Source organism: Populus nigra, chromosome 7 (assembly GCF_951802175.1).
Source record: "Populus nigra chromosome 7, ddPopNigr1.1, whole genome shotgun sequence".
In the NCBI taxonomy this organism is placed as follows: Eukaryota; Viridiplantae; Streptophyta; class Magnoliopsida; order Malpighiales; family Salicaceae; genus Populus; species Populus nigra.
Window position 1 is genome coordinate 16,123,359 of NC_084858.1, and position 121,896 is coordinate 16,245,254.

The window sequence follows — 121,896 nt, forward strand, 5'->3', positions numbered from 1 at the left end:
AAGATCGTTATGAGCTGAGTGCACTATCCTTTTCACCTATCTGCCTAAAATTGAAACCAAGCCAAACAAGTTCTTCTCTGTCCTCGTATACATAATTTCTGTGGATAAACTTTCATGAGGTTTCAGTCACATGCACTGAAAGACCTGAGATTAATAAGAGTTTTAAGGATTTTTTTCTAGTGACCTTCCTTTTCCTAGTCTCAATCCTAACATTTTAACTGCAATGAGCCCGCCCATCTCCAGCATTATAGGCTAACATTTCCAAGTTAAATCCTATGTATGTCACAGCACATCATATGCAGGATCCCAGGGCAACATTGGCCAACACTAGAGAATTATCGAAACAGGCAATCTCGGGATCCGACTTGTATATTCAGGCGAGGTGAGATTTCTCCTATAGCTACCAGGTTTCCAGTGCTCCGAACACATACCATCTCCCTGTATGAAGCAACATTACATGAGGTAGTAGGAGAGGCAGGAAAAAGAGTGATAAACGAGTAACGCAAGCTACAACCCATATAGCAAATAGTCAAGGTATACATAAGCTGATCGGGACACCCACTGTTAACAAAAAAAAAAAATTGCATACATCATGAACCATATGTGCTTTCAAACTACACTACAAAATCTTATCATATGCTTCCAGGCTATACACAAGCAACAATCGATGATCATAGACGCTTCAATCGCAGCAGTTCCTGGGAGATTATTGAAAGCAAAAACAAGTACTGATATCCAGGTCATAAGAGGATATGTTTACATGAGTGAACATCTGATCACCACGACACTTCAAGCTTCCAACTTGTTTAGTTCAATATTGCGGTCCTTAGCATGCCTGGAAGAAGAGTAAGCTGAAATTGTTGATCCAGTCACTGTTAATGAGTGCTTGGCAACTCCAATGCTTTTCTTTGTCACCAGCCAGACAGTCCAGAAGAATCCAATCCAACCTGATTCAAACAAATTTTAAGTTCCAATCAAGGAGTTGCAGATATTTATCACACATAACAGACTGGGTTTGCATCAACTATGAACTCTAAAAAAATTTTTACTTGAGATGCATTACATTTAACTCACTAACCAATTTAAGGAAGAAAAGCTGAACATTTTTCTAGGTATAAATTCAAAGAAAAGATAGAAAGCTGGATTCTGTGTACCTGTAACGATCAGAACAGCTACAGTTGCTGAAATCGTGGCAGTGGAAATGACAAATACAGCTATTGATAATGCCCCTATGTATATAGCTGTCAGAAAGGCAAAGAACAGAGCCAAGAAGCCTCCTGCAGCTGCCAAGGACATGAGAAGAGAGATGACAATAGCATTGAAAGTAGCTGCCACAAAGAAGAGCATAAATACAAGCACTCCTGTCAAGGAAAGAAGAGCAATAGTCCCAACCTGTAACAGTTTGAAAAATAGACAGAATCATGAGAAGTCCTGAAGACAAAATATGAAAGGCAGCAGTACAAAATTTAAGTACTCAAGAAAATAAGCTGCACTGCAACTTAATACAATGCAACTGCAATAATCTTGAAAAAAACAAACGAAAGACGCAAAGTGGGAAAAGGAATGAAAAATCACAGCCTTGTACTAAGAAATCATCACTCATAATGCCAGTGCCTCAATTAGCTTTTCTGCTAATAAAAAAGATCACTTTATTAATTTCCTCCAAATTCCAATCAACAGTGATAAGGCGAGCAGGCAGAGCTTGACTTGTACAGACAACATACTCCACTAAATCATATAACGCCATGTGGTTAGTCGAATCCCATCAACACTGAGAAACAATGTGGTGCACAATTCTAGTTACCAGATTGAAAAGTATTGAGATCAAATAGAATTCAGAACTGTGATAAGGCGAGCAGGCAGAGCTTGACTTGTTCAGACAACATACTCCACTAAATCATATAACACCATGTGGTTAGTCGAATCCCATCAACACTCAGAAACAATGTGGTGCACAATTCTAGTTACCAGATTGAAAAGTATCGAGATCAAATAGAATTCAGAACTGTGATAAGGCGAGCAGGCAGAGCTTGACTTGTTCAGACAACATACTCCACTAAATCATATAACGCCATGTGGTTAGTCGAATCCCATCAACACTCAGAAACAATGTGGTGCACAATTCTAGTTACCAGATTGAAAACTATCGAGATCAAATAGAATTCAGAACTGTGATAAGGCGAGCAGGCAGAGCTTGACTTGTTCAGACAACATACTCCACTAAATCATATAACGCCATGTGGTTAGTCGAATCCCATCAACACTCAGAAACAATGTGGTGCACAATTCTAGTTACCAGATTGAAAACTATCGAGATCAAATAGAATTCAGAACTGTGGTCCTTACTACTTATTCGACCAATCCAAGTAACTTAAAAATATTATTCTCATTACCGACACTTATTGCACTAAGCTGACTAGGTCTATGTCCAGTACAATCAATATCAGCTAAATTATTAAATAGGAAAAAAAATGTTGCAGGAATTTTTATTTTCTACAAATTAGTCATAAGATTTTAACTGATTTTGTAATATCCAATATCTTTAAAATTCCACAAAAACGAGAAAATGTAATATATCCAATATCTTTAAAATTCCACAAAAAAAATGTAATATAGAATCAATAAATCTTCAACAAGAGTGCTACCACATCAATTCCCCCGTGAAAAAAAAATCAAAATTATTTATTGTAAAAAATCAAAATCTACTCAGAAAATTAAAATATAATCTCTAAAATGGTTGAAATTTTTTAACTTTTTTCAACTTAAACGCTAAATGTTGGAATGGTGAGTCCCACATAACTACATAACTTAATATATAATATTATTATAAAAAAAAAACACTCAAAATAGTAAGTTCTACTAAAAAAAGTTTATTTCTCGCAATTCTCACTCAAAATTCAGTAACGAACAAGTCAAAGCACAGAGTACAACCAATCAATGCAAAGCAAAAAAAAAAAGAAGGTGAAACTACACACTTACAGAGATAACAAGGAGAGCTCTTAAAGGACTGCCTCGCTGAGTCCATTGAAGAAGCTTCTTTCCACTGTTTCTAGAACCTTCGCCAAGCAAGGGCAAGTTCTCCGATAACACCATCTTGATCCGCTGCAGCAGAGAAGTTGATGATGCACCGCTTCCTGGATCAGGGTACAAGATCATAACAATCACACGGTGGATAACAGTGTACAGATCAATTTCTTGATCGCATTTGTCCCCTCTCTTCTTGCTTGGTTCCACTCCGTTGATCACCTCCGGCTCTTGAGCCGCCATTTACGGTTTACGCAGTTCGAAAAACGTTCTAGAGAGAGAGAGAGAGGGTTACAGAGGGAGTTTTCTTTTGCTTGATGGAAAGGAAGCTGGTTGGTTAACTGGGGATTGGATTTGATGGAGATATTAAATATTTGCTGTTCCAAGCAAATTATCAAATAGGTCTCAGATCACAAGTTGTTTCTAGATTTAGTCCCTAAGGGATTTTTTTTATATAACTTGAATTGTTTGTTCTCGTTTTATATGGAAGATTGGATTTGATGGAATGAGATAGATTTATGACTGTAGATTTTTATCTTATAAACCAATCTCGTGATATCAATATAGTGCATGAAAAATGAAAATCCTTAATAAAATTTGCTTTTCTAGTTTTATATATATGATCTTTTCTAAGAATTTATAAATGGGAAAGGGATCGACTTGCATGAAATAATGGTTTTTTCATTGGTTGAAGATTATGTATGTTGAGACTTATAATAGGATACGAGGCTTGATGATTTTAATCACTGGACATATAATTTGATATTTCTTTTTAATTATACTAGTTTTTATACGTTTCATTTTAGCTGCTTTTTGCTGGTTCGAAACGCAAGACAAGCATAGACAAAAATGCTCCGAGTGTTCAACAGAGAATTGAGAGTTGCATGAAATAATGGTTTTTAGGTGATGAGCCATGCACGAGCTAATACGAAAGCTCAATGGGGAGTTGAGAAAGATGAAGCACGGAACAAGTGCCTGATTCGAATATGAATAATGTCTTTCAAGGGTTCAACAGAACAAGTTGAAAAACAAAGGCAAAAAACGCAATGTTTTCCTCTTTAACAACATTGTTTACAGCTTTCACTCAATCATCATCATCAATCATGGTGGTTTAATGTGCTTATGATGAAACATGCAGACCCCAAAAATGTAATGCCTATCAACCAAACAGATTACATAAAGTCGTAGTCATCAAGAGCATCGTAGGTATCACCCTCCAAATCATCGCCGGGCTTACCAACATGAAGCTGTTTTTTCTTGCCAGCTGCAAGGACAGAGCATGCAAACCATCAACTGGTTAGTTTCAAATTCATTGACAAAAAGTTGAATTAAAAAGCTATATGCTATATTCATCAACATCCTAAAAGGATAAATCCTTGGCACCATCAGTGAGATTTCAGTATCTGGGGATTGCATATGGGTCCTCGAGCCGCAAATACCAAAATCTTAGCAGAAGGTGCCTGTACAACAGAATACTCAAGATTTTCCCTGTTTTGAACCAACACCTTCATTTCATTTAACTAATGTTTCAAAATCCATGACTTGAAAACAAAAAAAAAAAATTAAAAAAAAACCAAGTTCACAATGTCTAGGCTTACTGTTGATAGTTTAAGAAAAAAATAGTGGAAACACATACCTGTTTTCTTCTTGCCAGTATTGGCTTCTTTCTCAGCTTTTATCTTTTCATTTGCAATTGCACTCACAGAAGTTGAAACTTCTTTTGCATCTGCAGCTTTCATGGAAGTCATGGACAGTCTCATCACTGCCTTGAGTAAATGGATATAATGGTAACTTTTCTGCATTAAAGAATGTATTCATTTTGCCAGGTCAGGTATTACACCCACATTTAATTAAAAAAAGGAAACAAAATGAAGCTAATTCAACACACCTCAAATGGACGAAGTTTATGAGAAATGAGTTCTGCGTATTCCAAGAAGTCACTTTCAGATTTTGGAATGAAACTATCAAGCGACTTTTCATCATCTTTCTTAGCAAACAATTCTGCAGTGGATCTGAAATCAGCTTCTTCCACCAGCCTACAATCGAGTAAACCTTTAAGAGAGCATTTCTTACAAGAACAGATAAAGAGAACATATAGAATAAAGTGAGTCAAAACAAAACATGCTTACTGCAAATTTTTCAAAGAACTCCTGACTAAATTGCATAGAAGTTTCAGCCTGTGGAACTACATATTAACATGCTTAAAATCATGCTGCCAGAAAAAAAAAATTAACTGAACTAAATATGACCTGAACAGCCTTCAGAACACCAATCATTGAGCTGGGTTTTGGTGAGAGGTCATAATATTTTAAAAAAAAATTCATTAATCTTAAATGTTCAAACTGTGTGTGTGCATGGAATATTTACCAACTAATCAAACCATCAACACTATGAAAACAGATCAACTTGTCAGTCACATTAATCAGATCTCCAGTATTGTCTGCTGAGGAACTTTTCTCTTTTCATATTTTTGTTTTTCAGCTCCAAAACAATGCAAGGAGAAAAAAAACCCAAAGCAGCCAAACCTTAAAACAGAACAATTACACAAGGCAACTCAAGGAAGGCGAAAATTCTACATGGGGAAAAATATGTTCAATATTAGCATCCTATTTTTGGAGTTGCATCAAAATGGTATGAGTGGGGAAAATCATCAAATTGCACTTGGATGTTTGTTCCTAAGTAATTCAAGGATAGCATGGGTTTGAGATGAAATGTATAAAGATTTCTTATGAACTGTTCAAACTTCTTGTTAACAGAGATGGAAGCTGCAACTTGAGTATACCTTTGCTGGCGAAGTTTCTCGGCTAATGGATCAAGTGGTTGATCCTTTACTACATCAGCAGTGTTTCCCTTCTTTTCAGTAGACTTCACAGCAGGTTTCTTAGGAGCCATTTCAGGAGGAGGTTTCACTACAGGTGCCTGATCCAATTACATAAAGAAACCACAAATAACAGATCAAGAACCAACATATATAAACAATAATACACTGCAACCCACTTTATTTCTGTTATTACATACAAACATAGAATAAAAGACATAAAACTTTTAAGAGCATAACATAAGCTAAGGTCTACTAGAGCACATGTATGCACTTCTCAATTAGCCCTGCCCGCAACTCTTCCCCCTACCCCTCCCCAAGTTCCCACTCCCCTTGAACCAAAAAGATAGCTCCAAGAGATATGCACACTTTTCACAGATTGCATAAGAGTTCCTTTCAAAACATCAATTAAAGGCATTACTAATCATATTGAAAAACTACCCGCAATGATCTAGCCTTCGCTTGAAAGGGGGAAAAAATGTATCATGGTGCTCTAACCCGTCATTAATTAGTTCCTATATCAATTTCTCCCCACTCGTAGAAAGAAAAAACAATATAAAAAAAAACATTTGAATGCAAATTAAACTTTTAATGGTGATGAGTGCCCCACATGCTAAATTGATGTTCCATTAGAAAAACCAAGAGTCCTACCCCCATCTACCATTTTCCATAATCAGTTGTGTATGATATTCACATAACCATCACACCTATTATAACATTCTACATTTTAGCATTCAGTATCTTGAAACTTGAAGTGACCAATAAATGTTAATGATGCAACATGATCGCATTATCAATCATACCGGATCAGGTTCATCTTCATCCTCCCATGATTCTTTCACATCATCTTCATCCACATCTTCATCATCCCATTTACTTTTAGGCTGGTCTTTTGCAACGAGAGGGGGAACTTGCTCATCCTCTGAAAAAATAACACATGTTAACTAAAATTAGATACCAGAATCAAAAGCATGAACATGGAGAAAACTTCATCTAACAATGTAAGAGGCAAAAGATTTACATTGAAAAAGAGAAAAATATTAGATTCTTTTTGTAAGCTTCAAGAATATAGAATTGACAACACTCTCAGTCATTTTCTTTTCAATATCTTAAATAAAATACCCTGGCAGTGCATCAAGTGAATTACTATTACAATTACCAACCTTGGTGAAATATTTGGATGTCACCTGATTCTTACAATTACATAGGTAGGGTGAGTTACAGCAAGCCTGGCACATCAGGTCAATTCTTACGTTTACACAAGCTCCTTTAATTAGTCTAAAAGCCTTATGTTTCTTACTTGTGTAAGATAAAGAAATGGTACACAAACATTAAGTCAGGGGCTATGGTTGATGAAGTTAATTAAAAGCCTCACAAAACCCATATTTCGCAGTGCCTTGTGCTTTCAAAATAAATAAACAACAGTCTGCCTTCAAGTTGGGGCAAATACAGCCACAACATGGAGCAGCAGTATAGTGATGACCCAAGTGGCAACATTGTACACAGTTGAATATTCTGTCAAGCACAACTAAACAAATTAATCCAAGCATACTATTTTTTATCAAGCAGCTATAAATCATCACGGTATTTAAGGAAAAAAAACACTTTGACCAATCAACTCAAATTGAAAGCAGATCACAACAAAAGTAGAAACCAAAAAACATCTCTTACCCCAATCTTCCATCTTTGACTCTTATTTACCAAATCAAAATCTGCTATTATCCTGCAAATCAAAAGCGCCACCCTGCACAACCAAAGCCATAAACACAATTAAGGGTTTCCCACCAACAGCAGAAAATTGCTCATTAGATTTTAATTTCAAACTAATAATATAAAAACTGGGACGCAAAGCAAATCAGTAATTGGGAAACAAACAACCAAACAATAAGAGAGAGAGAAAAATAACCCATCAACAAAAGAAGAACTAAAATTTAATAAAACAAGAAAATCAAGATCTTATGTTTTATTCATCTATACTAATTCCTAGTCCTGAACCCATAAGAAAAAAAAAATTACTTAAAAAAGCATAAATAGAGAGAAAGGCACCTTGTAGCGGTGGCTGATTACTCAACTTCAGCAGCCTTCTTGGAGCAAAATTCAAAACTTCAAGATCCCTAATAATAAAAAGAATCAAAATTGATTCAAAAAATTGAGTTTTTGATTAAAAGAAACATGGGTTCTGTTCAAAACAAAGAGAAAGATTGATTTACCAAATCAATTTGGGATCTTGACGAGAAAATCCAATTGAAAACCCAAAATCCCCTTTATATTGCTGGAGAGAGAAAGAGGAGATGAAAGAGAGAGAGTAGGGTTTTTAAGTAGGTAGAGGAGGAGGAGAGGATTTTTTTTTTTTTTCCTTTTATGGCTTTTTATATTGTACTGCCAATAAAGAAGCCATTTGTGCGTTTCAAATTAGAAATTGAAGAATTTTGTTGCCGTTTCGCTTACCCACTAAACTAGAATTCTCCAGCTGGGTTTGTGGATTTGGACTAAGCATGATTAAGGACTTGGACTGTTGACCTTTAAAGCATAGCCCATGAAGAAAATGCTTCGCTATTTCAAACAATTCTTTTAGGATTATACCTTGGCTAGTTTCGTTTCTAATCTTCCGTTTGATTATTGTTTTATGATTAAAAAAAAATGTTTAATTAAAAAAATATAAATATAAAATAAATTTATATACTCTTGAAATAAAAAGATATATAAAAATATATATCCACTATCTTTATCTTTTCAATAAAAAAAAACAGTTGGCTTAATTAATGTCTAAATATCTAAAAATGTTTTTATCTTAAAATAAAAAGTGTGTAGGATGAAGAATGTTTTCACTATATATTTAAAAAAAAAAAAACTTCAACCATTATGTTCAGTTGTCATTAGTTTCACTAACTTATCCAATTTCATTCTTTTTAGTTCTTATGGTTATAAAATCAAATCTAGTATTGCCTCGGTTAAAACCCCCAACTACAAATTAAAAAATTTAACTTAAATTGATTTAAATATTTTTTTAAAAAAAATAAAAATAATATTATTTTAACCAATTTTTTTTTCAAAAACAAAGTTAATGTGTTAAGGGTCAAGATTTGAAGAGATCATGTGTGGATCAACTGGTTAATAGGTTAATTTAATTTTTTAACCTGATCAGTTAGGTTTTTCTTTTTAACCTTTATCAGGCTAGATCCCAAGTCAGTTGAATTTCACACTGTTTTAAAATTTTTGTCGACTACTCACATATAAGAATATCATCATATTAAAATTATTTTAAATGAAAGAATCAATCATTGTCTTAAAATTATCATCACACACAAATCAGTACAAGATGATACTAATGTTCACCAATTTAACACCTCAAAGTAATTTCAATATTAATATTAATATCATTATAATTCAACTCAAGCCCATGACAAATAGTTTTTTTTCATTTCTACATATTACATGTCTAAATTACATAAATTGCTTTCGCTATTGTATATGATATTACTGTTCACATCAAGAATAATAGTGTCATTGTAATGACATAACATAAATATGTAATTCTAACTATAATGCATTAACTCAACCCTAATTGGTAAAATCCATAACAAATTTAATCAAACTTCAAAATTTAACACAAAAGCAAACTTGACCAAAATTAAACATATTTCATGATACAAAATCTATTTGATATTTTCATCCTCAATTGATTTAAATCAAACTCAAATTCATAATAAATTAAAATAATTCATAAAAAGTATCAAATTTATCAATTTATCAACAACTCAGCGCAACTTGTAATTCATTATAACTCTACCCCATTCATACTCTAATGCATGAAATCATCAAACATAAATAATTATATTATTAGATGATTTCAACAATTCACATAAAATTTCTAATTCGGTAATTTATTCAAAATTAAATGCAACATATGATTAATTGAAATAATTAATTTATCTTATTTTCATATTCAATTATATCAAATCAACCATAATTGTTGGTATTCATAACTAATTTATTATTAATTCAACAAATCTCAATTCAACATAATAAAATTATTTAATTTCAAATAAACCTAACACAAATTCATAACAATGAAATATATTTACTTTACTCGTAAGACTAAAAAAAAACATTATGGCAAGAATGGTGGTGGTGATGGATTTTGAACAAAAAAAAAAAAGTTTAATGATGTTTTAAGATTAGAATGAGTTTGATTTTCGTGTTTTAAAAAGAAAATACAAGGGTTTTATGGGTTTTTTTTTAAGATAAGAGCTGAGTGCATCAATTTGAAGAGAGAAAGTTATTATATTTGTGTGCTTTTTTACCTGAAAAGATATTTAAATTTCATGACATATTACAATTAAAAAATATAATATATTTAAATGTTATTATTTTAAAATATGATAATTATCTTATCATGTTTAAAAATAAAAATATTTAATAAATATTACGTTTTTAAAATACAATAAAATAAAAATATATTATTTCACCAAAATTTTTAATTTATTACGATAATTACAAATAATAATGATTAAAAAAAAAAGAGAAGCAATTCAAACATTCCAAATCTCTCTAGAGTTTCTAGATGCTACTAGACTCTTCTCCTCCCACAACTTCACCGTTTTTCAGACAAAAGACTCTCAACACTCAAATGTAGTAATACTATATAAAAAAAAAACATCATTACTTCAATCCTTAAACCCCCGTAGAAAAACACAAACACAGAGCTCAAACCTTAAACAATGTTCGGTGTTGTGTTCCCCGACCGCAGTTTCCCTATGGACATATCCGCTTTCTCACAAATCGACACTTTTCACTGGATCCTCGACATGAACACTTTTGTTGGTAATAAAAATTAAACCCCTTTTGTTCATTTGCTCCTTTTTTTTTTAACTCATTTTGTGGCAAAACCCCACTGATTATTTCAATTTTTTTATGTTAATTTTAGGTGAAGCATATGATCAAGTACGAGAAATTTGTATTTTTCTCTTAAACAGCTTTACTCTTCCGCCAGATAAAGCTCTGGCGGTGTATATTCAGTCTCCAGGGTCTGAATTTCAGTTTTGTGGGGCGGTGACAATAACGCGCCCTTCGGCGGTTTTGACGTTGAATTGGCCGGAGCCTGGTGGTCAGTTGCAGCTGACAGGGCCAGATACGGCACCCCTTTCGGCGAAAATCGGGGTTTCGGTGGAGGATTTGGCATCATTGCCTTCGCTGGATGTAGCGGCGGAGAAAGGGGTTGAGAGGGTTGCGATGAAAGTTGGGGAGAATTTGTTTAATTATATGCAGTCGTTTTGTGGGGTTGATGGGAGTAAGTTGATTGTTCCTATGGATATTTTGGATAGGTGGTTTAAGAAGTTTCGAGAACGGGCGAAAAGGGATCCTGATTTCTTGAAGAGTTTTCGGTTGTAGTTTTTTATTGAATGGAATTGAAGGTACCCTTTTGTTTATTTTATTGTTCTTGGAGTTTATAGATGTTTTGTTGCTGTTCTTTGTGATTAAAGTAATTAGAATCAGTAATGATTTTTGCTTTTCGTTGCTGTTGTTGTTTGTTTTTGTTTCTAGCTTCAAATTCAGAAACTTTCAAAGTTAGTTATAACTAGTTGGTTGCCTGGGTATCAACTACTCTAATATATGCAAATGTGGATATTTTGAGCTTATTAGGAGAAGAGGCTGCGCTTTGTATTCTTACCATGTAGAGTTATGATCATGTTGATCTTAGCTGTCGTAATTCGATAATGTTTAGAATTATTCTTGTTCTGGAGATAAGCATACCCTGCTTTATTGTATGTACACCAGATGGAGTATCTTTATTGGGATCCTTTTGGATGTCCTGAGACTGAATGAGAGTCGGTAAATGTAGTATTTTGGGTACCCTTATCTTTATTTTTAATGATTTTGAAGCTTAGATATGTTTCCCCCACTTTGCTATGTTGTTTTCTGCGAATAGGAAATCAGAGTTAATAATGATTTTTGCCTTTCTGCTGTCCTTTGTACTGGCTTTTGTTTGTAGCCCAAAAATTAAAAACAAGGATGGTTCGTTGCATTTTTTCAATTTACTCTTTTTCTATGCTATGACTGTTGTGCGCTTGCTAGGAGAAGGGGCTGCACTTTGTATTCTTACAAGGTAGAATTCAATGTCATAATTAACAAGTTAGAAGCAGTTTGTTTCATACTGTAATGGTCTTCTGGGTGCATATGCTGGTGCTGAAGTTTCTGATGTTTGTAGTTTGTACTATGTTGTGATTTTGTGCGAGAGAAAGCTTACACTGCTTCATCATTGACGCTCATGTTTGAGCTTGCTATGTTTCTTAGCATACACTGCACTCTTCTTTGATATCTATATTTTCTGTGATGATGGCTTGACAGTTTATTAAGTGAGATCGCGCTTTGAGCAATTGTTCTGATTTTTTCGTGAAGTTACTTCACTCAACAGGGTTTATGATTCTCTTGTCCTGATTTGGCACCCATCTGTGCTTCCAATTATCGGTGACCATTGAAAATCTACTGTGAACTGCATAGCTGATGAAGGCTTTATCCTTATACCACATTAAAGTTTGTTTTGAATAGTATCTCTAGAAAGAGGGTGCCTCGCCACACCCACATTTCTTTTTGTCGCGGAGAGGTCTCTAGTGTAGCCTTTCTTTCAGTATATGAAGGGAAGTATGAGATGGAAGGGGCTGCATTTTGTTTTCTTACACATGTACTTGGAGACAGCTAGGTCAATTCACTAATGTCCAGTATGTGCACACAGCCGTGCGGAAAGTTTCTTGTTCTACTGCATTGCAATCCCTGTCCAATAGAAAAGTATACCCTGCTTTAGCAGATATACATACCAGATTGATTGCATTGTATATTATCTGGACATCCTGGGAATGGAGGGATGGGCAATTGCAGTATTTTTTCTGCTGACAATTTAGATCTATTGAGTGGGATCACATTGTCAGTAATGGTTCTGACTATCTATGAATGTACCTCACTCAGTTGGGATTATAATATCCATCTTTGACACCCACCTGTGGTCCCGTATGAAAAGATAGCTTTACGAATAGCATGTCTTGTAAATATTATTACTGAGACTAGAAGTAATTTCCATCATAGCCTTGCCAAGTGGGTCTGATTGAATAGCTCTAGGTCTTGAGTGTGATCTTCTTTAATTGATAATAACCAGTGTTGTCTCCTTGTGGTATCATTTATCTAAAGGTCTATAGGAGTATTTCAGATTTTAAATGATTTTCCAACAAACAGTTGCTGAGAGAAAATGATTTAGTAGCTTCAGGTATCCAAATTTCAATGTAGCCTTTCTCTGGCAATATCTATTCATAATATGAGATGCGAGTGTCTCAATTTTGATATGATTTTCCGAAGTAGCTTTGCTGGAGCCTGGAGGACCTGATTGAATGGCTATAGGTCTCAACTTCCCAGCCTCCAGTATCCTTATGTTGTTTGCTTAGCAGGGGAAGGGGTTTCACTTGGTATTCTTACCCATGCAGAGTTCTATGTTGTAGGCTGCCTATAAAGTTGGTATCAGTTTGTTTAGTACAATAATCTCTTTTGGGTGCACATGGCAGTGCTGTTGTAACCTTCTTATTTCTTAGTACATTATGATTCTTGTACAAGCAAGAAGCACATCCTGCTTCATTGTATACGCACTGGATTGAGTATATTTCCTAAGATCTTCCATCCGGATGTCCCTTAATTCCCGTGACTGTGGGATAATTGCCTTAGTTACACCCAAGGCATTTTGGTTGAGTTACTAAATGAATCACACTCACAGCAATGGTTCCAAGTATTTGTGAGCTCTCTTGACTCAACATTGTTTTGGAGAGGTTTTCATTGTAGCTTTTCTTCTTAGCTATATTTGTGAGAGGTATGGAATAGCTGAATGGTTTTTAGTATAGCATTGCCAAGTGGGCATGTTTGGATGCCTCTAGTTCTCCTGCGTGGTTCCCATCTGGCAATATTTATGTTCTTCTGGTATGCCTGGTAAGAGAATAGAGGATTCGAAGCATTTCGTTTTGGTATGATTTTGCAAGTGCATTTTATGTGTTTTTTAAGTGAATTTCTGGATCTGACTGCTGCGAGCTTATGGGGGGAAGGGGTTGTGCATGTTTTCTGATCCTTGGTGAGTTCAAAACAACAGCAAAGCAGCATGCCCTGCCTCTGTGGATGTGCACCAGATTTAGCGCATTAGCTAGGGTTTTTAACTTGGACATCCAGGGACGTGAGTGGGGTTGTTGCAGTATTTTTTTTGTTTTGACACATGAAGATTCATGAATAAAATCACAGTTGAGCAATGGTTCTGAGCATCTATATGAAGACACATCACCGTGGTTTATGATTCTCTTTCCAGTTCTGGGATCCATCTGTGATGCTGGATATAAAATTCATTGCTTCCATCTGGCTTATTAAACATGGTCCGGCCCGGCTAGGCAAGTTGATTTAGTAACTTGTCGATTCAGTGTTTGGATGGGATTGAGTTTGATCTTGAATTATCTTTTAGATTGACCTGGTTAGATTAGATTTACTTTAAGGATATTTTAAAAAAACAATTTTTTTGTCTAAAATGATTTTGTTTCATAAAAAAACTAAAATAACATAGTTTTGAATTAACCTATCGATCAAAGAAACTAAAAAAGTTTGTTCCTTTATGATTTCCAAGAAAAAAATTTATGATTTGTTTACCAAAGAAACAGGGGATAAAGATTGTTACTTTATGATTTCCAACAGGGTCTTGCCAAGTGGTGCTGATGATATGTTCCCGTTTTGAATATTTATAGTTGACATTTTTGGATCAATTATGAATTTTCACGTGTTTTCTTAATTTACTAGATACCAGGCCCGTTTTATGTCGTGGACTTATAGCCTGTTTATGTATTATTGGGAATTTATAAAAAAAATAAAAAAAAATTATATAGAAAAAAACTATTACAATTCACAATGTTTTTTTTTAAAAAAAAAACTACAAAACTAAATTCTTAACCAGATTAATATTTAAAAACTAAAATGAACAAAGAAAATTTTGAAAAAAATCATAAAAAAAAAATAAAAGAAAAAAAAACCATGCAAGGAAACACTATAACAATCTATAATGTTTCATGAGAAAAAAAAAGGAAAAAAAACCATGCAGGGAAACCAGCTTCATATTAAAAAAATAAAATCAACAAAGACAATTCTAAAAAAACAAAAAATTGAAAAAAAAGAAGACAATTTTGGAAAAAAAAGCAAAGAAAATAGAAAAAAAAACACGTGGGGAAAATTAAAGTTGAATTCTCAATCAGTTCAATATTAAAAAAAAGAATTCAACAAAGATAATTTTGGAAAAAAAACATGTGGGGAAACGCTGTAGTAAAACAAAAACCATGTGGGAAACATTATAACAATCCAGAGTGTTTTAAAGAAAAAAACTACGAAGCAAAATCGACAAAAACCATTTAAAAAAAATTCATAAAAAAAGCGATGTAGGAAAAAATTATAGTAATCCGTAATGTTTTAAAGAAAAAAACTACATAATTAATTTTTCAACTAGTTCAATATTAAAAAAAATTGATAAAGATAATTTAAAAAAACAAAAAAAAAAAGACAATCTTGAGAGAAAAAAAACATGTAAAGCTCAAAAAAAAAAAACAAAACAAAATGTGGAAATAAAAAAAAAAACAGAAAATAAAAAAAAGCAAGTGGGGGGGGAAAGTAACAGTACTTTCCCCACACTATTAGTTAATTGTTGCTGTTTAGTTGGAGATGCTCCTTGTCTGTTTGAAAAAACAAGTGTATAATTAATGACATGTCCGTGTAAAGATTTATCAAAAACAACACCAGTCTTCAGTCTGCACATGCTCATCACATCTCGAGACCAATGCAAGAAGGTTCCCCCTTCCCCTTGGAGAACCAGTGTGAATCCGAAGGTTGAGGATCATGTTCATGGCTTGAACTGACATCTTCCAAATTATGCTAAACACACAAAAAACAAAATTCTTACGAACACTTTTTGGAGAAGGAGGGGTTCTTGGATCTTTGAATATATATAAAATTTTAAAATATATTAAGTTGATTTATTTTTAAATAAAAAATATTTTAAAAGGTAATTGCTACTACTATTTCAATCACGCGTTAATCTAAAACAACATTATTTTGTAATTTTTTTAAAATATAAAATTTTTGTTGAAAAAATCAAATTAGATTTTGATTAAATTAAACAAATTACAGATTGATTATTGCATTGATTGGATTTTAAGAGATGAATCCTCACCAGTCTTAATTTAAAATGGATTCCAGATTGATCATTGGATCAATTGGATTTTAATAGATCAATCCTCATCTATTTTAATTTAAAATTTAATTTGGGTTCAACGTGAAATTAGGTTTAATAACAATAATCCAAGTAAAAATTTAAAATTAAAGATGATAAAAGGAGTTTCTCATATATAAAAATAAAAAAGTTTCTACCAGAAACCTGTGTGGAATACGAGGATTCCTTCGACAGTGTAGAGTAAAAAAAATAAAAGAACCCTTGCCTAAATCTAACTGTCAGATTTTGTGTATTTTTTTTATAAATATTTCAAAGCCCATTCACACCACAAAGATATTTATTAATCTCCAAACAAACCACAAGATGGACAATAATCATCATTAAATTAATTAATGTTTTTATTTTTTTTATTAATATAAATATCCAGGCCAGTCTACGCATATCTCGATTAATTTTACGGGCTCTAAAGTTAATGATTATATAGCTTTTAATAATTTTAAAATTTATAAAATTAAAATTATTAATTTTAAAAAAATAAATCTGATTGGTCCTTATTTTTGGGCACCCAGAGCACATGCAGGGAGTCCTTTAGGGGATAAGAGAAATGGAAAAGAAAAAAAGATTATATTTTTCAGACAAGACACAGAAAAAGACAACTAAGTGGTAGCTTTCATATATCAGCCTTATCCCTTGAATTTTAAAAATAATTATAAATTAAGTATTTTATGAACCCTATTAAATATTAAAAAAAAACGACTTCATTTTATTCGAGAATTAACAGTTTTTATTTAAAAAAAAAATCTGGCTTCGAGATCCTGCAGGCTCGTAAATCAAAATTTGTCTGGAGGTAAAAAATTCAATAATTAAAATATATTTTTTGAGGTTTGCCGCCTTTTTTTTTTTTTTTTTTCCAGTGGGAATCATAATTTTATTTTCCTCGTTTATTAGCAACTTCCTTTTAACTTTTTTTCGTGGGCTGCTGCCACCTGGCAGCCCTTGGGTTCTCATGCAATAACGTAACAACCACAAAAATATGCTATAGTGGTGCGCTCGAGGTTTCTTCCGCCCTGTCGGTCACTCTCTCAACAACCATCTATCTTTTATTTTGTAAGTTTATTTTTGTATTTTAAAAATATTTTTATTTTAAATTATTTTGATGTTTTTATATCAAAAATTAATTTTAAAAAATAAAAAAATTATTTCAATATATTTTCAAGTAAAAATCATTTTAAAAAGCAACTATTACTATAATATCAATTTATTTTTACATTTCGAAAATACTTTTTAAAATAAGAGAATCCAGCAATTTTATTTTTCTTCCCTGTAATATTTATGTGGTCACCACAACGTGGAAAACACACGTCTCTCTCCTATATGTTTTTTCACATCAATTCTTAGGAGTTTGATGTCCACACAACTACGTTTTTTTTAATCCAATCTATAGTTTTAAAATTTGAGTCGGCAACTATAAAACCAATTTGGATTAATTATTTTTTTTTTAAAAAAAAATTAAAATAATATCATTTTAATAAAAAAATAAAATAACATCATAAACACCCTAAAATATCTATCTTTTTATTCATTAAAGTCTTCTTATAAAAAAGAAAAATCAATACAATTTACAACCCTTTAAATAGGAAAAATAAAAAGCCATAATCTCAATAGGAAAACATAATAGAATAAATTAAACAGAATCCTAATAATACTGAATATCATAATAAATCTATTTTCTACTTAAATAAAACTAAAAACTAAAAAAATCTTAATAATTATATAAATATTACAAATGAAAAACCCAACCTGAAATACTTGAACCACACCCAATTTTTTAAAAACCCGTATGTTTTTGCATTTCAAAAACTTTTTTGAAAAAAATTAAAAATTTCTTATTTTTTATTTATTTTAAATTAATTATTTTTGGTGTTTTCAGATCATTTTAATTTGTCAATATCAAAAAATAATTTTTTTAAAAAAATATTATTTCAATACATTTCTAAAAAAAGGAGTCATTATTACGGTACCAAATTAACACCTTTTTATTTATTTATTAACGTGGGTGTCCGGGTCATTTTACGTGCACTTCGACTAATTTCACGAGCTTTGAAATTAATGACCATATAAACTTTTAGTAGCCTTAAAATTTATAAAATTTATAAAATTTAAATTAATAATTTTTTAAAATATAAACATAAAACTTGACTAGTTATACTATATTTACTGGAGGTCTCCTTCCTTGTGTTTGCTGCCAAAGGTCCTGTACTGTGTACGTGTTTAGGGCCTCGAAATTATACCCTCACCAAACACGCACTGAGTCCAATTCCAATCAGGCAGAGTGGCACAAATATGGAGTTGCTCCTCACGAAATACGCTGGACCACAGCATGGATCGATCACAGTCACACACAACAACTAAAACAAAAGATGGCGAGTGGGCAAGTCAATCAGCAGCCTGAAATGTGAACACTGGTCCCTTTCTAGAGAGATAAAAACAATCATAAAGGTCAGTCAATATAGTCTATGTTCAAATTCAGGCGAGCAATATCTTAGCAATTTCCTCCTAGTTTCCACACTACTCAGACTCATTTCCTGGTAACCCACCTGGGAAAAATTAGGTAATCTGAGGCTATAAAATAATCACTTTGGTAGTTATCATATAAAATTAATATTACTATACATTATATATTATTACATGTTGCGAGGACGACAAGATTAGATTCAAGTCATTTGAACTCAACATTTGTCCTGTTTTCTTCCTTCACCACAGTAGGTTTTGATTTTAAATATGCATGATTATCATGCAATACAAGAGTTGGACTCGCCATTTGTCGCAGTTCTCTAGCACAGCAGATATTAACTAACGTTACCAACCAACTTCATCTGGAAAAAAAAGACTTCTTTGGATTTGAGAATTTACACAGTGATGCAACGGAAGCACAGACAATAGAGAAAAAACGTAGTAGCGACGACAAAAATAGAGGTTGTAGTCTTGTAGTTTTATCGTTGAAGAGAAAACTTTATCATGATTTTTTCTGTTTAAAAGATTTACAATTTTTTAAATAAATTTAAAAACTAATATAAACAAATTAGAAAAATAAAAATAATCAAATCTCTAAATAAATTAGGAAAAATAAAAATAAAAATATCAATCTCAATTTGATTTATTAAACTAAATAAAAATTGTTTTTGTTCATAAACTAAATAGTAAATAATAATAATTAAAAAATAATAATTTTTTCCTGAAAATCCTCTCGTGTCACATGCATAGTCAGGAATGAAGGGCAATGGTGTTTGTTGCAAGTAAAAATCCTAAAACACTAAAAATACTATAATTATAAAGAGACTCTTATCCAAGCCTCTCTTGTTAGAACGCATATATATATATATATATATATATATATATATATATATATATATATATATATATGCAAAACATCCAATATTCTTTACCTAATAATGTTATTATTAGACTATTTGATTATCAACTTTTTTACATATAAAAATAATAATAATTGTGGCTTGGTTCAAACATCAAATCCGTAACATAGTTTTTACTAAACCCACCCTCGCGTTCTAGCCTTCGCTTATTTAAACCCTTCACGTCCATCAAAGATGCCACAAGAACCTCTCCTCCTCTCCTCCCATATCTTCAAGCAAGACTATCCAAAGACTTCCAGCGCCAACAATGGATCAACTACAAAAATGTGATGCAAATTATGTTCCTCTCACCCCCGTAACTTTCTTGAAGAGAGCTAGTGCTGTTTATGCCAACCGCACCTCTGTTATCTATGAAGGCACCCGCTTCACATGGAGGCAAACTTATGAACGTTGCTGCCGCCTTGCTGATTCCCTCCGGTCCCTTAACGTCGGAAAGAACGATGTTGTAAGTTCATCAATCTTTGTTCTTGGATTTTCTTTTGACTTTTTGACGTATCGTATCATCATTTTTAATGTTTTTTTTTGTTCTTTGTTTTGCTTATGTACGTATATAGGTGTCCGTGTTGGCTCCAAATATTCCAGCAGTATACGAGATGCATTTCGCTGTGCCTATGGCTGGAGCAGTTCTCAATACTATCAACACAAGGCTAGATGCCAAGAACATAGCCACCATTCTTATCCATTCAGGAGCTAAGGTTTTCTTCGTGGATTGCCAATACAAGGAGTTAGCGGATAAGGCCCTTCGATTCCTGGAAGGCCCTGTGCCATCAATTATTGCTATTATCGATGACGTTGACACACCTACCGGTGTCCGATTCGGTCAGTTCGAGTATGAACAACTTGTCCAAAGGGGCAATCCAGGATACACAGGTGAACTAATTCAAGATGAATGGGATCCTATTGCCTTGAATTATACATCAGGAACAACATCTGCTCCGAAAGGAGTTGTTTATAGTCATAGAGGTGCTTATCTTAGCACTCTTAGCCTAATTCTTGGCTGGGAAATGGGAAGTGCGCCTGTTTACTTATGGTCTCTCCCCATGTTCCATTGCAATGGCTGGACATTCACTTGGGGTGTCGCTGCACGCGGCGGAACCAACGTTTGCATACGCAACACCAGTGCTAAAGACATGTACCAAAGCATTGCTGACCATAAGGTGACTCACATGTGTTGTGCACCAATTGTTTTCAACATTCTGCTTGAGGCCAAACCTCATGAGCGCCGCGAAATCACTTCACCGGTCGAAATACTCACAGGAGGTGCGCCCCCACCAGCCTCATTGCTTGAAAAGATTGAATCTCTCGGATTCCACGTGACGCACGCCTATGGCCTTACTGAGGCTACTGGGCCAGCACTTGTGTGTGAATGGCAGACTAAGTGGAACAAGCTTCCACAGCAGGATCAGGCAAAACTCAAGGCAAGGCAAGGAATTAGCATACTGACACTTGCCGATGCAGACATTAAGGATTTGGACACCATGGCTAGCATGCCGCGTGATGGCAAGACAATGGGAGAAATTGTCCTAAGAGGTAGCAGTATCATGAAAGGTTACTTCAAGGATCCTGAGGCAACTTCCAAGGCCTTCAGGAATGGATGGTTTGTTACTGGAGATGTTGGTGTCATTCATCCTGATGGATACCTGGAAATTAAGGACAGGTCAAAAGATGTGATTATTTCTGGTGGTGAAAATATCAGCAGCGTAGAATTGGAGTCTGTACTCTATAGACATCCAAGAGTCCTGGAAGCAGCTGTGGTGGCAATGCCACATCCCAAATGGGGAGAAAGTCCCTGTGCATTCATCTCAGTGAAAAAGAATTCCAACGGCGAAACGAATGATGTTAAAGAATCTGAAATTATTGCTTACTGCAGGAAAAATCTTCCCCGTTTTATGATTCCAAAGAGGGTGGAATTCATGGCTGAGTTACCAAAAACTTCAACAGGAAAAATTCAGAAATTCCAGTTAAGGGAAGTGGCCAAAAATTTTGCTGTCAATGAGAAGTTGCCCAGCAAGAAGCCTACTGGAAGCAGCACGCCTTCAGTTTCTGGTCAAGTCAATACAGAAGTTCCAGGATATGCTCATGAACAAGTTCTTGCTATGTCTCGTCTTTGAATTTTGAATTCAATACTTGATTAAACATTGAAATAAGATGTGTACAGGGTGGTTTACAACTTTTTAAGACTAATGAGCGTAATTTCTTCTTTTTATCTTTATCTTTTTTTTCCAATGAGAAATAGTTTTAAGAATTAAGAGGCTTCTCTTCTATCAATAAAATTTTATTTCTTCTATAAATATTAATGTTGCTCTTTTTTTCCAATTATGTTTTGACTGTGACAATCAATATATATATATATATATATATATATATATATATATATATATATGATCATTTGAATGCTAAATTGCTGTTTAAAATGATTGTGTCTCATTCTTTTTATCTTCAACCAATTGCCATGTGATAGTCCTCCACTAAAATTAGGTTTCCCAAATGTTAAAATTACAGGTAAATTATAGAGAACTTTGATTTGATGAGTACTGTAAATCAATAATATATAATAATCTTTAATAATTTGTATAATCAATCTCTAATAATATAAATAACATACAATGTTGTTTAAATATGAGATAAAATTGACTTACCTAGAAAACCATATCAAATAAAATTCTAAAAAAATAATCCAAAATTAACTATAAAAAAAATTATGAATACATCATCTAGGTCTATTTTAAGCATGTTCTCAAATATTTGAACCGACACTTGTGGGTCAATTCTAGTACGAAACAAAATTTGTAGAACACCTTGACAAAATTGTAATCGGATCCAACACTCGGATCGTTATGCATGTTTCATTTTAAAAACTCATTGATATATTTAGATTTATTTTTGAACTTGAATTTATTGATACACATAACACTTCAATATATTTAATTAAAAATAAATCATCCATGACAAGACTAGAAGATTCATAAAAGTATATTTTCTTGTCTTGATGATGTCTCAAAATCTGATAAGCTTGGGAAAAATATTATTTGGTATTTGAATAATAATTAATCAAATTTTCATATCAATATTTTTATTTTTATAGCACAAGAAGTAAATAACTAATGTAGAAGTCCCGGTACCTATAAAATAGTCTCTTTTAGTGGGATTTAGAGATTCTTCAATAATAAAACCAATAACTTTAAAGGAGGAGTGTGATAAATAAAAGAAAAAACTTTAAATTTCTAAAATAAGAATGTTTGTTCTTGCTTTTATACGATAAATGCTATAAAAACTAAAATATGAATGCTTGGATAGTAGAAAAAGATGATTCTTTTACTTAGGTGGTTTATGAGGTATTTATAATCTCCAAACATTGTTGTTTTGATGAAGTGGAGAGATCATAGAGTTATTTTCTTCTAATGGCATTGATAAAAAAATAAAAATATCTTACATATTATTAATAAAAAACAAATATCTCTTATAAATTATTAATGAGAAGAAAATATGATAGACCATCTGAGAGACATTTTACACATTTATGGATATAGAGAGATAATTAATTTAACATGAATAATTCATGTTAATAGTCTTAAGACAATAGTATTAGGAAAAAACCTTATGATCCTTATATGGATCTTTAACGACCTTTATACCTATTGGGTTTGGTGTGTAGCCAAACCTAGAGGAAACGAGTTTGGTGGTTTTCCAGACTCATGTTGCATTGAACTTAGCACATGCCTGAACCCATATAAGTTGGTTTTGATGATTCGTCAGATTCATGTTACCTTGGGTTCAGTATATGGTTGAATTCAAGTAAATTAGATTTGACGATTCCCTAAACTCACGTAGGACTCAACACATAGTTGACCCAAACAAGTTAGGTTTGGTGATTTGTCAAATCTACATTGACTTGGACTTAGTATATGATTGAACCCAAGTATATTGAATATAACAATATGCTATATTCATGTTGTATTAGACTCAGCGCGTGATTGAATTTAAACATATTAAATCTAGTAATTCATTTAATTTATACTAACTCGGACTCTGTACACAATCAAATCAAGTGTTTTAAGTTTAAAAACTTTTCAACTTGCATTCACCAATATCATACCTTTTTATGAGTTTAAAGCTTAAAAACTTTTCAACTTGCATTCATCAATATCATACCTTTTTATGAGTTTAAAGCTTCTTAACAAAGCATAAAAATACCAATTCAAACATCATTTGTTAATATCTATTCTTGAAACCATAGCATGGAAAATATGCTCCCTCACCTAGCTACTAAATAAATGGACAATGACGAGTGATTTCAAATATTGCTACGTACGCCATTAGACATTCAAAAAGTAGCGTCCATTGGAGACGAGAAGAGGCCCCCCACAAATTATTTAGCAACATACATTACAATTCTCATGAAAATAATTCAAAACAAGAAACACAAATAACGAAAAAAATGAATATATTCGTAGCCACTTCCACCGTGCTGTGTTCAGTGATGGAGCCATGATAATAGGTTTAAGTGGCTAACTTAGAAATACATATTTTTGAACCATGTACGTACATGGTTGAATTAAAATAAATTGAGTTTTATAATTTATCAAATTGATGTTGACTTGAACTCAACATATAACTGAATTCAAATATATTAAACATAATAATTTGTTGTATTCATATTATATTAAACTCAGCACATAATTAAACTCAAACATATTAAATTTAGCAATTTACTAAACCTATATTGTTAAATCCGACACATGACCGAGCCCAATATATTAAGTTTAGAAACTTTCTAGACCAATGTTTAACTTGTATCATATCTTTCTATGGGTTTAAGCTTCTTAACAAAGTATAAAAACACTTAATACCTCTATTCTTGAAACTATACCATGGAAAATATGCTCCCTCACCAGGCTACTAAATAAATGGACAATGACGAATGATTTCAAATGCTACAGTACCATCGATCTACACCTTCAAAAAGTAGCATAGCGTCCATTGGAGACTAGAAGAGGTCCCCCACAGATAATTATATAGCAACATACATTACATATTCTCATGAAATTAAATAATTCAAAACAAGAAACACAAATAACGAAAAAATGAATATATTCATAGCATATCCCACTCTGCTGTGTTCAGGGCGGAGCCACGACACTTTGATTTGTAGCCAAAAAGAAAGCAAAAGTTCAAATTTACTTTTAGACATAACTATTCAAGGCGAAGGACGGGAAAAAAAAAAAAATTTTGCAGGGGGCGGGGCCTGACAGCCACACCCCTGCCTCCGCCCCTGGCAGTGTTGTCTCGAGTAAAATACTACGTTGTGTTGCAATATGCATATATTTATTAGATCCAAACTAGAAAATCTAACCTCAACAGCTAGCGTAGCATTTCTGAGCTTAATATACTATATGTTAGAGAATAATATAAATTATATTATGGATGAGTTATTAGGTTAAGATGATTTCTTGACATGGTATTAGAGTCTTAATGATCAAGCGGTCATGAGTTCGAATCTCACCATCCCTATTTATTTGATAAAAAATTAAGCACATGGTAAAGTAGGTATGTGCAAGTTTCAAGCCCAAAAAGCTTTCACTTGAGGGGGTGTATTAGAGAATAATATAAATCATATCATGTGACCTCACCTAACAGCTTAAACTATTCGATTGAGATAGTTTCTTGACACTATATTGGTTGGTGTGTTTTAAAAATATTTTAAAACACATTTAATTGTTTTTATTTTTTTCCTTGTTCGAATTTTATTTTTTATTTTTAGATAATTTTAATGTGGAGATATTAAAAATAATTTTTTAAAAATAAAAAGATATTATTTTAATATATTTTTAAATAAAATATATTTTGAAAAATAATTGTTACTCACGATTTAAATCTTATAACTAACGGTTAAAAAAACTTGCTTTTTCTTGATTGTACCAAATCGATGGAAGATATATTTTTAAAATTATTTAAAAAATAATAATCTTGATCATTATTAATGAAAAAATTATTTTACAATCGAATGAAAACAATGGATATAGAGATGGATATAGAAGTAGAAAATGAATAACAAATTCTTTTTTTTTAATAAAAATAAATTGAAGCGGACACCGTACATCCATGGTTGTATATCGTATAGGAATATCAATTAATCTTCTCAACAACCCTTGTTTTGGCTTTTTCTTGATGCTGTCAATCGTTAGGGACATATCACATCGGTTTCTTCTTGTGCAAGATAACCTAATTAATAATTGAGATTTAAGCAAGTTCTTGGATCAAAAAGAGACTCCTAACTATATAATAGTTTTTATTTGGTTCCTCAAATATTATTTTTTTCTAATAAGACCCTTCAAAGCTCATTCACAATCTTCTTTCAAATTCATGTAATATTAATACAAATACTTCAGAGCAGGTGTAACTCAACTGATCAGATTCTGGATTTGTTTCTTAGGTGTCATCGATTCGAGTCCCATAAACTTCAGGGTCACTAGAAACTTCCATAGTCGTTAACTTCAAGAATCATGGATTAATCGAGGTGCGTGCAAATTGACACAGACACCCACAATAATAAAAAAAATAATATACAAGTCTCAAAAATCACTTTAATTAATATTTCTCTCCTTTTCACTCTTTCAATAACTTCTTAGAGAAATTCCCAGAACAAATTGAAATTGAGTCTATGCCTCCCTCCCTCCCTCTAGATCAACTGACATCTGTTCTCTTGCAATAATCTCTCTTTGGTAATAAAAAAAACAAAAAAAAAACTTGGAAGGGTCAAAACCTCGAAGGGACCAAGAAAATGGTTGTTATAACTATCCTTTATTTGGAGTGTAGTGTACAGGCATTTGCATTATATGGCTGCTACCATGCCTTCAGAAACACACAAATATTTGTGTTGGGCTCTATATTTTGTAGGTTTCCTGCAGGGTTTTTGGTTTGTTTTTAATATATAAATGGGAGAAACGAAGCCAATACTACAAGACGATGAGAATTATCAGCCTCATGGAGGACCATAGGCACTTTAACCTCTCAGCTGACATGTACTAGCTAGCTTGCAGCACATGAGCACAGGGATTGCACTTGTTCATACTTGTCCATTTCCTTTTGTTTTTTCTGAGACATATCATGTGGTGTTCTTGAGGTAATTTGGGTTTATTAATTAATGCTAAATTCAATTTTTTAACCACCGAGAATTCACTAATGTTTGATTACTTTCTCACGATATAAAAAGATAAATATAGATGAGACGTATGTTTTTTATATATTTTATATCATTTTTATGTCTATCTTTTTTTATTATGGAATATTTAACCAAAAGCAACCTTGAAGATTCAAGCATGAAACATCCATTTCCTAGTCAAGTATGAGGCCAATTCTTCCAAGGTTATACTTATATATTTAAACATTATGTTATGTTTAGCAACCAATCTAATTACTGATCAACAAAATTAAATAAAGGGATCAAACCCAAACCCATTAGTGTAAAACAAGGATCCAATTATCATTAAACCTGTTTTAACTTAATCTCAACAATCTTGACACTAGTTCTTAGTTATAACCCATATCCTGCAATAAAACAATAACAAAAAGTTACCATAGATAACCAAAGCACATGCTTCTCATATAATTTGATTGTTTGGAATATGTCTTGGAGGTGTAATGCCATGAAATAGACAAAGCAAATCTTTGATGATACAAAGGTAATCTTTAGCTAGGCATATGTGGGATCGATCAAGTTGTTCGAGGGCCCTTTTTCTTGGAACGAAACAATACTAAGGTTGGTGAGACTTGATAATTCACTTATAATTCTTTGAGTTTTGGACAAATTGAAGAAGACATCATATATATATATATATATATATATTTAATGAATTGTTTCAGTTCCAACCTCACGAGATGTGCATTACTTCTGGGTCGCCATATTTTCACTGTCAGATCTCATTGTCTTAGAAAAGCCAAACAAGAAAGAAGATGAATAACTTTTGAGGGGAGAAGATAAATTGATTAGATTCTTTTTTAAAAGTTAAACGGTTCGAGTCTCATAAATTTCAGTGTTATTAAAGATTTATATGGTCGTTAACTTCAAGATTCATGAGATTAGTCAAGATACGCGTAAACTGGCCTGAACATCCACGTTAATAATAAAAAAAATCCCTTTAAATCTAAAATATTTAAAAAAAATTTAAATTTTTTTATTTTTTTTATTTTAAAGTAAACTTTTTTAGTGTTCTAAGATATTTTAATATCGGATTACTATGAAAAAGTACCCACCCAGTACACTGACGTGCGACACGAGTCTAGAAATCTGGATGGTTGGCATCATGGTGGGCTCAATGTTTGAAAAAAGAAGGATTAGTCATGGAGCAATATGATTTCCCACTCTTTTACTAGTCTCTCTCGTTCTTTGGATTTGGCCACATCAGAATACATCAAGCTTTTTGTCAATTGTAGATGTTCTTCATAATAGATTTTTCTAGCGCAAATAAAACTAGGGATCTTGAAAACATTCTAGTGCCATTATATTCATTGTATGTTTTAAGCTTTCTGACAAGTCAACAGGAACTATTAAAATTGGATCAGAGAAATTAGCATTATTTATTTTGAAATGATTATCGTGCATGTTTGTCTACGCGGTAACTTCACATTTTAAATTTAAAAAACATTATTTTTCAAATGCAATTTCAAAAATAGCCTAAAAAACTAATACCAACAAGAAAGGAGAACAAATATTATTACCATCACTGCCAATTTTCCAATCTCTCTCTCTCTCTCTCTCTCTCTCTCTCTCTTATTTTCTCTTGCTAAGGAAGTAGTCAAGGAAGATTTTATAGATTAAACCTAAGCCTTTTCCTTTCACTTCTTTCAACAAAGACTGGACTAAGATCCTGAGAAAACATCCAATCAAAATGAGTATTTGAGGATTCAGATTCTGGAAAAATGCCTCCATATTCCTGTGGTAGCATTTTCCACAGAATTTCATTACCTGTGATGAAGACTTTCAGTAGACTTTTCATAATATCTTTTTCCTTGCGGAAACAGCCAGGTTGTTGTATTGTATAGGTTAACTTTGTACTTGTTTTTTTTTTTTTTGAGGTCAATGTGGAAAGCAAAGCAAGTGGTTGTGGAGGGTGTGATTCGGCGTGTGTCATTAGAGTTGTTTTTTAAATTATTTTTTATTTAAAAATATATTAAAAAAATATTTTTTTTATTTTTTAAAAATTATTTTTAATATCAGCATATCAAAATGATCTAAAAACACCAAAATAATATTAATTTAAAGTAAAAAAAATAAAAAAATTTCAATTTTTTTTTAAAATATTTCTAAAACGCTTTTAAAACAAAAAAAGCAACCTTCCTTGGGCAAGACTTTAGTCATAAAATAGAAGTAAACAAAACCCCATAGGAAGAGCTAAATATGGAGTTTAGTTATTTTCTTGGGATATAAAAAATTAAGATAATAAAAATAAAAATTTATCCTTTTATTTTAAAAATATAAAAATTCAATCCAAAGTTGTTTTTTTATGCCTTTACAATCTTTATATCTTTTTTATATATATAATGAAACACTAATTAAATATAATCCAAGAAAATGAAAAATAATTAGACATGTTTTGCCTGTTAAAAGTATTTAATTAATTAACATACATCATAACCATAATTTTACTCTAAAATCTTTCTTGAAATCTTAATTAAAAAAAAAACTATAATTTATAACTTTTTTAAAAATTTATATTTTCATACTACAACCATAAAATCTATCTATACACAAAACAGCAAAACATGGAAGGGAAGAAAGTCGGACCCAAAAATCCTGTGAAATGGTCAAATCTACAGTCCTCCGTCAAAGTTGATCACAACCAAACAGCCTCCTATGTATTTGATCAAACCATCAGTGATTATTCAGATTGAGTCGTTTTGCGGTGGGCTTGGTCAATATTGTCTGTAGCTGCCTGTTGTCGAATGCAAGCCCAGTTCAAGAAGAATAATACTTAGCGCGACCAAGTTCTTTAATAGAACATGGAATTTATTCATCCCTTTCTTAGGTTTTTACCTTGTACTATTAACCTATTCATCCCTTTCGATTTTCCCTTTTCTTTTGGTCATTACAATGGCATGTTGGTATTTGATATTGGTGCACCTTTGGTTGCAGGCAGGACTGCAACTCTTGTCACCGGGAAAGAAAAGGAATCGAAACAATTGAGACAAGATTCTGGAATTTCAATAAATTAATTTTCACAAGTCTACAGAAGGAATTTGAGCTACAGTAAATCACCTAAATGCATTTGCCCACAGAATACCACGATTTCCTCAGCTTCAGAGCTTAAGCCGCACATCTACAACCCCTGCTTCATAGCTTAAGCCTTCAATCTACGACATCTCCCTGAACCTGGCAAGGGCCTTCTTTTGAATCAGCGTTTTGTAACTATCCCCAGCCTGTACCTCAAGGCTAGGATCCAACTTCTTCTGCTGACTCCCAAGTCCTGCTCTCCTATCTATGGCTTGAGCTTGGACTGGTTCAATCATTCCACTTCCATCCTTCCCCAGTCCCTGCAAATCACATCGATCACCAAAAACCAGAGAAGACAATCCCCACAGTGAATAAAAATTAGAATCCAGTTACATGAATGCTGCAAAAGCATTGACCACCAGTATATTCGATTCAACTTTAGCAGTGTAGGGCAGCAAACAAGTAACAGAACATTGTCCATAAAAAGATGAGATGAACATCATATGATATAAGTAATTTTGAATATTTGCAAAACTGTAATGAAACTAGTGGCATGATTGATGCAAAAGCATTGACAACCAGTATATATGATTCAACTTTAACGGTGTAGGGCAGCAAACAAGTAACAGAACATGGTGGCCATTAAGAGATGAGAGGAACATCATATGATATAAGTCATTTCGAATATTGGCAAAACTGTACAGAAATGGAAGATTTTTTAAGAGCACTTATGGGAACTTGCTCTCAAAATACTTAGAATATGATTATAGAAAAGGAAGAAAAGGCTGCACTAACTAAAACCCATATTTCACAAGGATGACTGGCATCGTTATCAGCAGTAACCAATGATTTACAGCCTACAACCCATTTCAAAAGAATAACCAGCATAGTTGCAAACAGTTGTCAATAAATTAGCAGTTAAAATTGTCAGGAGCAAGAGAAAGGAATGATACCGAGCCTTCTTGCCAGCCCATATTGCGAAGCATTCGATTGCCTACATTGCTCTCGCCAAGTGCCTTGTCAGCTGTAATCACCTCATAGCTCTGAGCATCTCCAATCCCACGTCCTCCTCCAACACCAGGGGGAAATGGCATTGAATCCAAAGCACTCCTTTTGAATGCAGACTCTCGATCTTTAAGAGATTACAAATAGAAAACACAAAGGATTCCTCACAAGTTAATATTTCTATCAAGACATAAGTAAAGTGTTGGGACCCATTCACTCAGACCGAGAAGTTTGAGAAAACATGTCACTAAAGCTTACGTGAATCCATGTCAGGCAAATCATCTCCCACAGAAGATGAACCATACAAACTCCTCCTTTCAGCTGCTCGATCCCTGTAGGAAGTCTGTGGTTGCTCCTTGTGAGTAGAAGCAGAAGGCAGTGGCATTTCAGAAAATCTCCTCTTGCCACTCACAGCAGCAACAGGTGGTGTGTAAGAGCCCAACGCAGATGCATCTGTCCTAAAAGGAGTTGCAGCTGGAAATGTATCAGAATTTGTTGATGAACCTGCCATAGTTAGTGGTATGGCAGCATTGGATGTAGAAACACCAGCAGATGGTATAGAATATGAAGTATCAGACTTCACAACACCTCGTCCAGAGCCCCTTATAACTCCCATCAAAGTCCCTCCTGAACTGTTGCTCGCAGGTCTTGGCTTCACTGGAGACTCCAAACCAGTAGTTTGGGCAGATGGGGTTGCGGCAACTCCTGAACTGGACATAGTGTTCTCCTTCGTGGTTGTTGAATCAGATTTAAACTTGCTCTTTGTGGATTGCCCAGCTGAAAAGAGCCTATCATCAGCTGGAACAGATGGGTGACTATCATCAAGAGCCACACGGGTGGCTTGTCCTTCATGACTCCTTTGCTTCCACATTGATAATACGTTGTTCATTTTCTTCTTGTTAGCCAAAATACTGCTCTTTGAAGCAAGTTTTATCTCTTTTGCCTTCTCCTTCTCTTTCTTCTCAGCAGCTAATGCTGCTGTAGCAGCAGCCTGGACTGCATCATGTAACGAGGCAGCCTTCTCCACGGATGATGTAATAGTAGCAGCCGGTGCAGAAATTACAACTTTTCTGTTACTGGAACCGTCAGATGACTTGGAATTCTCGGACTGTTTACCAGAAGCTTTATTGTCATTGTTCTCCGTGTAAGGGATGTACTGCTGAGTTTGCTGGTCATATGTGTACCAAACCCCACTGTTACCATCATAATAAAGACCTGCATATTACAAGTGCATAATACTCAATCAAAGAGCTGATGACTTCCAAAGGAATTATGATTTCAGCTTAAACTCCGAAGATGACCCATGTAGAATGCTAGTAACAACTATTCAAACTGTGTTCAAAGTTCTTGTCCTAGAAAATAATTCTAAACAGAGCATAAAACATTCCCCATGCTAGCAGGACATACGATCACCTTAATGGCAAATGCACATTCTACTAGGGTTTAAACCTCACAAAGTTTCACTCCAAAACATACCATACACCGTATCAACCAGAAGGGGTATATGATTCCCCACCCAAATTCTTCTAATAGACATCCCCGTGGATACAAAAAAATTTATCTCATACAATGCAATTGCAATTCCACACCATGCCTGGGTCTCTGTGCACTTTCCGAGGAGCACGTTTTTAGTTCACAGCAACAAACATGAAAAAAATTCCTAGAAGACAACCACTTCACCACAGCAAAATAATCTCTTCCTGCCGAATCTTTGAAGATGTTCCCAACAGTGTTGTCAAAAGGTGCCCGGGTGCTCGCTTAAGCGCCGGAGGTGAGGCGAGGCAAAGCCGAGGCGCCTTTCTTAGCCTGAGGCGATGGGAGTTTGAAGTGGCGCCAACTAGGCAAGTGCCTGTGCATGGGAGGCAGGCGATGCCTGATGAAAATTATATGACACTGACACTGACACTGACACTCAGGATTAGTTTGAAGAGACATCTCTTTGATTTCTGCTTTTTAAAAAAAAAAATTGACTTATATTTTGTCTTGTCCGTCTCCTTTTCTGGTCTTACACAAGAATAAAACTTAAGGGTAGTTTTGTAAAAAATATAGATTAAGGTAAAAAAGAAAAAAAGAAACTGACGTGAAAGTTAAAGAAGAAAAGAAACAGAAGTGAAAATTGAAACAAAAACAGAAACAAACATGAAACACCACCAAAGACGAAGACAAAGAAGTCAAGAGTGAAGACAGAAAAAAAACAGAGGTATTCCTTATGATTTTTTTCTTCTGTCATCTCATCTTTTTCTTTCTTAATTTCTCATACAAAAATTCTACTAAGTTATATCATATAAAATTTCTGTGGAGCTGGAACTTTCTATGTGGCAAATTACAAAGATTATTTGACCAAGTCATGACACATGCAGTTTGCTTGTATATGATATATATATTATATTCTATCAATACAAAGATTACTTTTATATATTTTTGACCATGACTAGACTAGTACACACGCAGTTTGCTTGTGCATGTGTGAGTGTGTGTAGTCAATATGCGTACTGAAATTGGCCGCTTTTTCTCGATTAATTGTTACAAACTTACATCATGATGACTATGTGTGTACTTGGGGGCTTGCCATGTCACCTGTTTTCAACTTTTCATTATTCCAGCAGTAGTGGTACTGTGATTATTTATTTGTAATCCCTAGAACCAATACTAGACAACAAACAAAGTTGAGAGGTATATGAACATCAAGTGCTAGAACTACACATGAAGAGGGATCATGTTCTAGTTTTAAACAAGTGCAGTTTGGTTTAAGAGATGAAGATTTGGATTATAATCATGAAATGGACGATATGGAGAGCTCAAGTGAAGGAGAGGAAAGCATTGATGAAGATGTTTTTGAAGATTAATGAACAATGATGATGATATTTAACTTTGCGTTTTAATCTATTTGGCTACTTACTACTTTAAATTGTTTTGTTTTGTTTTAAAGGTGAAAAATGTAACTTTATATGACTATATAGTATTTTATATTTTCTTTTGATTTTCCAATGATCTAATCTTAATTGGTATATATTTTAGATTTATATATCATAATATAATATTATACATTTAATTTTTTATATCATACAGGTTGAGCGCCTTTGTTCATTCGGGTGAGCACCTAAGTGTGCGCCTAGCACCTCGGGCATTTTCCAGGCTTGGCACTTATTAGCACCTTTCGCCTTTGACAACACTGGTTCCCAGAGAACAGTAACCAAGTTTTAAATTTTCATCACAATTCTCCTCAACAAGGAACCAAATTGAAAACAACTTGTCTAAGGAAACTAGAAACAAAATTGCATCTTCAGAAAACTAGAAGTGAAGATCAAAATGTTCCTCAAAAGAAATTTATGAGATTAAGTTATGGATCGCAAGCCTCTAAAAGTAAAGCAGGCATACAGTTAAGTAGCTCCAGTCAATTCATGGATGACAATGAAGTAAATCACAAGCAAATGCACCATACATGTAAAGTTGTAAGCACCTCATTCCGTTTTATAAACTCATGTAGTTGTCCCACTACATTTTTCCTACTGCATACAAATCACCATTGTCCAGGCAGTTATTAGAAGCTGGGAATTTCAAGCTCCAAAGTTAAAATAGAAATAACAGTCAAAAAATCTCCACTGACTGTATATGCCCACACAAACTTACCCAAAAAAAATAGGTCATATGTTCCCAAAATATTCTGCCTAATCAGCACTTTTGCAAGATCTACAGGAAGTATCTTAGCATTTGCTCTCAAAATCTCAGTGACTAGCTTGAAACTTAATGATTTTGTACTAGCAAGAATGCTAGAGTTCCTAGAAAGACAGTTAAACATGAACATGATTTCCAAGTTCCACACAGGAATAGTATTCCCTCCTTTTTCTCTGCACAAGAGTATAATCAGATAGAACTTCTTGACAGGAATAAAAATGAAAATATATCTTTATACTACTTCAGGAAGGGAAAAATCTATTAGCTTGTACAGGGAGAAAACCCATGGATAAAGCATTTTCAAAGAGCCAAACACACCAGTTATCTATCCAATTATACCACAAAAATGAAAACAGCAATGCCCCTTCTGGATTTTTTTTTAACATGAAGACAACAATCAGAAACGTGCCATCTAGTAAAAGATGCCTAGATCAAGTTACGACATTCATTATAACAATTGCTCAAATCCACAATGCATGCAAAATGTTATCTTCCACTTCCACTTGGTGCAAATCAAACAAGAAACGTAGAAGGAACCTGTATTTCCATCAAAGTAGAAGCCAGAAGCAGCATCATAGTAATAACCAGATGCTTCATCCCACACAAAAGCAGATTGTGCAGCAGAACCATCCTTTTGGACTGTAATCTCCCCACCAGCTTGCTCCTGCCCACCGACAGATTGTTTTTCATCTGGGTTATATTCCTTAGGTGCCCAGCCAACAGCGTCATACTAAAAGATGAAAAAATAAAATTTTAAGAACTCAAATATCATATATAAAATCAGCATATTCAAAAACCAGAAAGCAAGCACAAAGAATTAAGATGAAGGGTACAGGTAGTAATATAACTAGAATATAACAATAATATTCACTAATATTCCAAGAGACAGAGAAGTGATAGGGACAAGAAGAGAATTCTTAGGAGTTATATCTCCATTCAATGAACCATAACAAAACCTGTGTCTAATGCATCAATGAAATCACAAAAAGATCAACATCAAAAAGTTTGAGCACAAATTCATTAACGTGGAAGTAGCACCTTGACAAACACCCAGACACATTCATCTAAAGTTTTCCTTGTCAACCTGACTGATTGCCATAAACAAATTACAAGTTGATAGTGAAATTTAGTCTTGATCAAAAGAAATGCCAACAGCCTCGCGGATAATAATCTAAAAAACTTCCTAAAGTGGCTATTCTGAGGTATGAAATAGATGTATCATATCAGAAAATCAATTTTCTCTAATCTGTTCATCAACCTTCACTTCACAGAACCATTTCTCCAGAAAAAGGGGCCTTTGATATGAAGGTATCTTTTACATTTCTATGGTACATAGTACATAGTACACAGTACAAGTACAATGTCAACTTTCTCCAACTTCCCCACCAACAATCACTTCATGAAAAGCTTTCAGTGACTTCAAATTACAGAAAATTAAAGTAGTTTCTAGGCTGTGTTGATTTTCTTCATCCAAAAAAAAGTTGTTTTTCCCTAGACTTTCAAATTCTAAGTATGAACAAACCATGTAAAATTTAGTGCTTCAATTGAAAATGTGCGACAAAAAAGAAACCACAATAGTTGAAGAAAAGATTAATTGATATACCTGTTGTGCAAATGCCGCTGCCTCAATCGCAGCAGCTGCTAAGCTGCTTGACTGCGATGATCCTGACGACCCTGGGCCAAGAATGCTCTTTGCATACGCCACTCTTAAGATCTGCCCATTCTTCTCAAGAGTGGTTCCATTGGTCGCATCAAGGGCTTTAGTAGCATCCTCAACCTACAAGACAAGAATCATATGATTGCAAAGAATGCATCTATTATTTCTGCTAGCAACTCTCTTTTGTTGTGTCTCTAATTCTGAAAAGAGCAAGTAAAATCTCCATACAGAGGGGCAGGGGTCTTGCAGGATGCAGAGGCCATACAACTAAAATTTAAAAAGAAAATCTTTAAGTAACACAAAGTACCTAAAGTACATCAGTCTGAAATGGGATTTCATTGGGTAGCTAAGCTATAGATATCAGCAACATTCAAAATATGTGACAACCACCATGGTACCACTGTTTGTATTAGTTTTATAGCCTAGAATGGAAGGTGAAAGGAAAAACAATACCACCAAATCATAGTTTGTTGTATAATCTTTCTAAATAATTTCATCATAAAAATACCACTGAATCACTGTTAGTAAGTTTACCTTAGCTCCTAACATATATTTGTCAGTTGTGTATCGTTTATAATAAATTTGGACTCGTAATTGTTTGAATTGCATGACAACCATCAAAGATTAATTTGACTAAGAAAAACTGGAAAGCAAAAAATAAGAGGAACAAAATATTCAACAAATCCAATAACCAATAACAAATGAATTTACCGAATGGAAATGTACAAAGGCAAATCCCCTTGAAACATGAGTAAACTTGTCTCTAACCAGTCGAAGATCCTGCAAATTAGGAAAGATAAAAGCGTGAACATGCCAAAAAAGGGGGGGATTTTCTAATAAAACAAAAATGAATTTTACAGCATTTTGTACCTTAATTGGAGCATGCTTGGAAAACTCATAGCGAAGCATCTCCTCATCCGCATTTTCATCCAATCCACGAACAACCAAAACATGAGTAGGGCCTGATTAGGTGTCAGCTTAGCAAGTTGTGGCATATATATTAAAACATGTCAGGAAAAAAGAAACATTTCAAACCAACCTGCCTCAAATCCTTTCTTTCCTGAGGATGGCGGATTTGATAAAGTCATATCTGCTGGTGGTGCATCATCAGTTCGTGGCTCATTGCACTGCAACATATAATAAAAGAGGCCATCCAATGATTTGTTTTCAAGGATCTTAATTCTCAAACCATTATAAAATTCACCAGAATCCCTGGGTAAAGTTTTTCTTTTCCATTTGCTGTAAAATCATTAAGCAAGAGCTCTGCGCAAAAGAACTACAAGTCCATACTATTTAACCAAATCACATCACAAAGCAAAGTGGAAATCTATCCCTTGTACGAGACCCCTCTACTAGAGCTAAGGGGTCTTCAGCTTAAGTGAAAAGAGCACATGCTTAACACAAACAAGGGAAATAAAGGATCACTTGAAGAAGCTGAAACTTATTAGGGACTTCGGGAACAAGAAACATTGGGCACTTCACTTAATAGAAGGGAGAGGAGAAAGAGACTCATCAAATCAGAAATAAGGCATAATGAGAGGTTAAGAAAAGGCTCTTATCACCATGAAGTGACAGCATGTTAAAGGTGTCAATGTGACTTCCAACACACATTAACCTCCAAACAGCACTAGAAAAAATAATGATTGTCATTTCAACACTTGACATGCGTGCTCAGCACCAGTAGGGAATTGTTCTGGCTGTGCTAGTGCTAACAAATAAAACTAATGGCTGATTGTGTATTCATAAAAAATTATAACTGTTCAACTTATCAAAAATCAAATAAGGAGAAAATGAGATGGAAAAACAAACCTGAAAGCAGGATGTACGCCTTGCAAAATTGACACAACCACAGATAGTGCACATCCAATCAGATGGCACTGTGATGTTTCTGTGCTGACCAGATTTCTCTTGACCAAAAGGCCCACCTGCCCCCCCAGTTGGTTTACTACTGAAAGACAACAGAAATCAAAGTGATAATGGTTATGCTTGAAGCCAAAAATGTGTCATAGGGCCACCATATGTATGTACAATGACATTAATGTAGCGTTTTCATCAAAAAATGCCACCATCAGTCAGATATTGAAAGAGAATAGTGCTAGGGAAGCCAGCAACAGCTAAAGTAAGAATGTATCTGGAATTCACCAGAATGTGAGATCCAACATACATGCACAATGTACAACTTCGAGATAGTAGCATGGAATAAATAATCACAATTGACTTTCATGATACCACAATCATGGCAATGATGAAAGAGAAATACCTGTACTCAAAGAAAAGCTTTCGGCCATCAACAACAAGACCATCATCCCCAATCCTATCCATCATTGCGCATGCTGCTCCCTGTTTCAGACAAAAACATTATTTGAATGCCATTCATGAAAGAAAATGCAACCTTGCCAGATTAGGCAGATAGATACCACAGAAGGAAAATCAATAAAGGCAAATCCACGAGAGATGCCAGAATTCCTCTCTTTGATTACACGAACATGGCGAAGTGGTCCCCACTCAGCCTGATGGCCACAAAAAGCAAATAAATGTTATGAAAACATCTAATGAGGAAAAGCAACAGTGCCCGGATAAAGAGTGTAAACTAAGACATTACAAGTATCTGGTAAAGATCTTCCTCAGTTGTCTTCTGTGAGAGACCCTTCACAACAACAGTTGCAGATGGGGCCTACAAGAGGCAGAATTCTTGTTAAAGCCCGGTGACTCACCACAGATCAAGCCAGGCAGTAAATAACAATAAAGAAGGCTGTATGTAACATACCACGTCATAATGGCCACGCTGACGCTTGTGTTCACGGTCCCTCCTCCTTTCACTCCTCTCATGCCTGCCACCATCATAGCTGTCCTCCCTTTGACTTCGGCTATGACTTCGACTCCGAGGAGACCTTGATCTAGGACGATCATCATATCCACGAGACCGAGATCGTTCATGCCGTCTATGTGGACTCTGAGATTTTTCCTGACTCAAACCTCTCTTGTCATGTTCTCGATCATGGGATCCACGCCTCCTCCAATTGCCATCTCTCCTGCTGCCTCTTTCATAATCAGAATCATAACTATGCCTACCATATTCATAATCCCTCTCATGGCTATCCTCCCTATTTTGATAAGAAGTGTGTGACTTATAGTCATAATCATCATATGCATAATCATCACGGTCACGTTCCCCAAACCTAGAAGCCCTATCAAGTCCATGATCACGGTAGTTGTCGATGCTGTGGTTGCCATCCCGATCATGAACAGCATCTATATCGTGGTAAGTATCGAAGTATGGTCTCTCATGTCTCCTTGACTCCCTATCAAGTGGGTATTCTTCTTCATAACCTCTCCTTCTTGATTGAGGCCAAACATCAACAGCAGGAGGTGGGGGGTAGTTCTCTCTCTCTAGAATGTTCCGGGGGATGGCATGTCTTGGGTATCCATTATCCCTTGAATACCGGTCATTGATAAACCTCCTCTCATCATATGAACCACCACCCCTGCTAGAATAAAATAATTTAATGGAAGAGCAGACATGAAAAATCATGAGACAAAGCTTGAAAAAGAAATAAGGACAATAAGATTACAGACCACAACAAAGGAGACATTTAGAAAATATCAAGCATAAGAGGCTTCTGGAAAATCTTGCATGAAATAAATACCTTAACCAACAAAACTCAAAAAGTAAAATAAGAGTACACAAATTTTCAAATAAAATATTTTACCATGAAAGCCCTGACAGCAAGCATCGGGCCTTACTTACCGGTAGTTAGGCTCATGGACTGCACCATACCCCTCCAGAGCCTGTGGATTCAAGAGAATAAGCTTATGTCAGCAACAAATACCAATCAAGATAGGAGGAGGTTACGCAAATCCATTCCATATCCTCACTGCCCCCAACAGCTTTCTCTTATTTTTCTTTTAAGGATGAGATAGATGATGCCCAAAAACTAATGGACAATCCTAAAAAATTTCTTGCATTTTTATCAGTATTTTTAAGGAGGAAACCACAATTACGCTGTTATTATCCCATCCTTGCTGAAGGCCATAGCGACCAGGATCCATGTCTTGCAAGCAAAACCACCCTGCAATCCTCTTTCTCGATGATCGAATGTTCTAATTCCTTTTATTCCCTGTAATATATGCACAAAAGAAACAGACACACAACAGTCATGCCCTTGAATCAACCTTTACTCAATAATTCCCCCACGTATCGAGTTCTTATTAGCCTTGACGTTCGTAAATCTTCAAATAAAATCAAATCCACTCCACAAACCAAGATTTAACCAAGACCCACTTGACCATTCCTCCAAAATTCTCTCAACAACAACGAAACAAATATAAAAGCCATGATCTTGATTAGCAGAAACCAAACACCGCATCCACAAAATAAAGTTATACAGAAAAAAAAAACTCAAATTGTGAATTGCGTTATAAAAACAAAATCAACAGAACAACTTCTTCATATTAACAGATAGTGATCGGCTAAAAAAGCCACAATATTCTCTCCATTACAATTTACACTGCAAAATAAATAAATAAAAAAACCTTCAGATAAAACCAAACCCACTTCAGAAAATCAAGAGACAAACAAAACCCATTCCATCATTTGTCCAGAATTATCTAAAAAAAAATGTAAGCAATGATCTTGACAATCAAAACCCAACCCATAACTAAATATCATCCAAGATTCAATTATACCCGAATAAAAAAAAATACCTCAAAAAATTGTGCATATCACTTCTAAAATCTCTCTTTTGACACAACAAAGCATAGAAAGTAGGATTCTTATCATCGAATAACACAGAACCATCAGCTTAGTATCATAACTCAAATGGGAAAAAAAATCCCGCAAAATTGTGAATTTGCATAATAGAAATGTCTCTATCAAATAATAAAAAATCATAAAATAACAGAAACCCATCAGCTATATACATGTGTATGTATCTATAGTACAATTTATATTGCAAGATTTGAAGTGAGTCTGCAATTTTTGAAACTAAATAAAATCAGTGCATACCAGGCAAACCGTGGATGCGATTTGATAAGAAAAAATAAGCTTTTTTCTCCGAATTGGGATTTGTTGTTTCCTCTTTCTCGTACCAACGATCGGTTCTTGTAACAAAGTTTGGTTCTTGCGATTGTTAGAATTGTTGTTGTTGTTGGGTTTTTGGTTTCGTCTATGTTTACTTTTAGGGTTACGGACGTTTGTTTCCTCGGACGAAGAGACTTTTTGTCTATGACAAAAGTAAATAAAGCAAATTTGTTTAGGAGGTGTTTTATTACTATTTTCCTTCGTATATTTTAAAATTAGTCCATACCTTAGTTCATAATTTTATATTAATCTTTTTTAAGAAATCAAAGTGATAAAATCTAACTTGATGATTTAATTTGGTACCCTACTAATTCATGGCAGTGTTATAAAATCCAATCCAGATGACTGAATTATACCAACTTAACTTGTAATCCGAATCTTATAAAACTATAATTTTCAAACTTGAGATAGTTAAATTTTATCATATTTTTTAAAAATATTTTTCAAATAAATATTACAATTTTAAATGAAACTTTCGATATTTTATTTTAAATAACATAACAAATAAACTAAAAAGGTTAAAACAATATTTTTTTATAGTAGCTATGGACTTAGATTCACCATGGATTAATGAAATTATGATCTTGTCCCTCATTGTATAAAATTTTGGTCTGACTAATTGAGTTTTTTTATGATTTTTTTATCACTAAAAATATAAAAAAAAGCCATTAAAACAAAAAAAAAAACATGATATAAAAAGACGTTTGTTTCCTTTTCAACTTCAAGCGCAAGGTTAAATTAATGGAATTTTAGGTAAAACAAAAAAAAGAGCTTTGGTTAAAGTTTATTTTCATCATCTTAACCTTGATTTTTTTGTATTTGTTGGGTGAAATTAGAAGCATATTTTTATTTTAATATTAAAAAAAAAGAGCTGATACATGTAAGTGAAAGGATTGTTGTGGCAGTTCATGCGTCAAACAATGACTCCTCGAGCAATGTTTGAATCCTCTCGACCTCCCTTTCATGTCGAGATGACATATGTTGTAAGCTATTTTTTTTTCTTTTTATTCCTTGATTTTCACACCTGACATTCTAAATTTTGAAAGTTACCCTTTATTTGTTTTCCTTCTATCTGATATATATTCTCTTTGTTTTTAATTTTTATCTTTGATTTTTTTATAAAATTTTGATTTTTTTCTTCAATTTCATTATTCAATCTCAACTTTTCATGTGTTTTTTTTTTACTTTGATCCTCATTTTTTTTATTTTTGATTTTTTTTCTTGATCATTTTGTGCAATTTTTATTGGTTTTCAATTTTATCCCTCAAACCAAATTTATAGTATATTATTGTTTTCATTTTAATTCTCATTCTTTTGTTTTCTGTCCTTTTGTTAAAGTTTTTTTCTTTTTAATTTCACCCTTCAATCAAAAACTTTTTTGTTTTCCTTGTATCTATTTTTTTATCCTTATTCTTCTAATTGTTATTTTTTATCATTTTCTATAATTGATTTTTTTAAAAAACTTTATCATTTAACATTTGATTTGCTGGAAATTATATTTCGTGATTTTTCCATGTATAATGCTTCCTGTCTAATAACCCGAGTTACAAGTTTGAAAAGTTAACAATGATTGATATCATTTTTTTGCTTATTTTCTTCTTTGATTTCATCTTTCGACGTTATTTTTTTAAAAAAAATAGCTTTGTGGTTTCTTTCAATTCTTTTTTGCGAGTTATTCCAATGTCATGGCATGGGGCACGGGTTTTGCACATTAATCCGGATTCACTTATATGTTGTTGTCTTACTTTCAAAGACTTTTTTTTCAAGTTATAATTATTTTTTAAAATTTTTATCAGTTTAATATCATTATTTTTTTATCGTTTAATGAAGATCAAATCAACTTGCTAGGCTCAATTAAAGCCATAAATCGAGTTATTATGCGTTTGAATTATTTAAGTAGTATTTAAAAAAAAAATGGATCAATGAAGTAGTGCGGGCCCAAATATCCTATATGTCTATAGACTAATGGGTGTAAGAAATATTGACTCTATTTGTAATTAACCAAGCATTCAAAAAGCTTTTTAATGGATTTTCTAAATTCTGAACTTTATTTTTTTAATTAAATACGTATTAGGTTTTTTTTAAAATGTAAAATTACAATTGCAAGAAATAAACTAATTCCTTTAGTTCTTTTACTGTTTCATCTGCCCCTTTGTTCTTTTCTTTTTCACAACCATATTAACAATTGGCTGGATTGAGATCTGGACTTGTAGTTTTGGTTTGATTGCTTTGGCATGGGATTCTTGTGGTAGCATATATTTTTTTTTTGCTCTCTATTTACGCTTATTTTTTAACAAAACAATTTGAATTTTATGTTTTTCAATGAATTCAAACTAAAAGGATTAGAGGGGTGTTTGTTTGATAGATAGTGGTTTTTGGAAAATTAATTTTTAAATTTTTATATGTTTGTTTGTCATTAAAAAAATTGGTCAACGGAAAACACTTTGCAGTCAAATAAAAATTTGGTGTGTTTTCCTTTTATTTTGAACAGAAAACACTTTCTAGAAGTTGTGAAAAATTTAGAAATGTCAAATTATTTGCTAATTATATCAAATTTGGTTCTCAAACTTTTGATTGCTATATATATATATATATATATATATATATATATATATATTCAATTTCATCTCTTAGAATTTAATTTTTATATTAACTTTGGTTCTTATTTTTATAATTTTTATTTACTTTTTCCTTATCATTTTTTAATTGAAATTTTTTATCTATCAAATTTGGTAATCATTCTTTTGATTGTTGCTTATTTTATTTGAAATAATTTATGAAATAGTAATTATTATTATTTTAATTTCTTCATCTTTCAATTTTTTTATTTGTTAGATTTGATCTCTATTATTTTGATTATTATTTATTTTATTTGAGATAATTTATGAAATTATATATATTTTTTTAATTTTATTCTCATTCAACTTTTTAATGTGTAAGATTTATTCCTCATTATTTCAATAAATTTTAAAAAAATAAAATATTAATAAGTTATTTTCTAACTCATTTTCCATGATATAACTAAGCACTAGAAAATATTTTTCAATTTAATTTTGTATATATACAATGATAATTATCCTTATAAAAATGAATTGCATTATATATACAATGATAATGATCAAAATCCATAAAAAAAATATATGACTAGAAACCTTGAATTAATTATAATTAAAAACTAGTAAGTGGGCAATAGATGTTATGAGCTGGGCTCGTTCGGCATCATTAATCATGATAATGATAATCGAGCTAAACTATGGGCTAGCTTATTACCAGTTCTCGGAGAATAACGAAAAGCAGTAAAGCCAATATCATGCAATTTACAATCATTCAAGACATAATGGAAAACTTGAATGAATTTTGATTCTCGAAGCTGCCCTCCTTTCCTCTCTTGCAGATACAGAATTTCATTAAGGTCCCCGGAAACCAGCCATGGAAGATTAGATTGTTGCCGAAGTTGTCTCAGCAAAGTCCATGTCTTTTGTTTGTTTACATCTTCCATCCAAAACTCCAATTACCGTCAAGAACAATTAGCATCTGGTTGCTTGACTTCCATATCTTCATATTGTTGAGCCTATATAAAACCAAAACTCCCTTTCTTTCACTATCTTCTCCATTAATTTCTTGTTGGCTGTTCCCACATTGCGGATTTCTTCCATGCCATACTGTATCGGAGCTTAACATTATGAGTTTGATCTGTTACTTTTTGCATTTTCCAGATCATTGCACTGTTCTGTTGAGAGGCATAACGCTGCTTTTTTCCAATAAGGTCACTACAGTCAGCCATGGTGTGTTTTTACGCTTGGTTTCAGGTCTTGAGATTCCTTTCCCCTTTTTTTTTTTCGTTTCATAGTTGCTTCACTGTTTTTCTGCAGTTTGTTGGCTTCTTATGACTTGATTTGTTGGTCAGGTGGCAATTAGCTCCTTTGGCTTTCGTTACGGTCACCTTTGCTTGAACAACCTGTGTGTCTCTTACGTTACACATGCTTTGCTACCGCTCACTGATATGTTTTTTTTTTTTTTTTTTTTTTTTTTTTTACAGATTTGGAACGCTAGTTGCTTTGGCCATTTGTTCACTTCTTCGCCCTTATCTTCGAGTGACCTCGCCTTGATTCGAACATACAAGGCATACTTTTTTCTTATTATCTGATATATTTTCTTATTATTAGCACTCTTCCCAAAGGTTACTCTTTTCATCACTTATTATTATTATTTTTTTCAAAAACTATGAAAGCAACTAAACCTAAATGACACTTTGCCTCGCGAACCTCTTGTATATATTTGATTTTTGGTTGTCATTGAAAAGGTGTTTTTCCCCTTTTTGTTTGCTTGGTCATCTAAGAATTGTACCCTTGTATGTACATTCCTTAATGCTTTTTAATCATACTATGTTTTACTATTTAGGTCCGTTTATTTGCTGCAAAATAGTTTTTTTAAAAAAATGAATTTCGTAAAAATAAATTTCGGAAAAGTGAATTATTTTCTGATGTTTGGTAGTATAATAAAAAATAATTTGAAAAACACTTTCCAATGTTTGGTTATGTCATGGAAAATAAGCTGGAAAATCTCTTATTAATATTTTATTTTTCTCAGGTTTATTAAAATAATGAGGAACAAATCTTATAAATTAAAAAGTTGAATGAGAATGAAATTGAAAAAAAAAATAATTTCATAAATTATCTCAAATAAAATAAATAATAATCAAAATAGCAGAGATCAAATCTAAAAAATAAAAAAAATGAAAGATGAAGAAATTAAAATAATAATAATTAACATTTCATAAATTATTTCAAATAAAATAAGTAACAATCAAAAGAATGATGACCAAATTTGATACATAAAAAATTTCAATAAAAAAATGATAAGGGAAAAGCAAATAACAATTATAAAAATGAGGACCAAAATTAATATAAAAATTAAATTTTAAGAGATGGAATTGAAAAATAAATATTCAAAACAAAATATATATAGCAATAAAAATTTTGAGGACCAAATTTGATATAATCAGCAAATAATATAACTTTTCTAAATTTTTCACAACTTCCGGAAAGTATTTTCCAGGAAAACACTTTTTTGAAAACCAAGCCAAATTTTCCTTTGACTGGAAAGTGTTTTCCGTTGACCAACTTTTTTAATGGCAAACAAACACATGAAAGTTTGGAAAGTGGTTTCCCGAAAAGTGAATTCCGGAAAACAAACATAGCCTTAGTTTCATACTAGTTAGGTAGCATGCGCTATGCCACGGACTCACCTTTTATTTTTATAAAAAAAATTGGGTCCTGATGCTGACAGAACCCAAGGCTATCTGGGTCCTGCACAGCAAGATCCAAGTCTATTTTAGATCCTGCACAACCAATGATCCAAGGCTATTTTGGGTTTTGTAGCATGTGGAACCCAAAGATAGCTAGGTGCCTTAGAACCTTATCCCCTCATTTTCTAGTTGGTAAACCACAGCTAACTCCCACCTTTTCAATCTCACATCGAATCTCAGGAATGTCTTGGCGTAGCTCAAGCACCACGTGTGCGCTGGAGTGTGTCTAATACTGAGGCAGGAACCTAAACACCACGTGTTCCCATGTGGTTTTTCTTCGATAGTAATAACAATTTTTTAAAATTTATTATTGATAATAGTAGTAGTAGTAGTAATAATTTTTAATTTTACTTTTCAAATGAAATCTATTGTTGTTTTTCAATACTAAGAATAATTTTTTTTCTAATTTAGTAATTATTTTATTAATAATATTAATTATTATAAAAATAATAATATTTATAACACAAAATATAATATTTTTAATATTAATACTTTTTATTATAAGAAAAATATTAATATTTAGAACACAAATAATAATATTTTTTATATGAATACTTTGTATTTGAAGAAAAATTATAATATTACAACAAAAATTATAATATTTTTTATATTAATACTTAGAATTGTTGAATATTTTTAATAATACTACGCTGCAGACTCACTTTTTATTTTTATAAAAAATATCATAAAAATTTATAATATAAATAATAATATGCTTTCAATATTAATATTTTCTTTCAAAGTTATTAATTATTTTATTAATTATAATAAAAATAAAAATTTTTCTAAAAATAATAATAATATTTAGAATCCCAGGACTCTAGAATCTTGGGTCTAACGCCATGAGCCAAACATTAGGTGTCCCCAAGTGGGGCACAAACACGACTCACTCCTAAAGCAGCCCAAGCACCACGCGTGCGCACGGGTGTGCCCAGCATTGAGGCAGGAGCACAAGCCCCATGTGTTCGCTTGGTCATCCAGCACACAGGCAGACAGTCCAAACACCACGTGTGCGCAGGGGTGTGCCTAACATTGAGACAGGAGCCTAAGCGCCACGTGTCTCCACATGGTTTTTTTTCGATGGTAATAACAGTTTTTTAAAATTTATTAATGATGATGATAATAGTAGTAGTAGTAGTAGTAGTAATTTTTAATTTTACCTTTCAAATCAAATATATGGTTGTTTTTCAATATTAAGAATATTTTTTTTCTAATTTAGTAACTCTTTTATTAATAATTTTTTTCAATATTAACTTCATGTTGGACCTGGACGCGTCCCCCTAACCCCATGTTGGGTCTGGACACGATTACATCCAACTCTAGGTTGGGCCTGGACACATCAACGCGCCAACCACGTGTTGGACTTGGACGCGTCCCAGCCTAACCCCAAGTTAGGTTTGGACGCGATCGCGTCTATCGCCATGTTGGACCTAGACGTGTCTGTGCCCAACCTCATGTTAATGAATTAAAAAAATGTGCATGTTACATTTTTTAATGTTAATATTGAAAAAAAAGATAATATTTTTGTTGTAGATGAATTAAAAAATGTGTATGTTACATTGATGCAAGTTTTTATTTTAAATTCATCTATTATGTAAGCTCCACATATGTGCGCAGAAGCATGTCTTCTTCATATGCCCTTTTGCTTTAACCGCATATTGTTTTCCTTTACATGCAAAATCACCCTTATTTCATGCATTAAAAAATTTTCCTCTTTTTTGAATTACTATGCAAATAACACATCGTCGAAAAGGAATAAACTCAGTTTGCTCATCGTAACCATTTGATTTTAACATAATCATCAATATGATCAAATTAATCCCAAAACAAGATAGATTTTTCATGGCATACATCTTACTTATCCCATCTATATTACTTAAGGCAAGTCACCGTTAATATGGCTAACCACAACACAATCCATTCCTCGTTTTTCTTTGTCTAAATGGTCGAATAAATTACATATTTGTATATATAGTCTTAGTTCAAATAGCCGACTATGATACCACATGATTCATATTAGCCTTTGTCTAAAGTCTAAACAACCAACCAATACATACATATGTATCATCTAAATAATAGACTATGATACCCACAATCCACATCAGTCTTTGTCTAAACGCTCGACTAATTCACACATTTATATCCATAGTCTCTATCTAAATGACCGACTAATTCATACATCCATATCCATAGCCTCCGTCCAAATAGTCGAATGTAATAACAAACAATTTCCATTTATTTATAATTCAAACACTTAACACATCATTTAAATTATAGTATATAATCTGTATATTCACATTTCAAACATATAATGCAACACGTATAATATTTTAACAAGAATGTACTAAAATTTAAAAGATAAGGTGTCAAACACCTACCTACTCTTTTTGTTAAGTGAGTTCCTCCTGCGGAAGGTCTAGCTCTAGTGTTTCTTTTAATTCAAAAAGAAATGCTATAATTAGTATATCATCCACATCATCTCATAAATCCACATTCATATAACAAAATTCTATTCTCACTTAACATTTCTTCATTATAATCATCCTCTTTAATTCCAACATATTGTACTTTCAATATTTTTCCTTTAACTATCTATTCCATACTATTTCATCTCATATTTCATTTCCTTGTTCTTCCATGATATATACATATAACACACATTTTTTCTTTATATAAATTTTTTAACTATTTTAATTCCTAAATTTTCCATATTAACAAAGAACTATTGCAATTCTAATAAAATCATTCCTTTTTTAAATCAAGTATTTTATATAATCTAATTTAAACCCTTAATGGTGCACAACTTATCTTTATTAACCAATTAAATTTAACATGTTGTTTTCTTGTAATTTACATACCCAAATTTCACCCCACTCATAACTTAACATAGTTCATTAATTATCCTTGCAATCAAACTAAAACATGGAAACAACATCATTCAACTAAACATTTTAAAATCATATCTAATATTTCTCAACGTTTTATTTCTTAAATATCTAACATGTACACATTCTCAAGCATATTAGTAAAGTTTCTCATTCACATAATATTCTTTTCTTTATATATATTGTTGTGTGTGTGTGTGTGACCATGCATAACAAAATTTTTATATTCTTGATTTATTTTTCGTGATTATATTTTACTAAACACATCTCATAATGTATTATACATCCATTAATTCAATAATACTACTTAATTTACCAATTCCAAAACCTTTACATTGACCTAACAACATTCAACATTGCAAAAGTACACAAACTTCAAGTCATCCTGTTTGGAAGTGTAGTTGCGATTGCTTTTTAAAGTGTTTTTCACTTAGAAATGTATCAAAATAATATTTTTTTTATTTTTTTAAAATTATTTTTGAAATCAGTGCATCAAAATGATTTAAAAACACTAAAAAAATATTAATTTGAAGTAAAGAAAAAAATAAAATAAAATTTAAATTTTTTTTAAAATACTTTTGAAACGCAAAAACAAACAAGATTTTCCAAACACACATTTATACATATAATATACATATATAAACAAAACTCTTTTCCAAGACATAATTATTCTTATCAACATATTACATATATAGGAATGTAATGCCACACCTTTTAAGTAAATTTTGATGCACCTCAAAATTTCCTATATAGCTGGTTTAAGATGCTAACTTCCCATTGATTTTTAAGTTGATTCTTTCCATCATTTCACTCTAATTAACAATCATTTTATGCAAATTAACCCATTTACAATTAATGTAACAACCCCAAAGTTTCAAGCATTTTTATCTAGAATTCACGAATTTTTTTTCTTTCTTTTACCAGAACATTTCTCAATCAACAATATTTCACTTTCTCTAACATAGCAACTCAAAGAATAATCATTTTGTTAAAATGAAGAAAAACAATTATCTTAACCATGATACACAAACTATAGATTATAGACTTAATATACTTGCTTCAATCATATATAATCTTTTAAGTATTGTTCAACACAAATGATATTAACTACATGCTTATATATATATATATATATATATATATATATATATATATATATATATATATATATATAATTAGAAAATATTTACACAACAGGGTACAAGTTAAATAAGCTAATTCATTTAAGTTCGTACATTCACAACATTATAATCTTCAAAATATACAGAAAATAATGTTATTATCAACAATTTACATATCCAAAAGATTTACTGGTAATAAAAGTAGATTATAAAACTACTAGAAGGCACGATATTGAGATAAACCTGCATAATGATTTAAAAGATAATCATGGTCAATTAGAGCATTTATATTTGCATTAATACACACACACACACATACACATGAGTTACTCACAAAAATTTCCACATTTACTATCATCTTCCAAGTACTATTCAAAAATCTAAAATCTAAAATCTAAACATATCCATATCATAGAACTTCAGTTCCAAACCAGTACAACTAGACCACCAACACTAGTTCTATACCAGCACAACTGGACCACCAACACTAGTTTCATACCAATATCGGTTCCATATCAGGATAACTGGTTCACCAACTACCCATTCCTAGGACACCAGTTCCATACCAGGATAACTGGCTCACAAGTCTTTCATTTTCAGAATAAATTATAATGGAAAAATCTACCAACATTCCATATAAAATTTCATTGATTGAAGGAAATTTAAATATCTAAAGTTCAGAGAAAAAATATTCAAGGTATTAAACACATACCTGGTGTTTGCGTCTTGCTAGCTGAACCTGTTTGCTGAGTGGTTCTTGTAGCCTCGCCCACTCCTATAGGTTCATTTCATTACCAATTAAATTCTATTTTAACAAAATCAACTTGTCATCAATTTAATTATTTCATCAACAACATCACCATAAAATCACTTTACTTATCAAACCAACAAAACAACTCATTGTTAATTTAATTACTTCATCAACACATTACCACATAATTCATTTAATTTTTAAAAAACGATATCAATTCATCACTGACATAATTTCTTTATCATCAATATTATCACATAACTCATTTAATTATCAATTGACAATATTAACTCATCACTAATAAAATTTCTTCATCATCAACATTACCACATAACTCATTTAATTATCACTCAACAATATTAACTCATCACTAATATAATTCTTTCATCATCAAAATCACCACACAACTCATTTAATTATCATTCAACAATATTAATTATTAATTTAACATTTTCATTCATTTTTCTTTCTCTAGGCTGAAACCTCTTCTCAAAAGAACCCATAATTATTTTTTCTTCAATTTCACAAATTAAATCATTACCCACTATTATTTCATTTATTTAAACATTAATTCATCATAATTTCATAGATTAACCCATTCAACCTCACAACTCATACCATAATTATACACTAATACAACTGAATAAAATCTTAATATATTACATATATCAATTTAATTGAGAGGAAATGATTTGTTACCTTTTAATTCAAAAAAATAAGAGATTGGAAGCTTGAAATCACCAGACAAATTTCTTTCCTCCTCCCCCTTTTATTTTCCTCTCAATGCCTCCCTTCTTTAATAAGAAATCACTTGTTTCCTTTTGAGATTTTCTTGTTCAAACCCTTCCCAATAAACTTTAATTACTAGTTCTATCTTCTTTTTGTTTTGTTTTGTGAATTAATTTTGGATGAACTTTTGATAAATTTCACTCAATTCTTCTCCCTCTCAAGCCCTAACATGGCTAGTTATCATGGCTCATTGCACACTCCCCTATATATATATATATATATATATATATATATATACAAGTTTCCCCTTCCTTTTCATTTAAGGACTTTCTTGTTTTGTTTTAAAACCATTTGGCCCAAAAGTTTGACTTATTCAATTTCATCTTTGTCCAACATTAACCTCCTTAGATAATAATTTCTACTCCATTAATTTTTATTATTTACTTATTTAATTATTCATCTCTCCAAAGAATAGGAATTTTGACCGGGAGTTCCAATTAATTTCTCTTTTCTCCTTAATTTTACTCGAACTCTAGAAGAGAATTTAGAGATTTCTTTCCCCGCACGTATCCATACTTCAATAAAAATAATTAAATAGAGTAAAACGCTTTACCAATAAATTTTGAAACCAATTTATCACTTCCTTTGCAAGCTTCTCTTCTAATTATTCTTCGGGTGTGTTTGGTATTGAGATTGTTGTTGTGGTTGTGGTTTTAAAAAAATTATTTTATAAAAAGTACTTTTAGTTGAGGTTGATTTGGAAAAATATATATTTGGTTAAAACTGTGGTTGAACAAAAAGTAGTTTAATGTGTTTGGTTAAAAAAATACCTTTCAAATTGAGGTTATAAAGTAATATATATATATATATATATATATATATATATATATATATATATAAACTGGTTTAAAGTTATTTTTCACAATTGTTAATGAAGAAAAATTTGACAAAAAAATGTTTTGTAACATTTATAAAAACTTGGTTGAACGGAATAGGATTGTGGTTAAAAAAAATGATAAAATGAGTCTAATTTCGGCATTCTTCTTTATATATATTAATCACAAAATTACAATTTGCAATACTATATTTTTTTGACAGTGGATGAGGCCATTTGAATTGATTTGCTGGGAGAGGAGTAATTAATTATCCAACGGCATTTTTTTAGGAGTTTAAAATTTTTTGACAGTGTTGGTGGATGACAAAAGTTGAGGTTGCTGCTGGTTAGAAACAGGTGTTGCTAGCTTTTTGCTAACCACAGGTTTGGCCACTATAATGATGGGTCCCACCAATTTCAACCCACGTTTTAAACATAACCAAACAGATATATATTGCGGTTTGGCTGCACCTCAGTTCCTGCCGCATTACCAAACGGCTTCTTCATTCTTCAAAAAGCCCTTATTTTTATCTCACTAACTCTCAACTTTTCATCTCCTAAAATCCTCTTAAATTCTTGATTCAAAGTGTTTTTTCCTTATTAATTCAACCTCCAATATCCCAAAACCCTATCTTTGGAGAAGATTTGAGTGAAAATATAAGAAAAAGACAAGAGGAATGCTTTTTTCCTTCCAATAATGGTCGCCAACCTCTATTTCTAGTGGGAGAGAAATTTTTTACTTGATTTATGATCTTGCCACTAGTCAATGTTTCTTTGTTATTTTAAGTCAATTTCTCGGCCTCCAGTATTATTTTATACTGTCAATCTACTAAATTTATATGTATTCCTCAACTGATATTTGGAAAGGCTTCACCTCAATTTATAACATATTTTTTTATTTTTTTATTTTTTTATTTCTTTTCGTCAAGATTTATATAATATCCCACATCGGCGGATGAGGGAGCAATAACTAGTCTTATTAAGAATGCTGGTTGCTAATTTGTTATACACGTTTTGGGATATCAGGTTCAAAAGTGAGCTCGCGCCACCAAAAACAAAACTTTAAAGGTGATAAAATCAAAAACGAACAATATATGGTAGATTGAGCTGAATTGTTACAATTTTCCACCATTCGACAAAGATTCATTAATTTTGTACTAAATGATGTGAAATTATTATTATGTTTGATTAAAACTTATTTAAATTTATCATAATACTTTTAATAAATTTTTTAAAGTTTTAGATTAAGGGTTTACAAAAATAAAAAACATCATTATACAAAAATAAAAAAATTTATCATGATTATCCACAATAAAATATATAAGAGGTGCATATTTTTTTTATAATAAAACTCCTTTATAATGTTTCTGAGTGAATCTAGAAATGGACTTGATTTTGGCACAGAAAAATTAGCCTGAAGAAATAAAAAATCAAAATCAAAGGTCAAGAGGAGCAAGGTACTTAGTTATAAGTTTTAACTATGCTATTTTGATTTTATTTTAATATGTTAATATTAAAAATAATTTTTAAAAATTAAAAAAATATTATTATAATATATTTTTAAGTGAAAAATACTTTAAAAAACAATTATAATCACACTTTTAAACACGAGTTTTAAAGTTAGAGTTATTTTTTAAATTATTTTTTTGTTTAAAAATATATTAAAATAATATTTTTTTAAAAATTTATTTTTAATATTAGAACTTTAAAACAATTTAAAAAAATAAAAAAATAAATTTTAAATAAAAAAATTAAATTTTAGCAAACTTGTATTTCGGTCGCATCTTTATAATAATAATGTTAAAAATATAGGGACTAAAGAGTTGTTTATCAAATATTTCATGTGATTATTACAGAGATTTATTTATTTACTTAGGTTGTCTGTGTTAAAATGCAAACACCATGCACTCGTCCTTCTCTATCAATGGCCACGCATCGTCTCCCTCTTCCTCTTCCTCTTCTCTGACTAACAAACCCTAACTCTCTCTCTACAAACCTCAAGATTCCAATCTCAAGAAATGATGAAGAAGAATACCCTCATTTCCTTCTCTTTACTATTCTCCCTCTTTGCCTTCTCTTTCGCCATAGAAGATGATATCACCTGCCTTGAAGGAGTCAAGAACTCCTTTACAGACCCTCTGGGTCGACTCACTTCTTGGGATTTCAACAACAACTCTGTTGCTTACATTTGTAAGCTCAACGGTGTTTCTTGCTGGAACGAGAAGGAGAACCGAATCATCAGTCTTCAATTGCCGCTGTTTCAGCTCTCAGGCAAGTTACCGGAGTCTCTCAAGTACTGTCATAGCTTAACAACGCTGGATCTTTCAAACAATGATCTTTCTGGGCCGATCCCACCTGAGATTTGTAACTGGTTGCCTTATGTAGTCACTCTTGATCTCTCCGGGAACAAGTTTTCAGGTCCGATCCCACCGGAGATTGTGAATTGTAAGTTCTTGAATAGTTTGATTTTGAGTGGAAATAAGCTGACTGGTTCGATTCCTTATGGTTTTGGTAGTCTTGACCGGTTGAAAAGGTTTTCAGTTGCTTCTAATGATCTGACCGGTTCGATACCGGAGGAGTTGGGGGTTTTTCCGAAGGATGCGTTTGATGGGAATGAAGGGTTGTGCGGTAAGCCTCTAGGGAAGTGTGGTGGGTTGAGTAGTAAGAGTCTTGGCGTTATAATTGTTGCTGGGGTTATTGGTGCTAGTGGGTCTTTGATTTTGGGGTTTGTGATTTGGTGGTGGTTGTTTGTTAGGGGAAAAAGCGGTGGTGGCAGCGGCGGCGTCGGCGGAAGTGGTGGTAAGGGAGATGATTCTAGTTGGGTTGGGTTATTGAGGTCACATAAGCTGGTTCAAGTGACATTGTTTCAAAAACCTATTGTTAAGATCAAGTTGGCTGATATTTTGGCTGCTACTAATAGTTTTGATTTTGAGAATGTTGTGATTTCGACGAGGACTGGGGTTTCGTACCAGGCGGATTTGCCTGATGGATCTAGTCTTGCTATTAAGAGGCTTAATACTTGTAAGCTTGGTGAGAAGCAATTTAGGGGTGAAATGAATAGGTTAGGGCAGCTTAGGCATCCGAATTTGGTACCATTGTTGGGTTTTTGTGTTGTTGAAGTGGAAAAGCTTTTGGTATATAAGCATATGCCTAACGGGACTTTGTATTCTCAATTGCATGGGAGTGGATTTGGCATTGGTCAAACTAGTGTTTTGGATTGGCCTACGAGGGTGAGGGTTGGTGTTGGGGCGGCAAGAGGGCTTGCTTGGCTTCACCATGGGTGCCATCCACCATATATTCACCAGTATATTAGTTCCAACGTGATACTTCTTGATGATGATTTTGATGCAAGGATTACTGACTTTGGGTTGGCAAGGTTGATTAGTTCTCCTGATTCTAATGATAGTTCTTTTGTCCATGGAGATCTGGGGGAGTTTGGATATGTTGCTCCTGAGTATTCCAGCACTATGGTTGCATCGTTGAAAGGTGATGTTTATGGCTTTGGTGTTGTGCTTTTGGAGTTGGTCAGTGGACAAAAGGCTTTAGATGTCAGTAATGCTGAGGAAGGATTCAAAGGGAATTTGGTGGATTGGGTTAATCAATTGGCGAGCATTGGTCGAAGCACAGATGCCATTGACAAAGCTCTAGTTGGGAAAGGTCATGATGATGAAATTATGCAGTTCTTGAAGGTTGCTTGGAGCTGTGTTGTTTCCAGGCCCAAGGATAGACCTACAATGTACCAAATCTATGAGTCTCTGAAGGGCATGGCTGAGAAACATGGTTTCTCCGACAAATACGATGAATTCCCACTGCTCTTTGGCAAACAAGATCCTGATTATAAGGAGTAGCATAGGCAGAACAAGAAGAACAAAATATTGTTATCCTTGTGGAGAATAGTATCATTGGGGCATCTTTGCATGCCATGCTATGTTTCAAAAGACCTTAACTAAATGGTATGCTTCTTGTTATTGTGCTCAATTGTTGGATAATTATGTATATTTCATGAGGCACAAGGCATTGTACCTTTAATGTAAGCTTTAATGCAGCCTAGGAAATTTTTTCTCTTCCCCACTTGCAAGATTGTTTCTGATTGATCTTTCATTTGTAAAATGTTTCTACTGGGAAAAAGCTTGTTTTCATTGAAGACGATACTATGTTCATGTGACACAAAGTGATGACCTATATTCTATATTTGACTTCATGCTTTTACTGATGGTTTTTGTGCAGGTAGTAGTTATCTGTTAAGCTAATATTTTCCAACTTCCAAAATCTGAATTGTGAGAAATTGAGGAATTAACGTGTCTGCAAATCATGATTAATCTGATCGGGTCCTTTGTTTCATGGTGTCTCAAGATTTCTTATACTTATTGTTCAATAAGTTTAGCAGTTTTCATTTTCACCTCGCATGATTTTGCAATGCACTGGATTATGCATTTGCAAATCAAATGAAGATTCACCTGCCTAGTTTGAGACTGCATTGATTCTTCCAAAGGCCCTGTTAACGGCCACTGGCCTGAGAATACCCTTCTCCAGTTTCCATTTTCCATTTCCCAGATTGTAGGGTATATACTCTTTGTAATTGATCGACATCATGTTTCTTGTTGATTTCTTTATGATTGCCTCATCAAGTTGTCCCAATACTCGAAATTGGAAACAAAAAACAGCTCGCAAGTCTTTCGAAGCTGAAGTTCCAACTGAAAACTCGCATGAAATCTTTATACTTCCTTCAAATCAAGCCCCAGGGGAAATGGCAAGTTCTCCAGTACTAAATTGATGCCTTTAGCTCTGCCTTCTCTTTTTCAGTTTTGTTGAGTGGAATAGATTCTTATTACTTGCCTTTTAAGATTCCTTTGTTCAAACTGCTCTTAGTACTACTGACCCAAAGACAAGTGGCATTCGAAAATTATAGAGCTAAGATAGCACTTGCCCTTCATGTCTGCCTCCATCCATGAGGATGTGACCCCATAAAAATCTCTTACTGCAGCTGGAGATGTAGCCACTAGTGCCTTCAACTGATCCATACAGACCATCTCCTAAAATGCCTTGGATTTATTCAGTTCTAGATTGTTTCCGCTGCTGCAATTCAATGGAATTATTTTTGTCAACAAGGAGCTAAAAAGTGGAGCCCATTAGGCTCGAAATTAGGAGCCTGTTCGGCCTAGAGGTTGGCAATAGCGGTCTTGGTGTCGGTGTGAGCGCTCAGAACCAACCTTGAGGGGCAATCTCGTATTCGTGTCCATACTTCCTAGCTATTCACAATTGCTGCTTTCTCCACTGGCATGATCTCTTCCTGCTCAATTGATCAAGCTCATAAATCCACAGCAGAGATGAAGAGGACAATCATTTCAAATCCTAGAAGCACAAAGTTCTCGTGATGATATTTAAAGTTATCCCAAAAAGAGTGAGTTTGACGGTCAAAATTGTCTGGATCATATGCATTGATTTTGACCTGGCTTTTTGTCCGGGACCATGAATGGTGACTTTTGAGGATGTGGGGCTGAGCTAACTTTATGCATACATCTTCTACTTCTATACAAGTAATGCATGGCTTTTCTGTGCCTGGATTAGGGGCATTGCTCGTGTCCTTCAAGTGCATGAGCACATGTTCTTGACCCCACCCTCCATCAGTGACCTCCTCTGCGATAGATTTCAACTCATCTGTTCAATGCGCTGCTATTGTAGAAGAAGGGCAGGGAGTTCCAAACTTCCAATGGTGGATTTCATTTACAGGGCAAGAAGCTACAGCTTTTATCTTTATAATTATTGTTTTTATTCAAAGGAATGAATTTCAAGTTCCTGCAAGACTTTTCAATGCCTAACTTAAGTAGGTAGCTAGTAACCAGAAGGATCGATCAATTTCTTCCAAGCAGGCCTGCTTGAAATGTCCTCCCACCAAGCAGTCACTTTCCCTCTCTTTCACTGAGTGCCCTAATCCAGCTTTATTGACTATGGTGGCAGGCAGATGGCAAATCAGCAAGACTGAAATTATGACCGGCTAGATATTTGCTTTTCCTTATTAGTTTTCACCAACTTGGAGTCACCTTGCTGCCCCATTCATGGCAGGATTTCAACTTGGAAGAGAGTATTGAACACCAATTCTGTGAAACTGTGGGCTTCAACTTCTTTCTTTGTTGCATAGTATCGTACTGATCCTTGACCCGTGCCACGCAACGATTGGATCATTTTTTTTTTAACTTAAGAAAATATGAAGGCATTGTAGACGTATTTTTAAAAAGAAAAAATCATAAATGTGAAAACCGATGCATATTGAGTGATATTGTTTTAGCTATTAAGTAATTTAGATATCAAGAGAATGATATATTAAATTAATTCAAAATATTTTTAATTAATATATAAGATTTGTGATTTAAGTCATGAGATAATAGTAATTTTTATAAAAAACAAATCGAATCAAATTTTAAAATTCAATTCTCAATCAACACATTGTTAAAAGAAAAAAATTTAAAAAAAAACATTTTTTTTTAAATGTGATGTAGGTCAACCCCAACAAACCTGCGAGACCTGTAACTCAAGGTATGAGAATGAGATAATCACATAAAAAAATAAAAAAGATTATAAAGCTCAATTCCCAACCTAAAGCGAAGGATGAAATAAAAAAAATCAACCTGAAAAAAAAACTCAAGACAACTCGGATTAACCTGTAAGATCTTATTTTATATATTTTGTGAAATTATTTTTTATTTAATTATATGGTAACAAAAATATACGCTCGCAAAATAAAGAACTAATCAAATGTTGGAACGTTTGTTTAAGATCATGATAACGATATATAAAGCGAACCAAAACAAATTATGAATCTCAATTTAAAATTAATAAAATATTGAAGGATGAAATTGAAAGAAACAATTAAAAAAAATCTAACATTGAAGAATAAAATAAAAGAAAATCAAAGAGATAGAAAAAAATCTAAATAAAAAACTATCCAAATCAACTCGATTTAATCTTCCAGACGTAGATCTAAAGGAAAAATTAAGAAAATCTTAAAAAAAAGATTGATTAAAAAAAATGTAGTGTGCAAATTATGAAAATTAAGAACCTAAGAATGTTTTTTGGTTGCCTGGATATGAGAGTTTCGTATATTGAGGAAAACTTTCAACGTCTGGTTGGTGCTTAGTTTTGCAAAATAAACTTTAATTTTATTTATTTAAAACAATCAAGGCTCGAGGGACCAAATTTAAAACTAAAAACAATGGGATGAAATCAATCTGTTGGTATATTCTAGAGAGTTGAAAAATAATTACTGCAAATGCCACTGCAACTGTTAACTCACCGATGAAATTATATATGGTTCTCCTATCAATGATATGCATGCTAAATTGTACCGAGGGAATTACCAACGAAATAAAGCAGATATTTTTTTGGTGCGAATGTTCCGTCTGTAAAGCCATTAATAAATTTATTAACGACGGACTCACCAACACACTAGAAATTACCAACGAGCATTTTTCTGACAGACGTTTTCCATTCGTGATCTTGTTGGTAAAATAATCATAGACGGACTATTAGTGTAAATACCGACATAAATTCTTATTCGTAAAACTGATAAATCTAATGGTGTAAAGAGAATGGTGAGACACTTCAAAGCCACCTCAGAAGGCAACGTTTGGACATGGGATGATGCAGTCCATGCCGCCCAATTGCTATCGCATGCGTCGCACATGCCAGCTATTTTTCTTTTAATAATATTCATATTATTCGGAAGATCAAATCATCCTTTGTCAACTTGTTTATTACAAAAAATAAAACCCAATTTGAAAAGACAAAAAAGACCCTTGATGTATGTATATTTTTTTTTCTTTTAAGGATAATATATATAATTTTTAGATTTTTTCTTATAAATCTTATAATAACTAAAAGACCATGATAATAATTAAAAAAAAAACTACTTTACTCTCAATAGTTTTTTATTGAAAGGATAAAAAATAGTAACTACACTACTAGGATTGATGAATGGTAATCTGTGCCTATGGGGTCTTAGTTAATTCACCATGGATCTTAGTTTTTTTTTTTTTTTAAAAAAGAAATTAATGCCCCATACGCCAAAAAAACAGAACACTTGAAATAATAAAATAATTGTTAACGTTTTTCGTCTGTCACCCTCTTCATCTGTTACTCTTGGGACCGAAAACGCGGGATTTGTTCGTATAGAAATGATAGGCAGAACATACATAGCAAAAACGCATGCAAGACATGCATGTTAATGACAGGCAACAATGGCACCAGCATTAAGCAGCTTCATTGCATCCGAAGTCATCATATACATGACAGAAATATAGGCAATGTGAATTTAGTCATCAAATATCTGTGCAACGGAACAGAATTGATAGCGCCAAAGAAACAGCGATCGAGACTCCATTAATTGAGAAGCCATGGATATGAATCCAGAGCTAGGGAGGACAGTATCATCCTATATAAGCAAATAACACAGATAACTTTCAAGATAAGAAAACATAAAAGACAGAATACACAGATAACTTTCAAGATAAGAAGACTTTGCTTGATGCACGAGCTAGTTAGATCACCATTCGAACATAAGAGTTTATTTTGTCCTAATTGGAAGAAAAAAGGGATTGTTGGGGCTCCAGAAACGAGGCACTTGTAAGAGCCATTCTAACTCCATTTATTTCCAAGTCAATTCTTTAAGCTCTAATCTACAGTATCATTCAAACAAAAGTTTATCATGGAAAATAGACGGGGGAAATCTCCAAGCAGTACCATATAAATTTGCAAGATCGTTCGATTACGAACATAAACTATCCAAAAAAGAAATTAACAATCGAAGAAGCTAAATTACAACCAGGAGGATGCAGGAGTCCAGCCATAAGGATAAACACACAAATTGGCGTACTATCTAGTGGACTTCATGCAACTATAAGATCTAGCAGAAAACATCGATATCTAGAAACTTGCTTTTACTCGAGCTATGGCTGATCTCCTTCTCTCTATAATAGGTATTTAGTATCAAAAGAGAAGGCCTGAATTGGGAAGTGAAGGAGCCTCTGGAGTCGAAGAAATCCTGCAGGTAGGACGCTGATCTTGTCTCCTCCTTATAAGCAGCGGAGAGCCCCTCACGGGCAATATCTTTAGACCCCCTATCAGTATCCATATCTAGGAAATAAAAAAGACACCGAAGAAACAGGAGTACAACTTTCTTTCCACACAGAAAACTATGCTTCTATTTTTCTCTCTCGCACACTATGACTATGGTTTTTTCAATGCCTTGTTGAAGACGAACGACTAACCTGATACATGCACACGCACTTATATACTCTCCTATACCGACCAAGGATGTTTCCTGCCCTGATTCGGATGGCAGCTAGCCAGGGCCAACCTGGATTTACTCTGTTTCCAATATCCTCCATGTTAAGGAAATTTAATCCTGCTTAAATTTTGATTACTGAGAATATATACTTGACAGCATTCATATCCTCTTCCGATTGGGATACAGATTCTCTATGTAGATTGAAACATGCGATGAATGCATGTTTACTTTTAATCCTTGACATAGATGTCAAAGTACAAAACAGTCCCTAAACTAAACAAATGGGCTTTCAATGTATATAGTGATCGAAAGAATGAGAAACAAGTTGGCAATAATATTTTCTTCTTCTTTTTTCTTCTTTCATTTGTTGACTTTGTCTTGGTTTGTATTCAAATTTTGTGAGCTTTACAGGAAAATAAAAGCAAAGGCCACCTTCTCTCTGGAGACAGAACAAAAAAATATCATACATTCAAAATGCCAGACCACATGGTTTTTTTCCCTCCTCCTCCTCCTTGCAATTCTCTATAGCATTTAAGCCTTAAAATGGGATTAAATTTTGACCATGCATAATTTCTTTTATAAAAGAGTTAGAATCATATATGGCGTATTGATTTTAGCTGTTCGGACGAGGCTTAAAATGGCTAGAATCCTTGTTGCTTGAGCCAGGCTCGAACATCCTTTCCCTCGTACACTCGGACTCACCTAAGGCGTAGAAAACATCACTCTCTTTATCAATAATACAATGATCACCATGAACCAATGATGAACACAAACTTCTTCATCAATGATATTCGTGTTTCTCTACTCACTATGAGATCACTTTTTATCATTGCTTCACTCAACACGAGTCATCTATAACTCCACGCATCATAAGGTATTCATAACATCACTCTCCACGAGGTAAGTTAATATGATTAAAGTTTATAAATATCTTCATTTCTAAATAAACAATAAATCAACTCCAATATAACTCAAGTAATTCAAGTAAGAGCTTCATACAAACACAAGCATTTAAGTTCTAACAAGAACATTCGTTATATATTCGCTCTTATTTTCTTTACTCTCTCATACATTTTTCTTTTTATATATTTATTGATTTAAGTATTAGAAAATTTCTGAAATTTCTTTTTATATATTTATATAATTTCGAGCCTAATGCTGATCCTTTCATTCGTTTGCCATGATCACACTGTTACTTTGTTGGATTGCTTAAAAGATGAATTTCTGATATCTCGTTGCTCACGAGAGCTTTTTATAAGATGAAGCTTTGGATCTATTCACAGCGACAGCAATATCAAAAAGAAAAAAACAAGGCAAAGTCATAACTGAGAACAATTGCCAGGACCTTCCCCGGCTAGGCTTCCCTTGTGTGTGATTGCCTATGTAAGACAAGGAAATGGCTGGTTTGTGTTAATTGGGGTGGTGCGTGTGTTCAAAGCCAAACATGTGACGATTTTCGATCTTCAATTAGTTTCATGATTTCCATTGTCCACTCAAGGCCTAGACAAATCGTTTTTGTCTTGAAATATCGAGAGATGTTGTTGATTGTTTACCGGCCATCGACTTGCAGCACTCAGTTCTGTCACTCCTTTCTCTGCCTCGTCAAAGAACATCCTTGCTCTCTTAATTTGATTCTTTAAAGTTTCGCCATTTTTCTGTCACCTTTGCAGCAAATATGTCATCATCGGAAAGCCCTGCCTGTGTCAGCTCATCTTGTGGTAGATAAACCCTTCCTCTTCTTGCGCTGCAAACAAAGCATCAGGAAAGGAAAGGGTAATGAAAAGAACTGCATGTACAAAAGGATGACTAATATAAACAAAGAAAAATAGGTAGGAAAAAAAAATTATATGATGAGAATCAGTTCACCGGAGACTACTCGATGCAGCATCCAACAAACAGTGGGTGCCAAGTATTTTTTAAGCTTGCGGCGTACAACACTCTGCACTTACTCTTCTCCGACATCCCTGAGTATGTTGGTGAGCTGATTAGCTATCCCTAATGCCAAGGCAGCATTATAAACACTCTCGGTTGGTGCCTGAGATTCAGGTGCAATACCCATTACTGGAACACTCAATAGTCCAACAGTCCCTGCAACATAATAACTGTTAGAAATAATGTTCAGCACTGCTGAGCTGGAATTTTATTCTTTCTTTAATTTTTGATTTAGTCAATTCTATTCCTATTCTCTTGTTCTTGCAGTTCTGTTATTTCCATTATCAATTGATCATGGCTTGAATGTAGGACCATGATCGTAGGAGTTTGTTATGTATCAGCTCTATAAATTGAGCTGCAATTATGAATAAAGCATTCAAGCTTTTCATTCATCAATCTCTTCTTAAACACAAGCATTATCCTTTGTTATTTTTGTTGTTCAGAATCACTGCAACAACGACAATTGGTATCAGAGCATCTTGATTTAAAGGGATCTGTGTTGTAACCCATGGAGACAGAAGTAAGCTTCTCATCAATTGCTCCACCAGTGTTCAATGGTGACAATTACCAGTTTTGGGCAGTACAGATGGAGACATACTTAGAGGCTCTGGATTTGTGGGAGGCAGTGGAAGAAGATTATGAAATCCCTGCACTTCCAAACAATCCCACCATGGCGCAGGTCAAATCACAGAAGGAGAAAAAGACAAAAAAATCAAAGGCAAAGGCGTGCTTGTTTGCTGCAGTAGCATCCACCATTTTCACTCAAATCATGTCTCTGAAAACAGCAAAGGAGATATGAGAGTTTCTCAAGACTGAGTATGAAGGGGATGAAAGAATTCAAGGTATGTAAGTGTTGAACTTGATGCGTGATTTCGAGTTGCAGAAGATGAAGAAGACTGAATCCATCAAAGAGTACTCTGACAGGCTGCTTAATATTGCAAGCCGAATCAGTTTACTTGGCTCGTCCCTGCCTGAGTCAAGAATTGTTCAAAAAATTCTTGTAACAATTCCTGAAATCTTTCAGGCTATAATTACATCCTTAGAAAATACCAAGGATATGTCAAAAATTACTTTGATAAAAATGCTAAATGCATTACAAGCTCAGGAGCAAAGGAGGATCATGAGACAGGAAGATGAGATTGAAGGAGCTCTATTCGTCAAGCATAGAGAAAAAGGAAAGAATTACAAGAAGAATGGAAGTAGTCAAGCATCATCAGGTGATTCCAGGAATTTCAACAGGAGCAACACTGGAAACAAAAAAGGACTTTTTCCTCCATGCCAGCATTGTAAAAGGAGATCACATTCATATTTTAAGTGTTGGAGAAGACCAGAAGCTAAGTGCAACAAATGCAATCAAATGGGGCACGAGGCTGTCATCTGCAAAAACAAAATTCAACAGCATGGTGAAGAAGCTCAAATTGCTGATCAAGAAGAAGAAGATCAATTGTTTGTGGCCACTTGCATTTCCAGAAATGACTCAAGTGAAAGCTGGCTCATTGATAGTGGTTGCACCAACCACATGACACATGACAGAAACATATTCAAGGAGCTGAAACAAACAACTTCAAAGGTTCGAATTGGAAATGGAGAATACCTTGCTGTTGAAGGAAAGGGAACCGTGGCAATCTTGACTTGCTCAGGTACTAAGTTCATCTCTGATGTATTGTATGTCCCTGGTATAAATCAAAATTTATTCAGTGTTGGTCAGCTTATTGAGAAGGGTTATAAAGTAGTGTTTGAAAACAATTGCTGTTTGATCAAAGATGTGAATGGTCATGATATTTTCAAAATAATCATGAAAGGGAAGAGTTTTGCTCTAAATCCATTGGAGGAGGAGCATACTGCTTTCCCAATTAAAGAAACTATCACAGATATTTGGCACAAGAGGCTCGGGCACTATCATCATAGAGGGCTGATGCTTATGAAATCCAAGATGATGGCTAAGGATTTCCCAGCACTTGATGATCATATATCCAGCTACAGAACTTGTCACACTGGCAAGCTAAACAGGAAGCCCTTTCCAGAAGCCACATGGAGAGCAACAAGGAAGCTGCAATTGATTTATACTGATATTGCAGGACCACAAAGGACACCCTCTCTAAATGGGAGTCTGTATTATGCTGTCTTCATTGACGATTACAGCCGAATGTGCTGGATTTTCTTCTTGAAGAACAAGTCAGAGGTAGCACAGGTGTTCTGGAATTTCAAGGCCAAAGTTGAAAATGAAAGTGGCTGCACAATTCAAGCCCTCAGATCAGACAATGGCAAGGAATACATTTCCAATGCCTTCAACGTTTTTTGTGAGGAGGCAGGGATTCATTATCAGCTAACAACTCCGTATACTCCTCAGCAAAATGGAGTTAGTGAGAGGCGAAACAAGTTCATATTGGAAATGACAAGATGCTTGCTACATGAGAAGAATTTACCAAAGAAATTCTGGGCAGAGGTTGCAAACACTGCTGTGTTCTTGCAAAACAGACTGCCTACAAGAGCCTTGAAGGATCAAACACCCTTTGAGGCATGGTATGGTTACAAACCATCTCTGAATTTTCTTAAGGTATTTGGATGTTTGTGCTTCACCCTTGTTCCACAGGTCAAGAGGGATAAACTTGACAAGAAAGCACTTCCAGGCATTTTTATTGGCTACAGCTTAGTTTCAAAGGCTTATAAGATTTTCCAGCCACAAACTGGAAAAATCGTTATAAGCAGAGATGTCCAATTCCTGGAAGATGAAGAATGGGGCTGGAACGATGCAATCAAAGAAGATTCAGCCTCTCCAAAAGGCAATTATCTTGTTTCAGACACAGATGATCAAAGCATGGAAGATTGGGACATCAACATGACAGATGACACTCCTGTTAGAGGCACACAGTCACTCCTTGATGTGTATCAAAGGTGCAACATTGCTGTGTGTGAACCGGCAGACTTTGAAGAAGCCAAGCTAGATCAAAATTGGTTTGCTGCGATGAAGGAGGAGCTTCTCATGATCATGAGAAACAACACGTGGGAGTTGGTTGACAGACCTCAAAACAGAAATGTAATCGATGTAAAATGGGTGTATCGAACAAAACTCAACGCTGATGGCTCAATCAATAAGCTCAAAGCCAGGCTAGTGGTGAAGGGTTATGCACAAATCTTTGGCGTGGACTACTCAGACACGTTTGCACCGGTAGCAAGACTTGACACTATCAGGCTGCTACTTGCCATTGCAGCACAACTGAATTGGAAGGTGTATCAAATGGACGTCAAGTCAGCGTTTTTAAATGGTGTTTTGCAGGAGGAGATCTATACTGAGCAACCAGAAGGCTTTGCAAATGAAGGAGAGGAGGACAAAGTCTGTCTTCTTAAGAAGGCACTATATGGATTGAAGCAAGCTCCAAGAGCTTGGTACAGCCGAATCGATGAACATTTGCAGCACTTGGGATTCACTAAAAGCCTCTCTGAATCGACTCTTTACATCAAGCAAAATGGTGATAACATCCTTATCATCTCACTTTACGTTGATGATTTGCTTGTAACAGGAAATAACAACAATAATGTGGAGACGTTCAAGCAAGAGATGATGAGTGTATTTGAGATGACAGATTTGGGTTTGATGTCTTTTTTTCTTGGAATGGAAGTTAAGCAAGCTGAACATGAAGTGTTCATATATCAGAAGAAGTATGCCAAAGAAATCCTCAAAAAGTTCAAACTTGAAGATTGCAAAGCAGTAAGCACTCATATGAATCAAAAGGAGAAGCTATGTAAAGAAGATGGAGCCGAGAAGGTTGATCAAGCACAATTCAAAAAAATTGTTGGATGCTTGATGTTTCTCACTACAACTAGGCCTGATATTTTGAATGTTGTGAGTATCTTGTCTAGATTCATGCATTGTGCTAGTGAATTGCATTTCAAGGCTGCTAAAAGAGTGATAAGATATGTCAAAGGAACCTGCAATTTTGGCATAAGATACACAAGAAGTAGAGAGTTCAAACTGGTCGGGTACTCTGACAGTGATTGGGGAGGCTCAATTGATGACTTGAAGAGCACATCAGGCTACTGTTTCTCTTTAGGTTCTGGTGTGTTTTCATGGAATTCAAAAAAGCAAGAAACCGTAGCTCAATCCACTGCTGAAGCTGAGTTTGTGGCTGCAACAGCTGCTGTCAATCAAGCTTTGTGGCTGAGGAAAATTTTATCTGATCTTAACCTGGAGCAAAAGGAAAGCACAGAAATTCTAGTTGACAATCAAGCTGCCATTTCCATCTCTAATAATCCTGTGTTTCACGGGAAAACCAAGCACTTCAACATCAAATTATTCTTTTTGAGAGAGGTGCAGAAAGATGGGAGTATCATTCTTATTTATTGCAAAACTGAAGAACAAGCAGCTGATATTTTCACCAAACCACTGCCAGTCAACAAATTCGAATTTCTAAGAACAAAGTTGGGAGTTTGCAGCTCCTAAACAAGGAGGAGTGTTAGAAATAATGTTCAGGACTGCTGAGCTGGAATTTTATTCTTTCTTTAATTTTTGATTTAGTCAATTCTGTTCCTATTCTCTTGTTCTTGCTGTTATTTCGCAGCTCTGTTATTTCCATTATCAATTGATCATGACTTGAATGTAGGACCATGATCGTAGGAGTTTGTTATGTATCAGCTTTATAAATTGAGCTACAGTTATGAATAAAGCATTCAAGCTTTTCATTCATCAATCTCTTCTTAAACACAAGCATTATCCTTTGTTATTTTTGTTGTTCAGAATCACTGCAACAACGACAATAACAGTAAAGATAGAGCTCATCGAAGTTTCTGTATCTTGATTTCGTCAGATCCATCCTCATTCCTTCAATCATATCTTTGAATGGCTGTAACAAGATGTCATAGGAAAGAGCATCAGATTGTGATTGACTTCATGTCAAGTGAGAAATAAATTAACATTTCAGTTTTGGCCATGACTGCAAATAAATAAATAAAATGTTTCCAATAGCTGCTAGAACGAAGTCAGAAAAACATGACTGCAGATACCCGATAAACACAGAAATAGCACTCTACATTCATGCTGGAAAATGATCTCAGAATTATCTACAGCTACAAAGGTCATTACAGTTCGAATGAAAGCTGCCAACTTACTTACACATCGCTTATAGAAATATACTGAAGTATCCTACAAACACGATACATTGCAACGCCAAAAATATTTTTGATTGGTAGTAGAGTAATTATTTTCCAGTTGAGATGTAATTTGATTTTAAAAGTACTGCCTAACCTGAATGTCAACAGGAAATTTAGCCACCGTGTCTGCTAGAGCAGCATCCATCATATCGAATGGACGTCCTTGGAAAAGATCTTCCAACCTTGCCTCCCACCTATCTAAAGCTGTCGGTGTAATGCGTGAAGCATTAGGCCCGTCAACAAGCTCGTCGGTCCTCCTACACCACACTACATGTGCAGAAAACATTGTAAGAAAGAAGGAAAAGGCTGATTTTCTGTCTTGAGAGTCATCGTCTCTTACATCCATAGAACCTTCCGATATCATAAACTGCACAGAGCTGATCAAAATTGATTTCAATCATGAATTAGAAGAAAAACATTAAGGGTAAACATCAGGTGTTCGATAGTGAAACCAGTTCACAGCATACGCTTCTCTTTGAGAAATATTGTCCACAAAATTCTGAATATCAAATTAATTAAAATTTGAAATAAACTCCATGAAAAGAGCTGTCAAGGCTTCACATGTATCCTAGACTGGAAAAGATCAGTTCTTATGGTTCTCATAACACATAATTAGCTCCACGATTAGCACCAAGATTTCACAAACTTCAAAAAACAGATTTCTTCGTACTTTAGATTTGTTTGCTCATTGTTTGATAATCAAATCACATAAGAACACATGTATGCTATATAGGATTGGAATCACCCTCCTCCAACTTCGAACTTCTCTTACTATTCCAATGGGAAAAGAGAGAATGATCATTTCTGATAGAAAATCATATCTCACTCACCATATATTGCCCAAGTAGCCCCTCGCCTTTCCAGGGTCATGAGCAAAGTTCCTGAGAAAGCAAAAGGCAAATTATAAAATCATCCACAAGTACAGCATTTTCTGGATTCAAAACCCAGAAAGAGCCAAGAAATTAAAATTCCATTCACTGAACAACAGAAAGCTAACCCAAGTAAAATGTCTTGGCATAATCAGCACAAACTTCTTCACACCGATTAAGCTTCACTCAACAAGCTCAAAGTCCCTGGAAGAACAACATCTGGATTCACATCAAGATCACCTCTAGACTTCAGTTCTTTCTTAACCAAAGCTGCCTGCTTCATCACCGCATTATAAACCATCTCATGGGATGACAAAACAGCCATTTCTCCAGCATGGCTTGCTACAATGCTTGATGTTACAGGCAATTTGCTTCCATTACTATTACCACCTAAGTACCTCAGATCTGTATTGATAGAACATGACTTCCATTTCTGTTCCCTACCCTGTTTTCCTCCAACCTTAGAAAACAAACTCCGATCTCTAGAATTACCAAAAAATTTTGTATCCGAAACCCTGATAGAATCCAGCAATCCAAAACCAATGGAAACCGTTGTCCCTGGTGTGGCACTACCAACCCAAAACAATGCTACAGCCATTTCAAAAAACTAATCTTTTTCCAACCAAACTCTCTTGGAATCCTCCTTAAACAATCCCAATTCACTTAAAACACCAAAGTTTTCTTCTTTTCAAGATAAACCCACGTCAACTTTTGAAGCATGGATCATAATTAAACAGCGCAGCTACCTTCTTCCCACACGTAAAAAAAGCAAACAACTTTTTTCAAAAGGAACCCATCAGACACCAGCTCTTAAATGTATCGAAACAGAAAGAGAAGCTTTGTTTAGGCTATCTGTAATTGAAATTTTTATAAAAACAATTCATAGTCAGAAACTATATAATAAGAAGATGATAAAGATTAATGTGCTATGATAAACTGATGATAAAAAGCCAACCTCTTGCACCACTCACTTAAAAACAAGAGCTTTCTCCAAAGAATTGATGAGACAAGAAGTGTTTTTATAAGTAACGACTTCACATGAATTTGGAAAACTAACAACGACCACTTAGCAAACTCTCCACTCTTCCAGGGACTCTTACAGAAATAGTAGCAACGATTTTGTTTTGTTAGTGTTTTTCTGCTACTAACCCGGTGACTACAACCTTTTTGGTTAGAAAGCAAAGTATATTTGTCTCTTATGTTATCATCTGGAATTTGAATTTAAGGAACAATTTTTTTTTAATTAATATGGAAAATCAATTAATTATGATAGATGACTTGCCAAAAACTCCATGAAAAAAAAATAAAAGAGATTATTACATAAGCTTGCCTAATCATGATTTCGTTAACCTAAATTATAGATCAAATATTTGCCTAATCTTGATTAAGTTCATTTCACTTGGTTTTATTCTTAATGTTTAAGTTATTCTCATATCGGTTTTTATTTATTAAAACCACATTTCATTTTAATTGAAATTTAGACATGCTATATATATAAAAACTAAAACTAAAGGGAAAAATATTGTGCACTTAGATTTATTTGGTTTTAAGTAATGTTTTTATTTTATTTTATTATTATTATTTTCAATGAGAGGCTCAAACATTAGATAACTAAGACGCTGGTTGGTATTATGGCTGCGGGTGAGGTTCATCTATAACTATAATTTTTAACATTTAGTAATGCTCGTACCACAATTTTTCAATGATGGGTCTTACCATTGATTGTGGCACAACAGCAGGTTACAAGAAGTAGCAAAGAGCTGCTTCTTGTGATGGGAAAATGGATGAACAGTGAAACATACTTCACTGTTGATGTTTAAAAATTGACGCAATACCATGTTTTTGTTGCTGAGGGCTTGAACCAGCACATGGAAGTCCGAAATACTTGATATTTTTTTTAATTATTATGAGTAAGATTTATTTGTATTTATTACTTATATCATTATTTTATAAAATAATTATATCCAAAAAATAGAAATAATTCTACATCATAAATTAATAACAAATTTTTATCATCTGTGTCATATTTAGCATAAACAATAATATTTAATATAAACATGATTTTATTTATAATTCCATGTAAAAAATATTTTTTATTAAAAAAAATTAATGCAAAGGTTACATAACTTGTTATTATAGTTATAACCCAACATTAAACTTACAAGTTTGATGAATTAACTCAAATTAATTTAAAATATAAAGTTTTGATTTAATTTTTTTAAAATTAAATTAAGTTTTATTCTGATTTTAATTGAGTCATAAATTAACCTGTTTAATTGATTAATTTTAATTAAATTAATTTTCATCCAGGTAGATATAAAACTCAGGTCGGCTAGGTTTATCAAAGCTAAAAATACATTGAACCGGGTCCGATCCAATAAAATAAAAAAATAATTTTTATTTTTAATTGTATTTTATTCAAAAAATTAGTGTTAAACATTATTCAATGACTACATAAATTAGACGGAGATCGCTTGATGACGTCACATTTACAGAATTTGATCGCAATCTTAATTTTGTTCCTAATTATATTTTACCTGATGTTGTTGCGCTCTTAATAAATTTGTGAACTGTAATCCTTGTCGGATATATTTCATACGTGATGGAATTGTGGATAGTTTAATGGAACAATAAAAAATATTTTATATAAAGTATTATTTATTTCATGATGTAATAACAATAGTTAAATTTAAAATATTTAAATTAAAAACCATCAATATTAATATATATATATTTTTAAAATTATTTTATAACCTCAATTTCAAAAGTATTCTTAACCAAACACATTAAACTACTTTTTGTTCAACCTCAATTTCAACTACAGTTTTAACTAAACACCTATTTTTTCAAACCAACCTCAACTACAAGTTCTTTTTTTAAAATAATTTTTTTCAAATTACAACCATAATAGTTATCACAATACTAAATACACTATAAAAAGAGAGGTGAACTCCATTGTTAGTTTAGCTACTCTCATTGATTTTTAAATAATTTTTATTATTGGATTTGAAGCATTGACCTATTTGAGAAGTGAGAATCAAACTTTGAATTTAGACTTTCTGTTTTTGGCATGCCAAAAAAGTACCAAAAAATACAAAGAAATCCAAACAAGATGGAGACGTAATGTTGTAAAATAATAATAATAATAGTAGTAATAATAATAGTGTTTGTTTTTTAAAATATTTTTTATTTAGAAATATATTAAAATAATATATTTTTTAAAATTTTATTTTTAATATTAATATATTAAAATAATTAAAAAACATAAAAAAAATTAAACAGAAAAATTGAATTTTTAAAAATCTCTATTTGAGCAGCTCTCCCAAACAAAAGCGATAATGTTCGTATTGCGGCAGAAACGTGGTTCTCAAAGAATTTGATTTTTTTAGTTTAAAATTAATTTATTTAGTATTTTTTAATTGTTTTAATATACTAATATTAAAAATAAATTTTAAAAAATAAAATAAAAATATTATTTTAATATATTTTTTAAAAATAACATTTTAAAAAATAATCGTTATAATAATATCAATGATGCTCTTGATTACAAACAAAACTAAATTGTGATTAATTATTGGTGATGAAGTTGCTTAAACTTGAAATGGGTTTTGGGTTTTTGATGGCCGTTCTTGGTTTGATTTCTCCACTGTTCATGTAGAAACAACATTCTTATAAATTTAAGAACCCTGGATACTTAATTTAGCACAATAAAATAATAATGTGTAGAGAAAAAATAGGTTTAAATTAAAAAAAGTGTATAAGTATTTCTAAATGAATTTTCTATAGGTGGTTTTAGGTCTTGTTTGTTCACTGCTTTCCTTTTAAATTTTTAAATTTTATTTTTTGTTTAAAATAATTTTTTTATGTTTTCAGATCGTTTTAATGTGCTGATATCAAAAATAATTTTTTAAAAATAAAAAAATATTTTAATACATTTATAAATAAAAAAACATTTAAAATTATAACCGTTACTACAATTCCAAAACACTCGGAGTTTATTTATACAATGTTAGAGAATAATATAGATCATATCCTGGAACCTCACCTAATAGATTAAGTTATTGGGTTGAAATGGTTCTTTGACATGATATCAGAGTCTTGATGACTAAGCGGTCACAAGTTCGAATCTCACCATTCCTATTAATTTGATAAAAATTAAGCATAAGATAATGTGAGTCTATGCAAGTTTCAAACCCAAAAAGCTTTTACTTAATAAGATGTGTTAAAAAATAATATAAATCATATTTTAAAATCTCACCTAGTAACTTAAACTATTAGGTTGAAATAAATTTTTAATATACATCCAAATTACTAAGAACACGTAACACACCTAACAAGATAAGAGGCTGACCAGCAATTTTTTAGAGAAATAATGATGAGACATTGGCTTTATTTCAGCATGATTTCCATCAATGAAAATAATAGACAAACCAATGTCTATTCTATTTCTCTATTTTTTCTTACTATCACATGCCCTTACATACCTATTCTATTTCATTTTTTTTTAATTTTTTGGATGAAAATAACCCTTAAATCATTAAAAGAATTAATTTAATATGAAATTTATTTTAAAAGGTCTAAAAAAAACTTGAAAATGCTAGAAAACTACATAGAAAACATAATAAAAAAATTGAACAAACCTGTAAACCCTAAAACATGAAAAAAAAACTTGTCTATAAAGCCTGGCTAGTAGTAGAAATATGCCTATGAAATGAATAAGTTTTGGAACACACTTGGAATTTTTAAAATTCTCACTAACTTCCTATGTTAAATTTTTCAAGGCTTATTTCATATTTTTTTTTAGATGTTCCAAACATGGGTTTGGAAAACTGCAAGATATAATATTATTTGGTTCTGCTATATGTTGAGTTTAAACACATAAAGATCTAGTAAACTGCTAGACCCAACATCCTTGAGTTCAGCTATGCGTCAAGCAAGTATTCGTATTTTAATTCTTAAAATACTTATCATATAAAAACAAAAACAAAAACAAAAATAAAAACAAATATTTTTATTTTTATAATTTAAAAGTCATTCTTTTATTTATTACTATTTCTAACTAAAAATTATTGATTTTATCATTAAAGAATTACTAAATCCTATCATAAAAAATTATCTGAAAGTAATATCCTATTCTCGAGCTGAGCCTTAAAATCAAAAGAAATAAGGTAAAATAATCATTACTTTGCTATAACCCAAGATATATTTTTCAGTGGATGGAATTAAAGTAAATGACGTACAGTTTTTGGTGTATTTGTTAATATGACAACTAGAGAAAAAAAAAAAAAAAGAAAGCAAGAAGAAAAGCTATAGAGTGGATTTTGCATGTTTGGAAATGTAGTCGTGGTTATTTTTTAAAGTGTTTTTTATTCATAAATGTATCAAAATAATATATTTTTTTATTTTTTAAAAATTATTTTTGACATCAACACATCAAAATGATCTAAAAACATTAATATATTAATTTGAAGTAAAGAAAAAAATTTTAAAATTTTTCAAAAGCGCTTTTGAAACGTATAAACTTTTTTCTTCAAAATATTATACTTTCTTGGTTTTCTTAATATTAATCCTTTTATTTTTTTTAAATTTTAAGGTTATGAAAGGAAATAAAAGAGAAAAATATGAATATAGAATGATTTGTTTTTGAAATTACATATAAGGAAATATATCCTAGATATATAATCCCAAGAAAAAAAGGTGTAATTATATAAATTATAGTGAAAAAAAGAAATGGGGTTTATATATAAATTATCTCCTATGAAATACAATGAAAGTCTCAAATAAGTCATCTGAAAAACATGAAATTTCACTCAAGAGTTTTTCCTTTCTTTTCTTAAATAGTTAAATTTTAAGCATTTTACAAAAATTTCCAATATAAGTCCAACATTATTCTGGATTTACGGATTAACAAAATCAATCTAAAATTATATAATTTTATTTTAAAAAAATTTAAAATAATAATATTTTTTTTTAATTAAAATAATATTATTTTAACAAAATTATTGAAGCCCTTGCAATTTTCTTGTGAGAAAATTATTCGGTAGTTTCCATAGGTTTAACAAAATTATTCAAAGCCCATGCTTTCCTAACCATTCAAAGCCCACGAATCTGCTTGGCCTTACGCAGTTTTCTTCTCCTGAGAAAATTATTCGTTAGTTTCCCATAGGTTTAACAAAATTACAGATCCGTCCTTTATAGCTTTAAACCTATAAATTAGTCCTTTGACTTTTGTACTCTTAAAGTCAGCTATTTTATTTTCTCTAAACTCTCATTTTTTGTCAAAGAATCATCAAATGATATGTAAGGGTATCGACATTCTCACAAAGAAAAACAATGAAATTAAGCTACAATATTTTTTTATGGAAAGAATTAGTAGGAAAATAAAATGAAGGAGGCTAAACGAATTTCAAGAAGGCTAATTTGTGACTAAACACAATGAAAATTATGTAGAAGGACTAAGTTATAATATATCTTAAAGAACAAGGACTAAACAATGATTTACTCTATTCTAAATTCTCGTATATGGGCATCCTTCACTGTCTTGCAGAGAAACAGCAGACAAACAAAGAAAGAGATGGAAGATGCAGGGCAAGACGAAGGTTTTGAAAGATTTCTAAAATGGGCAGCAAACCTTGGAATCTCAGATTGCACCACGAACCTTTCTCTCCATCCTCAAAGCCCCACTTCTTGTTTAGGCCATTCCCTCACTGTCTCTCACTTCCCTGATGCGGGAGGGTAAGTACACACACGCGCGCACACACTACACAACACTGACATCCACTGTTTATGCTGTTATCTGTTTCTGTTGATAATTTTTGGAATTGGGTTTTGGTTGTAGGAGAGGTTTAGCTGCTGTTAGGGATATAAAGAAAGGAGAGTTGGTTCTTAGAGTTCCAAAATCTGTTTTGATCACAAGAGATAGTTTATTGAAAGATGAGAAACTTTGTTCTTTTGTCAATAATAATACCTACTCTTCTCTCTCCCCAACCCAGGTATGGTTTCTCGAGTTTTTCTTTTATTATTCTTTCATTTATTTGTGAGTATTTTGGTTAATATTTTGTTTGTAGAGATAAAAGATAGGAACTTTGGCTTTTGATTGTTAAAAAGTTCATTTCTTTAATTCCTTTTTTTATTGTTTTTGAGCTCTTGACTTCACTGTATTGATTTGTGTCATACTGAGAGGACAAATTGTTGGAGTGATTCTTTGATTAGTGTAGAATTTGATGGTTTTATTTGAATTTGAGGTTGCTGAGGTTCTGACTTGGAAAGAATGCAATGCAGATATTGGCTGTGTGTTTGTTATACGAAATGGGTAAAGGGAAGAGTTCATGGTGGTACCCTTACTTGATGCATCTGCCGCGCAGTTATGACGTGCTAGCAAGTTTCAGTGAGTTTGAAATGCAAGCTTTGCAAGTTCAGTTTCTGATTTTCTTCTTTTTGATTGTTGGTTAGGTTTGATATCAATGAGTTCTGGTTTTTGAGATAGAAATGATATCTGAGATATCTGGAGTTATTGTTAGGTGGATGATGCTATCTGGACTGCAGAAAAGGCTGTGTCGAAGGCGAAATCAGAGTGGAAAGAAGCTAATTCACTGATGGATGCACTTAAGCTTAAACCACAACTTCTCACATTCAGGGCTTGGATTTGGGCTTCAGCAACTGTGAGATACTCTTACCACTTCCATTGAAAGTAATTGAAACTATATGAATCATTGTGTTTTCATACGTCAATGCTGTTTTTTCATCGGTGTACATGGTTAGAAAAATTAGACTTCCTGACAGATTCCAGCACCTGTGTGCGAGTAAATGGTCCACGAAGTTGACAGAATAGAATGACATTTGCATCGGCCAGAAGCGATACCTTAGATATTCATTTCTCTAAGTACAGTACATTTGTTTATTGTGGGTGATCACTTGTACTGTGTTTATGAGTTGCAGGCTCGTAAGTTATCCTACGAGGATTTCATGTGGATTCATTTAGCTTGTGTATATTCTGTCTTGTGCTTAGTTGTTTCTACCCATGCCTTCATGTTTTTGGAATTGAAGCCTTTCAACTCGATCCCATTTCTAGATATCCTCACGGGCATTGCATATACCATGGGATGAAGCTGGATGTTTATGTCCTGTTGGAGACTTGTTTAATTATGCTGCTCCTGGAGAGGAGTCAAATGACCTTGAAAACGTGGTGCATTTGATGAATGCCTCTTCTTTGGAAGATACTTCTTTGTCAAATGGGGAAACCACAGATGACTTTATTGGAGATCAACCAGATATAGGTTTGGAGCGTTTGACAGATGGTGGCTTCGATGAAAACATGGCTGCATATTGCTTTTATGCCAGGAAAAATTACAAGAAGGGAACTCAGGTATTACGAGCTCCTTGTGAATTAGATTACATGTATACACTTTGTTCAATTGTCAATGATTTGTTATATCTTGTTTCATGCCTCTGTCTAGAATTGTATCATGCCTGCCGCAATATTGATTTACAGCTTTTGTTGTTTGTGTAGTTTCATAGATGCAGAGCTGTTGGCTGCTATTCTTTTCTTCTTTACTGTGCCTTTTGTTCTGCAGGTTCTCCTAGGCTATGGAACATATACAAATTTGGAGCTTCTTGAACACTACGGGTTTCTCCTTAATGAAAATCCAAATGACAAAGTTTTTATTCCCTTGGAACCAAGCATGTATTCCTTCATTTCATGGCCCAAGGTATCGATGTATATCCACCAAGACGGGAAGCCATCTTTTGCCTTATTGTCTGCTTTGCGTTTATGGGCAACCCCGCCAAATCAGAGGAGATCCATCAGTCACCTGGTTTACTCTGGCTTTCGACTTTCAGTATACAATGAGATCTCTGTCTTGAAATGGATATCAAAGAACTGTGCCATGATTTTGAGTAATTTGCCGACAGTAATTGAAGAAGACAGCTTGCTGTTATACACCATCAACAAAATCAAGAATTTTGACAAGCCTACAGAGCTCGGGAAGCTGCTGTGCGCTTCCGGTGGTGAGGCACGTGCTTTCTTAGAAGCCAGTGATCTGCAGAAAGGGAAAAATGGTTCTGAGCTGATGTTTTCTAGCAAGACAAAAAGGGTCATAGAGAGGTGGAAACTAGCAGTTCAATGGAGGATCAGCTATAAGAAAACCCTGATTGATTGTATTTCCTATTGTACTGTAACTATCAATTCTCTCTCAAGTCAAACTATCTTGGCCATGAGAACTAAATAATGTATGTAATTTTGGATACCAGAAAGATCATTTAACGCACTTGTTAACGTTCTCTCCTTCAATCATCTTGTTTTAGCCACCACAAGTAGTTTTCACCTGGGAAGCATTTGCATGAGCCAACTTCATCTTTTCTGGTATCTGGTTTCTGCCATTGTTGGCTGTAGAATATGATTCTTGTACTTTCATTACTAGATGTCGACTTATTCATCATCAGGTCAATTTAGGTTTTCTAATTGAACATTCAAATTCTAACTTTTAACCATATCATTGGTTTAAGTCAAGTATTTTCCATGTAGATTTACAGCTGCTTTTTAAAATATTTTTTATGAACATTAAAATTATTCAAAATTATATAAAAAAAATTAATTCTTTTCCGAATTTCTTTTTTCTTTTAATGTTCATTCAGGTGGAGGATTTCTTATCAAACTGCAATCCAGAGCCATGTTTATCATATCAAGTATTCACCTTCAACTAACAGGGAAATAATCATCATCTCCATCTCTTCAATTCCATTAATGTTTCTCCAAACTCTATCATTTAACATCATCAAAAGTAATTTTTTTATTTTTTTAATTTCAAATAAATCAGGACGATGGATCAGAATCCTGGCTTGGTTCTCAAGAGAGAAAAATCGCTCAGTTTATTCAGCTTCGATCATTTGGGGAAATAATCATCATCTCCATCTCTTCAATTCCATTAATGTTTCTCCAAACTCTATCATTTAACATCATCAAAAGTAAAATTTTTTTATTTTTTTATTTTCAAATAAATCAGGACGATGGATCAGAATCCTGGCTTGGTTCTCAAGAGAGAAAAATCGCTCAGTTTATTCAGCTTCGATCATTTGGGGAAATAATCATCATCTCCATCTCTTCAATTCCATTAATGTTTCTCCAAACTCTATCATTTAACATTATCAAAAGTAAATTTTTATTTAAAAATAAATAAATAAAATAAAATCAAGTTGAAGATGGATCAGAAATCTGGCTTGGATCTCTCGAAAGAGAAAAATCGCTCAGTTTGTTCACCTTCGATCATCTGGGGAAATAATCATCACCTCCATCTCCGCCTTACTAATTTTTTTTTTAAAAAATCAAAATAAAAAAACAAATCATAAAACATCTCCAAATATGCATAAAACAGAGGGCATAGTGTAAAAATCTAATGAACTGTAAAAATCTAATGAACTCCTAAATGGGTTTTGCAGAAACGGAAAATAACATATAGCGTCAGCTCATACGCAACGCTTATGCTGTAAAAACCGCTGGAAATCAGTAGATGAAGCATTGAAAAATTACTTAATTGACCTAAGAAAGAAAATATTCGAAGCCAAGCAGGCAAATCAGAAGACAACAAATTGGACAGTCTACAGAGACGCTTATGGTGTAGAAGAATGAGGCCCTGAATGTCTTGGGAACAGGGGTTTATAAAGGCGAAGGAAGGGAGGGTTTGCTGCTGTTTCTAAAACCCTAGACCTAGAGCATGTGGGCTTCTGCCACGTGTACCGACGTATAGGCAGAATAGAGTTCGATTTCGGGCTGCTTGGGCTGGACCGTGCCCAAACCCAACAAATGAGTGGATCTTAGGAGAGTTTGGGTCGTATCGAATAAGTCCCCAAACAACTCAAATTATTAATTAGTTTTCCTCTCTCTCTTTTTTTTTTTTTTGCATATAATTGTTATTCATCCTTTTCTAGAAAATATCAAAATATTTTTTTTATTTTATAAAAAAAAAGCAAAAAAAATGCTTGCAAAACCAAACCTTTTATTTTCCTCTCCGTTATCGTTTTGCTTTTGCTTTGTAGCAAAATCCAAAAAATACCAAACCCTATTTCTTTCCAACATAAACAAAAAGCTAGTTTCGTGTGCATGCAATTGCCAAGTATTAAGACTTGTGGTCCAATGTATCCATTTTTTTTCCCCTACCACTAATTTTGGAATGAGTCAAGAGTTACCTAACTAGAAGGTCTCGAGCTTGAATATGGATCCAAACCGGAATGGTTAAGAAGCTACAACATCATTTTTCTAGCTTTCGAACAAGCAACAGAAAAATAGAGAGACGTGTCCCTTGTTTCTTGTTGTTTTTGTGTCTTTTGTTTTGTTTGATGATAATAATCACGCATTTGGGAAATTTGAAGTTAATAAAGAAGTAAATTGTCATTTTTCTTGATCTGGTGAGAGATTTAATCTAAAAGAAAGACAAAGATTTGAGGTGAAAGTGGCAAATTTGTGCTGGGGCCTTCACCTATTCTTTCCCTAGTTCTTCCTTGCGAGCACGGAAAGGAAAGAATATTGAGCATCGCTTTGAGTGATAGCCTTTTTTAGTAACCAAGAATCTCTTCGAAGCTCTTCAAATTTCTTTCTTTTTCTTTTCCTCCTCTTGCACCCGCCTTTAAGCATCCATTACCCTGAGAACAAAATCCACCAGCCAATCACTTGATTACAACCAAAGCAAACCCATTTTCATGCACCAATCAAACACGTACCATCGCTCTATAAATTGGTTATTCTAAACAAGAGTTGATCAAAAACATTCTGTGACCATTTTCTTACCTTCAAAACTCGTGTTGTGGCCAAAAAACAGAGCGTTACTACAAATGGCAACCTTGAAGAGGTCTGACTCTATAGCTGACAACATGCCAGAAGCCTTGAAACAAAGCAGGTACCACATGAAGAGATGTTTTGCCAAGTACATAGAAAAGGGAAGGAGAACAATGAAGCTTCAGCAATTACTTGATGAAATGGAGAATGTTATAGATGATCAGGTTGAAAGAACCAGGGTCCTGCAAGGTTTACTAGGTGACATTTGGTTTTCTATTCAGGTTTGTATTCTGGTCATTTCTTTTTTGGTAAAACGCAATTTCATCCTTTTAGTTTACATGGGTTTCATTTTTTATCCTTGGGGAACTTTTGAAATCAGTGTAATATAATTACTCCTATGATTTGCAGGAAGCAGTTGTTAATCCACCTTATGTAGCTTTATCCATTAGACCAAGCCCTGGATTCTGGGAATTTGTGAAGGTGAACTCTGCTGATCTTTCGGTTGAGGGCATCACTGCTACAGACTACTTGAAATTCAAGGAAATGATATATGATGAGAACTGGTACGCTATAGTCTATACACTTCTGTTTAGTCTTCAGTATTTGACCGAGTTTTTCTACTCAAAAACCTGTTGTCTTTGCAGGGCAAAGGATGCTAATGCATTGGAAGTCGATTTCGGAGCATTTGATTTCTCTGTGCCTCACTTGACCTTATCTTCTTCCATTGGAAATGGACTTGGTTTTGTTTCTAAGTTTGCAACTTCAAAGCTAAGCGGCTGCCTGGAGAGTGCTCAGCCTCTGGTGGATTACTTGCTATCTCTGAATCATGAAGGAGAAGTATGAACGAGACAACTTCATTTTCTATACAGAAGGTTTCAAGTCCTTGTATATATGATTTCTGATGCCTCTGAATTTGCAGAAACTAATGATAAATGAGACCCTTAGCCCTGTCAGAAAGCTTCGGATGGCACTGATAGTTGCTGAAGTTTACCTCTCAGGACTTCCGAAGGACACCCAATATCAGAATTTTGAGACAAGGTGAACATTTTTGTCATCAGACACTGATATTTCACATTATCAGACCCTGGAAATTGATGCTCTTTGTTTCGCAGCTTCAAATTGTGGGGCTTCGAGAAGGGATGGGGTAATACTGCAGAGAGAGTGAAGGAGACGATGAGATGTCTCTCAGAAGTTCTCCAAGCACCGGATCCATTGAACATGGAGAAATTTTTTAGCAGGCTGCCAACTGTATTCAATGTTGTAATTTTCTCTCCTCACGGTTACTTTGGTCAAGCAGATGTCCTCGGTTTGCCAGATACTGGTGGACAGGTATGAATTTCAATTCCCTGATGCAGTAAAAACAAGCCTACTGATACTTGCTATTCTCGATCACAAACCTGCGCTACTACTCTAAACAGGTGGTCTACATTCTAGACCAAGTTAAAGCCTTGGAAGATGAATTGCTGCTTAGGATTGAGCAACAAGGACTTAACATAAAACCTCAAATTGTTGTGGTAAGTTCATTAACCTCACAAGGAATGACTAAATAATCAGGGTTTCAGGAGTTTGTCTAATCATGTTCTTGCCTAAACAGGTCACGCGACTCATTCCTGAAGCTCGGGGAACAAAGTGCAACCAGGAATTGGAGTCGATTAATGGCACCAAGCATTCAAACATCCTTAGGGTGCCATTCAGCATAGAAAATAAGGTCCTCCGCCAGTGGGTTTCTCGTTTCGATGTCTATCCCTATCTCGAGAAGTTTACTCAGGCATGTTTTGAACTATCAGATAATTCATTCATCTTCTGGGGGTTCCTGTCATTATTGAATGTACTCGTCTGTTTTTATATCAGGATGTTATAACCAAGCTCCTAGACCTCATGCAAGGAAAGCCGGATCTCATCATCGGAAACTACACTGATGGGAATTTAGCAGCAACTCTCATGGCTAGTAAACTTGGGATAACTCAGGCAACTATTGCACATGCTTTGGAGAAGACGAAGTACGAAAATTCAGATGTCAAGTGGAAGGAATTAGACCCTAAGTATCACTTCTCATGCCAATTTATGGCTGATACAATTGCCATGAATGCAACCGATTTCATCATAGCAAGTACATATCAGGAGATTGCAGGAAGGTAAGAAAATTATCCACGCATCTCTGAATAATTCTCCATTAAACCATAAAAATGTATTAAGAACCATGTTATATTGTTTGCAGCAAAGATAGACCTGGGCAGTATGAGAGCCATGCTTCCTTCACACTGCCAGGGCTCTGCAGAGTCGTATCTGGCATCAACGTCTTTGATCCGAAGTTCAACATTGCTGCACCTGGGGCTGATCAATCTGTCTATTTCCCATACTCGGAGAAACAAAGTCGATTTACACAGTTTCATCCTGCCATTGAAGAATTGTTGTATAGCAAAGTGGTCAATGATGAACACATGTAAGTACTCAGAGATCATTTACTTAAGATCGTCATTAAGAATCACTAGAACTGCCCAGCATCTTATCTGAAATTATTTGAACAACAGTGGATATTTAGAGGACAAGAAGAAGCCTATTATCTTCTCGATGGCAAGGCTCGATACAGTGAAGAACCTTACTGGACTAACCGAGTGGTATGGGAAGAACAAGAGACTGAGAGGCTTAGTTAATCTTGTTATAGTTGGTGGATTCTTTGATCCAAACAAATCTAAAGACAGAGAAGAAATGGCTGAAATAACGAAGATGCATGGATTGATAAAGAAGTACCGACTCAACGGTCAGTTCCGATGGATAGCAGCTCAGACTGATAGAAATCGCAATGGAGAACTGTACCGTTGTATCGCTGATACAAAGGGAGCTTTCGTGCAGCCAGCTCTCTATGAAGCATTTGGACTCACAGTCATCGAGGCTATGAACTGCGGATTGCCCACCTTCGCAACCAACCAAGGAGGCCCAGCTGAAATAATCGTTGACGGGATCTCAGGATTCCATATTGATCCCCAAAATGGAGATGAGTCGAGCAACATTATCGCCGATTTCTTTGAGAAGTGCAAGGTGGATCCAGGATACTGGAATAAGTTTGCGGCAGAAGGGTTGAAACGGATAAACGAATGGTAAGTACACTTGCGACATACAACATCCTCAATTTTGTTCTTTCCCTTATGTTTACTAACCGAATCATTATTCGCTTTGTTTTGCAGCTATACATGGAAGATCTATGCAAAGAAATTGTTGAACATGGGTAACATGTATAGTTTCTGGAGGCAGCTCAACAAGGAGCAGAAACTAGCCAAGCAGAGATACATCCAGATGCTCTATAATCTTCAATTCAGGAGATTGGTACGCACTCTCTACTTTCTACTTACAGCTTTACAATCAACAATAACAGGACTCCTGAAAATTTTCACATGCCCCTCATGTAACACTTCTAGGCAATGAATGTGCTTATCCCAACTGAAGAAGCTCAAAAGCCAGCAAAGCAAGGAAGTTGATCCTCCAAAAGTACCAATTCTTTTCTGGACAATTTCTTTGATGCAATTTCTTTTTTCACTCTTCTAACATTACATGCAAGCTAACTTGCAGATTTTGAATCGTGCAGTACAAGACGAGCTCAGTCGTGATTGCAGAGGCACTACTACAAACCTGAATAGCAAATTTGTTTGGATCCCGCAGTAAAGGAACCCATACCATTTTCACCCTACATCCAGGTTGTTTGGAGCTTAAGCTGTAATCAGGAAGCATGGATCAGGACAGCAATCATCCTGTGCCACCTGACGTTACTTAATATGTTTATCCATAATGTTTTTTATCTACTACTTTCTGAATTCAACTTCAGTGTGTATGATCACTGAAAATAAAAAAATTGGCTGTGTACTGTAATAAACTGTCGAGAGTTTTAAATTTTATAATAATGAAGATTTTAAGTGTGAAATTTGGTAACTGATCTAGCACATAATAGCACTCAAAAATTCTCTTCGCACACTTCTATAATGTAAGCTCAGGAATAATACACCCTCTTGATGGACACAAATTATGAATCAAGGTACGCATCTTAATTCTCATATACGCATCTCAAGTTCTCCAGAGAAATGTTACATGGTGGAAAGCATAGTAAGTAAAAGCTACTGTTGTTAAAATAACCAGGATTCTAACTTGCATGAAATACAACTGTAATTTTCTTCACAACATGTTCAGTAAAGGATCATCCTCATCCTGAGGATTCTCTAGAGCCATCATGTGTTCCTTGAATGAAGCTGCAGCTTCTTCTCTCCTCTCAAGTTGCCCAAGTTTGTCAAATACATGGGCCATCAAATAGAAAGCTTCCGCAGCCAACTCATGATACTGTCCAAAAAAAGCAACACTAATTATAATAATGAAACCCTAAAGAAAGAGCCGGCGTTTTTGCCATGTTCTGGAAAATTTAGGTTAATAAACATGTGTGAAAATGTTAAATTTTACAAGTAGAAAAGGAAAAGGAAGTCTGCGCAGAAAAACACTCCAACAATATCCTGTGTTTAGATAAGTTGCAGAATAGGTGATATGTAATATTGCAAATACTGAAATAACATGGAACCAAAGTACTAATCTTTGATTGCCGAAGAAAAAAACATGTAATCTTTTTCAGAATTTGGACAAAAGAAACTCCTATATTTGACAACCAAATGCATGATATTCAAATACTTATATTCAGACATCCACAAACCTCCAACACTTGAAGCTCATCAGAAGCTTGCCTCAAAAGATCTAACACAACCTCAGAATCTTCAAAAACTGAGAAAATTCAACAAAAAAGAAAGTTATTTTGGAATTAAAAAAAAAAATGTTTAACCCAACAATGAGCCCCCCTTCCCCTAGGGAAAAAGAGATGGAGATGAGAGAGTGGAACCTGAATAGCTTGGATCAGATAAATAGCATTTTGCTTCAGTGATCTGAGCCCTCGCTTGGAGCTCCAACCCTCCATGACCAAGAATCATGGGTAGAGCCCCATGTATAAGGGTCAGAGCCCTCTTTGCATGATTTGATCCTAATGAGAGCCACAACTCAGCCAAGGTAAGAGTGGCTGATGCCTTGAGTAGATCCAAATTAAATGACTGGCAAAATGAGAGGCTTGCTAATGCATATGGAAGGCCTAAAACAGCATTGCCTGATTTCTGATGACACGTAAAAGAAGTTTTATATCATTTCTGCACTTCGACATGTAAATATTCCAAAGAGAATTCACTACACTACCACATGACGGATAGCCCCTATAAGGGCTAAATTCATCCATCCAGATTTATTTTGCAAACTAACCACATAATAGTGCTTTAACGGATACAATGAGTTTGCCTGCTCATCAAAAGTATACCTACAGACATACATTCAAATGATAACATATATCCAAATGCATCGATGTCAGGGGAAATAAAGAAAACACTGCAAGATTGACCAAGTTAGTGTCAAGAAATTCAATGGCCCTTCAGGGTAATCAGAGGTCACCATGTGCAAGTCCTCTGTCTAATATTTCCATTTCATCTTCGGGCAAGCTAATGGGTGTATTTTGCCCCCTTTCCCCTATTCATTTAGGAGAGGAATAGAAAACCAAGTTTAACAATAGCATCGTGCAAAAGTTTTCCAACATCTTGAAATAACAAGATAGGTCTCTTCAAAGGAAGCTAAATCTATCAACACTTATCAAATCTGTCATTGTACCTTGTGAATTTCTGCCAGCAAAAGAAGAACAGTGGCATTCTGAACCTGCATATTGAATTTGTAACACATGCAAAAGAGAGAATGTGCAACAGCGGCAGCCTGCAAAAGACTGACATATCAGAAAGGAAAGGAATATTACTGAACCTAAAGCCATGGAAAAACAATTAAACAGTTTGGGGAATGAATAGTGAGACATCCAGGAAGGGAAGATGCAGTACCGACTTGCAAAAAGGGAATAATCTTTTGGTTATTGCCTCGTGCTTGTTGTTTAGTTTACAGCCTCATTTTCTACTTTCTGTACCAGCTCTACCACCATAAAACTTCATTTGATTCAGCTTTTACAGGACCGTCCATTAATACAACACTTAACCCAGAAACCAATGGACTCCAGCATACACACATGGTTATGGTGGACTGATTATTGGGATTGATTTAGTTTTCTTGGCTCTAGCACTCTACAGGGTACAAATGAAAAAGATATCCAGGAGACTTCTAAATTTTGTTCAATTGGTGCTGTGATTAGCAGGCATTTCCATGTTCAGTTACGAGTTTAATCAGATACTGTTCTCATTTAGCTATTGGTTTCTGTATTGAAGCAGGAGTCTCCACTTCGCAAAGTTTATAAAATTTGGTTAGCTATCAATATTAATGCCACCATCACTCATTCCTATCATCACCAATACTATTACCATTGCCACCCCACAACCAATACCATCACCCCTGACCATCATCACCAACTCTAGCATCAATAACACTACCACCCTTCTTTGCCATCACAACTATCATATACGCATCAACACCATAACCTTCATGATTGTCACCATTGCTGTCACTTACCAACACCAATAGCTGACGAGGTACAAGAAGATCAACTTTCAAGATATTTGTAATTTATTAGTTCTGTAGTATTTTTGTAATTTAGGAAGTTTTCTTATAGTGATATTTGCAATAATTAAGAGTTGTTATTTTAAAATATTATATTTCCTATTTTAGTTGGTACTCTTCCAGGCTTTTGAGTGCCTACAAAAGTGCCTTTGTGCGTTATATATGAAAGCAGTGTATGGATGCGAGAGGCAGATTTGCCTCTTCTTTCTCAGTTCTTGTGGATTAAGAACCCTATTTCTTTGTGGATTCAGAAACTTTGAATAAAACTGGGACATTAGGCGGTCACTTTACCTAGACCTACCTTCCAAATGCTCTCTCCCCCTCTCCAGTAGTTGGCTTTTACAATAAAGCATGCAAATCTAATTCTCTGGGAAGCTGAGCACCCACAGAGTTTGCACGTGATTCTTATTAAGCTCTAATAATCATACAAACATACACGTGTGCATGTGTTCAACATTGAATTTGCAGTAAATTAGCAATTCATGAAATGTAGTAAATTATGCCATCCTGCTCCTTCCAGGAATTAGCTTCTAAAGAATCCATGCAGGGTAAAGAACACTATTACTCATTTCCATCAACATGAAACACTAACCCTCAATGTTATTTCATTAAAATTTAAGTAAATCAAGTAGAAGACATTTACATGTCAAAATATGTATACCTGGCTGAATTGATTTGCTGCAAGCAATGTGCGAGCATGGCGAAGGCTTGCTTCAGTCTTCAGATCTTTGTCCACACCACTGACAGATGATGCCAGAACTCCAAGTTCATCACATACTTGTTGTGCTAGCTTCAGATTTCCTCTGAATACCAAAGTAATTTTACCTTAGTTGAAGAGGAAGTTCTAATTCAAAACATTTTAATATACATCAAAGAGATGTATAATACTATAGTTAGTAGCCTCACCGATGCAAAGCACACTCATGGAGTAGCTGCAGTTTTAGTAGCAAAATTACAGATTTTGAGACAGTTAAGAACTTCTCTTCAGCTACTTTAAGAGCAGCAAAGGCCTCTGGTGGCAGAGAGAAGGAAAAACAGAATAAGTAAAACAATGAGTCAAGGAAGAATGGTAAACATACAATTTTGAGCACAAGCATACATGTTTTTGAATAGTTAACATATGAGTTTGAATGTGAACGTGTAAGAGCATGTAACAAAATGCTGAGTTATGGAGAAGAAAAAGACTTTCTACGCTGTATAACCTTTTTTTTTCTTTCAAAACTACAAGTTTATGCAAATTTACCAATACAAACAAAAATGAAATATGCCTATTTACACTCATTATTTCCTTTTTGAAGGAAGATTTTGCTACGCTGTCAGAGGGAGAACGTTTACAAAGAGACTGCAACTTGTCAGCTCTTTACAACCCCTTCTCCCAAGCCAGAAGCAAAAAGCAGCCTGATGGCAAAATACAAATTTGGGAATTTGATTCAATTGCCAAATATAAGATAATTTCAAAAACTTTCAACTGCTTCTGAATAGTGACAGGTTCATGTATTGAAATCTAAAAGTTTATAAAAGAACCCCATGGTGTTTCAGAAATGCATTACGAACATACTGTGAAGCTAATAGGAAGATGTTCAAGCATTCAATCTGACCTTTATATCCTCGAAATACTGCTAAATGCTGGATGAGCTTTGCATGTACTGAAGCTGCATCAGATGAACTTAAAACAACCAACACAATACAAGAATAAGAAAGGAATAGTGAATAGTGAATAATAGCAACACATGAACAAATCTTCTGATACTTCAGCTAAAGTTTACCTTGAAGCATCAACAAAGCAAGTGGCATAAACCAGCGAATTTATTCGAGCAAGAGGAGCACTTTAAAAAAGGAAAAAGAAACATGAGCAATCAAACAAGACACTTAGAAGCAATAAGAGAAAAAAATGCTTTTCACGATATAAAACATCCAATTAAGAGTCCAATAATTATCAAACAAACCAACAAAAGTAATACAAGCATGTAAGATTGCACTAAACAAGAACACAATGAAGCTGCCCTTATTAAGAGAGAGCTTTTGTTAAATCTTTGAAAGGAGTGCTCAAAAGAGCATAATGCAAGTGTGACTAGGAATGGAAATCTAGACTAGTAAATTTCATCTCTCAGTTTCTACTGTCACATTTTTTTAATGTCTAATTATAATCTTCTTTGAGTTACAAGGCAACAGAGCATCGAAAGATAAACTTAAAAAGCAGAAAAAATAAGTTATAAACAATATAGTTCCGCTTCTTGAGTCCTAGCTTCAAAGTCTAAATAAATTAAGAAAATAAATCCCGGAAAAAATAGAAAAAGAGAGAAGAAGATTTAAAAATGTCAACATCAACCAAAAGGGCAATCATATGAAAAACAGACTGAGGATTTTTCATTGGAAGCTTCACCTCCACCCAATCAAAAGTGGACTACTCTATGCTGCTCAAGACATCAGAAGAGCTATGCAGGTCAGGTAACAAATGGGTTGAATAAAATGTGAATGCTATGATAATGGAATGAAGAAGTCCCAAACTATCCAACATACGCACACATATGAAGACATGCATATACACATAACACTTATGCACAGACAAAGAAAGTACCCTTAATATCTGTATCATATCCAGATCCATAAATTAGAAAGAAAAGGCAGACAAGTTCATGCATCACACGTTTAAAGTTTTTTTCAAAGGAAATAAGCAGGCAAATTTTACCAAAAGGTAAAAGTCATGCACAAAAAGGTGACAAGTAATATTGAAGGGTCCTCATTAATTCACCTGCCATACATCTCCCAAGCAGTGGAGCGCATTATGTATGAAGAACCTAATAATTGCAAAACAGATTTGGGAACTGAGCTGAGTTGCGTAAAGAATCGGTGTGCATCACAATTGTTTCGATGTGCATTCTCTTGGGGCAACAATGGTGAATCCATTGACTTTGGAAGATTGTTGAGCCATGTTGTACTAAAAACACCATCAGTTGTCATTGTGGAGCTTTCAGAGCCAAATTCGCTAATCAAATGAGAACATAATCTTAATTCCTGCAACAAGGAAATAGGAAACGGAAAGGGTTTTCATAAAATACTAATTCTGCATGTTACAAGATTTAGAAAAACTGTAAATAGAATCACCAAAGGCACCAAATACCTTGCAAACATTGATTGGAAATGTTCTCAGCTTCATGGAAGCTTTGGGACCAAATGACAGCAGAGGTCTTTGCACATGCTGCAAATCAAAATATAACTGAAATAAGTAGCTTGTGACAGTATAAAGGTCAAAGAACTTTTTCACAAGTCTCCAACTGCTGAATCAACATTTAACTAAAATATGCTATGGATTCAAATAAACAAGGCTAATTGTACAAGACCCCCCTGAACTATTGGTCAAAGTACATCAGTCCCTGGAGTGAAAAGTTTGCACTGGTAGTCCCTGAACTAATCATTTGATTCAATTTAGTCTGTGTTAGTGAAAATTAGGTTTCCATCCAAATTATAATGGAATTGGCATGTGAAGGTCACATGACCTCATTAAAAAAATATCCTAATATATATTTTCATATTTCTTTTAATAAAATTGAAATAAAATTTGATAAAACCAGTAATAATTTGAATGAAAACCTAATTTTCACTAATAGCAGACTACATTGAATCAAACAATTACAGGGACTACTAGCATGGAATTTTTGGTCCAGGGACTAATGGTACTTTGACCAATAGTTCAAGGGTCTGGTACAATTTAGCCAATAAACAAAACCAGAACATATTCAAGTCTAAGTTCAAAATTTGAACCAAACCAGCATTTGGTAGCATTGTGTGGTAATATTTCAACAGAACAAGAACAAATTGGATTCTCAGAGACATTTATTTATCTCTGGCCAATTTCTATGTCTACTAACTCTACCAACATGTAATTTAATACTTAATAGCCCAACGAGAACTTCGTCACTCTTTCTGCATATTATTTGTGACTTCAAACTTTGGGAACAAACTAACAGTGTCCACGATATAGCCCTCCCCATGAATTGTTTCCACAGAACCAGAACAAATTGGATCCTCAAAGACATTATACTGCTTGGTTTTGGGAGCAGAATATTACCACAAAAAAATGCAAACATTCTTTTCACAATAAGACTAGCAGCTCATAGGTTTAAACACAACATTAAAACAACCTTTAAATCTCTAAAACAAGCCAAATGCATCAGCACTAGACTGACCCACTCTCCAGTATAAGTCCCAAGCACGTGTATTGCAAAAACAGTATTTAAAAGGAACTTCATATGTGCTTCTTTTCTGTGTTTTTTATGCTAGTTTGCATGTCTACTCACTACAAAAGCAAGCGAACAACAGCCACCTTGTTCACTGAAATATTTCTTATTTGCACAACATAGTAACAAACTACTGGAAACAACATAGGTTTGGTAATAAACGTTTGTGTAGAATTTGTGAGCCCACTTTCTCCTCTTACCGGGTTTTTAACTCACTGATAAAGGTAGGAAGACACAGGTAAAGAAACAGAAGATTCTAGAACTGACCCACTGTTTCATATTGAACAATAAACTACATATTTAACAAACAATAAACTATCACAAGAACACTGGCCTAAACACATTCGTAATATACTACAGTACTCTTCAAGAAAAGAAAATAATAGTAATAGGCTGCTAAGATGAAACTCTAGTGATTCCCAGTCTCACCAGTAAATCAAATTTGGCCAGAGCAAGATGATTAGAAGCAACCAATCGTTTCAACTTTAAACTTTCTGCTCTCTTCAGAGACTCCCTCAAGAGAACAAACAATTGTTGCCCAACAGACAATGAAGTGTCCATGCTGGTTATAGGTGAGAAAGAAGTTCCAAGTACTCCTGCTGAGCTTGAGCAACCAAATTCAGACAATACATTGCATATAGCTGCTAAAGTGTACGCAAGACAACTCTCACTACTTTGCTGCAACAATAATCAGCCATCATCATACAAACAATAATTAGAATTAAGAATAGATACAGCACTACAGTGTCCGGCAAAGCCTCTAAAATTGTGTTGCAACAAAAAGAACTATAACAACAAAAATTCATTCCACATCTCCTTAAATTTATGTGTTATGTTTAACCAAGAGACTAGGAGACAGCACTGAGATTAAGCCTATCGAGTTGGAAAACCATTTTGATATGATTTGTTATGTCCACAGTGCTTGTTTAAATACATGATTTGGAAGGCTGATTGTGGCTTTGTTTTTAAAATAGAAGGGAGTCATTTCTTGATTTTTTTTTCAAAAAGCAGTTTGGTAAAATACTCAAAACACTCACTATGCCCTATCTTAGAGATCCAGGAATATTAAGAAGGCTAAGGTAGTAGGGTTTGAAAATACACAGACCCAGGAGCAGGTTAATATCTTCTCAAGTTTCTATATTTTTCTATGCAAATTCGTGCAGAGGATGATAGGCAACCCTTGTTGTAATGCATTTTAAAATTCAGGTAAGCATTTTAAATTTTGGTAGCTTAAATAAATCATTCAATTCAAGCTCAAGCATCACCCCAACTAGATGCCTGTCCAAAGAACCACAAAAAAAAAAATATTCCTCAAAATGCAGAAATAGCTTTCACAAAAGTACATACATGTGCATGAATATAAGAATCATGATTTGAGAAGTGTGAAAAAACACTAAATAAGGAGATTACCTGTTGAGAAAAACGAACTGCTTCAGTTAAAACCTGAAAGTACAAGCAAAACAATTACTGAATGGAAACAATCACAAACATGAAAAGTAGAACATTTCACATGCCCCTAATTGGACTCAAATGAAGCAAACTCAAGTATCCCTGACCACCCAATAATTCCCTGAGATTTGGCAAGCTAGCATAATTGAAGCTTTAGCTCAAAATCAAGTTCTGAACCAAAAACTTTTGGTGAGCTTGCAGAGATCCAACTTGTTAAGTTTTCAGTCAGTAAGAATTAGGCAAAACTAGTACAATAATTACCAGTTTTTCTCAAGAGAGATTTTTCTCATGCTTACTTGCAAAGCTTGCTTAGGATGCCCAAAGTGTAAATGCATCATCCCCAAATATATCAGACCAATCTCATATCTTCCAGAGCTATTGGACCCAGAAGAAGATGGAGCTGAATCAAATCCCTCGGCCCCTGCACTTTGGTGACAACATTGGTAAAATAAGGCCACTTTCTTACCCAAAGTATAAAATAAGTTCATTTGAGATAGGAAAAAGATTACAGATGGTGTCAATTATATAACTAATTCAAAGATACCATCTATTCCAAGTGGTGATTGTCAAGGTGAAATGAAGTTTGATAAATTGCACTTGGCCTACACAAAATTGAATTTTCTTCAACATATTTTGGTTTTCATAAGCAACAGCAATGACCAATCAGTCCAGCCTAAAGAATAACCTTTGAGGAAAAGAAAAAAATAGAGAGAAATCTGATGAAATGTTGGTATTATTGTGTTACTAAAAAGAACAAGAAATCACGCATTGAAGGTATTGAAGGTGTTATTGTGTTACTAAAAAGAACAAGAAATCATGCATTGAAGGTATTGACTCCAACATTTTGTTTACCATTAGTCATTCAATTCCATTCAAATTAAGGCACATTGATTCTCTGCTCATGAGAACATGTTTAAGGAAAAACACCTGGAAAGGCCCACAACTCAATGCACCAAAAGGAAGAGAAGAAAGTGACCCCATCCAACAAAACTTGCCTAGCTAAAATAGAGATCCTTGAAAATCCTCAACATTACTCCGGTGGCTATCACCAAACAAATACAAACATAAAACATCTACAGAGAATTTAACAATGCTACCTCCTCCCAAAACCCGCCAAATGCAGTAAGAACAAAACCTTCACCCCATTTAGTGAAACCGAGTGTACACTTAAGTAATAGCACGTTCTACATATCCCTAGTTAATAGATAACTTTGCTTCTCCCATCTATCACAAGACATAACATGTATCAGTAGATCGGCCTTGTAAGGCCCCCAAACCTATCAAAAATCCATAATATTAACTCTCTAAGTATCATCATCCAAACGAAACTGAGATGGTGTATTGGCTGTCCAGGTACAATTGACTTGGTGTCCAAGTATGAGGGGACCCCTCTGGAGCCCACATCAAAGTATTAACTCTCAAAGAAAATCAAAACTATGGATTTGAAAAACCAATAGAAGATCCTGAGTTTTTCTGGAGAGACTCCATGAAATTGCTAGCTGCAAGAAGTTAATTCCCCCTAAAATAAGAAATTTAAATATTCAAGCATTAACATAGAGCAAGTTGCGGCAATAGATTAAATGGGAAAGATACAAAAGAAGAGATTCCTGTACCCACAACTTCTCCAGATGAGGATATGAGCATTTTGACTCTATATTTAACTAGTGTGAAAACATGAGGAGAAAAAAAGGGGGCTACTGATTAACAAATGGAACTTTTTGCAGACACCATGGTGCCGCTGGAATTTCCAAGTGGAGACCTCGATTAAAAACAGATAAATTATATAAGTTCCAATGAGCATTTAAATTCTGGCACTCCGGAGTTATATAGACAGCTGAATCTTTTTGTTACCTATAATCAAAGTAGCGATGAAGATTATCCAAAGCGGCAAAATAATCATCATGATACAGGCTGTTCAAATATCGTAAGAAGTGAACCTGGATCAAGCGCATCCATAAAAAATGATTACAAAACAAATGAATATACATATAATAGGCTCACCAATATAAATAAACATGCTAACTTACACGATGTAGCTCAGGTGCCAATTTTTTAATCTGCCTTAAAACAAGCTCAAAAGAATTTAAAGAGAAAGAACTGTCATGCCTGCAACCAGAAAAAAACGGGATATTAATTTATCAGTTTCAAACTAAACTGCAATTTAAACAGTGAAGAAACAGTATATTAATAGCAGTTGGTTGTGACACTTACTTTTCAATTGCATCTGCTTGCTCCATTAAGTAACCTTGTACCTGCCAGTTTGTTCTTAGGAATATCTCCCCATAGGGATCAACATCTCTCAATTCATTTCCTGGAGGATGTACGTATGCACTAGTTTCTCCACATTTGTCACCATGTTTGGAACTTGGATCTGCAACAACCTCTATATCTGCAAGTTTTGATTTATCATTCTCAAAATCTGATGGTAATATCTTCATCACATTAATAAACTGAGGAATACTCAGAAATTTGGACATAGTTTTAGATCCACAGTGTTTGCATGCAATATAAATTCACAAATCACTAAGTGAATTTTTGTGGAACACCACAAAAGTTAAGTAACAAAAAGATCTGTTGGGTTAAACTACCCATAACCAGATATTAAAGGAGGAGAAAAAACCATCATAATATTTCATGAAAAGTGCTCAATCTTCAAGTGTGCATGCCAGCACAAGTAGATAACAGATAATTATTATACCTTCAACCAATCCAGAAAGTGCTTTAGGCCCATGAAGGTGAAAAGGAACTCTTTCACTGGCCTGTTTCCTTGCTTCAATTTCTTCATTAACTTTTCCGAACATGAAATTCTCCAAGTCCATGTTCTCATATTCTGATAATGTCTCCAAATCATTACTGGACTCATCTAAAAGCCGTGTCTCATATGGCATGCAGCTTGACATGGCTTCTTTACAATAACTCCCAATATTTGTCAAAAGATGGCACAAACCCTGCATTACATTTTTTAATCATAAACACCTAGCCATGCAAACAATAAAAAGAAAGCATCAAATCATTCAATTTCACTTCTTATTCAAAATCAAGTTTCTGCCTTTCTGCCTTCTCGATTTCATTTAGAGGAAAACAATGATCATATCAAGCATGATGGAACACTAAACAAATGAACAGTTATGACCACGAGCAAGAATACAGCAATACCTCAAACGATAAGAGATTAAATGTGAGAATGCAACGACGGAGAAACAATCCCAGATTGCTATTTGGGTCCAAAATAACTTGATTATCTTCCATAACAACTGAATCCGATCCTCCAAGTATCCCTGACACCACAACACGAAAACTTCCAACTAATTTAACACAAACACATAAAACCCAACAAAAAGAATTAAGCAAAAGGGTATTAAAAAGGACCAGAAACTAACCTCTCATTTCAGTAAAGAAGCTAAATAAATCATCCGGCGCTGATAAAGATGATAACCTGCTTGTCAAATGATCTATCAACCAATGCCCCAATGACCCACTGATTTCCTTCAATTGATTCAACAACTCCTCTAGCTTTGGCTCCAATATATCATCATAAGACTGCAACATCAAATCCACACATTTTATCAAAAAATCAAAATTTTATTCTTTTGCACTTAAGGCCATGTTTGGCTCGCTTAAAAACTGAAAATACAAAATAATCCTTTATTTTCCTTTAAAAAACGAGAAATTAAAGTTTCTAAACAGAACCCGTTACTCAAAATCATCAAAAGATTCAAATTTTATAAAAAGAAATCCAAAATTAAAAAGCTTAATCACTTAAGGACATGTTTGGTTCTTTCCAGAATTTAAAATACAACAACAACAACAACAACAACAAACATTTTTCCTTCAAAAAACGAGAAATTAAAAATTCTAAATGGAATCCATTATTCATTACATCTCTAAATTCAAATCCAATACAATTAAAAAGCAATTGTTAATCAAAATTGGACTTCCAATAATAAGCGAACCAAACACTGCCTTAAGACTCTTTCTAAAAAAAAATGACTTTCGCAACAGTACTAACTTTTGTGAGGGCTAATAAGTAGAGCCCAAGACGGTTGTGTTGAGAGACGGAGGAGAAAGGGAACGGTGGTGTTGTTTGAGCAGGTAACGCGTAGGTTTGAAGAAGTAAACAAACTGAGACTTTGTGTGGTGTCAATGCAAACGCGTTTGTCATCGGAGGTGGCTGCGGTGGCGATGCCATTTTGGGTTTTCTTTCTCAGTGTTGAGAGATTTGGTGAAGTGACTGGTATACTGATGGAGATGGTTTTGGGGTTTTGGGATTTTTGGGGTTTCGAAAAGTACCGGCAAATAAATGTTTTAAAAAACTAAAAACAAGTTGGTTTTTTCTCTCAACAACATGAATATGATTTATTCTTTTAAAAAAATAAAATTACGGGTATGATTTCAATTTGAGGTTTTTTTTTGTATTAAATAACATTTGTTTTTTTTTTATTTTAGTTTACCTTTAAAAGTTTTTTGTACAAGTTTTTGTGCATTTAATTTATGTATATTTTTTTAATTTGGTAAAAATAAAATAAAATACGTATTATAATTCAATAAGAACATTTGCAATCCCTGATCAATAAATTGCAGGAGGACATCTATGGATGGACTCGTCTCAATGGCTTTGAATCTAAGTCTGTTTTTGGCTTTGTTTCTTCCAAACTATTCTCAAGTATGAACATTCTGTCGATCCAAAAAATCATCCAACCGTTGTTCTACTCATGCCACCAAACTTCAATCATCTCATTCCTGAATATATGTCTCTGTTTTTTTAGGCTGATTTATTTTTCTATTTTTATTTATTTTCTTACCAGTAAAAAACAAAGAGACAGATAAAATAACCTCAAAAAGGTAAAATTAAAAAACCATTAATCATCTTAATTGAAAAAAAGAAGAAGATAAATTAGGTGTCCTTTTGCTTTCTTTTTTGACCATCAAAATTAACTGATATTTTATTTTTATATTGAGGCTTGGTTTGATGTGAGAATAAAAAACCAAAAAAAAAAAATATGAAAGGAGCAACAAGCTTTGGTGGTAGAGGCAAGGATGATTCTTCTGCTGCTGTTTCTACCAAGAACAATAAACCCAAATGTATGAAAATCGATCTTTCTTTTCTTCTATTTTTGAAATCCAATATGTTCCAATTTATGATTTTTGTGGTTTTTTTATTGATTTGATTTGAATTATCACTACCCTTTATGTTAAATCTTGTTGGTAATTGGGAAAGTCTTGATCTTTTTAATTTTCTTGAAATGGGTTTTTGCTTGTTTTTGTAAAGGTGATTGCTTTTGTTGGGTTCTTATTGAATTATAGAGGTTGTGATTGTGTTTTTTATTGGAAATCTGTGGATTAGTTTATTTTTTGGTAAACAATAAATGGTTTTTATTAAAATGTTGGTTCTTTACGTGTATATTTACCTGCATTGCATTTTTATCCGGCGCATCTGATGCTTACACCTGTTGAAATGCTGCTGTTTCAATTTCCGTGTGGGTGCTGGATTTTGCAAAATCAAATCATGGCCTGTGATTCCGAGTGAAAATCTTTGGACTGATTATTGTTTGTTCTTGGTGGATGCAGATTCTAGATTCACACAGCAAGAGCTTTCTGCGTGTAAACCTATTTTAACTCCAGGATGGGTATGGCCTAGAATATTTTACTGTTGATTTCTGTTGTCTTCTGCTGCTTTAGTTTATTACTGTTCTTTGTTTTTTAACTACTCGTACCTTTATTCTTGATTGCTTTCAGGTCATTTCATCATTCATTGTTATTGGAGTTGTGTTTATCCCTATAGGCCTTGCTTCCTTGTTTGCATCAGAACATGTATGTCTAATTTAATCTTGTTTGATTTCGTTGCTAATTGCCTTGTTTATTAGATGGCACTAACATGAAGCTCTGTTTGTTCCCCATCTTGCAATATCTAGTTGGTGGAAATTGTGGAACGATATGACACAGATTGCATTCCTCCTGCTTATAGAAATAACAGCCTACATTACATACAAGCCAGCGAAACAAACAAGACGTGCACTAGGACCTTCAATGTTAGCCCAATTTCCTTACTTGATGTTCTTAAAGAAATTTGGATTCTCCCTTTTATTTCCATCTTCCTTCTTTCAATCCAAGCTGTGTTTTCATTTTTTTTCAAGATGCCTTAACTAAAGACCTTTTCAGGTTCCAAAGCATATGAAAAGTCCTGTTTTCATCTATTACGAGCTTGATAACTATTACCAAAACCATCGCCGGTAAGTAGAGGATATATATTTATAGTTGTGTGCCTTTTATGTTTCTTCATAGGGTAATAACTTTTCTTATTCATTAAGGGATTAGATTTATAAATGTCATTTTCCTCCATGCAAGTTGTTGTTCTCAGAAAATCTGATGTTACACCTGCTAAATACACTTATTTTGAGTTATTTTTTAGTATGAAAGCTTCTCTTCTAAGGTTGCTTTGACCTGTAAGACCTTCAAAAGTGGTACAGGCTTATGACACCTTGAAAAGAGGGACTTCATCATGATTATACTTATCCATCTAATCATGGCTATATGGTAAGCGTGTTGTTATTCTTGAGATCACCAAGGCGTTTAATTGAAGAACAACTACCTTCTGTGGTCTTCAATTTCTCCCATTCTTACATTCTGTGCTACTATGGAGGTTTGACTTATCAGAGGAATGGAAAAAAAATAGAGACAAAGCTGTTAAATATGTGGATTGTCACATCAGATGATGGAATTGAGAATTTGAAAGAGCAAAAGTGTTTCAATTCTTGCTCAACTTAGAAAACATAATAAAATACAAAAACGTAACTGATGTTGTCAGCTGTATGCTTTCTCCATATTTTCTTGTCTGTTCCTGAGCTTGCGCATGGAATTTACAAATTATTCATGCATTTCCTTTCCTAGCAAATTACACTTATGCTGTTTACGGGTTGTGAAATTTGAATTTAGCTCAGTTGATGATATGGTCTGCTAGTAATACAGAACTCTTTGGTGATATTTTTAGCTGCTTGATTGTTCATTCCCCATTCTCTATAAAATTAGATGGTTTTCACTCCTCAATTTGGTGAAACTTGCAATTATGCAAATCCTCATGGAAAATTTTCTTTGGACAAATCCCAGAACCCAGATAAACATTTGTCAGCATGGAAAGGGAAGTAGAAAAATCACTACTAAGGTCAAATTTGGAGTTGACAATTCAACTTTGGTTATGTAGGCTGCATTGCAAGTGATGTTGTACTTATAAATAATTTGTTTTACCATTCTAGCTATTTGCTCATTCTCATTTGAGAGTCTGGATTGATCTGTTGGTCTGCACCCATATTACCATTTCCATTTTTGTTAATATGCACAATATGTGAATTTGAATTAAAGTTTCACTTAGAGATTTTGAATCATTTTGGGTTTCCTTACTTTGCTATGATATGAACTTTTCCCTCATAAGTTACTGATAAATTTTCATCAATTGTGGAAACCTCGTTGTGGTTGAATGTGCTCTTCACCTATGTGATCAATGTACTGCTTAGGCTGTTACCACCTTGTGCTTGAGTTCTGATATCGTTTGACATGCTTCTGCTATTTGAAATGTGAAAAAATGGTTTACAGATATGTAAAAAGTCGAAGTGATACACAGTTGCGAGGCAAGGCCAGTGAAAGTGCTACAGATACCTGCGAACCAGAAGCAGTCACTTCAAATGGACAGCCAGTTGTTCCCTGTGGCCTTGTTGCTTGGAGTTTGTTCAATGACACCTACAGGTTTTCAGTCAAAAACGAGGTTTTAGATGTCAGCAAAAAGAACATCGCTTGGAAAAGTGACCAGGAGAATAAATTTGGTTCTGATGTTTATCCTAAAAATTTCCAGAGTGGAAGCTTGATTGGGGGTGGAAAACTCAATTCAAGCATACCTGTAAGTGTCTCCCTCTTCTTCCCTGCTTGTTTATGTTTTGTCATATAGTTTGTTTATCCATTAAATATACTTGATTTTCCTCCTTTTTTTTGTTCCGCAAGTAGTTCTTTGCCTTCTCCCCCTTCTAAATCTATCTAGTTGCTGGTTTTTCATGAAATAGTTGAGTGAACAAGTAGATCTAATTGTATGGATGCGCACTGCAGCACTGCCAACGTTCAGAAAACCATATGGAAAGATAGAAAGGGACATTCCTGCTAACACTACAATTACGGTTATCATTCAGAATAATTATAATACTTACAGTTTTGGAGGCAAAAAGAAGCTGGTTCTTTCAACCACGAGTTGTTTAGGTGGAAAAGATAATTTCTTGGGCAGTGCGTATCTCTTTGTTGGTGGCTTGTGCTTGTTCTTGGCAGTGTGCTTCATACTTGTTTATGTGTTAAGGCCAAGGTGAGAACGGTTCAAAAATCTTATTAATTGCTCGTTTTTCTCTGCTGACAAAAGTAAATCTTCCTATGATTTGATGGAAATATTCATATTTAACTTTTGAGATTATTTATATGCTTTGTGCAGGCCCATTGGCGATCCATCCTACTTATCTTGGAACAGGAATCCAGGAGGATATGTGAATTAGAACTCTAAACCATGTTCTGTCAATTTGCAAGTTTGTGATCCACCTTCTAGCCATGCTCCTGCGCAAGCTTCATTTCTATCACACCAAACCAACAGTTCCATATAGGAATCTAGGGCTTTGCATTCTGATAAATGCAATGACATACTGTCATTAACTTAATATATGATAGGCTGATTTTCGTCGTTTCATTTTGCCCTTTGTGGTTTTTTACAATGAGATGCGACGCTGGTCAGATAAATCCCTTCCTTATAAGCTTCCAAACCTTCTTCTGCTTTCATAATAATCAAGTTAAATAACATTATTTGCTGAGATACAGAAAGACTATCAGAAACATTTAATGGCTGATACAAATAGAATAAAGGACTTGATGTGTGCTGTTGTGGTCATTAGCAAGCAAGTATTGTGGGTTCCAAGGAAGTGGAGATATCTCTGTTACGCATATTGGCATCAATGCTTACAATCCCTTCTCCTGCATATTGAGAAGAAAACTCGTAAGCAGTATTTCAATGTTTTACAGTGTAAGAAGAGGATGTTCCCTTAGCAATGTTCCTAGTGTATGTTTTTTAATAATTTCCAGTGGGAAACAGAGCTTCAATGAGATCTGCTAAAACCAGTTGAGGTTGGGAGACTGCTCCATCATTCCAGTCTTCACATTTATGATTCGTCAAGATGGGCAACAGAAGGCTCAGATGGAGCAGTCAAAACATTTATTTTATTTGTTTTTTAAGTTGCATGTTGATCTGTCGAGTTGACTCACATCAGATAAACTTTCATCCGTTTTATTTAAAACTTGTTCTGGGACAAAGGCTAAATCATCTGTCTAGGGTCGAGTTTAATAACTCTGTAATCTTTAGCCATAAACAGAACTTACACATAGAATTGCATGCAATTCTTCCAAACCATCAGGGTTTGAGGTGTTGCAGGTGATCTTATTCATAGAGTTGTCAGTATTTTCTCCACCTGCATCTTCCACATACTGCTTTCAAGTTATAATACATTCGATCCACATTAATTAAAGAACAGGAAATGATATATTACTTACAGTGTTTAAATTTGTCTTCTGTTACCGTCAACTTGTATGTTTCCTTTGCAAGAGACCATACGCTCTGAAAATTGTTGAGCCTAACATAACCAAAGATACCCTAGAACATTGAATTGAAGGAACACGAGCATATGCATGTTCATGTCTTATGCTAAACTAACATTATCATACTGAATCCAAGCTACTATTGATTTGAAGTAATTCTCTTTGATCTGAAAAAGAAGAAGAAGAAAATTTGCTCATCAAATCAAATTTAACAGAAGCAAATAGTTCTCCTGAATCAATAAACTAACTGTAATAATGTCTGAGATGTGATGTGGTTGATACTCACTGCATCATAGACTTTGTTGGCTCTCGTCTCAAGATTTACAGAAACTCCCAAGAACTTTATCCACTCTGCTCGCTGTCATTTGCACTCAATTAATTTTTTTTTATCTTATAGTGTTTCAAAAGATAGCTCTTGCCATCAACAACATTCATAATAACTTTATATATATATTCCCAACATTCACTGTGGAGCTTGCAGCATTTGCACCTTGAAGATATCCACAAATGGACAACACAGCCAAAACGTTAACAGGATATTTTGCACCCTAGAAGAAGAAGACATGGTGATTGGTGAATACTGAAGAAGAAACAAAACCCTCTTTCTATCTACAACAGATCAGCTGATCTAGCTTGTAATATATCAGCATTAAGATCGAACATTAATGTATTGTTGGCTATGTGTACAGGGAGAAAATTAAGGTTAATTTAGCAGCTTTAGGAATGGCGTGGGGCTTGTGGTTGCGGGGGACAAAGTAGTTGAAAATAGCAAGTGAATAATTTGATGGCAAACTTGTCGGCATGTGCGGTTGCATGGATGGATTATACTTTAGTCTCTCTTTTCTTAATACAGCTACAACTTAGTCCTTCATGTCTGAACCCCTGTAAGTTAATTAGTCCCTTGATTCTTGTTGGTCGTTGTCTTTTTTAAAATATCAATTGGTTTTTTCTTTGTGAATTTAAATTTAAATAAACAACATATGGTTTAAATTTAAATAAACGATCAACATCAACGAGTCAAGGGACTAACTTGTATATTTTCAAACATGAAGGACTAAGTTATAATCATGCTAAAAACTTAGAGACTAAAGTATGGTTTATTCATTAAACAACGAGAGTCAACAACAAAGCTGTCCTCATCAAGCAATGAAATGATCAGGTCTCTTTTCTTTTTCTTTTAAAAGATAATGATATTTGTGTTTGATCAGTGTCTCAAAATAGAAATAGAAAAAATAAAAATATATTTGTGTAAGAGATATTCTCTTTATTTCTATTATTTTTTAATCTTGAAATATTAACAAGATACTATTAAGATTCTATTTGTTTTTGCGTTTTAAAATTGTATTTGAAAAAATTTAAATTTTTTTTATTTTTTTCTTTGCTCAAAATTAATATTTTTTGATGTTTTTAGATCATTTTGATGCGATGATATCAAAAATAATTTTTTAAAAATAAAAAAATTTTTTTAATACATTTTCAAATAAAAAATAATCATAACCATACTCCCGAACACACTATAAATCAAGCAAGTTATACGACTGAAACCAGATTTCACATTAGAGGCAGATTTGACATGCAAAGGAATATTACATATAAGTATAAAAAGAAGTGAACATGCATTAGAATCAAACTTGACACCAGAAGAATATGAAAGTTTTATTAATCTAATTCAATTACATTAATTATTCAATTACTACAAGTTTGAGTATAGAATACAAAGGTATATTTATCTATTAGAATACATTAGACTCCAACGTTAGAGATGGCAAAATTTTATGCCTTCCCAAACTCAACAACTATAGCTAGTTAGATGGTAAATTAATGAAATCAAGAATAAAGTCAAGAGGCCATGGCGCGGTTCGCCAATATGGTACAAAGAGCAAAAGAAATGGTTAGAAACAGCCCTAGCTTCTTCAGAAACAAACCAAGTTTACTCCCTTCACCACCTCTTATGGTAACCAACAAATCTTTTTCCTTCTCATTGTCATCCCTCTTGATGATTAGTTTTCCTGCAGGCTTCTTCACTGGCTTGATATTTTTGCTAGGGCAAAAACCTTCCTCTACTACACTTCCACTTCCCATGAAGTCATCCATTAATTTCCCATTTTCCACATTTTCTCCCAAGTAAAAACAATGCATCAAGAGAATGACAATCATACAAACAACATTGCTTGATAAGTACCTCCAAGGATACTGCGCTGATGATTTGCTTCCAGTGTAGTTTTCCTTTGCAGTAGTCTTGGATGGTTTTGTGTCATACCTTTGTGTGTTTTCTACTTTCTCTATGGAAAAGTTGGCGGCCACCACTGCTGGATTCAGGTAGATTTTAACAGTCTGTGATGGGACTAATTGGTGGAAGAATGTCTCGGTTGCTTGGCGAGTCGAGACGAAAAGTCCATGATTTACTTTGATCTCCTCCACAACTTCAAAGCTTGGTGAACTAGCCAGATTATCCACAATATTGCTCTCCTCTATGAAGTTATCATCATCAGGCTCATCATTGATGAATCCAAGTGAAAAGTCCTCACTGTCATTGAATCTCATGCAGTCACCAGTATGTTCATTTTCTCCTGCAAATTAATCGATTTTCTCATTAAGAAAGAAAAAAATAAAAACAAATAATAAGGGAGGTGACTGAATTAAGACACGGAGATAAAAAAAAATACCCAGAACTCCATGCTCTTCTCTACTCCTGAAATTTGAAATATTTTCTATTGGAACAATCCTGGTTTCCTCCGTAAAACTCTGTACAATGAGGAAGGAGAAGGATTGAGTACTCATATTTCTTCAACTAGGAGTGAAGAAGTTGCTAGGTTAATTTATGCAAAGATCAAAAGCTGCATACCTTCTCTAGTTCGTCATTTGACATTCCAACCCATCTCAGGTTCTCTACCATCCTCTCTGCCTTGAACGTTTCATCTAGGTCACTCATCTCTATAGACATGCTGCTTGTACTAGGGTCAACCCATGGTTTGTCAGCCCATCTTGTAGAGTTCATCATCATGTCACTGTACACATTATGCTGGACATCCTTCCCAGCCATGAAAGTGAAATCATGATCAGCAGTGGCATAGTTTCCACCCCAAGTATCTTGAAAACTAGATTGGTTTATCAATTCTTGAGATGCATGAGCTACCGAAAGAATTTCTTGCAAAATGTCTGTTTGATGAGTGCTTGTGCTTTCTGGCATGGAAGGTTGATGCATCATTTTTATGTCAGTAAATCCAAACTGAGGGAAATCCTCCACTTCCAATGGAGGCAATGTGAACCTATGCTGCAACCTTGCACACTCTAGCGCTATATCAACCTGCCAAAACCAATGAATGTAAGAAAAATTTAATTTCTATTTATACTATCAAAGATTTAATTTTTGCAGATCATTTTAATCATCTTCTTTTTTTTCGCGACGGTCTATCTACCGCAAATTTAAAGGTTTTGCTAGATTATGACTATCATAATCACAGTAGATAATATTTTTTACCTTTGATGGTGGGTAAGGAACTGTCGAATAGTTTGGAAATTGTGGAGCTGACATGCCAAATGATCCATCCATGGACTGTATCCATTTCCCATTTCTTGATTCACCGATGTTGAGAGGGGATCCGATGGCACGGTAGCTGGTTGAGCAAGTATCTACATTTCTATGCATAGGATAATTTGTACTCTCATATTCTTCACATCTTCCATGATTTTCAGAATATTGTTCAATGCTAGAAGAATGTTCACAAGGCATTTGATTTGTCGTAGAATCATAATGCTCTCCAATCTTTGGGATATTTGCAGTCCTTTTTGACACACGACATAGTGCATATGCATCCTGCATAGGTTCACCCAGGAAAAGCTTAATTATAATCAAATCATATCACAAACTCATGCATTTAATTATCACCAAAACACATCTATATAAATGTGTGTGTGTGTGTGTGTGTGTGTGTGTGTGAAGATATATAAGGGTGATGAGAATATGAGTTGCACCTGCAAGCCAGTATTAATTTCGCATTCTCGCTCATCAAGGCGATATTCATGCATAACCCAACCTGTTCTAGCACCATGGGGAGCTCTTCCTCTGTAGTAAACTAAGGTTTTCTTCATGCCAACAGCCCGCATTTGGGAGATCACTTTTCTATCCTTGCCAGTGGCCTTCCAATATCCAGCTTTAGTTGCTCGATTAGTCCTCGATCCATTCGGATACTTGCGGTCTCGAGGACTAAAGAAGTACCACTCTAGATCTTTGCTTGGCAACAATGATTTTCCTGCAATATGTTTCAATGATTAAGCATGTTAATATAATATATAAATATGTTTTGTTATTTATTTTATTGTTCATAGAGGCATCTAGATGGAAGATTTAAAAAGGAAAAGGTAGAAAAAACAATGACTTCAATCCACAGATGAAACAAAGACTAGAACATATTCCATTGAAGGAATGCAAATAAAGCATTGCATGATACTTTTGCTGACAATGCAATCTGTTCCTTTCCTCAAGAGCTTTTTGACTTGGAAATCATTTGGTAAATTGATACGACTTCATGTTCACAACAGGAACCCTAAAGATGGAGGGACCATATGTCTTGCACGTAGTCCCAAGTACAGTACTAGTTCACTTCCTTTAATTACTGCTAGAAATATTCTTGTTATATTGTAGTATATATGTTATGTTATTATAAAGTTTAAGATTTTTGACCAATAAAGCATGATCAATGCATGTAAATGGATTTAAAAACATAATTGTTAGACTAGAACAAGAGCAAGAATCCCTAAAGAGTATTTGAAGTCATTCTCTGTCTCTCCTTTGGAAAGGCATCGCGGCTAGCTTAGCTTCTTGCATTCACCACCTTCTTCTTTTTTTCATAAAAAATCCAACATATTTTGATGGAAGAAACATTAAAAAATTGTTTCTCATATTCTCCAAATAATTAGGGTTTTTGTTTTTTTGATCCAACGTGAGGATCGATTAAGTTCAAGAAAGCCTGCAAATTAAACTAGAATGCTGTCATCATGTGGTCTGCCCTAGTAGCAGATATTAGGGCTTGAAGCAATCAAAAACCAATAAAGAGTTGCATGTCTAATTAATAGCCAAGGATGATTGATTAACCTAAATTAATCTGAATAAAATTTTTAATTGTAATTGATATATACACTAGTTATATGTTCCAAAGCTATCATACAAGAAAGGGATAAAAACACTGTATATATTTTGCTTTTTCTCCCAAATATTCTTTATCCCTTTGCTCACTCAATCTTTATTTGGTTCATGTAATATGGATCATGCAAGCAAGCTAATAAGGCACTAGAGAATTTTCTTTCTTTCTTTATGCACAAGTATGCAAGGAAAGGAGTGATGATCAGTACTGGACTCGGGGGTTGAGATATTATCATACCTGGTAAATCCCATGGCTCACACTTGTAGAGATCAACTTCAGGGATGATCTCTAATTCAATCCTATGTGCATTGATCTTTCTTCTGAGGTAGTAAGCAACGAGTTCTTCGTCGGTAGGGTGGAAACGAAAGCCAGGAGGCAATGAAACAGGAGCCATCTCTTTAATTTAATTCCTTTGAGACTTCTTCTGATCTTGATCAAGAAATATCTATATGAAACTCAAAAAAAGAAAGCTAGCCTCCTTCTCAAAAAATGAGACCAGCCCTTATTGGAGAGTAATATATATAATCAGCAACTGTACAGCAAGTCTCTGCACACAATCAAATGCAAGACACAAAAAAGTTAGTCTTGTAATCTAATTTTGATTAAACAATTGACCAAAGAAAATTTGAGGATCATTTAGATGTCATGATCGTGCATGTATTTTAAAGTATTATGCATGATCAGGACACATATGGGATGGAGGGAGGGAGATCAGAGAGATCGATGTGACCTTGCAGAAGAAGCACCCAAGGCATGCAAGAGAAGGTAGGTAGCTAGCTAGCTTGAGAGAGCAAAGATCACAAGTTGGATGGAGAGGGAAAATGAGGGAGCTGGTTGGCGTTTTGATATAAGAACAAAAAGAGGAGAAGAGAAAGCAAAAGGCGGTCCTGGTTTGCCACCGGCCCCAAGACTTGCACTTTTCCCTTTTCAATTGTTTTTTTTTTCCTATCAAATTATTCTTGTTTTCTTTCAATTCAAGCTAGTTTACTCTCTCAATCTCTCTCCATTTATCCCATGCTTCATCCTTATCCTTTCTCGGAATCTCAACTCCACATGACACAATTCCTATATTTTGATGCATTGCCACCCTTTCCATGGTGGATTTAGTATCTACTGTTATACCTTAACGACAAACTGTCCTAGCCGAATTGCGGCTGGAAATTGTTGTCTGTTCCACATGCTTAATTCCTTGTGAAATTTCAAGCAATCTTACCTCTTTAAACTACTCCATGATCCAATGTGTTTCGTTAATTGTTAGAATCAGTTCTTGGATCAAAAAGGTTCTGCTAAAGTTTATGATGTAAACTCCCTTGCAAAAGAGAGATGATGGTTTATCTTATAATCATTTCAACTTAAAATTTTAAGTTATTCAAAATATAATTTATATTATTTTTTAAATTATATCTTTAAGTTAAAAATTTATAAGTTTAAAATTTATATAAACTACGTTATTTTATGCTAGAAAATAATAAGATTTAAACTCGTAATTATTTAATAAACAACTATATCATGTTAAAAAATTATATCAATCTAAAAACTTAAATTATCACATCATATAATTTATATTATTTTAATAAATGTACATTAGTAAATGGCCTTCTTCGGGATTGGGATTGTTGTCCCGGTGCTGGCCAACTCCTGAGCTTTTCGTTGTAGTTGGGGAAGAAAATGAGAGTGCTGGGTCTTGTCCGTCGATTGTTTTTAACAGAATCACACAAACAATTACCAACTCGAAAAGACTTGGCATATTGAATTACGCATGCATGTATGTATAAAGATTGCTGTATATATTTCAGTTTTCAGGCGATTGAAAGAGATCCTCTACATGATTAGTCATAGTACGTACACAGATCATTCGCAGCAATCACAACAGATTGAAATAATTTGAGCGTGCTACTCTATCTGTGATGATCACTCTCTTGAGTAACAGAGTTTTTCTTCTTTTCAGTGACTAAGGTGTTGAAAGAAAATTATTTTCAACGAAGAGTAATACGAAATAAAATAATTAACACAAATTCCACCGAAAGATTTCTCTTGAACAAGTTTTTGAGACATATAGTTCAGATGAATGGAAGTTTTTCAAGAACTAGCTTAAGGAAGCTGGAGTAGTTTTACGTAAAATGTTAATATTAATCCTTAAGAGTTTCTGGGTACTACAGCCCTATTCACATTCTAAATCAGTGCAAAATCCATACCCACATGCATTGTGCACAGATTGAAAATCAAGAGTGGTAACAGGCCATAACCTAGCTAGTTGCCAAGCTACAGAAGAACTAAAGACGTACAGGCATCATATATAGGAACTGATTGGCTGGGTTCCCAGGGGGGTCATGTGGGGCCAGCTTTTGCAGCGTGAAGAAAGGTGACACGTGGCATAATGGGATCGCTTGTAAGCCTTCTTGAACTTTTTTTTTTTTGCAAGTGATGACAAATGATTCTCTGCCATGCATGCTTTTCCTTTACATCAATCAATCTTTTGGTGCTTTTCCTCCTTTTTGGAGTTTTATTCATGCTTTACTCATCATGCTTGTCTTTTTCATTTGCTTGCATCTTCTTTAACTTGGTTTTTTTTTTCTTTAACAACCCCACAATTTATATATATATATATATATATATATATATATATATGTAAAACCATGCATCATTGATTGTTTCCAGGAAAAAATAGGAGAAAGAAGATATTACACATTAATTAAAATTTTGATATTAAAAATATGAAATGTTCAACGAAATATTTTAAAACTCGTCATGTTTTTTTTTTACGAGATCTAAATTCGAATTAAATTTTATATTAAATTGATGAAAATTGACTTAGTAGGTCAACTAATGATCCAATCGACCAGATAAATACTCAAATAAAATTTGATTTGATTTTTAAAATACTTTTAAAAAGATGTCATTTTAATTTTGTTAAAAAAATTATTTTACATTGATATAAATTGATCCACTCAACTCGTGATCCGCACCTTAGATTAAACCAGGTTTTATAAATATAGTTGAAAATTTTATTTTATTTTCTTTTGTTGGCCAAGGACATGAAACATGTGTGTATTACTCAAAGAAGGATATACATACATACATATACATATACATATACATATACATATACATACACACACACACACACACACACACACACACACATATATATATATATATATATATATATATATATATATATATATATGTTTGTCGAAGCTGTTTCAGAGAGTTAATTAAACATGGGATAGCTCTTCCATCGAAGTTGGATAAAGAAAAGAAAACCCATATCCAAACTCAATCGAATTCATGTACTTGATTGTTTTAGAAAATCTTCTTTCAAAATAGGCTGGCTAGTTGCTATAATAAATTGGATTTGGAAATTTTTTAATAATGAAACTATCATTGGGTGGCAAGAAATCTTGGATTCTTCCAAGGAAAAGGGCACGTTCTAACACATTCAAACCAATATAGAATGATTAGAGGAGTTTGCCATGATGCATTATTCTATTCTATTCCTCGAGAAGAAGAAATGTTGAATATAAATCATTGTTTTTTTTCATAATTAACTCAGATTTAAATACGAATTATTCACTAATAAATTACTCTATTGCCGAAAGAGAAACCTCATTATGTTCTCTTTATGGTCTTCAGTCTCTCTTACGTACGTCATATATATAGACTCACATGCATGAATCAAAAGCCCGAAAGTGGAAAGGAAAAGAGAAATTATTTAATATATTATTAGATTTGTTTGTTTCTTACGTGGGATCGAAAGCAATCTCTTGTTTCTTCGACTAAAGAGAAAAACAAATAAATAAACATTTTGATTCAACTAACATTCTTGTCTATTTAAACACTAGTTTTTTATACATGATATGCCTCGGGTCAGATAATTTTCTATAACCTTATAAAAATATAAAAAAATACTAGAAAATTAAAAATTTGATATATAATGGATAAAAGACTTTAAAAATATTAAAAATTACTTTTTTAAAAAAAATTATGACGAAAACACATTGGATCGATCCAAGCCAACAATGTTTAACCTACAAAACATGCGATTTGGGGCATGAGCCTGTAATAATCTCATGCAATCCAAATCAAAACAAATTAGAAAACTCAATTCTAATTAACTAAAAAAAAATAATTAAGAAAAAAATCTAAAAAAATAACTCGAGCAAACTTAGAATGGTGACCCGTGCTATGCTGCTGCTTAGACCAAATTGTTTCTAATGTAAAAAAAAAAAGAATGCTCACGTGTGCCAATGTTTTTTTTTTTTAAAAAAAGAAAACTCAAGAATCAGATCATTAACTTAACTGAATCCATTAAGACAAGTTAATTTAATAATACGATTTAAATAATTAATAAAGAATGATAAATAAATAAAATATTATTTTTAAAATTAGTGAAAAATTCTTTAAAAACAAAAAAAAATAGAGTTCAATCTCCAAATAAAAGGAAATTGTGCATGGTAAAAGGAAATTTTAAAAACCCCTAGACCAAAATTATTTTTTTATTTTTTTTAAAAGGTAATCAAATAATTTCACCATACAAAAAATTGCAAGAAAACTAAGATATTCCCAAAACAATTTTAGAATGACAAATAAACTTCATATGAAAACTCTTTTACGTACTCTCTAATACCAGTTCATTGATTTTATAATATCACTATTACCATCCATAATAAAACACAACATATGTACATTACTTTAGGTTTTATAATTTAAACTATTCTAATGGAGTGATTTTTCATGTATATCATATTAGATAAATATTAGCTTAATCATTATTTCAAACAAGCTCTTAATCATTATGTCAATAAACACTTAGCATTTGATTATTATCTTAAAAAAGAAAAGACAAAAACAATTAGAATAGAAACATATTTAATTGAAAAGACAAGAAAATAAAATAAATATGTTTTATAATAATTTTACAGTGAATTTATATATTTTCAAACAAGAAATATGTAAAAAAAAGATGTTTCTTTGTCCCTATTGTTTTTTTATTTTATTTTTTTTGTCTTGAGATAAAAGCCAAGGTTGTATCAACATCCATGTAGAAATGTGAGAGAAGCTTTTTTATCGATGACTGTACAGAGGAGGGCATGACATATCTAGGCAAAAGACTTAAACACTACATGAAGCTTTAATTACATGAAACTTTTCTCATCTCGTGCAAAAAACTTCATCTTCAGAACTTGGATCATCCACCTCAAGTTGCTGAGATATTTAGATGAGTCATTTACTGAATAACTTGACAACATACCTAATCCGGGATCTGTACAGAGCTTACAGAGAAGGATCCTAAGAGAAATTATACAATCGCTGCCCTTTTTGGTGTGAGAATCAATATATAGCAACCTACTGTAAAAAGCAAGTAAAAATCAGCTCTTTTCCTGATTTTGATTTGATTTGTTGTATCCTTCAATGCCATAATGCTGGTATACCATAACTTCATTCTCCTCCCACCATCGCCCTGCTTCTTTCTCGGCAAATCGTTTACGGCTGCAAAATATACATCAAGTATGTATGATCAGTTAACAGATATTTGAACCCTGTATTTAACAGATTCCAGCGCTTATTATTAACATGGAAAACAAATTACCTGAACCTGACTCGCTTTAGACCCTTTTCTCCGCCTGGCGAAACTGTAAATGTAATGTATACACCAGGTTCGTACTGTTCTACCCATTCGAGCTTTGACGCGTTAGTTCCCTTCCGTCGAGGATCTGTTGTCGAGTCATGTAAATCTTCCCCTAGCATACTGTTTTCATGGCACAACTCTCTCCCATCCAAGGACTTTAGCGAATTGGAAAACACAATAGGAGAGCTAGATAAACTTTCTACGTTGCAGTCTTTTGGCAATCTAACTCGAAGAGGTGAATGAGTTGAGGCAAACACAGTAGGGGTATCTGTGTAGTCAGGTCTGGTCTGAGGCTGATACGGATCCCCTCCGTCTTCTGCTCCTTTCCTAACTGAGACTTTATCGGACATTGCATGAAGCTGAAAGAACAAGAATTAACGATTTTTTAGTTGAATTTACTCAGCTCCTGAACATCTTAATTGCTGAACTCCAATCTCTTATGAATTGACACGAGTTAACAAAGTTCGGTCGGTGAGTTTTGTTTAACTTGTCTTGCGAAGAATGTTAAAGACTTACTTACAAGTACGTAAAGAAGCAAAACATTAAACCAACCCACAGAATGGCAGAAGGAAAGAGAATCACCCTTAGTACCAAAGCTTTAATTATCCCATTTGCTGCTTTACACTTAGCTGCTTCCTCCCTAGCCAGTAACCAAGTTTTCTCTATTGTTTGTTGACATTCTTGAATCTTCTGGCTTCCAGTTTGACATTGCATTTCGAGGCCCTTCGCCTATTAGAAACAAAAGAACTCTGAAGAGCCGAGCAGAATATATTCAAGCCAAAGGCAGCACAGAATCAACTATTTTGTGCAACAGGTATTCTTTACATGATAAACTTGCATGAAAAAGTGACAAGAAACTCAAGCCATCCACTGGCTGAAACAAAAACAGTCAAGAAAAGAATAATTGATGTAGTGCTGCTGATGGAAAAGGCTAACCCTTCGATCACATCACCATTGGTGTGAAGACCAGTTGTATAAAAAATGCTTCTATGCATGCATGTGAGTGCTTGTGATGAAGAAAGTGAGACAAGTGTGGCACAATGGAAGGCAAAAAAATCATTAAGATAAGCAATTAGATTTTGAAGCTAAAACAACATATAGAGGCATTACCTGTGCTCTTAGTCTCTCAACTTCTTCAACAAGAATATTGTTTGACTCATGTTTATCTTCTTCCAAATTCAAGGAACTGGAACTGGAAGATATTGGTTCCAGGGGATGTACAGAATCCATTCTGTAGCAAGATTCAAATATAGCAGGACATGAAACTTGTCCCCATCGTGGCAATCCAGCTGAAATAGAAGGGACAGTTTCTAAATGCTGCTGCTTTTCCCCTTGGTTTCTCGAGGTCTTCCTTTCACCAGGTTGGCTTTCAAGAGATGGCCGACTCATCAACTGTAGACGATGCCCAGGCGGGGTTGCTCCACCCCTTTCTTCTTTTTCGTCAGATAAGGCCTTCTGTTGGGACAACAGCTTCCTGGAACCTCCACCTGGATGTGTAATATTCTGCAAACTGTTAAAACATGAATCACAGACTCTACAAAGCTTGCTTTTATTAGGTGCCAAAGATGCATTGATGAGCTTCTTGCTACTACATACTCGGCAGAACAGAAGGCCACAATTATAGCAGTTATGCTTCTTCCTTGTAAATCCAAAGGGCATTCTACAACCTTTACAAGCTGATTGATCACTAACAGATATAGATTTGTGCAAACAGATTGCAGCAGTTAAATTTGATCCACAAGCTATACTTTGAACCTGTCTATCTCTCAAAGCCTCAACCAAAGTTGGTACATTTCTATCTTCTACATTGCCTAATCCTAATTGTCCATTTGTCCCCTTCCCCCATGTATATACACTTCCACCTGATGTCAAGGCGGCAACATGGTATGTCCCGGATGATATCTCCTTAACAAACTCCTCTTTAAGCTTTCCTTCAACGATTGCAATTGATTTATTCTTGGCCTGTGGATTCCCCAACTGTCCATGCACTGAGCTTCCCATTGTATAGATCTTTCCTGTCCTGGTAAGTGCAACGGTCAGCATTCTTCCACAAGAAACTTGAACAAAATCATGTTCCACAAGCTGTGCGACACATGTTGGTTGAAGCTTTTTCTCCAGATCAGCATGCCCAAGCCTCCCTTTATCACCATCTCCCCATGTAAATAATTTCCCGCCAACACCATTAAACTTGAACCGGTCAAAAATGACGTCCACAATAGCAGCAGTGTGCCATGATCCACATGCAACAGATTTTACCCACAAACCTTTAAGAGATTCAACTTCTTTGGGATGAAAAACACTTTGAAGATTCCCATGACCGAGAACCCCAAAAGTTCCATCCCCATATGTAAATAACTGCCCCGATGAGGACACAGCTGCTGTATGCCAGTCCCCACAAGCAACATTTGATATACTGACACCAGCCAAGGGACCTGAAATTTGACGTGGTAACCACTGGCTTCCAGTTCTCTCCTCGCACACCAAATTACCTCCATATTTGTTCTCACCCCAGACAAACAGTTCACCAGAATCTGTCAGAGCACAAGTTTGATATTCACCACAAGCAACAAATTTCACAAGGAAACCATCTAAGGATTCAACAATTGTTGGAGAGCTCACATCCATGTCAACTTTATGCCCAAGCTTTCCTCGACTCCCCTCGCCCCAGCAGAAAACTTCCCCTCGTTTGGTGATTAAGGCAGCATGGTTCCTTCCTAAAGATATATTTCTTACATCTAACATCACGGTGGGTTCCAGCAATTTTGGCAATAAAGAATCCATTTGCAATGTACTGTGGTAACCAAACTGGTTGCCCACACACCCTATATTTCCTCCTCCTGCTCCTTCTCCCCAGATTAAAACATCCTTTAGGACATCATTTTTCTCTGTTCGATGAGACCTATGATTCGAACCAATAATTCTACGACACATATTCTTTTGGAACTCTGCAAACCCATTATCAGATCCATTTTTCTTGATATTTTGTTGTTCAGCATTTGGAGTATGTGGAATTAAGAAATCCTCCACAGTTTGTAATAGTGGAAGACTCGCTTCCGAGAAACAAAGGCTATCAGAAGAAAGAGACAATCCATCGGAAAAACCCCTGTCTGAAATCGACTGCATAGGACTTCCATGTAAGCTATGCACCTTCAATGTAGAATTGCATAAAACACACAAAAAATGTAACATGTCAGTGAAAACTATAATATTTTCAGTTGTATAGCACAGTATCATATAGAAATGATAGTAAAGAATTTGGAAAGAGGATAAACAACTAGCGCGTGGAACTTCTCCAAAGAAAGAATGGTATATAGCACTCATAACTAGATAAACCAAATAAAGCTTCAGCACCGTATACCTAGCTCCATAGTAAGATTTTATATAGTAATAAATTTGGAGTTTGGAAACTGCAGGCATCATGAGTGAAAAATGCAGAGCGCGAGAACAGGAAAATACACAGTAAGCTAATTACTGACCACCTGTTGACAAAAGTAATCAAATAATTCACGAAGGATTACAAGTCTACTTTCAAACCTGAATTGTTTGTCTCATTGAGTGATTTTCCCCTTAATTACCCCAAAACAACATGCAAATGCTACTGCAACTTTTGACCATTTCAGCACAGAAGCTCAATTGACTAGATAATTCCTAATTCTTTTCGAGAATGTCATCAATATCGTCTGTGCACAAGTGACTTTTGCACAAGACCAACATTTTGGAAAATAAAAAAGCTCTTAAATTTGTGAAAGTAACCACAAGAAAAACGGATGTTGTTAAAACCTGCGACAATTCGGTGTCATCCTCCAGAATTCCTAGATTATGTTTTCTTCTGATAAAGCCAGCTGGACTATTTACACAGCTTTGTGCTACTCTGTGGTTCTTCAGGGCACAAAAAGGCCTAGAATGGTGACACTTGGATATCACAGCCCTTAAGCCTATAAACCAAGAATCAGCCTGCGCATTGTCCTTGCATATCTACATGAAAGATAATGAATAAAAACAGTAATGAAGCCATAGATCTTAACTAGAAACATGATCTGTTCATAAAAGAGTCAAATTCAGAAGTTACCAAATCAAGTGAGCTCGAGTGGTCACCATTTGTATATATAAGTGAAAATGATTGATTCTCTTTATCTGGTTGAAGTTGCCTCTGAAAATAGAAAAGTGAGAAGTGAAATAAGCATTCATAGAAACTGTAAAAAGGCATCAACTTCAACAAGATACAGATTAAGGGACACGGCTTAATATCAATGAGCATCCTTGATTACGTACAGTCCTTTGTCCAGGAACAATCGTCGTAACTAAGCTCAGTCTCAATTGTTTCTCCTCCTGTCCGGAATACCAAATCAAGTACTTCTCATCCTGAAATGCAAAATCAAAACAACCTTTTCACTTAATTTATCATAAAACCAGAAAAGAAACAAGAAACAGCAATATTCGCACCAACATGTGATGCATACTAATCAAATGTTGGCGATTCTAACACTTGTAAGGACAATGATTTGTCTAGTCTTGATCAAGTAAAGAGTTCTGCCTCCATACAGCTGATCATATTTCTCCCACAAATTACCAACTTTATTCCATATAAAACTTACATACCGTTGAAAGCCTAAATGGACAGAACTTGGGCTTTCCTCTTCTTCCACATTTCAGTAGTTGAGCACCCTTCTTCATAGCCAGAATTGCCTGCGCATCATTGCACAGATTTCTTAAGAATCTTGAATCCCGATAAAAAATGGAAAAAAGTTACAAACAAGTTAAGAACATGGGATTTCATCAACCACCACAATCTGAGGCAGTATCTACCACATTCATAATTACACAATTCAAAAATTATCAGAAATTTTTAAAATTTAATTTGGTATCGCACTTTTAGCATAATTAGGTATATTCAAAGAAATTTATGATTCTAAACTCTAATTCTTAAGCTGGTCAGAGCAAAATTAAAGAAAAAACTGAAACTTTATAGCAACGTCCGAATTGAAAACAAAAGAAAAATGAAATCAAGAATTGAGTTTAAAAAAATGGAAATGAGGGTTGGTAATCAGAATCCAAAGAGAGCCTTAAAGCCAAGAAATTACAGAAACTGAATCAAAAATCATTTTTTTTTCCTGTTGGTACAAGAAAGAAACATTTAGGCAAAATATTTATAAATACAATGTGTCTGCTTAAACTTTTACAGTGATTAACACAGAGAAAGAGATGAAGAACAGATGACATGAATGTCAAACAGGCTAAAATCAGTAACCTTTCAATCTATAACAGAAGAATTACAAATAAAGAGCCTCCCTTTTGATACCCCATATAGAAAACCACCATAGAATATAACAGAAGACATGAAAGACAATCTAGAAAATGTAACCAAACCAAAAAAGAAGAAGAAGAAAGAAAACCCAGAAAAAAGACATTGTTATTTTCCAACAGAAAGAGAGAGAAGAGAGAAACCTGTTCAACAGTTCTGTCAAAGGGGACTGTAGTTAAGGATTCTTCACCCATTTTCAGGCAGAGAATTTCATGCACTGCTAAATCACACAAGCACAGAGACAGAGAGAGAACAACCCAGAAGGAGACAAGAGAAGCAGAATGAGAGAGGGGAAGGCAAGTGGTAGCTTCTACAGGTGGATGAAGAATATCCCTCCCTACAAGACTAGCTTTCAGACACCACAGTCAGTGACTTAAAACTACTATAAAAAGAAAGAAAGAATGCCTCTCTTTCTCTCTCTCTCTGTAAGAAAATGTTGAGTAGAGAGACAGATACGGAACAGAGACACTGCCTGCAAGGATGTTCAGTAGCAGAAAATATTATTATTGTTATTGTTATTAATATTGTAAGTAAGCAAGTATAGTTTGGCTGGTTTTGTTCATAGTTTATACTTTATAGTGTGTGTGTGGGTGTGCCCATCAGTTTCTTTCTTCCATTACTGTTTTTGTTCACTTTGTAAGTCGTGCAGTGAGAGAGAGAGAGGGAGAGATGGCGTATTATAAATCTTATTAAGTGCTGATTGCACGTGTTCACCGTAACATTTGAACTTTCTATTTTCTTCCTAGTTTGTATACCCAAAAAACAATTAAATATAAAAACAATATTCAAGTTTTACGAAATTTTGTGACATTAACATTAAGCTGTTTTGGAAAAAAGAAAATTATCAACATAAGTTTTTTTCTTAAATTAATCTCTTGTTTATTGTAGTCAATGCAATATTTTTAATTAAAATCATTGTTTATGTTTTTAAAAAAATTTAATAGTTAAATCAAAATAGTATATCTATATTTTGTGTGATTAAAAACTAAAAACATTATAAATTTAATAAAATCATGTTTAAAATATATTTAAAAATATTAATAATATAAATTTGATTTCAATTGAATTTTTATGAGTAATTTATTATTAGAATTATTATTTTCATATCAATACATAATAATTGAAAAATTAATTACTAAAATTCAAATAAAAATTTATAATAATATTTCATAATCATATCAAAATTGAAGAATAAGTGAATCTGATAAATATTTTTTGAAGTGTAAAAAAACCAAAAAATAAAAAAAAATAACAAAGAATCAGGCCTAGCCAATAGCAAGCTTCGCACATTTAGCCTTCCTTTATTTGTCATCTGCCCCTTAACTTTAAAAAAAAAAAAATGAAAGGCAATATGAAATAAAAATATTGCACTCACTAATCTCTTGCTTCTGAACCACGCCTTAACCATTTAAACTAAGATACAAATTTATAATTAAAATAATTATCTAGGTGGTGGTCTAGTGGTAAGAGTTTGAGACTAAGAAATTTGCTTTCTCTGTGGTCTCAGGTTCGAGCCATGTGGTTGCTCGTATGATGGTCACTGGAAGCTTACATGACCCTTAACTTCAGGGCTCGTGGAATTAGTCGAGGTGCGCGTAAGTTAACCCGAACACCCACATTAAACTAAAATATATATATATATATATATATATATATATATATATATATATATATATATTTAAAATAATTAAACTAATACATTAACTTGCTTCATTGTTCATATAAACAGTGAACATATCATAAAAATCCATACTTTTTTTAACAGCACAGTATAATACTCAACCCGAGTAAATATATATGTGGTGGGTTGACTTGGGATAAAAAAAATTAAAATAAAAAAAGGCAAGGGGTTTTAATGGTTGTCCCCCTGGTACATATAGATAAAGAGAGTGCTTTTTAAAAAAAAAAAAATTGATTATCAAACTTTTTTTATTTTCAATTAATACTTTTTATGATCAAATTAGTGATTAGTTTATTCTAATTTATTATAGAAAAACACAATAGAGAATCAAAGTATAAAACCAACAAAATGACGTGGCATACAAAAAGTTTTTTTTATTCCTTTATTCTCCTTCTTCTTCTATCACATAAAGTTATTCTCAAGTTTTATTTTGATAATTTTTTATTTTATTTTTCAATCTCTAATTTGGAAGATGAGAGTCTTCG

General features: G+C 33.8%; 12 protein-coding genes, 1 long non-coding RNA gene, 3 other non-coding genes and 1 pseudogene across 25 annotated transcripts; 6 read left to right on the forward strand and 11 right to left on the reverse strand.

The window, feature by feature from the left end:
• Positions 1-490: 490 nt before the first annotated feature.
• Positions 491-3,479, reverse strand: LOC133699876 (uncharacterized). The gene is made up of 3 exons (XM_062123382.1): positions 2,980-3,479; positions 1,155-1,392; positions 491-947 (listed from the first exon to the last, which is right to left on the reverse strand). Exons 1-3 carry the CDS (start codon positions 3,265-3,267, stop codon positions 790-792), a joined length of 684 nt encoding a protein of 227 aa, XP_061979366.1. The 5' UTR covers positions 3,268-3,479; the 3' UTR covers positions 491-789.
• Positions 3,480-3,970: 491 nt separating this feature from the next.
• LOC133699900 (uncharacterized) lies at positions 3,971-8,211 on the reverse strand. Its single transcript, XM_062123415.1, has 8 exons — positions 8,053-8,211; positions 7,889-7,956; positions 7,514-7,586; positions 6,646-6,764; positions 5,807-5,943; positions 4,913-5,060; positions 4,661-4,820; positions 3,971-4,288 (listed from the first exon to the last, which is right to left on the reverse strand). Exons 3-8 carry the CDS (start codon positions 7,524-7,526, stop codon positions 4,197-4,199), a joined length of 669 nt encoding a protein of 222 aa, XP_061979399.1. The 5' UTR covers positions 7,527-7,586; positions 7,889-7,956; positions 8,053-8,211; the 3' UTR covers positions 3,971-4,196.
• A 2,167-nt stretch (positions 8,212-10,378) lies between these two features.
• LOC133698779 (uncharacterized) lies at positions 10,379-14,767 on the forward strand. 4 transcript variants are annotated; one of them, XM_062121841.1, is made up of 3 exons: positions 10,379-10,666; positions 10,770-11,256; positions 12,242-14,767. In XM_062121841.1, the coding sequence occupies exons 1-2, from the start codon at positions 10,564-10,566 to the stop codon at positions 11,231-11,233; spliced, it is 567 nt and encodes a 188-aa protein (XP_061977825.1). In that variant the 5' UTR covers positions 10,379-10,563; the 3' UTR covers positions 11,234-11,256; positions 12,242-14,767. The 4 variants fall into 4 exon arrangements, with proteins under 4 accessions (XP_061977825.1, XP_061977826.1, XP_061977824.1 ...); XM_062121842.1 differs by having other exon boundaries at positions 12,258-14,767; XM_062121840.1 differs by lacking the exon at positions 12,242-14,767 and adding an exon at positions 11,387-11,695.
• Positions 14,768-19,666: 4,899 nt separating this feature from the next.
• Positions 19,667-21,710, forward strand: LOC133700006 (trans-cinnamate:CoA ligase, peroxisomal-like). Its single transcript, XM_062123557.1, has 2 exons — positions 19,667-19,949; positions 20,059-21,710. The coding sequence occupies exons 1-2, from the start codon at positions 19,752-19,754 to the stop codon at positions 21,613-21,615; spliced, it is 1,755 nt and encodes a 584-aa protein (XP_061979541.1). The 5' UTR covers positions 19,667-19,751; the 3' UTR covers positions 21,616-21,710.
• Positions 21,711-29,683: 7,973 nt separating this feature from the next.
• Positions 29,684-41,197, reverse strand: LOC133699811 (SUPPRESSOR OF ABI3-5-like). Of its 3 annotated transcripts, none has more exons than XM_062123286.1 (16): positions 41,057-41,197; positions 40,054-40,169; positions 39,800-39,840; positions 38,819-39,536; positions 38,654-38,725; positions 38,469-38,561; positions 38,312-38,391; positions 37,861-37,999; positions 37,091-37,178; positions 36,922-37,013; positions 36,763-36,831; positions 35,998-36,171; positions 34,932-35,124; positions 30,978-31,934; positions 30,668-30,846; positions 29,684-30,034 (listed from the first exon to the last, which is right to left on the reverse strand). In XM_062123286.1, exons 2-16 carry the CDS (start codon positions 40,099-40,101, stop codon positions 29,855-29,857), a joined length of 3,123 nt encoding a protein of 1,040 aa, XP_061979270.1. In that variant the 5' UTR covers positions 40,102-40,169; positions 41,057-41,197; the 3' UTR covers positions 29,684-29,854. The 3 variants fall into 3 exon arrangements, with proteins under 3 accessions (XP_061979270.1, XP_061979269.1, XP_061979268.1); XM_062123285.1 differs by having other exon boundaries at positions 37,861-37,996; positions 38,819-39,539; XM_062123284.1 differs by having other exon boundaries at positions 38,819-39,539.
• A 13,472-nt stretch (positions 41,198-54,669) lies between these two features.
• Positions 54,670-56,943, forward strand: LOC133699707 (probable inactive receptor kinase At1g27190). Its single transcript, XM_062123091.1, has one exon. The coding sequence runs from the start codon at positions 54,818-54,820 to the stop codon at positions 56,645-56,647; it is 1,830 nt and encodes a 609-aa protein (XP_061979075.1). The 5' UTR covers positions 54,670-54,817; the 3' UTR covers positions 56,648-56,943.
• A 4,838-nt stretch (positions 56,944-61,781) lies between these two features.
• LOC133700112 (phytoene synthase 2, chloroplastic-like) lies at positions 61,782-70,629 on the reverse strand (annotated as a pseudogene).
• Positions 70,630-76,508: 5,879 nt separating this feature from the next.
• On the forward strand, positions 76,509-79,320 carry LOC133698622 (protein SET DOMAIN GROUP 40). Its single transcript, XM_062121615.1, has 6 exons — positions 76,509-76,766; positions 76,870-77,023; positions 77,313-77,444; positions 77,552-77,692; positions 78,103-78,396; positions 78,605-79,320. Exons 1-6 carry the CDS (start codon positions 76,525-76,527, stop codon positions 79,256-79,258), a joined length of 1,617 nt encoding a protein of 538 aa, XP_061977599.1. The 5' UTR covers positions 76,509-76,524; the 3' UTR covers positions 79,259-79,320.
• Positions 79,321-79,850: 530 nt separating this feature from the next.
• LOC133700263 (small nucleolar RNA Z103) lies at positions 79,851-79,941 on the reverse strand. The gene has a single exon (XR_009843364.1). It is a non-coding gene; the product is annotated as a small nucleolar RNA Z103 (small nucleolar RNA).
• A 95-nt stretch (positions 79,942-80,036) lies between these two features.
• On the reverse strand, positions 80,037-80,127 carry LOC133700264 (small nucleolar RNA Z103). Its single transcript, XR_009843365.1, has one exon. It is a non-coding gene; the product is annotated as a small nucleolar RNA Z103 (small nucleolar RNA).
• Positions 80,128-80,228: 101 nt separating this feature from the next.
• LOC133700262 (small nucleolar RNA Z103) lies at positions 80,229-80,321 on the reverse strand. The gene has a single exon (XR_009843363.1). It is a non-coding gene; the product is annotated as a small nucleolar RNA Z103 (small nucleolar RNA).
• A 1,394-nt stretch (positions 80,322-81,715) lies between these two features.
• Positions 81,716-85,722, forward strand: LOC133698331 (sucrose synthase 6-like). Of its 2 annotated transcripts, none has more exons than XM_062121217.1 (13): positions 81,716-82,079; positions 82,207-82,361; positions 82,443-82,635; positions 82,718-82,836; positions 82,911-83,127; positions 83,217-83,312; positions 83,393-83,566; positions 83,650-83,933; positions 84,017-84,241; positions 84,330-84,896; positions 84,984-85,122; positions 85,215-85,284; positions 85,366-85,722. In XM_062121217.1, the coding sequence occupies exons 1-12, from the start codon at positions 81,855-81,857 to the stop codon at positions 85,272-85,274; spliced, it is 2,454 nt and encodes an 817-aa protein (XP_061977201.1). In that variant the 5' UTR covers positions 81,716-81,854; the 3' UTR covers positions 85,275-85,284; positions 85,366-85,722. The 2 variants fall into 2 exon arrangements, with proteins under 2 accessions (XP_061977201.1, XP_061977200.1); XM_062121216.1 differs by having other exon boundaries at positions 81,718-82,079; positions 85,382-85,722.
• Positions 85,723-85,813: 91 nt separating this feature from the next.
• LOC133698330 (anaphase-promoting complex subunit 5) lies at positions 85,814-98,398 on the reverse strand. 3 transcript variants are annotated; one of them, XM_062121213.1, is made up of 20 exons: positions 98,056-98,396; positions 97,427-97,586; positions 97,203-97,324; positions 96,745-96,994; positions 96,258-96,435; positions 96,074-96,152; positions 95,898-95,983; positions 94,343-94,472; positions 94,008-94,040; positions 93,027-93,275; positions 91,481-91,558; positions 91,112-91,374; positions 90,126-90,185; positions 89,958-90,025; positions 89,266-89,371; positions 89,021-89,162; positions 87,475-87,573; positions 86,669-86,933; positions 86,486-86,553; positions 85,814-86,124 (listed from the first exon to the last, which is right to left on the reverse strand). In XM_062121213.1, exons 1-20 carry the CDS (start codon positions 98,233-98,235, stop codon positions 85,963-85,965), a joined length of 2,778 nt encoding a protein of 925 aa, XP_061977197.1. In that variant the 5' UTR covers positions 98,236-98,396; the 3' UTR covers positions 85,814-85,962. The 3 variants fall into 3 exon arrangements, with proteins under 3 accessions (XP_061977197.1, XP_061977198.1, XP_061977199.1); XM_062121214.1 differs by lacking the exon at positions 90,126-90,185; XM_062121215.1 differs by lacking the exons at positions 85,814-86,124; positions 86,486-86,553 and having other exon boundaries at positions 86,697-86,806; positions 98,056-98,398.
• LOC133698333 (putative ALA-interacting subunit 4) lies at positions 98,375-102,829 on the forward strand. Of its 2 annotated transcripts, XM_062121219.1 has the most exons (8): positions 98,375-99,128; positions 99,615-99,673; positions 99,783-99,857; positions 99,959-100,075; positions 100,206-100,276; positions 101,634-101,934; positions 102,095-102,384; positions 102,508-102,829. In XM_062121219.1, exons 1-8 carry the CDS (start codon positions 99,047-99,049, stop codon positions 102,566-102,568), a joined length of 1,056 nt encoding a protein of 351 aa, XP_061977203.1. In that variant the 5' UTR covers positions 98,375-99,046; the 3' UTR covers positions 102,569-102,829. The 2 variants fall into 2 exon arrangements, with proteins under 2 accessions (XP_061977203.1, XP_061977204.1); XM_062121220.1 differs by lacking the exon at positions 102,508-102,829 and having other exon boundaries at positions 102,138-102,308.
• A 79-nt stretch (positions 102,830-102,908) lies between these two features.
• Positions 102,909-104,382, reverse strand: LOC133698334 (uncharacterized). Its single transcript, XR_009843092.1, has 4 exons — positions 103,942-104,382; positions 103,611-103,822; positions 103,440-103,544; positions 102,909-103,037 (listed from the first exon to the last, which is right to left on the reverse strand). It is a non-coding gene; the product is annotated as an uncharacterized LOC133698334 (long non-coding RNA).
• A 904-nt stretch (positions 104,383-105,286) lies between these two features.
• On the reverse strand, positions 105,287-109,668 carry LOC133698975 (NAC domain-containing protein 54-like). Its single transcript, XM_062122085.1, has 7 exons — positions 109,530-109,668; positions 109,037-109,346; positions 107,631-107,908; positions 107,137-107,472; positions 106,501-106,962; positions 106,322-106,400; positions 105,287-106,225 (listed from the first exon to the last, which is right to left on the reverse strand). Exons 2-7 carry the CDS (start codon positions 109,191-109,193, stop codon positions 105,495-105,497), a joined length of 2,043 nt encoding a protein of 680 aa, XP_061978069.1. The 5' UTR covers positions 109,194-109,346; positions 109,530-109,668; the 3' UTR covers positions 105,287-105,494.
• Positions 109,669-113,899: 4,231 nt separating this feature from the next.
• Positions 113,900-120,373, reverse strand: LOC133699225 (PH, RCC1 and FYVE domains-containing protein 1-like). The gene is made up of 9 exons (XM_062122387.1): positions 119,874-120,373; positions 119,028-119,114; positions 118,701-118,790; positions 118,498-118,578; positions 118,209-118,403; positions 115,539-117,575; positions 115,011-115,157; positions 114,390-114,787; positions 113,900-114,289 (listed from the first exon to the last, which is right to left on the reverse strand). Exons 1-9 carry the CDS (start codon positions 119,922-119,924, stop codon positions 114,169-114,171), a joined length of 3,207 nt encoding a protein of 1,068 aa, XP_061978371.1. The 5' UTR covers positions 119,925-120,373; the 3' UTR covers positions 113,900-114,168.
• Positions 120,374-121,896: the final 1,523 nt, after the last annotated feature.

Bases quoted from the DNA above. Each gene is read 5' to 3' on its own strand.
- LOC133699876 (XM_062123382.1), bottom strand. From the start codon at position 3,267: ATGGCGGCTCAAGAGCCGGAGGTGATCAACGGAGTGGAACCAAGCAAG. The intron at 1,393-2,979 runs GTAAGTGTGTAG...AAACTGTTACAG, and splicing joins GAGCTCTCCTTGTTATCTCT to GTTGGGACTATTGCTCTTCT. The intron at 948-1,154 runs GTACACAGAATC...TGTTTGAATCAG, and splicing joins AGCTGTTCTGATCGTTACAG to GTTGGATTGGATTCTTCTGG.
- LOC133699900 (XM_062123415.1), bottom strand. The intron at 5,061-5,806 runs GTATACTCAAGT...ACTCGATTGTAG, and splicing joins GAGAAACTTCGCCAGCAAAG to GCTGGTGGAAGAAGCTGATT. The intron at 4,821-4,912 runs GTGTGTTGAATT...TCTTTAATGCAG, and splicing joins ATAAACTTCGTCCATTTGAG to AAAAGTTACCATTATATCCA.
- LOC133698779 (XM_062121841.1), top strand. From the start codon at position 10,564: ATGTTCGGTGTTGTGTTCCCCGACCGCAGTTTCCCTATGGACATATCC. The intron at 10,667-10,769 runs GTAATAAAAATT...TGTTAATTTTAG, and splicing joins CGACATGAACACTTTTGTTG to GTGAAGCATATGATCAAGTA.
- LOC133700006 (XM_062123557.1), top strand. From the start codon at position 19,752: ATGGATCAACTACAAAAATGTGATGCAAATTATGTTCCTCTCACCCCC. The intron at 19,950-20,058 runs GTAAGTTCATCA...GTACGTATATAG, and splicing joins ACGTCGGAAAGAACGATGTT to GTGTCCGTGTTGGCTCCAAA.
- LOC133699811 (XM_062123284.1), bottom strand. From the start codon at position 40,101: ATGGATCCTGGTCGCTATGGCCTTCAGCAAGGATGGGATAATAACAGC. The intron at 36,172-36,762 runs GTAAATTCATTT...CTTGTCTTGTAG, and splicing joins CCTTTGTACATTTCCATTCG to GTTGAGGATGCTACTAAAGC. The intron at 30,847-30,977 runs GTAAGCTTTAGT...AATCTCTTAAAG, and splicing joins TTTGCCTGACATGGATTCAC to ATCGAGAGTCTGCATTCAAA.
- LOC133699707 (XM_062123091.1), top strand. From the start codon at position 54,818: ATGATGAAGAAGAATACCCTCATTTCCTTCTCTTTACTATTCTCCCTC.
- LOC133698622 (XM_062121615.1), top strand. From the start codon at position 76,525: ATGATTTACTCTATTCTAAATTCTCGTATATGGGCATCCTTCACTGTC. The intron at 77,693-78,102 runs GTGAGATACTCT...TCCCATTTCTAG, and splicing joins GGATTTGGGCTTCAGCAACT to ATATCCTCACGGGCATTGCA. The intron at 78,397-78,604 runs GTATTACGAGCT...TTTGTTCTGCAG, and splicing joins ATTACAAGAAGGGAACTCAG to GTTCTCCTAGGCTATGGAAC.
- LOC133698331 (XM_062121217.1), top strand. From the start codon at position 81,855: ATGGCAACCTTGAAGAGGTCTGACTCTATAGCTGACAACATGCCAGAA. The intron at 82,636-82,717 runs GTATGAACGAGA...CTGAATTTGCAG, and splicing joins CTCTGAATCATGAAGGAGAA to AAACTAATGATAAATGAGAC. The intron at 83,128-83,216 runs GTATGAATTTCA...TACTCTAAACAG, and splicing joins TGCCAGATACTGGTGGACAG to GTGGTCTACATTCTAGACCA.
- LOC133698330 (XM_062121213.1), bottom strand. From the start codon at position 98,235: ATGGCATCGCCACCGCAGCCACCTCCGATGACAAACGCGTTTGCATTG. The intron at 95,984-96,073 runs GTAAGTTAGCAT...CGCTTGATCCAG, and splicing joins TGGCACCTGAGCTACATCGT to GTTCACTTCTTACGATATTT. The intron at 93,276-94,007 runs GTAATCTCCTTA...TTATTGTTGCAG, and splicing joins CAGTTCGTTTTTCTCAACAG to CAAAGTAGTGAGAGTTGTCT.
- LOC133698333 (XM_062121219.1), top strand. From the start codon at position 99,047: ATGAAAGGAGCAACAAGCTTTGGTGGTAGAGGCAAGGATGATTCTTCT. The intron at 99,129-99,614 runs GTATGAAAATCG...TGGTGGATGCAG, and splicing joins CAAGAACAATAAACCCAAAT to ATTCTAGATTCACACAGCAA. The intron at 101,935-102,094 runs GTAAGTGTCTCC...TTCATGAAATAG, and splicing joins AACTCAATTCAAGCATACCT to TTGAGTGAACAAGTAGATCT.
- LOC133698975 (XM_062122085.1), bottom strand. From the start codon at position 109,193: ATGGCTCCTGTTTCATTGCCTCCTGGCTTTCGTTTCCACCCTACCGAC. The intron at 106,401-106,500 runs GTATGCAGCTTT...CTCATTGTACAG, and splicing joins CAAATGACGAACTAGAGAAG to AGTTTTACGGAGGAAACCAG. The intron at 106,226-106,321 runs GTATTTTTTTTT...ATTAATTTGCAG, and splicing joins AGAAGAGCATGGAGTTCTGG to GAGAAAATGAACATACTGGT.
- LOC133699225 (XM_062122387.1), bottom strand. From the start codon at position 119,924: ATGGGTGAAGAATCCTTAACTACAGTCCCCTTTGACAGAACTGTTGAA. The intron at 119,115-119,873 runs GTTTCTCTCTTC...AATGATGCGCAG, and splicing joins TTGACAGAACTGTTGAACAG to GCAATTCTGGCTATGAAGAA. The intron at 118,404-118,497 runs GTAACTTCTGAA...TCTTTCATGTAG, and splicing joins ACTCGAGCTCACTTGATTTG to ATATGCAAGGACAATGCGCA.